Raw genomic sequence first — 107,260 nt, 5'->3', positions numbered from 1 at the left:
TATGTGCATTACGAATGTTCCACACTTTGTCAAACATGTGTAACACTCAATGCATTTCTCCACTGAGTCTTTGATAGAATGATCAATTAAAGTCTGTTATTTGTTAAATGAATACTGTTGTTTAACCCCTTTTGTTCACAGCTCCTTTGATTAGTGCGAAGAGTGGAGATCCTGTGGGGAACTGTTTTGACTTCATTAAAATGCAGATTACTTTCTTCTGGAGCATTTGTTTCAGTTGACGCCCATGCTGGGTTTTCCTTGTGGGGGTTGATGGTATTTCAGGGGGGTCACACCCAGGTGACTCTTGTCCTGTCTCTCCTACACCTTTGGGGGTAGTGAAAAAAGCATTGGTGGCACTTCACACAATTAGTCATGAATACACCGGTACATGGGTCTGCTGTTGGTGTTAAACAAGAAAGAAACTGTGTCAGAGTCAACCAGATTAAGATTATGTTACCAAATTGGGAAATAACCATCAACCACCAGGCAAATGTTGGTTAACTTACAGTACAGTACAGTACAATAAAATGCAACTTTATTTTCTGGCCATGACCAAAAAATTGTCTTCAGTGTTGTCTGTAGTACAATAAATCACATGTAGCATCGTAGTCATACAATAAAACAAAGGCACAGCCACAAAACTTCACTGAGTTTTGTTGCGGAGGTTGGTTGCAGAGGGACAAAGGATGTTTTGTTCAGATTTGGTCGGGGCTGGAAAGTTTCTCCACTCTACCAGCCACTTTGACGGGTAGCCAGCCATCAGTCTGAGGTCCTGTTCTATTCTAAAAGTGTAACTGGCAGGTAAAAAGTGACTGGTAAATTTTGGGATGTAGCAGTTTGTGTGGCTAGTGGCCAAAATAGATAATTTCATGCCATGTTCCATTTTAAACTTTAAACAGCAGTCAGTTTTATTTCATTTAAAAGTAAACGTCCCAAGTCTGACTGAAACTAACCGAATAAAAAAGTCGACACAAGTCTCAGGTAACTCTTGTGACGTATGTAATAAACAATGATGTATGTGCGCTGAAGATGTGTGGAATCCCAATTTTTTAACCTTTTTTTAATCATTTATTGTTAATGAGAACTTTTTAACTCGCACAATATATGCACAATCACACGTGGAAGCTGCCCACTACAACCACAGTCTTCTCCAGTTGTTTGCTAAGCAGCTCCACGTCTACTTAACCCCCCACTTTGGGGGTTAAGTCGGCTACAGTTCCCTGCTTTTCTTTTCCCCCACCCACATTTTCTTCTCTAACCTAAAGTCTGCCACCACCTCTCTCAATTTTGGTGTATTCCTGTTTCTTTTCCCCTTGAATTGAGCCTTGACTGTGTCCTAGTATGTACTGGCAAAGTAGTTCCATGACACCTCTTCAAAAAACCTCTGCACAATGTCAAGTTAGTTTCTAAAACACAGATTTTTTTCCTGGGACAGTAAAGTTTAATAGTGGGAATACCCGGGTTTCAATTCTTTCTGAATGTTATACAGTAAAAGCAAATTGGTGTATTGCGACACAAAACTCAATACTAGTGTATCTCGACCAACTAGTTAGTAAACCGCTCCTTGGTTTTGTTAATATGAATCAACACCACAACCCCCCCAGCTATTTGACATGACAAACCTGCTGCACTGGCTCTGCTCAGTAGCAGCACACTTGATCTGTGGCACAAGCACAGACATGCACACATACAGTATTTACATAGATAGATATATAGAACCCGAATCTCCAATTTCATTTCATGTTTTAACTTCAGTTGATGGATTACATCTCTATGTGTTGAGAAACGTCTTTGATTCTTGGTGTGATAAAACCCTTTCAAAACCCTAAGATGCATGGAGGTCAAGCTGAAAACAAGGCTGATTGTCTGAGTTCTGGAGATGTTTTCACCCAACAGCAACGATTTACTGAAAATACCTCAAACGTGTTTTTAACCTGTAAGACTACATCCTAACTCATAATAAACTACAACTTGACAGGTAAATGTTTTGACGATGGTTAGTGGGATAAATAACTAGCTTCATCGCATTTACCTTTCAATATTTACCCTCTTGCACACACTAATTAATCAAAGTTGGCCCACACACACACACATGGAGCAGCTGAAGAGGAGACAGACAGACACTACTTTTAGCCAACTAAGTATAAACTGACCCAAAAATACACAACATGCCGTCGTCTTTCTCAGGCCTGAGCGCCTCCACAGCAAAACTACTTACCCTCATTCTACTTTGTCACCGTCACTCATCTAAATCCACACAAACACACACACACACACACACACACACACACGCACTACAGACCATTATTTCAGTGTGTCAGAGAACAGGTCGTCATTGTGTGGGTGCTATCAGTGTGTGTATTTTTGGGAGGAGGGCTGTTACAAAGAACTGATTGACTCTACATTTGGCGTTGATTGATTAAACACCTGTTGGAGCTGATAGTGACAGACAGAATGGTGTGTGTGTGTGTGTGTGTGGGGGGGGGGGCAGCCATTTGTCCTACAGAACCATTGTAAATATCCACCTTCATGAATAAGAGTTTGCAATTAATGAAGTTAGAGTGTTAGAGTGTTTGTTAGAGTGGTAACCATTCATCATTCATCCTGCATCCATCCCACATTAGTACTACAGACAATTGTTCTTCGAACGTTATACAGCAGAAATAATTTATATATTCTAAAACATAAATATATGAGGCTCCCGCACATCTACTTGCAAATCTCTATTTATTACAAAGTTTCGGACATAGACCTTTTTCAAAGCAGCATACAAAAACATCGCAATAAATTGAGATTTGCAAGTAGATGGTGTGCGGGAGCCTCATTTATTTATGTTGCTCTTTTTTTCTCCCAGCACCCATGACTGGAATTGTCAGGTGTGCAAACCTTATTTTATTATAATATATTTTAAAACAAAATTCTAAAATCTCAAACAACAAATTAGCAGATCAAAAAAGAGAGCAACACTTGATTTTTTAAACACTTCCCCTTGAAGCCAAAGTTCACGCCTCAGCTTTATGACCTGAGACATCCTGACTGATTGATTAGACTTGATGTGACTGCATTGCTCTTGACTGTTGTTGTGTTGATCTACTCAACAAAATGCATCCCACCAGAACAATAAGTGATCAGCTATTGATTATTAAACATGCAATCATCATGGGAAGGAAGAGCAAGCACAAAGCAAGTCCAATCAAAAGAAAGATAGTGACACATAATTTGTGAGTGTGGAGAGGCCGCACTTCTTACTGCTTGTGAGCTGAACCGCTGCTGCACGTTGGCTCTATTCCCAAAAGAAATGGTTTGGAAAAATCAAGTTTTGTTTTCTGATTTACTGCCTTTTGCTTTTGTAGATCCTGACCCTAGTGCCCTCACCTAAAAAAAACATTCAGAACTCTTAACAAAATATGGTCTTTGTGTTTGGAGGGGGAGAAATCAAGTTTTGCTGTACTTTTCTTTGGTGAAAGGTTTCACAGAATGGGCCGTAGTCCCTTCATGGCAAATCTCCAAACACGTAGAAACCACAAAGGATCTGACTTTCCCCATTTAGAAAGCAATAAAAACATCAGATCTGCACCACAAAGAGTTAAAAACCTGAAATCAATGTATATAACCTTTGGGACTAATCTATTTGTCATTACAGTGTCATTGCAGAGGTGCATTTCCTCTGAATCTATTGTATACTTCTGCAGATAATTCATTCTGGAATATCGCACAATAGAACCAAATTAGTGTATTATATGACAAAACTCTAGTGTTTCACAACCAACTAGTTACCAGGCCATTCCTTGTAACTTCGGACTGCTGAAAAGACAGCAGAACATGATTTTTTCCCCTGTTGGATGGAGCCAAAGTTCGACAGTGTACAGTAAAAAGTGGGATTACTACAAAAACCTGATCGTTTTTTTCCCAGTGTAAATCAAGATTGGGATAGATAGAGACATTTAGAATATTTGGTATGCGACAGACAGCGATACAGTTTCACTCTCATGCTGTAACTGAAGCCGACTAAAACAGACACACACACACACACACACACACACACACACACACCAGACACACATGTGAGTGTACATGGATCACATGTATACAGCGCTTCTACATAGTGCCGCTGTCGGGTTAAAACCAATGTTGGTGAATTTTATGTTTTCACTTCAACTGAGCTTTCAGAACTTCAACTGAGGTTGAGAAAATTCTGCAACCCTTATATGAAACCTTTTGAAAACCAGTTAGATAAACTCCAAAATGCATTGTCGACAAACTAAAAAAAAAGCTGTTTTTCTTAGTTCCTCTAAAAGTTTACATTTTGGAGCTACAAGGTTTTCACCCAACAAAAGCGATAGACAGAGCCTGCTAACAGCATTGTTAGCATTTTGCTGAAACTGTCGTGAGCCTGGCGCTGTAAGAGACAGACATTGTAAAGTTTTAGTCATGAGGCCTAATGGTTAGAAAGACCATCCCTTAACATTGATTAGATTCTTGTATTTGGTGTTTTACTGTTTCTTTTTTTCTAATTTTATTGTAAAGCACCTTGTAACTTTGTTAAGAAAAGTTCTATATAAATAAAATGTATTATTATTATCATTATTATTATTATTATTATCATTATTATTATTCTTAATAAAGAGGACAGATTCCATCCCCACAACAGACATGTGTCCTGCTGAAGCGTCCTCGAGCTTCACACTGATCTCCTGTCTGCTCAGTCACAGCATCAGCTAAACGGAAAAGGAAATGTCATCTTATATGTCTGAGCATGTGAGTCTGAAATGGTGTGAGTGAGTGAGTGAAGTGCAGTATTTGCAACCTTATGTATTTGCAAGTAAGTAAGCACTGAGGTGTAAAAGTATGCCACTCAATCCAAAAGACACACACACACACATACATGCATGTCCCTTTCTCACCTCGTATTAAATAGCCATCATCCCTGTGTGAATCTTTTCTTGGTAGCCAGCAGAATGAACGACACAAAGGCAATAACAACTCCATGTTCCCCTAACCAAATGTTTTCATGTGAAGATGGAGCTAGTTTGTTGTGAGACAGATATACTGTATTCCAAAGGCAGTTAAAAAAAATCTGTTTTTCTATTGCTGTGTAAATGCAACTTCTGTCTCTGAAACCCAGCATAGCTATAACATTGTTAACAGGGCAGGAAAACGAATATTTTCGTCCGCAGTGACTGATAAATCCCTCAAATTCACTAGATGCTTTGATTATTTTACTAACCAATGCCATTTTTAGAAAAGCGGGACATCTAAAGGTATGAGCGGTCACTTAAACTTAGCAGCAGAGAAGCAAAAAAGAAAAACATTCATAAACACATCCAGGAAGACCTACAGTATAGGCAACTCATTATGTTATCCATCTCCACTGTTACTACACCATCCTTTTATTATTTTCCAGCACTGTCTGCACAATTACGCACTACCCACAATGCCTGCACAGGTCTCTGTACTAAACCATTTTAGCCTCAGGAAATTTTCCAAAATGCAATGAACATCAACATCCTCCTCTACAGCTGCAGTGATCCTGTAGGTCATTCTACCTGAATACATATAGTGGCAGAATGCTTAATGTGTAGGCTGCATGTTTTGAAGTGAATGTGACGTCCTGTACCGTGTTTTATACCACTGTGTATGTACATTCCTTGCATCATTGCACATTTATTTTGCCTGTTGAACTAAATGATTCAGATCCCCAGTCCTGTTCCACATGTAGGTCATCATGTAGAATAGCTCACAGTAAGAGAGTAAGTAAAGATAAGAAACCCTGCTCTAGTTCACCAGAGTAGGACTGTAAATAAAATCTAAATCCCCCTCCAAAATGAAAGCCATACTGACACTCCCCCTTCTCCCCATGCTGTCCTGTAGCCTATGTTGCCTAATAGACGCTTTATTCCGCCTGTACAACCTATTAACCTCTACAGTTCTAGTGTTCTGAAGTGTAGAAATGTGTTAATCGAAGTTGAATGTGTTTTTGGCTTCTTTTATCGAATTATGCGCGAATGCTTGAGCTATAGGCGTCGGGAATTTGCCATGAGAGTTGTGAGACACGCAACACATGGAGTGTGCGGGGGTGCGCAGAGACGTGCGCGCGCTTTCATTCTCTTTATCCTCTTGCATGAGGCACACATAATGAAAGCTATTTTCGTGCTGCATGATTTCATGTGTTCAGAATAGAAAAGTGGACAGAGGCAAACAGACTCTTTAATATTCCAGACTGGGCCGAGTCTGTTATTGTTTTGATTTTTTTTCTCAGGAATGAGCGATTTTAAGTGAATGGTGTGTTCTGAATGTAAAAATAATGGGGGGGAAAAGAAAAAACTAGAGAGGAAAAACTGGGGAAATGCATTCCTTTCGCTGTGTTGCGTGGCCTCGTGCTTCAGTCAAAAACATTTTCAACTGATCCAGGAAAGGGGGGTGTGGCAATCTGCAAGCCCGCGGGCCATGCTCCCTCTCCTCTCTCTCCCTCTCTCTCCTCTCTCTCGCTTTCTCTCTCTGCCTTTGGTTTGATGGAGTGATTACATAACATACCATCCAGCCAGTAGGTAGCCCAACTCTGATATAATCAACTGTGTGTGTGTGTGTGTGTGTATGGTGGGGGGTGGGGGTACCAAGCACACACCCCTCTGCCGTCAACGCCCCCCATCTCTCATCCTGGTCCTCCGATAGGTTCGGAGCGCAGATGAGAGAAATACCGAGGGCTTTAAAAAGATCCACGTTGTTCGCTCTGTCTCTGCTGCTGTGCTTATTAGTTCTTTCTTGTTGGTTTCTCGAACCCCCCCACCGTCACCACACGCCAAAATGCCCAGCAAGAGGAAGAAGAACAAGCGTCGCATGAGGAGGGTGGTAAGTGGTCGCAGGCGCCTTTCGCTCCGTTTTTATATTATCACGATCATATCCAAAACTCTGGTCAGTTTTAGGCATTTCAGTGAGTAAAAGCAGGAACTCTGTTTCTTGCAATGATTTGATGAAAACAACTTTTTTTTAATTCGTCGTGGTAGTTATGTCTTAATTTCCCTCCGTGCGTCCCTTTTTAAGAAGGAAAAAAAAATGCCTTTTTTGTTCTGCACTTCTCTGATCAATGAAGGCTTCTAAACACGCGCGTTAATTTTTCAGTAGAAAAGTTAAAAAAGAAAAGAAAAAGGTTTTATTGGCATATTTATGTTCGTCGTATTCATGATTTCCTATTAGTGAATCATTCTTCACTTGACTGCACACATTGCTGCTGCTTGCTGTGGCGCGCTCGACTGCGTGGAGCGCTCCAAGTCTCGTGCGTAAAAAGTTTTATCTCGCAAAGATAAACGCCTGTGCCAAGTAGGTTATCTGAAATGTAGAAATTAGGCTTCAGTATCCCATCGCGGCTACCCTGGCTCTGCTATTTTGGAAACATCAGGTATCGAAAATCAACCCCCTCATGGCTTAAACTCCCGTGCGCCATGCGTTCCCAGCGCTTTGTGCATAAATTGTCTTTTAAAGCAGCGCGGCACGGAGACCGCAGTTGTTTCAGCATTCTTTTTCGTTCCATTTATCGGTTTGATTGTTTTATTATCGTTACGCTTAAAATATTTCATATGTACATTGTTAAAAAGCTTGCTTTCTGCATGCCCCCCCCCCTCCCCCCAAAAACCCCCCAAAACAAAAACAAAACAACAACAATTTTTTTGTTTTATTACAGAAAACACATACACCCGCGCACACATTTACTGTCTTATTTATTACCAAAGTCATTACGATGAAGAGGCAATGGTATAATAACCACGCATCGGGCCCCCTCCCCCCTCACACTTTGGTCTTTGGTAGCCTGGAGGATTTTTGCTTCCGAACATTCAGTGCCCTGCGAGGGGAGAGGTGGGTGTGGCAGGGAGGGGAGGGGTGTGTAGTGAGTGAGAAAGTAACATTGAAGCTCCAACTTCTAGAGGTCAAAGGTTATCCCCTGCTTCATCACCAACTTTACCAAGCAGCATCAATCCAGACACCACCAAACACTGTCCTCCATTGTTTTTTTTCTTCCCATTCATAATAAGTTATTCTTTCAGACCATGCCTTATTTTCTCCCTTTTCCTTTCCTAAAGAAATATCACTTGCTTCACCACCAAAGCCTGCAGGGTTTAGTTGTTGCCATTGGCTCAGTGCTTTACTCCAGCTCTGGTAAGACTTCTCAGTATGGAGTTTATGGCATTCCTCCACAGCGCCCCCTCCCCCCCTCATCTTGTCTGGCTTAAGCCTCTAGCTGGCCAGTCCCTGACTCTCGACTCCACAGGCCTGTATTTGGTAGTGTGTGGATTGTAGGAATGTTTTGCACTAGATTGCCAGATTGGAGTCTGCACAATCTCTCTGATTCTCTTAGAGCCACTCAGTCAGTGACACTCAGATAAAAATGGCCCTAGAAGTCAGTCACAGCTTTGTGTTATCAGCATTCCCTCCGTGGTCAAGATAGATCAGTCTGAGGTGCAGGAGCACAGGAGGGAAAGGGACTTGAAGACTTCGAGCTGACTGCTCTGCTGCAGCACATGCCTTTCAGCGCCCCCACCTTGGTAAACAGTCTCTCTTGTTTCTCTCCAGGGTCGACTGAGCCTCTTGAGAGAGGCCTTCACACACAGGAACCTCATTTGTGATTTTGATGAAAATTTTATTTAATATTGAAATAATACCCTGTGAGGTTTGGATTGAAAAACAGGCCAACTATTGGTGTATTGAGAGAAGGGAGGGGTTGTTTTGACGGCAGATAGCTGGACAGGCGTAGACATATGCACACACACACACATATACAGTCGGCTTACAGGGCTTGTCAAGCACTGTGAATGTCGCCTTAACAAAGCATTTTCTGGGTGTGATTATAACCTGATTATAACCTGATTATGATGCGATTAGGCCCACTGTCTGGCCTGCGGGGCCCCCGTCCGGCGCTCTCAGCCCTGCTGACTCACACGGTTTCCATTCCCGCTTCACCAGACCTGTCAGAATCATTCTGATTCAGCTAATTAGCTCCCATTATCTAACTAGCTTTGCTGGGCCCACTCCCAGTTGCCCCGGCCCCTCCCTCCATTGGTCTGCACTCCTAAACCTCCAATAAAGCCCGAAGGGTTTAGTCCTGAGCGGAAAAACATGTTGGACCTGGCTGGTATGGCATCCCTGGTATTCCTGTGAATAGAAAAGTGCTAGAATGAACCTCCCACTGTCAACAACACCGCCTATCTGAGCTAGATAAGGACCTCAATAACAATCAGACCGCCAGGACCCCCATTTGCCTCTGACTTTCATTCTCAATATCTTTTTCGCTTTCATTTTCCGTCTCTTTAAATATCTCTGATCGCTTTAGATATTGAACACCTGTATAAAAGCCATCGTCCTACTTTTTACTGCATGCCTGCTGAACCACTGCCATGCAATCATTCAATCCCCAAGAATAATTATTTAGAAAAAAATAATTTTGGAAGTTACAAGGAATGGTCGTGTAACTAGTTGAAAAAAGTATTTTGTTACCGTATACCACTTTGGTTCTACTACATTTAAAAGAGCATTGTTCCCAGCAGAATAAATAGATGCAGGAAAATGCATGAAGGGGGACTTCAATAATGGCTCCCATTGTAATGACAAGACAACAATCATTAACCACAATCTTCTTCTGTCTTTTCACCCCAACAGCAAGCCCAGAGGAGAGCCCTCGAAGAGCAGCATGCAGCCAACCCCCCGGCCAAAGCAACCCCCGGGATTGCAGTGAGCGCGCCCCCTACAGCAGCCCCTAAGAAGGTGGCTAAACCTCCAGCACCCGTAAAACAAAAGATCCCAGAGGCCGTTCCCATCGCCGTCCCCATTGTGGAGGCACCCAAAGTAGTACCAGCACCAGTAGTACCAGAACCAGTTGTACCAGAACCAGTTGTACCAGAACCCGTTGTACCAGAACCCGTTGTGGAAGAACCAGTTCCAGCGCCCGTCCCGGTCGAGGTAGCGGCACCAGAGCCTGAGCCTGTGGTGCTGGAACAGACTCCAGCAGAAGTTGCGGTTGAAGCCCCGGCTCCGGTCGCTGAGGAAGAACCAGTTGTCGAGCCCACGCCAGTGGAGCCCCCTACAGTTGAAGCTGCAGTAGTACAGGAGGCTGAACCCATCATTCCAGAACCAGAACCAGAACCAGAACCAGTAACCGAGGTAAGAACCACTTTATTTCACACAGGGTGGAAGCTGGGGCGATTTGAGCTGTACACGTTAAAAAAACTAGGTTCATTGAGGATCATTATAAGTTTCAAAGGGAGTCAACAAGCACCGTAGGATTCCTCATTAGAAAAATAAATATTAGCAATGGGTTCCTTGTAGAACCCTCATATGTCAGAGGTCCATGAACCCTTCATAGAGTTCTTCAAGGAATCTTCTTGAGTTCATCTGTGATGGTTCCTCAAAGCCCTTCGAGTGTAGATTTTAACAGTTATACTGTTAAAATCTACACTAAGGCGTAACAAGGCATGGCAATTTACCTACCAATGTAGAAGATTTTCATCACATTTAGTAAAAACCCAACATTTGAAGCAACTTGATCTTGAAAATTTGTCTGAGCTTCTTTGGTGCCTTCATTGGTTCTAGAAATCCCAGTGTGTTTTTATGAAGCTTCACCAAGTTGTATAGAAAATGGGTCAGGTTTCTTCTTGGGGTAATGAGCTGCATTGGGTACAGCATGTGCCTTGATGCAGTTGCATGCTGCTGCCATTTTGTTTTCACTAGTAGCCTGCTCTACTGCCAGTTTAGATGTTGGTTGGTCAAGTGTGTGGAATGAAAAGTGCTTGTTGGAGAACTGAGCTTCATAAAGTTCCACATGTGCCTTTTGTACGCATATTTCAGGGTCTTTCTCTGCACGTGTCAGAGTGTGAAGTAGTGTTTTCTCAGCGACCAGTTTAGATGCTGGTTGGTTAGGTTTGTGCTATGAAAATTGTCGCTGTGGCCGGCAGTGAGATGGAGCTGTGTCCTTATGGGAGGAGAGGTGGAGTGGGTGGGGGTTGGAGGGCAGAGGGAACAACGTGTTCCATTTAGCAAAGAGATGGAAAGTAAGAGAGAGAGAGAAAGAGAGAGACTGTACATCAGTGGGAGACTGGGCAGAGCCTGTTCGGCAGTCACTATACATTACCTCCTACATCAAAACTGTCTGCTTCAGTAGGCACATTATGTGTCTTTCTTTCAAATTTCACTTCTTTTTTGTCTGTCTTGACTGAGTAGGCTGATTGGATTAGATTGGGGGAGGGGGGGTCCAGGCCAATGGGGTTCGCTGTGTGAATTATGGTCCTATAGCTGCACGATGTTGGACTGAATTTTTTATTGTATTATTGTGCCACATGAGGATTTGGTTGTCCCAATGTAATATGATTTACCACAGTATTGCACCCATTGTTGTAATTTTACTCTCCAAGTGTACAATTTTGCAATCAATGAAGTTGATGAAATGCAAGGCACATGGTTATTAGCTAGTTGTTTTTGTCTTCCCTTTTATAAATTAATCCTATATATATTGCATTTATACTGAACACAGTTCATTGTTGAATGTTCAAAAGCAGAAACCAAACTAGTGAATTGTAACATAAAATGCTATGTTTCTCAACCAACTAGTTAGAAATATTCTTTTTCACCTCCAACAGACTTTAGAAATTTTAAATTGACGATCACGTAGATCACATAAGCCTTACTGTAAAGTCTGTGTGATGCAATCGTCATGAGCACATTTTGGGAACAGAATGTCCTGTTTGCAGCATGTAGGCTCCAGGCTATGTGCACATGTACACATATGCTGCACACTGCACATACACACATATAACTCATCTCGCTGCACATACACACACACACGCCTAAACACGCTTTGCACGTACATACATACATTCATGCAAACTCGCACAAAGACACACACGTGCAAACAAATGCACGGTCTTTGCTCCCAGTAGCTGAGCCATGACCACATATGGTGCGTAGTAAGCACTCACATGTATGTTAGCGTGTGTGTGAGTGCATGATGCAGGCCAGGCTCAGTGTAACAAGAGTGGTGTTATCATTGGGGTGCCAGTTGTTACGACTCCCCCCGACTGAAATGTCCCTCCCGCGTTCTTTGGTATCCTCTGTCCCCCCATCCAGTCAACATATGCCATTTGGTGGGCATTTTTATCCACAACGCTTTCCAGTAGCAAGACTGCCTAGATTTTTTAGATTGAGTGGCCCCAGTGGGAATGTAACCCCTAACCCTGGATGTGCGAGTGCTATGTTCTACCCACTGAGCTATACAGGACCAATAAAGGTTTCTATAGGAGATGGTCTTCCTATCATTGTGTGGTTGTTAGGCTCTGGCAGTATCCACCCCTTCCCTCCCCTCCCACCACCCCACCCAATCCCCTTCTCTCTCCCTCCTCGCTTCGCTTCTCAGCTCTTGGCTCCTTCACTGCTTGCAGATGTGCCAGATATACCTCCGACTCATGCAAACACGCACAGACTCACACACACACACACACTTTAGCAGAACTTGGTAGAAATTAGTCCTGACTGTAACTGCAAACACATATAATAGTGGGTTGCATATATAGTGCAAGTAACAACAGTTTTATGAACTTTAATCGATTTTGAGGTAGTGACACTTGGGGAACGTTGAGCTTTATTAGACTTTGCTTGGCTTGAGCTGGACACACACACACTAACCCACGCACACACACACACACACACACACACAGAGGCACCCACAGTTCTGCAAGACATAATAAGGCTGCTCATTCCGTGTCACCACGCTTCAGTCTAGCGCTGGACATCGGTTGGTCAGAGGGTCGTTAGAGATCTGTGTATCTTCGTGTATCGGAGCGGGTAGAAATGGGGCTCATATTCAGCTGGTTTCGGGGTCCCAGAGAGGTGGGTGCCCCACTTCTGGAAGTCGCCACGGAGACTCAGGTGAGTGTCACCTCTCCCCCTACCCCTGCCACCCCGTCCCACCCGATCTTCTGACCCATTGTGTGTTTTTCTCTGTGGCCTGAAGCGACGGTGGGCGCGCCCCTGCCGAGGCTGAACATTTTGTACCAGCTCGCTCTCTCTGTGCTCCTGCCTTCCCCTCTCTCCCCTTGTAAACTCCCTCCTTTCTCCTCTCCTCCCTCTATCTGCCCTCGCTCCCTCCCTCCCTCCTAGTTACCTTTCTCCCCCTCTCTCCCTGCCTCCCCCCCTCCCTCCTCCTCTCCTTCCCTCGCTCTCCCTCTCTCATTCCTTCTCTCCCCCCCTCGACCCTTTTTCTCTCTCTCTGCTCCTTCCTACCTTTCTCCCCCTCTCTCCTTCCTTCCCTCGCTCCCTCTCTCGCTCCCTCGATCCTTCCTTTCCCCCCTTCTGTCCTTCTCTGTCCCTGTCTCCCCTCTCTTCCTCTCTTTGTCCCTCCTTCCCTCCATAAATCTTCCGTCTCTCTCCCCCTCCTTCCTTCCTACCTTTCTCCCCCTCTCTCCTTCCCTCCTTCCCTCGCTCCCTCTCTCCCTCCTTCCTCTACTTTCTGCTCCTTCTGTCCCGTGTTTTTCGCCTATATGGGGCCTCTTTACAAGAACACCTCAGCCTTTTTGCTCGGCACGTGCTGTCGTTCATCCATGTGTCCTCCTTTTGTCATTGGTTCATAGCTGGGAGGAGTGGGAGGAGACAGGAATTGGGAAAGTGGGATATTGAGTTCTATGTTGGGATGATTAGGAGGAGGGAGGGGGGGGGTGTTTGCCGTAAGCTAATTCAGTAGACCTTGTGTGTGTTGAAGTGTGTGTGTGTAGTTGCGGCTGTTTAGCCTTTGGTATTTGCTGGGTTGAAGAGGAGCTTATAGACAGCTGTCACAACCTTGTTAATGTCTGTGGCAAATTTCTCCTGACAAGATGTCTTGGGGAGACTTCTGGAAGCAGCGTTAGGGTCGAGCCGCTTTTAGCTCGTTCCCCTCTAAATGAGAATGTAAACTGCGGTGAATTTGGACCGGTAAGAATAATGCATCGCTTTCCTAGTTATTTGTCAGTAATAAATTGGATGGGACAACCAGAGAGAGGAAATTGGAGGCGGACAAGGAGGGATGTGTAAAGGGATATTTCTTACGTTTCTTGATTTGGTTGAAAAAACTAAAACCTTATGGCACATGAGACCCCCCTCCCCCACACACACACACAGTACCTCCTCACCCCCTCTCTCTGTCTATTCATACCCCCCACCCCCACCCCTTCCCCAAGCTCTCTGACAACTTTTATTGGTTTGTTTTCGCAAAGACGATGGGCCTTTGTTAGTGGAACCAATCGCTTTTGCATAGGGAAAAGTCAAAACAACCCTTCTTTCTGTCTTTTTCATTGTTTTTTAAATTCTTTCTTTGTTTCTTTCTTTCTTATTGGTTTGTTTGCTCCGTCTTTCTTTCTTTCTTTCTTTCTTTCTCATCCCACATGTTCAAACAGTTATCTGCATGCACATGTTGCTGTCTTCAGAAATGAAAACAGGAGTTATGAAGCTCTCTCCACATCTGGTTGATAAGTCGCTTTGTCTGCGCTCTCCATACATATTGAGAGCTGAGGCATTGTTTTGTTTTGTGCCAATTTTATCTTACAAAGCAGAGAGCATGCAAGTTGCCAATACTTTATATTTAAATGGTTCAAAACTATTTAGTTGTCAGGAATCCTGGCATTTCTCTTTGGGGGGGGGGGGCGTCTCTGTGTGAGCATGAGGTTGGTTGGAACATGGAGTACACTTCATGTAGGTACACTGTGTTCTTCTATGGGTTAAAATGGTCTGTCTGATATGTGGCTGCTCTCAGATCAGTTTTGGCACATGCTGATTATAGTGTTTCAACGGGGCTTGTGGGACGGGATCTGTACTCAGATCTGTTGGGTACACAGTGTTCTGCCGTAGGGACGGACCGGAGGGGGTGTGTATGTGTGCGTTTTACTGTCGAGTAATGGAACACTTATAGCCCACCACCATCCCTCCCCCCCTCCTTCCTTCCTTCCCTTCCCCCTTGTTTCTTTCTCTCTTACTCTCTCCAACACCAGCCCTCCCAGGCTATAGCTACAGCACATATTTACCCTACTATGCGTACATGTTCGCCCACTTGGCTTTTGTTCATTGGCTGCTACAAACCTGGAGGATTGGATTCCTCTCTCAGTGGTAGAACTACACATAGAAAATGGCAAAGATGTTAAAGAAGTTACTCTTTGACCCTGAGTATTTTTCTTTTTCTTAGTTTGATGCTTCTGTCTGCTGTGAGAGTTACCGCTCTATTCATACTAGATAGATGACCCACATTATTTGGTCGTTTGATGATTGGCCCGTTCCTGACTGCCGGTGATAGCAGTTGCTATACACCAGACAGACTTATCCTACACTGAAGAAGAAGAAGCCTGCTGCAGGACAGAGTAAATAATTGACTATCCGACTCTGAAGATATACAATATTTATGCGCTGCACTCTGTGCTTGTCAGTATGGCTCAACACACTTGACCGCACAGAGGATGCCGCCTGAAACCACTTACGCGAGTGCCAGCCATGCCACTAATTGGGTGGTGAGGCAGAAATTAGCAAGCCATTAAAAGTGGTGCTGGCAGAGTGAGAGATAAATGAGAAAAGGAAGGGAAAAGATGGGTCAGCCCTCTGGTGTTCTGGGCATCTTATCAAACCTCCATTTTTTGTGTTGTCTGTCCAGAAAATAATTACTGCCACTCCTAATAGACATTCTAGAGAGACAAGTGTACCGTTCATACCTTTTCTTTTACATAGAACTGTTGTAGTTTTAAATTTGTGTGATCTCATGCGGAAGACAGTTTTAACGAGGTGAACAATTACGTTTTCTGAATCTGAGCTGGTCTAGGCAGTGGCAGCTCCATCCCACGTTATGCAATTGGTTGTAACATTACTGTTGGTTGCATAACGCACCTCCCCTTCTCCCCTCCTACAACACTCTGAATAGACAAAGCGCACTCTGAAGTAAATGTGTGTGTTATTTGTTTGTGTGTGTGTGTGTTTGGACCCCCAGTGTTCATGTGAATTTACGATCTGAAAACATTCTCATTTTGGCAAACCTTTCCTTTCTTGGACATCGTAAACCAGCTAACACTCCCACTTGTCTTTCTATAATGAATGCCTCTGGGCTGTCACACCTAAAGTTAGTCAGCTTGACTCTTGTCAAGGAGATCATTTCGCTCTGGGCACATTTTTAGGATTGTGTGCTCCTCCCAAAGCCTGACCTTTAACCGTTTGTGGTGGGAAAACAACAGAACAGCACCCCAGGAAGACTAGCGACCACTTTGTGGAAGCTAATGGGGATCCAAATAAAGAATAAAGAATAAAGAATAAAGAACAGCACCGTAGAGTAATGGCAGCAAGTAAACTTGGACAAAATGTTCCCCGAAAGTCTTCAAGCTTGTAGAAATGTTTTTGGAAGGCTTGTTAATGTATCTCCCGAGTGCCTTGTTTTAATGAGAACTACTTTCTGCCAACTACGCTCCACCAAAGTTCAGTTTATATGTGTCTTTGTAGATTTGTATACGTCTTTATTTTTCCATTTTGCTGACACGTGAATAAACTCCTCTCTCTCTCTTTCTTTCTTTCTTTCTTTCTTTGTCTCTCTCCCTCAGGTCACACCCCCAGTTGAGGCCCCAGTGGTGGCTCCTGCTGAGATTGAGGTAAAATAAACCTGTCAACCCTTTCTCAAATCCCCCGCCCCCCAACACACACACACACACACATACACAGCCAGTCAGACCGCTCCTTGGTCTCTCAACCCCTTTTTTCGCCCCCTAACCTCAGCCTGCTCACACATTTCTCTGCCAGAGGCATGGAGTGCACAGGTGGGAATGGACAGGAATGTAGGCAGGGAGCAAAAAAAAACACTCATTTTGAAGTGGGAATAGTATTTGAAGTGCTGCAGTTGTTGAACACAGACAACTGCAACTTTTACACTTGTTGAGAGGCCGTATGCACACCAGAACAACTGTTTATTCAGCAAAGAGTGGGCAGCTGTAGTCTAGAGGTTAGAGAAGCAGGCTAATGATCTGGAGAGTTAATGGTTCAAATCCAGGACGGTCTGGGAAGATCTGGGCAAAATGAGTATAAACTGAACTCCCCGAACAACAGCTACTGTCGAGGGACCCAAGGCAAGGCAGTGCAGCAGTGTGTCTCAGAACTGTAGCTACATACATTCACTTAAATGTTATCATTAAGATTTCTTGCTGTGGCTATGGCAATATGGCAAGTGAATTTGAAGACATACAACTCACTGTCTCTTTTTTATTTCCTGCAATGGTTGTATTGCAAACACAAATAAATTAATTAGATTCAATTTAGGTTTGATGTGCTGTATACACACAGTTACACACAGTAACTTCTAAATGCTGGCATAGAGATAAAGCAATAGGTTCATTAATTTGTTCAGACTTCTATTCATTTGTTCATTTATCAGGCAATCTATCGATGCATCCATCCATCCATCCAGTCAGTCATAACTAGAGAGTTTAACTAAGTCCATTTGTCATTTCTCCTCCAGGTTCAGGCAGAGGACACTGTAGTCATTGCCACAGAGGTTGAACAGGTAAGATCCATCCTCTATAACTGCATTGTGGTCGCGTCATTAGAAAAGCAATCATTTGGTCATTATTACATTAGAGCTTTGGTTTATGCATGGTAGAATACAGCATGTGTGGTAGGTCAGCATTGTATATTTGTCCAGGGGCAGATTGCGACAATATGGGCCAAGGTGCAAGAATTTTAAATTGAAAAGTGGTTGCACACTCTAAAAACCAGGGGGAGGCAGTCATTTTGTGTTTAAGAGCCCCTCCCTCACCCCTTCATTGGCCCTGGGTGTGGCTGCACTGCCTGTATCTACGCCCCTGTGCTTGACTAATGAAAGATCCATATGGTCAGACAGTTACTGATTTGTCCTCCAGTTTACATGTTGCATGGAGTTTTTGTGTGTGCCGTGTTGACTCTCCTGTGTGTCTGGTTGCATTGCATGTGCAGACGCATGCTGTCTGTGAGCCAGAGACTGAAGTGGAGGTTCAGGTCTTGGCAGAAGAAGAAGAAGAAGAAGAAGCTGTGCCTGAGGTCCAGGTGGAAGCGGCCGTCACCGAGGCTGTCTGCCAACCGGAGCCCGTAACTGAAGCCGTCGCAGAGCCAGAAGCGGAGGCGCCTATTAGCGAGCCTGTTTCTTTGCCGGCCGCCGAAGCAGAACTTGTTGCAGAAGAGCCGGTTACAGAAGCTGTGGCGGAATCGGTGGTAGAAGCGGTGGTAGAAGTGGTTGTCGAAGCGGTTGTCGAAGCGATACCTGAGCCAGAAGTGGTGACTGAGGTCTGCCCTGCAGCGCCCGCTGAGGTGGAGGAGGTGAAGATCGAAGCAGAAGTGTTGGCCGAAGAAGTTGCACCGGAAGTCGCAGTTGAGCCTGTTGAAATTGCAGAGGTGCCACATTGCTAATAAATACTTTCCTCTCTCCCTGTAACAAACTTCAGTTTCTCCCTCCTTCCAAGGACACAAAATGATAGAAGTGCATTTTTGTCTTGTGTGTTTTTTTTTGCATTTTTATTCTGTGATAATCTGCAGTTTGCATGCAGCATGTAGTTTGTACAGAAGTAGCTATCGCTGAAGTCCCTAATAGAATCAAATTAGTATAATTTAACACAATATTCCTCTTGGGGAAGCAGCCAGAAAGCAGCAGTAGTTCATCATCATGCAGTAACTGTGGGACTTCTACAATGGCTACATCTGTAGTTCTGTCATGCCTCCTCTTTTCACACTGTTTCATTCAGATTTTAAGTCAAGTTAATTTCCTGTTGACAATGTTATTTGTTTGTTTACTTTAGGATGTTCCCGCCCCAGCACCCGAAATCCCAATGGTGAGTATTTTTTCTTCCATGTACTGTACCACAAATTTAAGGTCAACAACAAATTTAAGACATTTTCCTTGTTTTCTTTTTTCTTTTTTTTCAAGCATTAGAAAATAGAACTTCTACATCTGACAGTGTTGTGGCTGTAATGATAACATGGCTGTATCTTTTCTCTCACCAGGAGCCAGTCAGTGTCCCAGAGCCTCTGGCAGAAGAGGCTGAAGCCCCCGTAGCTGAAGTCACAGAGGTAAAGACTTTTTCCTCTTCAACAATCTTATCCTCAGCCTAGCAGCAGCCAATGTATGTCCATCAGTCACAAAGTATCAAATTATCATTTGTGGAAGATCTTTACATTTTCTTTATCCTCCTTTTTTCTGCCGTCTTTGTCTCTCTTCCTCCTCCTTCCCTCTCTCTCTTCCCCCTACTTTTCTCTCTATTTCTCTCTCATCCTCTCAACTGTCTGCCTCTCACACCCTTTCTCTGCATCTCTCTCTTTCTTCTATCTCTTTCTCTACCTCTCTCTCAGGCTCCTGCCCAGCCGGTGGTCGACACTGTGGTTGATGACTTCGTTATCACAGACTCTGCCCCAGTAGTGGAGGCTGCCATGGCCGAGTCTGCTGTTGTCGAGCAGGTGAGAACGACACACATGACACAATGGAGGGAAATTACCGCTAATTACCAGCCAAATGCTGCTAAGTCTCGACACCTCAGAAGTGGCATCTTTGAAGTCACAAGGAAATGGCATTTCAATGGGCTGTTGCTTCTGTAATGTGAAGTGTTTCCGGTTGAAACAGGATATAGCAGTGGGAAATAATGTGGTGAGGGACAAAAGTGTGCAGGCTGGACCATAACAAACAAAGGCAATGAAGCCCATTTGGTGTAGATGGTGAGGCAATCCACTGAAATGATTTGCGCATAATCTTGAGTTTCAAAAACGTGTGATCATATTATTGGTCAAATTTTTAATGTAGAACTGCTGGTACAGCATGAAGTAATCACTGAAGATAATGCTGGTTTCCAGGAAGTAAAAGCAATGGGAGTTTGATGTAAAAATAGAAGGAAGTAAAATCTAAAAATGTAAAAATGTTTGGCATTTACTGATAATTAGGTTGTGATGTGGAGTAGCAAGGTGAAAAAGCTATTTTAATTTCATTGTTACTTTAATTCTCAGTCCCAGTCTTTTCTAACTTGCTCCACCTCCTGCTCCATCTAGGCACCTATGGTCATGACTGACGCCCTCGACGCCCTCTCAGAATCTCTGGTTGTGACCCCCGCTGTCCCTGAGCCCGCCCCTGTCCCAGCAGCGGAAATCATCAACGTGAGTTTCTGTCAGGGCTTTTATTGTCTAATACAGACAATAATCATCTGGTCAGGCTGTGGAATCAGATTCAGGCTGTGGTTCGAGTGTTGAAATTATCATGTCGAAAGTGTCTTTAGCTTTTATTAAAACAGGTGGAACACACATCTCCACACACACACACACACACGCTACACAGATACATAAACGCTCTGGCGTAACTGGCAACAATGTTGTTGGTCCCAGGAAACAGAGTGTGGGGAGGAGGAAGTGTCCGTGCTGGGGGAGAGGGAGGACTCCCTTCCACCTGACTACCGGCCGTCCCCGGAGGACCTGCTGGTTAGATACGACCTCCTTAAACAACCACAAATATACAGACGTTGCGACTGTAGAAGTCGGACTGTTTACTGAAGGCATGTTGGACTGCTGCTGTAATTTGGCTCCGTCCCCAAGAGGAACTGTTTGGAAAACTCGGCTGAGAGACATTAGAGATTTGTTTTAAAATATGCTAATTTGGATTTATACTAATGCAGGATAGATGGAGGATAAATGTAAGAAATGGCTACCACTGTAAACTAAACCTGAAGTCTACCACCACAGCAACACCACAGCTATTTTGTGTTGAATTTTCATATTCAGTTAATTTCCATATTTGCTACAAGGCCTGCTGGCTTGAGCCGAACATTGCAAATAACAAAGATAACCAAATCTTTTCATCTGTCCAATCCATTTTTGGAAATACTTCATACACTAGTCAGCAATGACTAAAAAGAGAAGTGGGATAAATCAAGTTTTTAAAAATGCATGCAGACAGAAAAGGGAGCAAAACATGATTTTTCGCCCCCAAGGAATTCTTCTCAGGTTCGGAGCCAAAGTACAGCAATAGTTCAGCAAGCATGTAGTAAAAAGTGGGACTTCTACAATGGCTGCAACTCTGTGTTTCTTGTGGTGGGGAATAATGCCTGTGGATGTTCAGATCTTTGGGCTTTTATGCAGGAGTGCCTTTCCCTCTATCGCACTCACACTCCCTGCCTTCCTCGCTCTCTCATTCTCGTGCAGTCTTCCCTCGTTCATTCTGCATTTTCATGGAGTAACCTGTGGCTTTCCCCTCTGCGGCTCTCTGCAGACGATATACTTTGAATTTAAAACACTACAGTTAATAAAACAGAAAAATGCAATTGCAAGTATACTGAGGTGTTTAAACAGGCTGTTTTCTTCTCTGCAGGCTAAAGAGGAAATTGAAGCCCAGCTTGAAATTGAGGCTGTGAAGGTAAGAACGCTTTTTCCAGCATTAAATTTGCATTAGTGTGTGTTGGGTCTTACAACATTCCCCCACTCTGTTGAGACATGGGTTCCTGGCACCGAGGGTAACACCCCATGCTGCTGGTAAAAATCATACAAGATGATATTTCTAGTCAGCCATTGCTCTCTGTTAATGATTAGCTGCATGCTGTCATGGCTAAAATTACCATGTGCCTAAAATTAGCTTCCAGAATCAGAGTTTCTCACTTCAAATCTCAAATTCCACCTTCTCCCATCTCTCTCCTCCTCCCTCCCTCCCTTCCTCTTCCTCTCTCCTCTCTGCTCGTCCCCCTGCAGGATGCCATTGATGAGCAGACGAGCCTGGATGTGCTGTCAGAAGACCTCTCTGCCCCTCAGAAAGATATCTGTGACATGCCGTGCCAGATGCAGCTCACTGTGGAGCCTGTGCAGCTCGGCGCCATGGTAACGAGATTTAATTTGGGGAATTTCATTTAAGACAAGAAACCTAGCTGTCAAAAACTGTCCTTGGAGCATACATAGATATAAATATATATATGTGTGTATATAATTTTGGAATGAAACCCTTAAATTCAGTCATTCTATTATGAGTCAGAGTGGAAATACCCCCAAACCAGTCAAAAATTGTTGGAAAGGCCCTTGCACATTTGCAGCTTGAGCTGATTTTAAAAGCCATAAGACATGGAAATCTACAGTAGATGGCCTGTCATTACTAACAACTATGACCAACAGCAGAATTTTATCAGAATAATCTACTATATCATCCTAATTGAATTAGCCTATTTGCCAATTTCAACCCTAAGTAAAATATTTATTGCAAGGGCAGGGAACTTCTGTTTTGTTCGCCCTCCACAGTGACTGTTGGATTCCAAAATCCGCCCACAACTGTTTTATCAGCCGAATCTATTTTCTGAATGGAAAAGAAGAAGAACAGTCACAGTCCAAATTTACCAGCATTCCCTCAAAATGCGGCCGGTCTATGCTGCCTGTCCTAAACTTAGCCATGGCTGCTGTGTATCCCAGCCATCTTATCTTTTGGCTTGTATCTCCTTTTTCTACGCACTCACCTCATCTAATTCCTTCCTTGCTGTGCAGGAGATCCCAGCAGAGGGAACGCTGAATGGACACATGGTTCCAGAAGTCTCTATCGAGGGCTAGATCCACACAACAGGTCAGATCACCTTTTCTTTTTTGGCTTTCAGATAAGATAAATGTTACTGATTCTTAAGAGTAGACCGGTAATAAAATCTAAAATAAACATAGACATTTTCTATGATATTGACAGATTTACAGATGTCACCAATACATTTACATAGGAAGGAGGTCTATGTTTGAATTTCGTAATGAAAGTCCAGGAGGAAAGATTCTCATATTCTACTAATCTACCTACCTCAAAGTTGTGCAAGCTTAAACTGACTGAATCTACACTATGTAAAGAAAGACTGACTGAGACTTTTCTTCTGCTTTGTCTCCTCCAGATTCCCCTCAGTCATTTGGAGAACTCATGGCTTCACTGGGAGCCGACCAGCCGAACTTTACTTTTTCATTTTTTAGGGCTTAACAAAGGGACCGCTGGGAAAAACCGAAGGGACATCCACACTTGAAAGTGCCTTTCCTGCCCGGGTTCCTGTCAAAACACCAAACCAAAAAGTCAACAAGCTACAACTGCTGAATTCAAGGCAGCAGAACAGACTCTCGTCATAAGCATGTCGCAATCGGAACAAACATATTATGGCTCCTTTCGTAGATTTTTCTGTATTTCTCCCCGAAAGCATGTACAGTGAATTTGCATTGATTGTAAATCACCTACATACAATGTGTATGAATACTGTAGCATTGATGAATGTGGCTGTAGTTTGTACCTGGGCCGTGTTTGTAAAGGGCGGGAGGGAAACTTTTTTCTTTGGGTGTTTTTTTTTCACATTTCAAAATCCCGGATTTTGCTCGTCATGCCCTCTTTCCTGAAGTGGCACGGCAGCAGATTGTTCCCCAGCCTCCCTGTTTCCCCTCATCTCTCCTCCTGTCCTCCTCTGCCCCAATGAAGTGCCATTGCTCGTTAAAGGGATCGTCTGTCTGTGTGTGTGTGTGTGTCCCAGCCTCACCCCTCACCCCTATACTGTGCTGTGTCCGCATTCCCATTTTGAGAGGTCAGTCTGATGCCAACACACTAAAAACTAAGGGTTCATCGCGGGTTCTTCTAGCACCTTGGGGTTCCTCACTTGAAATCTCTAAAGGGTCCCTTGATGAATCCCCTTCACGTCACGGTTCGCGAACTCTTAAGGAAGGAGTTCTTCAAGGAACCTTCTGGAGTTCCCCCTGTCGTTCCCATCTGAAGAAACCCCAAGCTAACGCTGTAAGATCCATGCCCGCCGGAGACTGGGGAAGGACGGACTAGAGGGAGCAGGCTCGGAGGTCTTTTTCTGTGTTTCTCGTTTTTTTTTTCTTTCTCTTTCTCCTTTTCTAAATTGTTTTGTATAGACCACACGATGTGGTACAGTTTTGCGTTCACAGTCCGTGCTCTGGAGGAGACCTTGAGGAGGAGGAGTCATGTGATGTGATTTGATGATGATGATGATGATGATGATGATGATCACGAGTCGGCTGAGTTGGATTTTATCCACCTTTGGAATAAAGCTGTAACTCATCGTGATGCTGGTGTTTGTTGTTTATTTCATAAAGAATATCCACCATTTTCTTCACTCAAATAAAATACGAAGATATGGAAAAATAGTCGGAAATGGATTGATGTTGTGTTGCAGTTGGAAGTCAAAGAAAAAACATGAAATGGGATAAAGTACGTAAAATATATTTTGGCTTCATTTACCTTGTCAGCCCTGTATTGGCTGTAACAATATCTTTTGGTAGCTTTTATAGATGCAACCAGTGTAGCAGTGTTAATTCTTATTGCATGGTTGCTGAACTACTGCTGCACTTTGCTCCCTCCCCGAGAGGAAAAATCAACTATTGCTCTCTTTTTAGTCGCTGGGAAAGACAAGTAATGGTCTGGTAATTAGTTTTCATCCCAGAGAATTCAGACATCAGAATTGTCTGCAGAAATAATTAATGACCGAAACCATGCAGGGGGATTTCTGCAACCCCAATATGTCTATGTTGGGTGAACCAGTAAACAGCAGTAGTAGTGAATAACTGAAGCAAACCAATAACCAGCACAGATCCAAAGATGATGGTAAGAAGCCCACAGAAAACAATAGACATATACAATAATAGACGGATAATAGACAGGGTCAGAACATATGACAACTTACACTTTATAACATAGGCTAATTATTTTTGCTAACCCCAAGGCATGTCGTTTAGTTGTGATAACGGCCAAGACTACTTTTATTTTGAAATTTCTGCTCATCAAAAGGAAATACACAGTTGGGCTTGTTACTCAAAAAGCATCTCATTACTCATTACTAATTTCAAAAGTAATGAAATTAATTTACTCATTACTCAGAGGAGCAGGAATTTTCTACACTACTCGGTATATTACTTTTCAGTTACACCTGCAAAATTGTCAGTTGCATCCTCTCTTGGCTTAAAAAATCGGCATAACTCAGCTCATGTAAAAGGATCAGGGGAACCAAGTAACTCTGATGACTAATGTTCTTGTGAACCTTTTGTTCAATAAAATCAAAGTAATTGAAATAGTTACACTTGGAGAAAGGAATTTTTTCTCAGTTCCTCAGTTCTCATCTAAGCTATCTTATTTCGAACAAAGACGAATCGGGGGATATAGTTTTGGATAATTCAGCCTCTTATATTGAGCAATAATAACCCAAAAATTGATAATTATAATGTGATTACTGAAATTGAAATAAGTTGTTACACTACTCACTCCTGGGAAAAGTATAAACTACTGTAATGGTTTCCCATCCAACAGTGATCACGAATGATATGTTACAAGTTTAACATGAACATAACTACAGCCTGGATCCAAATGGGATAAAAAAAATACAAATACAAATACAAAAATCTTAATACTGAATACCAAAAATGTATTGACTGCAAAATCTCTGCTCCTTCCAACCATTATGACTACAAGCAAAGAAAGATTTGCCCATTTAATGAGACCAAACAATAGATATGTCAATAGCCATCCTATATCCACACATTTCATGATTATTCTAAATAGTCATGTCCTATTATGTAGCGGTTAGGAACTGAACTGTTAACCCAAGTACCGACTGACTCGATCTACACCAAGTACAGACCCAAGCACAGAAAATGGATTTGCAACTGAAACCACACAGCGTCACGGCTGGCAGACCTTTAACCCTTCACCCCTGTCTGTCATCACCTACGTAAATTTAATTATATCCCCATTAATTAACGAAACTACCAATGACAGCTGCGTCACTCCAGTTAATTCAAAACAAGGTGATAATATCCACAGTCCGGCTGCTATCCGGACAAACAGGATTGATCCGTGCAGCCTCTAGCCTTCTTGCAATAAATAATAAATTGCAAAGAAAAAAATAAAAAACTTTCAGTCAAAGTTCAGCATTTTCATATCAGCAACAGGGGATCTCAAGGAGGCAACACTTCATTTTTGTGGTTGTGAGTGAAAAAGATTGAAATGGATGGTTGTGCTTATGTATGTGTACGTGTCTGTTTGTAGTACTGTGTCTTGCATTGCTTGTGATGTTTCTGCTCTGAACGATATCACAGAATAATCCTGTGCAGCCTAATGGTGAATGTTGCTTTGAGTAACATGCACTGCATCAAGTTTTTGTGAAACTGATATGATATCCATTAGCTAATGTGTGCTGCTAAAAAACGACCCCACTGAAAACATCATTAATAATAAAAAGATCCTATTGGAAAGCAAATCAATGCTCGTCTCCAAGATAGATCAGCAGAACCTGATGGCAATCCACATCGGATCGAAACACTGATCGAAACGTAAATAGTCTGCTAACAGCGTCCAGGTTTGAACAACTTTCTGCTGATTCACTCTGGACAAAGCAGCTGGACTGGATGAGCATTTGTATCTCCGAAGAAAACACATGAAGACATGAAACACCAAAATACTCACCTCAGATCAAAAGTTTTTTATTATCATTCTTTTTTTTTGCATTGAAATCTACATTCATATTAGTATGATGTAATTTGGTACAGTGAACACTGCTGATGTGTGGTTTTGTAATTTCCGCCTCTTTATACTAAGATGATACTGTCAAAGTGAGTTTCAACTGAATTTCAAGCAACAGTTGTTTTTTTTTTGTTTTTGTTTTTTACTAAGGTTTACTGGCCCCTCATGTTGGAATCTCAACAACAAAATGCCAATATGCAAAACAGAAGCAATGTTTTCAGCATCAACCCAGATAACTTCAGCTTCGTTTCAGAGGGAAAAAAGAAAAAAACAAGAAGGTACAAACTCGAAGACTGACTAAAAGGAGAAATGATAAACACATACCCGATAACAACAGAGAGCATATATATATTTGTAAAAGCACATTCGCATTAATAATAGATGCTTTGGAATGAAAACAGCAACAAAGAGGCTCATTGTGATCCACCGACAACTGTCCCACTCACACTCAGCACATTCAATTCATATATTATCTGAAGCTCATTTAACTTATGCCATTAATATGCATGAATACATGTCACCCCTCCCCCAAAAAATAATAATAAATAAGAAAACAGGTGATTTGATTGGTCCATGAGGTAAAATGTAAAATTAAAAAAAGGAGGGAGGGAAAAAAAGAGCAAACAAAGACAGCTGGAAAGATCAGGAGGCCATTTTGAAAAGAGAAACATGTACAACAGAAAAAAAAACCAACATAACGAAATAAACGAAATGGTTGATGTGGGAGAGGTGTTGTAACACAGTGGAAATCATGAATTTATGAAAGAGGAGCTTGTGATCGGAGACAGGAATGATGTCCAACAATTCATTATCCTCATACATGCCTCCCTCTCTCTTACACACACACACACACACACACACACACACACACACACACACACACACGCGCACACATCATGCATGTACCCCCCCACCACACTCACACACTCATCAAGCTCCATATCAAATCAACTGCCCAGGCTCTAATCTTAACAAAGCCACTTCATGGATGATAATATTTACACTGAAGCGAAAACTAAATGACAACTCATGACAAAAAGCTCAATATAAACATAGAATCAAGCAAAAAAAAAAAAAAGTACAAGAAAAAGTAAAACCAATAGCAACCACATTAGATCACCATATTCTCTTTTTGTTCCTTCACTTTTTAATCTCCTCCTATGCACTGACAAAACAATGTCCACAGAACAGGCGCTGGTGGTGGGCGGGGCTTACACAGAGAAAGGGGGGGGGGGGGGTTGTTAGAAGATGACACTGATGATTGGGATGTGCAAAATGGCCGTCAATCAAAGCAAAGACCAGCGTGAGCCCAGGGATGGCGTGTAGTTTGCCACTCAGACTCTTCACTGTTTTTCTGCTACAAGGAAAGAGCACTTCAAAAAAAAAAAACAAAAAAAAACAAAACAGAGCCACCGCCCGCTTGGGACTACCCCGGGCTCAAAATCAAGCGCATCTCCTGCAGGCTGCTCAGAAGTTAGGTGAGGGGAGGGCATGTAGTTTGCTACGTAGTGTAGCCCGAGTGGGTGGGACCGCCAACGTTTCTGCTGAAAGGAACACTTCAAAAAAAGAGCAAACCGCCTGCTTGGGACTACCTGGGGCTCCAAAACAAGCGCATCTCCTTCTTCAGAGGTTAGCAGTTTTCACACCGGTCCGAGGAGTGTGTGTGTAGTAGTAGTAGTAGTAATAGTAGTAGTAGCACTAGTAGTGTTCAGCAGGCATTAGGCCTACTGGCAGGCCTGTCTGTCTTTCCGGAAGAGGATGTAGCTTAAGTCCGACCCCACCCAAGTGTGCCCCCTAAAGGTGCAACAGTGGCACTTCAAAGTATCATCGGATGTCATCAACAGCAACCCCAAGCACCACCCTGTCCCAAAATGTCTGGGGGAGATTTTAAACCCTGCTGCCGCATTTGAAGCAGGAGAGAAACCGAACTTTTTTTTTGTCCACCGGTCGCTGCGGCTGGTATGCTCCAAGATTCACCAGCCACTTTCACTCGGTTTTAGAATAAAACTGAACCTCCACATGATGGTTGCTGAACTTCCATGTTGGCTGGTTCGTTAAAAAAATTCATCCGCCATTTTCACTATTACCACCAGTCGCCTGCCAAAGTGGCTGGTAGAGCAGACAAACTTACCAGCCACAGCCAAAATTAACCAGCATTTGGTTGGCGGCGGGTGTTGGGTTATCCTATCCTTTCATCTGTATACTGTCCTCGTGATAATCAGCTTGTTTCTTTTCAAAGTCCTTGTAACGTCTGATTTTTTTCCATTTTGTCTTCTTCGTGTGATTGTCTGTCATCCCTCCATCTCTCCCTCCCCGATGTTGTCTATCGCAGCACCACTCAGGCAGTCGTGTAGGTAGGCAGTGAGTTTAACAACGGTCATGATGTTTTTTAACAGACTGTTGATGGGCAAGCGAGGAAAGTTTCACTGCAGCCAGGCGAGAGGCAAAAGAGGTCTTCTCCCTCGACTGTAGAAGGAAAGAAGAAAGAAGAGAGTAAAGAAGGAAAGGGGGGAGTGAAGGGAATGGTAGAGAGGACACCTCTCAGAGGCACTGCGCCCCCTAAGGCCCAATGTGGGCTCAGTCCTGTCCAATCTGGCCCAGTCTAACCCGGTTTGGTTAGGCCGAATCCAGTCCAGTCCGGTCTGGTCTGGTCTAGCTGGGATCCAGACCAGGCTTTTAGAAGAGTGCTTTGGATCCCTGGTTCTCGAACTCTGACCAGGCATCGTTCAGTTCCATGAAGATCATCTTTGCATAATCTTCATAAGGCTGGCCGGTTGCCTGGAGAGAGAGAGAGAGAGTGAGAGAGAGTGAGAGTGAGAGTGAGAGTGAGAGAGAGAGAGTTAACAAAATATTTGCAAATCTTGAGCTTTTACAGTATACAGTATTGGCACAAACCTGTGGCATTATAAATGACAATAACATCAATTACACAAACCCCCCCATGCATTTCATAAAACCTGCTGTACAGTATATATACGATTCAGGGGTCTGGGTGACAAATCTCCATTTTGTGCAATGTAAGGTATCTTATACATTTACAGACTATTTAATTGCCTTTAACAAGCATGGCCAAGTGGTAAAACACTCTCTTACAGCTGCACTTCCTACGACACAATACAAACACATACAGTACAAGACATATTTCCCCCCCAAATAATCCAGAAACGCAGTCAACATGAAACATTATCAAATAACAAAAAACTACAATACCTATTAGGTGAAATTCCAGACATTTCTACTTTATCTGCCATAAGCTGAGGGACAGCCAATGGAACCAAGATGAGAATTAATGTGAATCTCTGTGTATTATGTCACATAATCAGTTTGAACGGCATTTGTTTACAGTTATTCTTACAGTTTGTTATAATAATTTTGTTTGCTTATGATTATTTATTTTTGTCACCATTATTTATGTAAGCTTTGGCAACATAAGTATTACTTGTCATGCCAATAAAGCTGATTGAAACTGAATTGACCCTCTTACAGCCGGCAGGTCCGAGGTTCAATCCCTACAACAGCATGTATCCAGAAACTTTCATGTGCCTCTCTGTTTCTGTAAGTCGGGCTAAGAGCATCAGCTAAATGCAGAGTGGGATATTACCAATAACCACATGCTGACAAATTATGGCCTATTCTCCTCTAAAAACCTAGGTGGCTGGTAAAATGGCAAAAGCGCAGAACCGGCCACTGTGGCTTGCTTTATTCTTGCTCAAAGTAAAAGTTGAGGCAGCACGTTATACTGTACCTTATCTGGATGGACGACCAGCACGGCCTTCCTGTAGTACTTCTTCACCTGGTCTGGGGTCACCAGGTCAGCCATGCCCACCGGCCTCCAGCGCGTCTCGCCCTCCCACAGCACCGTGTGCAGAGTGGACAGCAGCGCTCGGATGTTACGCTCCTTCCCCTCGATCCAGTCCAAGATCTGCAGCACGGACAGCAAGACAGTTAAACAGGCCTTTAGTGCCTTTAGTAATGGAAAAGGGTTAACTATCCTGATCCGACCTCCGAAGCTACTTTGACTAGAGCATCCCCCCCATTTTTTAATTGAACAAACATTTGGCTGTGCTGCTCCAAGTTCAAGCTAAAGACTTTATTGTCCCCAGGGTGGGATATTAACATCATCCCCCAACCAAAAGCTCGTAAGTTGGTCTACCTTAGCCCTTTTGGCAGGTAACCAACCATGGTTTGGAAGTCCCAATCTACTCTGGCCACTACTGCCAATATTCCTCCACTCTGTCAAGATTTGGTTTCCCGGACTGTTGGTTGTCCAATGGCGTGCGTGTGTGTAAGTGTGGGTTGTGTGTACGCATAGTGTATCTGTTTGGTTACCTGTAATTTGAGAGGATCCATATCTTTAGTGATCTCCTGCCTCCTCATTTCAGCGATGGTCCTTGGTCCTTTCTTATCAGGCTTAGAGGCAAATCCCTGAGTTGACAGCAGGTCCTCAAAATCATCCTCCTTCACCTTGGGCTTGGGGCCTGCATCACAACACAGTACAGACAATTGAAGCCATTATGTAGAAATACTGTAGGAATAAAGACATGCATACAGCCATCATCATATATAATTAGATATTGTGATCATGATCACCAATCACGATTATTAGTCTGCATAAACTGAAGAAAAAAAAAGTATTTTACTGCACAGACGGCATCTTATATCAACATCTTGACTAATTTCAACTACAGCAGACATTCTAAATGACATGGAATGTTTTATACTGCCAATATATATCAATATTCTATGATTATTAATTATGGAAACTGAAAATCTCAATATATGATTACTTGTGCAGCCCTAACATTGATTAGGTCTCCCTTGGAGAAGAGATTTTGAATCTCAATGGGATTTCCTGGTAAAGTAAAGGCTAAATAAAATAAAATTAACAATTCCTTTCACTTCCACTCATTCTTTCTTACCGAAGCCAGGCCCGCGGACGCCCCGCTCCTCTCTCCCTCCGATGACGCTGGAGAAGTTGAGGTTGTAATTGGGTTTGGAGGCCTGTGTGCCTGCAGCAGGCTGGGAGGATGGCGGCGCTTTGGGTGCCGACCCAGATCCAGATCCAGATCCAGAACCAGATCCAGATCCGGATCCAGATCCGGATGTGGGCTTCCAGGGTTTGTTCTGGGCAGAGCCGGGTCTTCCCGGCTGCCAGGACTGGCCTTGAGGTTTAGCAGAGGAGGAGGAAGAGGAGGCGGAAGGAGCCTTGGTGCTGAAAGTCGGACCGGAAAAACTACCGCTGGACGAACCTGGAGAAGACGTGAGGGAAAAATTAGGAGAAATTATAATCTGTCAGTCCATCTATCTCTAGTATCAATCTACTGTATCTATCTATCTATCCACCCATCCATCTAATTATCTATCCATCTATGCACAATTTGTTGTGCACCAGCCACTGAGCTTGCAAAGTTTCCTAGCCACTTCCACTGTATTTACGAGTCAAATACAATTTTCACTGTAGGATAAGGCAGTGATGGCTGGTAACCTGCCAACAACCAAATTTTCCCTCACTCCCTCAAAGACAGGCCTGTTGCCTGGATCCCTTCTTACTGCTGGCACATTACCACTGTTACAGGTGACTTGAGAACTGAGCAGGCCTCTTACTTGGTAAATTGGAGCCCAGGTTTCCCAGGTCGGCAAAAGGGTCGAAGGTCTGAGACTTGGCCTTTGAGATAGACGACACTCCAGGAGCTACACACGCACAAAAACACAAACACACACACACACACACACACACACGCACACACACACACACACACACACACACACACACACACACACACACACACACACACAGAGGAAGAAACAGAATGTGTTTTAGAATTAGAATAACTTTATTTACAAAAAACAATCAATCTACATGACTGTCTTGGTGACACTGGGTGCACAAACATATCGACAACTCATGTAGTGACATACAGTAAGTACATAGTGGCTAGTACATCCAAAATCACCAGCCATTTTCAGTCTTTTACCAGCTATCTGTGTTTAACAGAATAGAACAGGTGCCGTGATGCATGAAGCTGGCAGTTCTTGCCTATGTGGTTTTCAAACAATCAAGATTTAATGCTGCCAAGCGCTGAAAGCGTGTCAGTGAACTACAGTGACCATAACTCATTACACCTGAGGCTCTTCGCATCTGTGCTCCTTTGAGTCGCGGAGAGTCTGTGCCGACGCAAACTGAATGGAGAGGCAGTTTGAAACGCAGCCTCGATAATCAGATGGAAGTATAATAGTCAGTTAATGTTCCCAGTGCCATTTGCTTATACTAGATGGAGAGACTTTAGTGCCTGAAACACTCACTGGGCTCGTTAAATGAAACGTCAATAACAAGTCATCAATGAACCCCGTCCTGACGCAGCCGAAGTAAACTGACAACCTCTGCGAAACACTGATCTGTGTGTGTGTATGTGTACATCAACAAGGAACACCGCTTCGACCTACCTGTATACATAACACATAATGAACGCACAAGTGTATACACATCCAAAAACACCCCAACATGTTCCTGCACCTACCTGTGTTGGTGTAGTTGGGTTTGCTGGTGGCGGCGCTCATGCCGGCGGTGGTGCTGGCGGCCCAGCTGTCCCACCCGCCCAGCAGGTCTGGCTGGCTGGCCGATGACGTCATCTTAGGAGGGTCATTCACTAGCTTATCTGTTAAGACACAAACACACAAAGCATCACCCGTTAAGTTTGGCTGCAATTACCAGGCGAGGGTAGATTCTGACACCCAGATCGGTGCCTGTGGAAGAAAGGAGGATAGTTTGCCCAGCAAAGGTGAGAAGAGTTATAGATGAGTGTTTTTGTTGTTTGCTGTTGAGCTGGAGGAAGGTGTGTGTCATCCTGGCAGATGTTGAGATGCGATGAGGCGGCAGAGGAACATGGGGCAGTTTTTATGTACAGCTACGTGAGATAGCATAGGGTGTATAGCCATCTTTCATTAGTTATATTTAATATTTGTAAGACCTTTTTAATGCCAGTAAGGGTTAAATATGATCATTATCACAACTGAAATGAATGTGAAAATGAAAACTGTAGATGTATGAGAATAGAGGTCTGTGTCTCATCCGTCACTGGAAAAACAACGCACCCAGAAACTGCAATAGTTTTAAGACCTATAAAACAGAATTTCAGACTTAAAATGCTTTATTTACCTGTATTCAAGACCTTTTCAGACCTTGAATTTAGATAATAATTAGATAAGAATTTTAAATAACAATAATAATAAATTTGTATAATAATTTGAGACATTTTAAGACTTTTTCAGGACCTGCAGACACTGGCTGCACTTACTGAGGTTGAAGAGGCTGGTATTGGAAACAGAAGGGGGGTTACTGTGAGCTGAACCGAACCCACTGGTGCCAGAACTGTCGGAACCCAACAAATCACCGAACAGGTCAGGACCCGACGCCTGCCGCGACGAAGCCACACTGGGACCGGCACCGGAGCCGGAGCCGGAGCCGGAGCCCACCCCAAACGGATCGAACAGGTCGCCCATGGCTGCGGGACACGGAGACACGGAGGGGGAGAGAAGAAAGGACGGGGGATAATTGGAGGGTTTTATTTTTTAAATCATGAGCTCAGTATTATAATTTTAAGAAAAACACATTTCTGTGTAACTGATAACAATTTGGTGAATACTTTTATCCGAAGCACCATTCCAAGAGTGCATACATTTGAACATGGATGCACCACATATAGTGATAAAATGGAAAATATACAAATTTTAAATGGGTTATACATGTATGTCATTATTCAGCGGGGGATTCATCAGTTGGTCTATGGACCGATTATCTGATCAAAGCCATGGGATGAAACTGAGGCTCGTATGTACTTTATGAAACACAACATGTAGCCACTATTGGAACGGTATGAAATTAACACCCGCCGTGTGCGTTTGTCTGTATATATATTTAGTTGCGGCTCGAAATTCGGTTTACTCAACCAGACACTTTGGCAGGCAACCAACCGTCATTCAGAGGTCCATTTACTGTTCTCAAAATCATATTTGCCTGGTAGAATAGTGGAAGTGGCAAGCGAGAAAAGTTAAGTTTCCTGCCGTGATTATTGGCTCAGTTTACATTGCATTAGAAACAAAAAGAATGCTTTAGTAAAACCGCACACTTGGTTGGAGCTTTACTCCTAGTTGTCCCAAAGATGAACAAGGGAGGAGGTTCGTTAAAAATTGAGATGGCCACCATTTGGAAAATTTGATGCTTTCTCTTGCAGAATGTTTGCTGGCATGAAAGTAAATGATATTATGCGTTTTTATTAGGCATTAAGGCATGACTCACCTTAGGCCTTAAATAGTTACATTTTTTAATTTGAGTGGATTTATAGCACTTTTTGGAATGAAACCCTTAATTTGTTTACTGTATGGTACATTTGAATGAATACTGGCAATACAAGACAATAAACAGCCACTGTGGACTCTTACATTTGGGGTCCGGTGTTGCTCCACCAGGCGGCCCGCTGAAGAACAAATCCTCCTGCACCGCTGCAGTGTGACCAGCAGGGGGGGCGAACAGGTCGTTGAGGAGGTCGCTGTTGCTGGAGGAGGTTTTCAGGCCTCCCTGGACTCCCTGATGAGGAGCGGAGGAGGAGGAAGAGGAGGATGTGGCGGGAGGTAGAGGGTCAGAGTTCAACCCCAAGAGGTCAGCGGTGTCACTGGCAGGAGCTTCCTGGGCAGGAGGGGGGGTCTGGGGGGAGAAAGGAGAGAGAGACGGATGGGACGGATGAGTGAAAAAATGTAAGCCATTTACACCAGGATCTTATGCATTTTGTCTCCGTCTGAACACAGTCCGATCACCCAGGATGCATGTTACTGCCAGGTGTAAAAAAGGGGCCATGTATTGATGATATATAACATTTTCCTGCCTATGTTTTAGCTGGACGAATCAGTCATTCAACAAACCAACCAACTCCTTCCCCACCTCGAAGTCAGCATCAAATAGCGGCTCGCTGGGGTCACGTGACAGCGGCTCCCCACAGGGAGCAGAGTAAGAGTAGGACTCTCCCTCTGATTGGTCACTCAGGTCCTCCTGGTCATCCATGGTCCCGCCTCCCTGACTGTCTGAGGCGTCGTGGTGGCCGCTCACATCTGGAAATAAATGAAGAGACTGGTCAGTGGAAGTTTTAGGACACCCTAAAGTCACTCTCACAGACATTAATCCTTGTAAAAACTTGACATAAATCTTGAAATAAAGATTAAGTTTGCTTCAGATTTTACCAGAAAATGATGTTCCCGATGACTTAAGACTATCTTGTTCTCCGTTCAAGCAACTGTACTGTTTTGCTGATGGTATGTGAGAGCAGTGTCCAATAGGAAACATTTTATAGCTACTATCAATGGCTATTAATAGCTATTTGTTAGGAAAAATAATCTAAAACAAGGTTTACTTGTGTAACAATTACATTTTAAACCATTTCAAGTGTTATCCCTTGTGATTTCATCATTATGAATAGATTTTTTTTGTTTGTTTGATTTTGTTTGATTGTTTTACAATCCAACTCATGATACTGGCTGGTACTGACAATACTGTGACAACACTAGTACCTTCCCAGTCCAGGGTCTGGAAGAAGTTGTTGGCGTTGGTATCGGTGCTGACAGGAGATTCTGGTTCCGTGACGCTGGAGCCGTCAGGAGTCTGAGCCGGCTGGGGCGACTCGGAGTCGTAAAAGGCTGAGGAACCTGGCTGACGGGGAAGCTCCGGCTTACCTGGGGGGTTAGGATGGAAGGTATAGCTTGTCTGTGCATACAAATGATAAAAACTGAACAGTAACAGAAAATATGTGCTACCAAGGTGCTTAAAAGGGCTTAGAAGAGAAAAAGAATGAAAATGACAGATACATAAGTGAATTGAGGAGCAGTAACCAAATGATATCAAATCTCAACATGGAAGAGAATGGCAACAACAAAATGCATACATAACACATATGGGAAATAAAATCACTTTTAAGTCACCAGGCGTCGTGGCTGCTTCAGGCATCTTTCAAATTTCATGGAAAGTATTGGTTTCACTACTGCCTTGTCTCCACTGACCGGGGTTTAGCCAGGCTGTGGCCGGTCTGGCTCAAAGCCAGTGTCTCCACTGTCTTTAGAAACCTGGCTAAACCAGGCTGGACCACAGAGCAGGTCATCTAACACAACCTGGGTTATATTACATGACCTAGACCTGGGTCAAGCTGCCCACAAGCCCCAAAATGAAAGATCCTAAACAGAAAATTTCCTGTATATTTTGGAAACGTTTTGTGCAACATTTGGTTTTAATAGTTGGTGGAATTAAATGTGTCTGTTTCTCAGAGTAAGATATTGGAAGAACAACAATGACACGACTGTCTGTGGTTTGTTTCACTCTTTCACTCTTGGTGCTTAAATTTAAGGCTATTTTGTGGTGTGCAAAAGGCGCTCATTATTTTCAAATTCTGCTGTTCTTTTGCCAGCTTGCTCATAGATGGAGACACAGACTAAAGCAAACCATACCATGACACACCTAACCCCAGCTTGTGCTGAACAGAGCTAATGGAGACAGGGGTTATGTCAGGTGAACACCACCTACCGAACTTGCTGAGGATCTCCTGCTGTTCGTCCCGAGAGGAGAAAAGGATTTTGGGGTTGAGGCCCTTGGTGTGGAAGCCGTCCCAGGGAGGGGTCTTGGTGCTGGGTCGATCCCTGGGCTCCACCTCGATGTCCAGGTTGACCTGGAACAAGTCTGGGTACTTCTCCTGGATGTCACAGGCATCCAGATCATACCTGACAGGAAAACAAAGGGTTGGGAAAGAGGGAGGAAAGGAGAGAGTATTTTAATTTTTGTTTTATTTGAAAAAGAGTTTGTGAAAATGACAAAATGCTGACAAAATGAATGCTGACATGAAAGTAAAGAAGTATTTATGTTCACTACTTACTATTAACGTTACCATAAAAGTTGCGAGTCATCTTAAGACCTTTGCCTACAAAATAGGCTGTCGGAAAGGGCCAGTTGCACAAAGATAGACGTAGTCTTACTTAAATGTGACTTTAAGCCAAACTTGCTATGGACTCTTATATTTACCTGATCTTACTACTTGTTGATTGTTGTAGATCTCTAATAGGTTATTTAAACACTCTCTTCTTCAGGCTCTTTCCAAAAACCAAAGATTTGCCATCTTGTATGAAACAGCTTCAGTATTTAAACTTCCCACTCTGACAGTTAGGCCGACTTGTTGCCATAACAACAAAGTTCTTAACTCAAGATTAGCCAGGGGGAAGGTGGCTAACTGTCCTACCTCAAAATAAGTCAGTCGTAATATTTAAGTAACAGACAATCTTAATTAGCCTAGTCCAACCTGAGAATCTAAGACCAGTCTAAGGCTTAGTCTTAAACTGAGTTTATGCAACTGGCACGTCTCTCAGATAAAAACAGCAGGTGCTAGCCATTAGGAAGTTTGAAACTTGCAGCAGTGAATGGATGATGATGTCATCCGTTCTAGTGTATTGTGCGGCCCCAGATTGCGTACGTACTTGGCAAACTTGACAGTGGTGGCGTTTCTGGGGACGAAGCCTGTGTGGAACTGGATCTGAAACATCTTCATGGATGCCATCTGAAACAAAATAAATTTCAATGTTCAATGTGCATGTATTCATCACTGTTCACCTTTCATCCATCTAAAAATGTATTTTGCATATTAGGCATTTAGCTGACACCTCTATGCAGGTTGACTTACAATGTGTGCAAAAGTACACTAACAGGTTTCCACCATGGCTCATGAAAAGTCCCTTTACCTTTTCACATACAGGTAGTTATGTCACAGCAGTTGATGTCGATGGTATTTGTGAAACATTAGTCGCATTCCAGCTTGACTGCATGTGTGTGTGTGTGTGTGCGCGTACCTTTGCTTGAAGCCGTCCTCCCAGCGTAGATCTGGCATGGTAGATCACCACCAGCACGTCTCCTTGGACTGTCACATTGAGAGGAATCTCCGCTCTCCCGTCCTCCATCTTAAAATCCCTGGAGAGTGAGAGCAAGAGAAAGAAAGTGCAGGAAAGGACAGAGGTTTTTTTTTAATCTTCATTTGTCCAGGGAAAGCTGCTTGTTCTTTTTCAGCAACCCCCTGCTTCACATTCATACAATCACACACATTCATACCTGGGAGCTGCCCAGTGCAACCACATCTTCTACTGTTGACCACTGAGCAGCTCCACTGGAACAATACATGAAGACGCAGGACAGACGCAGGATAAATGCATGAAGGGGGACTTTTACACTAGTCATGTTTGAGTATGTGTGTTTGCTGAGTGTGTACGGGCATCCATCCCTCTGTGTGTGTATGAACCTACTTCATCTTGTCGTACTCCTGCGATGTGGTGAGGACCCTCTCGTCTCCGACGTAAACTTCGCAGAACGGCCTGCACCCGTTACGCTGCTTGTTGAAGAGCGGCACGGGCGTCATGACGATGGAGCGAATTATTATGGGCTTGCTGTGGGGGATGATGGGCTCCTCGGCCATCATGTCGCACATATATTCTATGTACCTACAAAAAACAGCCAAGCAAAAACAAGATCAAGATCATGGAATGTTTATAGAAAGAGGAAAAATATCTTTCTTACGTACAAACGCGTGTTTGTGCGTTTGTTAGGTAAAAAACTCCAAAAAGGGGAAATAAAACTTACTGGTGAACTCGTTTAGGTTGAGAACCGCTAGTGATTTTATGTGTGTATGTCTGCAAATGCATGTAATGCACAAATCCATGTGTCTTTGTGTTAACTGTGTGTGTGTGTGTGTGTGTTCATGAATGCACATGCTTATGTCCATCTGTACTTCTGTGTAAGTTCTTCACATCAGAGGCATTTTGAGTATACAAGTCCCCAAGAGCCTGTGGTCAGCTTGGCCAATCAGAAGTAATCTAACATTAGCAGCTAGCCTGTAGTCATCTTGGCCAATCAGAAGTAATCTAACATTAGTGGCTAGCCTGTAGTCATCTTTGCCAATCAGAAGTAATCTAACATTAGTGGCTAGCCTGTAGTCATCTTGGCCAATCAAAAGTAATCTAACATTAGCGGCTATCTTGTAGTCAGCTTGGCCAATCAGTAGTAATGCATTAACACAAGAGTTAATCCCAGCTCAGCTGGCTTGGTCAAAGATGGCAGCATGCCAGCATAAACCAGTGATTTATGGTCTACTGCCAGATTTGGAAAAATTTGAGTAATAAAAAAAAACAACTTCTATATCTCTCCTCTCTCCTTTTTCTAAAGCTGTCACTTAAATGATCATTCTGTGCTGCTTGTAATTTTGGTGATCTAAAGCTTATTCTACTGTTGCACTTGTTGTAAGTCTCTCTGAATAAGCTTAATGCTGAAAATTGTATTGTATTGTATTTTTAATGAGACAAAGAAATTTAAAACCTCAACCAGCATCAAATCTATATGTTATGGGCAAAATATATAACAAGGTGATTAATCCACAAAAATCTAATTTTTACCAGCAATTGATTTGCATTAGTGTGTGCAGGATCTGGACACTACTGTAACAATCCCCTGCTCCATTGAACACACCCCCCTTCCTGAGCCTCATGATGTGTGTGTGTGTGTGTGTACCTCTTGTGTGAGGGAGCTATGCCAGGCGGGCAGCGCTTCATGGAGAACATGTAGACCGCAGCCTCAGCTGTGGTGAACAGACGACAGAAACACAGGAAAGAACACACAGCCACAGCCGACGCTGCCCTGCCGTCCTGCAGACAGACACAGAGAGAGAGACAATGAAAACATGATGTTGCAACCGTCAACCTCACCTTCCTTATTCTTCTCATATTCTTCTTACTTCTCGTCCTTGACTTCCTCTTCCCCCTCTCCAAGGATAAATACATAAGGAGGGACTACAGTCACTACTATTACAGAGTACTGGTGCCGTGTCAGCCCGCCAGTTTTTTTTATTCATGTGGAAGTTGACTCAGCCTTCTACTACCTTCTACTCTTGACCCCAAAACATGCCATTCTTTATGCAGAAGAGAAGAGAAGAGAAGAGAAGAGAAGAGAAGAGAAGAGAAGAGAAGAGAAGAGAAGAGAAGAGAACTACTAACCAGACAGTGTACTATACAGATGTTCCTCTGGTCCTGTTTGAGCCACAGGTGCATGTTCTTACATACACTGTAGAGATTGCGGAGGTTGGGCGCACGGCGTGCCTGCCAGTTACACTCTGAAACCTACACACACACACACACACACACACACACACACAGGAAGGAAACAAACTTTTTTATCCACTATATACTATTCTTTTTAGAATAGAATATGACTTCTAAATAACGGCTGATTGCCAAAGTGGCTGATAGAGTAGACAAACTTTCCAACTTTATGTGCATGTGCGTACATATCCACAGACACAGACAGACACACACACACACACACACACTTCATACCCTGTTGTGGAATCGTGAAGGCCTGTACGATCGTTTGGAGAGGTTGTAGACGGCATAGTGGCCGGCGTGACGCGAGTCCAGGAACAGACGAACGTCCTCAATGTTGTTCTTTATCGCCGACTCGACCCCCTCTGCTGGGAATGACATGACTACACACACACACACACACACACACACACACACACGCACACACACACACACACACACACACACACACACACACACACACACACACACACACACACACACACACACACACACACACACACACACACACACACACACGGAAATATGCAACAGATGTTAAATATTGTTTATCTTTTTCCTGAAATGTTCAACTGTGCTTAAACTGTGAAATCGTTTTCCATGACTGTTACTTAAGACACGTCTGGATGGGATTAGTTCATATTAGTTTTACTCCAGGAGGTCAGGTAATGTTATTTTCATCAGTGTAATTCAGAATGCCGATATTTGTGATTGTTACTGGCCCCCACTGGAGTAACAGTTACAGGACAAATGACCTACTGCTTTTCAGCCAACTGCCACACCCTCTTTCACTTCTAGTACCATCCAGACTGATGTCCGGACTGATCAATGGGAGTTACCACCCCTACCTGCTATTCTGGAGGTGATGTATGAAATATCCAGGTCCCCTTTGGCGTAGCTGTTAGAGAAAGCAAAAAAAGGCGTACTTGTAAACTTATCTGCAGTAGGTATACAACATAGTAGGGAGCAGAAAACACAAAACACTATCTAAATAATAAAACGGGTTGACTAAGGTCTGGGAGACAACACAGATGTAACCAAAGAAGTCCAACTTTTTTTACTGCAAGCGTGTTGAACTACTGCTGCAATCAATCCCCAAGAGGAACTGTCTGAAAAAGATCAAGGTTTGCTTGCTTTTCTGCTGCCAAAAGTTACAAGGAACAGCCTTGTAACCAGCTGGTTCAGAGACAAGAAAGTTTTGTATTACAACATACGAATTTTGTTCTACTTTATATCATTTGAGAAAGAATGATTTGCAGTAATGTTGCAGTAGACATGCATGATAGATGTATGGAGGGGGGCTTCCATCACGGATACCACATTACAGAATTCCAACCAAATTTGGTTTTAATGAAGGATGTTCCACAAATATGTAACAGGCTGAGCTAAAAATCCTTCATCATAGTTTTTCCTCAGAGGTCAGAACACTCTGACCTGGTAAATGTGGCTGAGACAAAAAAATTGTGGACTCAATTGTTTACCAAACAATTACTAAGTTTTGCATCTTCCTATAGTTTCCCATAACTATCTCTAGGCAAGCTGCTGCTACAGACTTTTACACAAAAAAAAACCAGAGCAAATTTCAATAACACTTCAATAACACAAGTACAATACTCTGTAAGAGCCGGTAAGCACCTGAGAGTTCCTCACCGGAAAAATATCCCTAAAGGGTTCCTTTAAGAACTCTGATATGTACCCGGTTGTTACCATCAAGGTTCATGAACCCGTTATAAAAGCGTTCCTCACGCAACCATCTGGACTTCCCTTATGGTTGCAAGCTGAAGAACCCCTAAATGTTCCACAAAGCCTGCTTTAAAAGCACTTTTTAAAGTCTTTTAAATAAATAAAAAACATTTTAAATGAGTATTAATCTAATCAAACCTGTTTTTGTAGGGAACCAATTAACAAGCATTTCAACAAATTATAAATAAACAGTATTGGGCTTCAGATGGGTACTAATATTTTAGCTTGGTATCGGCCTCCGGATACCAGATATCCAGATATTGATATCTATGCACCATTCATCAATTTCCGTTTCAACAGGACTACTGATTTAAAACAAGTGTAACAGCTACATCTATTTAAACTGTAGTCTGTAGCTTAAGTATCGGGGCGATGAACTAAAGCTCAAGGACATTTCAGAAGGGCAGATGCTTGCTGTCACATTGGAATAAACCCAGGCCTTCTTGTTGAAGGACGGCCTCCCTACTTAGTACTGACTGCCACCTTGCTGTTAAGACTTATTTATCATTGACTGATGTAGAAAGTAGGCGACACTGGGTTTCACAGCAAAAACTTAAAGCAAAAGAACAGGCAGCTTCTGTTTTAATCATGTTAGAACAATGACAACAGCAAAAACAAAGCAAGATTAGCGCACAGCCCCTTTACTTTTTCCACTGACTATATCTTAATATTTATTACAAACAAACAAACTGAAGGCTAAGCTAGATAGTTCATCTATCTACGCTGATGATTCTCCACTTTGTCTGTATGGAGTTAGGGCACACACAGATGATGCTGGTTAAGACACAGAAGCAGCCGGAATGGTGGCTTACAGGTTTAGTATGCAGTGGGGCGATGATCAAACCTTTTATCTATACTCCAGATTCTACCATTCATTCATTCATTCATTCATTCATTCATCCAAATGTTTTTGTCCCCCACACTATGCAATTGGCGCGAGGGGGACAATGGATCAGGCTGTGTCTGTCCGTCTGGACATATCTCAGGTGATAACAAAGACATCACTGGTCTGATTTTGACAAAACTTGGAGGGATGTTGGATCTTTGCATTGTTCTGGCATTTAAAAATATTACAATGATTGGCCTTGTTAAAATTAAACATAAAAATGTCAAACTTTGAAAGGTCAGAACTGCTATATCACCAGTCCAATTTTTATGAATGTTGGAGGAATGATGCATCTCGTTTTGGCCTAAAGAGTGCCTGCACCATTTGTGAGGGATGACATGTTTCACTTGTTTTGTTGTTTTTGTTGTCTTTGATTGTTCCATTCACTCTTATTAAGCTACTCATCTGTTCATTCCCTTCACTCTCTCCTTCATACATTCAATTAATTCATTCAGTGTGTGTTAGGGTCAGAAATCAGTGTGTGATTATAGACACAGCACAGCAAAAGGCTTAGTAGGGTTCTCTCAGTCAAACACACTCTATAGGAACACACACAGAACGGCTCATGAGTCGGGCGCGCATCATTGACCCATATTTACCTTGGGTTGCTAGGTGATGGACACACAGTGGGACCATGAGGGATGGGGGACAGAGAAAAGAAACAACAAAAAATAAACAAAACAACCACCACCACCAAACAAACAAAAATAAATGGATCAACCGACAGATTAACAAAATGAAACCCTGACCTTGAGTGGACAGCATGGCTATTAAGGTAAATCTGAGGGCAGGATAGGGGTGAACATGCATGGATACATGGACACAATTCCAGGTGTATAATCAACATGTACATATGATTCAGGTCGAGGCAACTGTGATTAAACACAAGGATCGACAAAGATGCAGAGTTTTGGTGAGAGCGGGACCAAACAGATTATTTACTTTGGACCAACAATGCTGTTTAAAATATGGTATTTTCTGCGGCGGCCTAGAGGTTAAAGAAGCAGGCTTATGTGCCCAGAAGGTCGCCAGTTCGAATCACAGACAGTTTGAAAAGTAAATGAGAAATGCGCTACCCTCCCTCAACACCTGCTGTCAAGGTGCCCATAAGCAAGACACTTAATCCAAAACTGCTCCAGTGGAGCTGCACATTGCTGGTCAACAGACTTTGACTGTGGTTGTCCTGGGAAGATCCCAGTGTTCAACTATTTTGGTGTGAAGCAGGGTCTGGTCGAAAAAGACCATGCATGCTTAGTCAAGTTTCCCTAGATAACAAAAGTAGAAATGGTGGGATCGATTGAGCAATGCCTCCCCATGTATTGGCATGAGAGGGACAGAGAAAAACTTTAGCCTGCCAAGCTTTAGGAATAAAACACAAGCAGCGCCGGCTGGTGTTTAGTGGCAAAAAAGGTCAACTGAACAGAATCAGACTGAAAATCGTACATGTCTGGTAAGCGATGGAACAAAGCTGCAGCACCTTACCTGGCTACTGACTGGATGACCTTAGAGGAAGTGTCCTTTATATTTGTCAGGAAGCGCTCTGTCCCGCCCTTTAAAATATCCAGGAAGCCGCTGCCTGACTGATCAGGATCGTACACACCTAGGCGTCATGGGGAAAAAAGGAAAAAAAGAGAAGTTATTAATAAATTTGTGGAAATTATGATGGCTTGAGCACTGACATTAGGTTTAAGTATTATCACATCATAGGAATCAGGGGAAGAGTTACACCCAAAACAATAAAAATCAATAGAAAACATAAATAATTAAACCACACATGAAAGGAGCTTGCCAACTTGGTGATATCTGCATTTTCAATCAAGTGGAAGGAACTACAACATGAGGAAATAAAGAGTTGTTTACCAAGTTATGCTCTATGACAAATAGATTAGAATATCATAGCTAAATACTATGAATGAAAAGTAAAAAACATATTTTATATCTGAGAGATGTTGGATATGAAATATCTGAGGAGGCACATTTCCTTTCAGTTTGAATGGGCTTGTGAACTTGTGAACATGAAAAACATCGGGGCCTGTGGAAAATGCAATGGGAAAAATCAAACAGTTCCTTTCAGTTGTGAAGAAGTTGCCTTTTTTGAGATGCAAGAAGACACAGACGGTCTGAAACGCATTAATTGGCCAGATCTGATCGTATGAATGGCTAGGGGACTGGAGCCACTCTCTAACAGAAAGAGCAAACACATTCTGCTATCAACAGATGGCTGAGCGGCCGTGCAGCAATCCTCTTAATGAACGGCACGCAGCCTGTATGTGTGTGTGCGTGCGTGTTTGCACGTGCAAGGTGTATGCATGGTTGTTTGTGTGTGTCCAGGAGCATATGTGCCCATTTCACTAATTTGGAGGAAAAAAAAAGTTACGGATAAACAACGAAATTTAACATTCTCACCAAGTACATTTAGCTGATGCTCTCATTCATAGGGTGGGAAATCACCACCAGCCATCAGCCAAATGCTGGAACATTTGGGCCGTGACTGTTAAGTTTGTCTTCTCTACCAGCTACGTAACCAACCATCATTTGATAGTTCTTTTCTACACTACAACAAATTAGGCTAATAAAGTGGTGAAAGCAGCTCGTAAACTTTGCAATAAACCAGCCATCATGGCCGGTGGACCACTAAGTTAAAATCCTACCTTGCTTAACATATAGGCCACAGGTGAGCTCCTGGGCCTTAGGTTTAGGCACAAAGTCGGCCAAGGTTAGTGGGTTATAGAACAATTGGAAAAATGAGCTTAGGCACTGCAACATGGAAACCATGTTGGCTCCACAGTCCTGCTCCATTGCCATTTCTAAGTGACTTGCAAATCTTTGCCAGCTGATTTTTTAGAATGAAAGAAATCTCACCAGGGTGGGAAATTACCACCAGCCACATGCTGGTACGTTTTTGCTAAGGCTAGTAAGTTTGTCTACCAGCCACTTTGGCAGGGAACCAAAATCTAGTTGGTTGGCATAAAAGTGAAGGTAGCTGGTAAATTCTGGGATGTACCAGACATTGTGGCTAATGGACAAAAATGCAAGGCCTCTACCCTGAATCTCACCATTACATTATGATTATGATTATAGGGGACACTTATGTAATGTGTAGCCTAGCATTTTAATTGTGGAGAGGGGACAACATGCAACGTGCAACGTGGCACACAACCTGGCAAACCTGTCAATCAACACTTCTGGTATTTTTTTGCTTGTGACCCCCTATAAACAAAGTGATGCCTTTTCATGACGCTCTGTTGTAACTGTAAACCTGCAGTGAGGTCAATTTTGACAACAAATTATTTTTACTCTCCCTTTTTGGGTAGCATTAAGGCTGCTCCCAATAACTGGGAGCAGCCTTAATGCTACCAGTATTAACTATTTTATGAGAGAAAGGCACTTATCTCAAAGACAAAAAACATGACAGTAAATTTGTTAATTAGACTTTTTTTTAGACACCACATTTCACCATGTAACCCTACAAAATTATCTCTGGACTACCTGAGGGTCCCGACAGTCAGGTTTAAAACAATTGGTTTAATGACCACTGGTCATGACCCCTTCCTCTCAGGTCAGTGAGGACACATTCATGGTTACCTCACATGGCACTGGATACACAGGAGCTGATGGTAGGGGTGTGTGTGTTTGTTTTTATGAGTGTGCGTGTGTGTCAGCAGTTGGGGGGTCATAGGAGAACTAAATGGATTACTTACTGCCATGCGTGACTTGCGGTGATATCTGTGGTGTGTGTGTGTGTGTGTGTGTGTGTTGGCCAGTGGCAGCTCATTAGCCATGGAGGTGGCCATGCCAGCTGATTAGAAATGAGGGGTGAAACAAGAGCAGTTGGAAGTTAAGTGCCTTGCTCAAGGGCATCTCGACGGTAGTTAGCATTCATGAGACCTCAGCTCAAGTAGAGATAGCCAGGAAATCGCCAAGGCCAGAGCCATTGATTAAAAGGGTTTGGTCATGGTATTTTTCAATGGCAGCCATGTTAGCTCCACAATCCTGCAGTAAGTGGTTATTTTCTGTTGGGAGTATCAGTTTGGCAATGTTACATTTTTGGAGATAGGGCAGCTAGGGAATGACAGGACATTGCCTGCTCTGATCAGGTTTTACCCTCCCCACCTACAGTGTGAAACAAACAGAGAAACACACAAAGAAACATACACAACCCCCCACACATGGACTTCTATCCATCTCCCAGCCAAACTCTTACCTGTGTTGTTTTGGAGGTTGTGTATCTGCGTGGGCGGCTGCGCTCCGTTGTTGCCGAAGCCTCCGTTCTGCTCCAGCAGCTGCAGACATTCATATCCGTCATACACCGGACGCCAACAGTAGTACGCACTCAACATGCTCATTGTAACCAACAGGTCAACAACAAAATGACTAAATTAAAAAACGAATTAAATAACTGACAAAAAAAAAAAATGACTCTCCTGCCAGAAGGACGGTGGCATGAGACTTTGCCGAAGAAGTCCAAGACAGAAAAAGAAAATAAGTTAATGTAGAGAGGGAAAAGAGTCATCTGAAAAAAAAAGTAATATACAGTGTAATAAATGAATAATAAAAAAAATCACATCCCTGCAAAAAATAAGAACAGGGCTTGGCAGAAAACAAAAAGATGATGGTCAGAGGACTGTAAGTAGAGGAATAGAAAAAGAGAGAGAGTGGTCGGTTACTGAGTGAATAAAAACAATAAAAACACAAACTCAAAAGGCGTCCAGAGGAGTAGCCAGGATAAAATCCATTGCAAATAAACCAAAAAAATTGTAGTTTGTCTAAAAATTGCTGGATGATGATCATTAAAGGCAGACTGCAGTGGCTGGGTCCCTCTGCCTCTGCTTCTCTCTCTCTCTCCCTCCCTCCCTATCTCTCTCCCTATCTCTCACCCTCTCCTGGTATCTCTCTCTTTCTCTCACTGCATCTCTTTCCCTCTCAGCATTTCACTTCCTCCTCTTTCCCTTCCTTCCTAAGTTCCTTCCTCTCCCCTTCTCTTGGTCTTTCTTTCTGGATCTCACAGTCTACCTCTCCATATGTCTGTCTTTCTCTCTCTCTCTCTCTCTCTCTCTCTCTCTCTCTTTCTATGTAGAGGAGCAGGAGAAAGAGGAGGAGGAGAAGAGGAAGGAATATAATCTCCTTATGTCCAGCAGGGAAACCCCTTCTTAACCCAAGTCAGATCAGCGTTCTCCAAATCTGCCTTCGCTCTGCGCACATTTACCACCCATAGTGCAAGGGCATTTAGAAAAAAAGTGTCTTTCAAAGCATATAGATAAGGCCATTGTAGAACTCTCACATATTACTGCATACTGTTTGCTGTACTTTGGCTCCAGCCCCAAGAGGAAAAAATGTAAATCAGCCGTTACCAGGAACGGTCTGGTAACTAATTGGTTGGGAAGGAAGTAGAGCTCTGTGTTCCAATATACTAATTTGGTTCCAACAGAAAAAAAAGTCTTTGTATGAGATAATTGTCTGCAGTACTAATGCAAGACAGAGGCGGAATAACTGCACTTCTACAATGGCTAACGCTGTATGATTAAAAGAAAATATTGCTATGTATGGCATTCATACCTTTGATAGTGACAGAAATTTGGTTTAGGTTTTGATACACCAGAAAATTTGTGTAAAAACAAATCTAAAAATCAAAGTGATCGTGTAGATTTTTGACATTAAGATCAGCATGACATAAATCATGACTTCGGCTTAGGATTTGGTCGTAAGCACCAGGATTTGGCAGTAAGAATCATAAGAAGCATAAGGCTGTGGCTGGTAAGTCTGTCCACCTCACCAGGTAACACATCATAACTTTGAGGTCCTCTTCTATTCCAAAACCCTGATTGGCTGGTAAAATGTGGAGGTGGCTGCTGAATTTTGGGATAAACCAGCCAAGTACTGCTGTACTACTGAACTGTTAGTCGTTTCAAGCATTTTGTTTAAATATTTTGTTGTTTTTGTACCATTCTCCTCCGTGTTAAAGGATAAGGCCGGTGTTTTTTAATGCATTTCTTACCGTCAACAAATCCTATGAAAATAACAAAATCAACAATGCGTTTGCTCTACTCCTGTTACTTTCTGACTTCCCACGTACCGTTTTTAGCCGTCAACCCGGAAGTCATTGGCTCCAATTGTAAGCTAAAAATCTTTAAATGCAGCTCACAAAGACATAGTTTCAATTTTAAAAATCGCTAACTGTTACCACGAAAAGTCAGGCTGTTGTAGTTATTACCAAATCAAATTCAAATGGGAACAAATTCGTCATTACACCGGGGACTATTTTTGGGGCTACGGAACTACTTTCCTGAGATTGCAAAGTGTTTACAGCCGGCTTATTAAGTTGTTTGAGGAAAAAGTCGGCTGGCCCGGTGCATCGCGATGATGAAATATGTTGCCCAGAGCAGCGGCATGGCTCTTTGACGTGTTTTTAACCGTTTTTTTTAATACAATGGAGTTCTATGGCTGCTGGGACATGGCTGCATTGGGCACCGGCTACATAGACGAGACTTGTTGGCAAAACAAAATCATTGCTGATTTTGTTATTTTCATAGGATTTGTTGACAGTAAGCAATGCATTAAAAAACACCAGCCTTATCCTTTAAGTTTTGGTGTCATTTGCTTTCTACTGACTTATCTTAATTTTTTCCCCATTTTCTTCTTTTGGGTTGAGTTGTTTTAATAAGCCCCTTAGGGGTTCTTTTTCTCACCCACATAGATTGTATTTCTTCTCCCTTTGTCCCTTTTCATCATTTGTACATGCCCATAAACAATCTAAACTGTTGGCTGACACTGCTGGATAACATTGAGCCAGTCTGCATTTGGTAGCCAGCCATCTTCATGTACAGTATATGGCAGGAATAGCATGGGTTCAAAATACAGCTCATTCAACCATCCACTGCTCGCGTTTCTGAAATAAAACCCTGGATCTTCTCATTGTCTTTTTCTTTGTAGAGCATATCAGTCCATCTCGTTTGTTTTGCCTTACCTCTGTCTCTCCAACTCTCTCTTTCTGTCTCTTTTTCTATCAGCCTGTCTCTCCTTTCATGCTTAATTTCTCCTTGTTTCTGTCTCACCCTTTTTCCACCTCTGTGTCTCTCTGGGGCCCAGTAGGACCAAGCCAGCTGGGAAAAGAGGAGCCTGGGAAAGAGAAGAGAGCCTCCTTTGTGCCTACTGCTGTGTTTACGTGTGTATGTGCTTGTGCGGATGGATGTGTTTGTTGTGTGTGAGGTCGGCAAGCAAGTGCAAGCGCATCAGCAATCTGTGAGCGTATGCGTGTGCGTGCATGAATGTGTGTGTGTGTGTAAGCGCGTACACACTCAGCGGAAGAGGGCGTGCGGTCGGCCTGTCAATAGCCTCTTCACAGGCTGGCTGACACCGAGGATGTGCCTCTGTGTCTGAGCAACTCAACTTGTTTACTCCAGAATAACGTTTCCCACTCAAAACTGACACCCGCGGCAGGAAACTGTTTTCATCCACCGGCCACGATGGCTAGCGGATTCCAAGATTCAAGAACCACTTGCTTTTTAGAAGAGAAAATATCTTACCAAAGTGGCAGGTAGAGTAGACAAACTTAAAATCCAGGAAAGAGCTGCTGCACACTCATAGTACCGACATCTTGACAGGCAGTCCGTGTTCCTCATTGCATCACTGTCTTAGTCATTGCATTGGAGTTATGAATGCAGGCCTGTTGTTTTCTGGATTTTAAGTCTTCGTCACAGCAGGCACCTTCCTAGTGTTCATTTTCCCTAATCTCTTGACCACTAGAGTAGACAAATTTACCAACCACAACCCAAATTTACCACCATTTTCCTGGGGATAGTTTCTCAGTCTGTCTGGAATCTATCATCCACTGTTGTTTTTTCATCACATCAGAAAGCCAATGACATTAATTTTCAATAGGGATTCTTAATAAAATATGTGTAAATAAAAGTGTTTCCTAAAGCACATACCTTGCTTGCAGCAAAACAGCACTGTCATTCAAATTAATCTCGAAGATGCCTTTCAGACAAAATGTTCAGCTGACATAATCAGTTTGTAAATGAATGTTGTTATACGACCTTATGTTGCTAAATATCAAATGTATGCAAGCTGAAGACAGGAAAATGATACACTACAAAACAGTGGAGCAGCTTCAGAGAAACTACTATAGTAACACTTCTCAAATCTGGTACCATGGTACTTTTTCAGCACTGGTACTCACGCAACACCATCACAAGCACACACACAAACCGATAAGACACCCGCACACCTACCTCTGTAATAGGCGACTTGGGGTTGACGTTGCGTGCTGCTGCTATTTCCTGGAGCTGGTTGACCAACTCTGTTATAGACAGACGCTCCTCTGGGTTCACCTTCAGCATGGCACCTAGAGAGGAGGAGGTGGACCGGAGGAGAGGAAGAAATAACAAGGAGAATGTTCAAAGTTGACCGTACCGATGACAAGAAAAATGCTCTTCTGAACCCTGATGAGGAAGATAATTATGAGGACGATGACAGAAAGCAGAAGACTCCTGGACAAAGCAGTTACAAAAGCACCATGACCAATGACAGTAATGCCGTGTATTTCATGTCACTCCCTCCAGGCTGCACATTTGACTCATCACCAGGGCAGGAAATGTACTTTTTCTTCCACTGACCACAGTGGCTGACAGATTCCAAAAACCAATTCATGGCAAAAAATAGTAGGCAGAGGGACAAATGGACAGACAGAATAACAGAGAAAGACAGAGTACGTACGTATGAGGTCGTGGTATACAGTGTACTTGTTGTCATTCTGAGGGATGGAGTATTTGCCGTTGACTATTTGCAGCTTGGCCCCCTCCTCGAACGGGTGCTGCTTGAAACACAACAGGTAGAGGATGCACCCCAGGGCCTGCATGGTAGAGTGGAAATAATAATAATTACAGTAATAACCTCTCAAGTCACTTTACATCAATTACAGAGGACAGAAGAAAAGTTCACAAAACGAATTACAAGATTAGCTCAATAAAAGTCGATGAAAGTCAATCGCACTTTACACAAGCAAAACCTCGACACTGCCGTCAGAAGAAAACCTGCTATCTCCAAACAAAAGCTTTTCTTCTCAGGAACTGAGGAAAGACATGGCTAACTAATGCCTGCTAATATCCATACGCAGTTGGCCTTCAATAGGCTCTGTGGACCTCTTTGTGGTATTGTTGTGTTTTGTGTTGGATGTGAAGTAATTGTTATTTTGCCTTCAATGGAAATAAGTGTTTAAAGCTCTTAAAGCACTTTCTTGTGCTATCCTCTAGGGTCAAAGATCCATGTTTTTTAATCACTCTTTTTCTATTTCCCAAATCAAATCAGCATTTCTAGGTGTAAAACGTATGTTGCACTGGACTTAACTAAAATAAACATGAGAGTTGAAACTGTAGCCATCATGTTTTCATTCACCTGCAGAGATACAGAGTAAGTAAATGAGCGGACACAAGCCTGCTTCCCTAACTGGAAGATTAACTAGTTGATTTGTGGGGGCAAGATGATTTATAGAACTTGAAAACATATTTAGCCTGCAGTCGGAAAAAAACCCTTTCATCTCAAAAAAATGGGCTTTGCGTGGGACCCTTTTTTTTTTTTTTTTTTTACATAGACAGCTGTGAATGTGGCCTGCTGAATGAAAGCAATCTTGTTTGCAACATTCACCACACTTTGAGTCATTTCTTATTTTTCACACTCAGGTTGCTAAACCAGAAAGTGAAGAGTACAGATGATCTTGTTTGCCACCTTCACAGTAGTGGTTAGGTGTGGCTTAGGTTTAAAAAACGGTTAAAAAAAACTGGTCCTCAATCAGCACTAATAGTCTCGGTGGGTGCTGTGACATCAGCTGATAGTCAGAAAGAAACAGGTTAAGGCTCTGACCCAGATGTCCTGCTTCTCGTTGATGGGGAAGTTGGAGTAGAGATCGATCATCTCCGGGGTCCGGTAGGCTGGAGTGGTGTTCCTTGTGATCTACAGACAGAGACACCAACAGACAGACACACACACAGAAACACAGGTTCGTTAAACAACTGTTGGATGTTGCTGTAGATGTAACCAGAGCAAGATCAACAGCCACCAGTCAATCGCTGGTAAAAAACAGACGCTACTTTTTCCTCATTGTTCTCAATAGGAAGGATGCACTGTTGTGTGTTCCCGACAGCGCTGAGAGCTTAGCGTCTTTTTAGCGCTCAGAAAAATCATGATTTACTCTTTAAACAGGTTTTCAATCGCTAAGCTACAGCAAGAGTCACAACAAGCTCTTCCCTCAAGCATTTGGTTTGAGCTACTAGCTTGAAAAGCAGGTGGCAGATGGACACGGGGGCTATTACATTCATTTGATCTCTGGGGTCCTGTATGCTGAGGTCATCCATGGTAGAGCTGTGAGTGTGTGTCTGTGTGGTTATGGTGTAAACATAATTAACCTGATTGATCACTGCTTCCTGGACCTCAAGCCGTTAATTCAATCAGAGGTTTCTGGTTTCTATCCAACACCGTGACGTCAATGCTGCCACTAGTCAACTGTGACTTTTCATTGCGTTTCTTTTTTTCTACCCAATTTCTTCTTTGACCTCCATCGTAAAATTAGAGAATACAAAGTGTAGTGAAAGAGCATCTTCAGTGTTTTCCTTTCTTTGACAAAATTAAAAACACATAACATCTATGCCTGTGAAGACAAAAACTGTCAAGAAAAAAACAAATAAGTCCTGGACTTTCAATCATTTCCATCAGGATCCTTTCACATCTACTGATGGAAGGATGTTCATTTTTTTCTTTGAAACCACAGGTGCTGGAATAAAATGCCATCTAAGCGACACAGGTATTAAACACTGTGCTTTGAAATTTTGAAGCAGACCACACCCTCAAACGATTTACTGAGAAGACCTTTCAGTAAATAAATAAAAAAATTTGAATGTAACAAAATATACTGAAAATCTCTGACAACAACCTACACATTATGTATGAAGAGAAGTCAGACAGTTAAAAAATTTAGCCCAAGTGAGTACATGGGGTAAATGCTTGAGATTGTGCATGGATGTTCATGAATAGGCCTAATCAGCGATCTGTCATTGAGGCCTGCATGAAAGTCTGCCGCCTATTTGGGCTAAAGCATCAGTGTGGCTGCCTGAGAAACTTATAGGTATTGCATCTCTGTATCCTGTGGTTCTATATGTGCAGGAGGGTTTTCTTTTATTTTTGGGACCGACCGACCGACCGACCGACCGACTTATACTAGCTGTTGGTCACAGGCAGCTATAAATTTCTTAATGGGGTAGAGGTGGGCCAGAATCTACAAAATCAATCACTATGAGTAGAAGCAGAGAGATGGGTGTCAGTTTGCACTGTTGTGTGTTTTTGTGTGTGTGTGTGTGTGTGTGTGTGTGTCTGTGTGTGTGTGTGTGTGTGTACCTCATCCTCCACCATGGACCTCTTCTGTGCGGACCAGCTGTAGTCGGGGTAGTGTGCCAGCGTGGTGGAGCTGCCAAAGTCACACAGCTTGATGGTGCCCTGGTTACTAATCAACAGGTTCTCAATCTGCAACACATCAAGATATAAGCAATCAGTTAGATCATCAACGAAAAATCAGTAAATTCATCAACACATTATCAATTATACAGTTACGTTTCAAATACATCATCTCAAAGTCAGCTAATCAATTCCTGGACCTTCCTCAGCAGATTCTCAGTCTGAGAGCGTAATGTATAATAATTGATCAATCATCTTCACAATGTGCTGCATACTGGTCAGTGGATGCTCTGTCTTTGGAGAGACACAACAGAAAAGATGAACGGGTCAATTCACTGATCAGGCTAGGATGGCCACCGCATGCCATATCCTACTAAAATGCATCAAACTAAATCCTTCAAACAAGAGAACAACAGGAGGGGATGGTGGTGGCAGAAGGCAATGAAGGTGCCACATCACAGAATTAGTCATGGATCTAATGTCTGAATCAGAGATGGGATAAAAAAAAAAATAATAATAATTAAGAAAAAAATGCGAAAGTAGTAATCTCCCATTAAGAAGAGGGGGGGGTTAAGTGTCCAAAACAAAACAAAAAGAAATCCCATCCAAGGCAAGACACAAGACTTTTGTCCAAACTTCATGAGTCACTTTAACCAACCAACTATATAAGAACAGAATAGCACCTCCAAACAATTTTTACCTGCCAAAATGGCTGGTAGAGCAGACTCATTTACCAGCCACAGCCAAAATGTACCAGAATTTGGCTGGTGCAAGCAGCCAATCTGTCAAAATATTGGTTTCATTTTGTTTTTACTTCGTGCGTCAGAAGCGAGTGTACAGCCATCTCAGTTTGCTACAGGTTGGTATAAAGCTAAATCTGTTTTTTTCCCCCCCACCTCTATGCTTTTCTGTTCAGATTTATAGTCCTGACGTGGCCCTCAGCTGCCATGCCAACACTTCAACAATACATGACTTGGCAACAAACTTCTACATTATGTTCTTGTGTGTGTGTGTGTGTGTGTGTGTGTTCTCTGATAGCAGCCTTCAGTGCTGAATGACTGACCACTGAACATGGCAACCGTTCAAGGCTTCAGTTCACAAAACCCTTTTCAAGCTGTCTTTATGTATACTAAATTAACACTTCTTACGAAGACAATAAGTAATATAAGGAGAACAATAAAAAGGGACATCAATCAGCAGCAATTTGATGTTTCATTCCAAAAGAAGATAGAAAATGAAAGCTACTATTACAAAGTGATTGATTCCAAATGATGGTACTTTCCTTAGTTGGCAAAATCATAACTCATGCGTTTAATTTTGCAGCATTTCATTCCTGTGATGCATCATTCATTCAGTCATCATTCATTCTGCAGTATTCCATTCCTTTGATACGCCATTCATTCCATTCTGCGGTATTTCATTCCATTCATTCATTCTGCAGTATTCCATTCCATTGATACACCATTCATTCCATTCTGCGGTATTTCATTCGATTCATTTGATTCATTCATTCTGCAGTATTCCATTCCATTGATACATTCACTCATTCATTCCGCTGTATTCCATTCTATTGACACTTCATTCATTCTGACTCATTCACTCATTCATGCAGACCGAAGACCTCAGACGAACCTTGAGGTCTCTGTGTATGATTGGAGGCTTCTGTTTGTGCATGTGCTGCACGGCGCGGCACGACTGGTAGAAGATTTTCAGCACTGTGTCACATGACATAGGAGCCCTCTGCTCCACCCGCTTTATGAAGTCCACCAGCTGACCTGGGGGACAAGACAAATCAATCAATCAATCAATAATCAGTGGGAAAGTAACACGTGCCACTACCCGAATGCCAAATTTCGTCTGTGGATGATAAGTTAGTTTGTATGTTAAATACAATATTTATGTTAAATAATTCAAACAAAAGCAATGCTGCAACAACAAAGTATGAAATTTAAAAAGTAAATAAAGAGTGGTTTGCTCGCAATGCTAAAAAACAAAAAAACAAAAAACAGATTAGTACACTTGCTTTGCTGAAAGAAACCAAAGTTTGTTGTTAATGAACAGTCAGGCTCAACCACCAGGAAGTAGAGCAGAAGTAGCGAGGGGCGCACAGGGAGGAAACGGTTTCATCACCAACGTGTGTCAGTTAGAGTTACTGGGAAACAGTGCTGACTGCTGAGATTCACTGAAAGTTAGTTTGGTGAATGAGTAAGCAATTAATCAGTGGGAAAGGAGGAGATAGACAAGAGAGAGAAAGACAAAGTGATAGTATAAAGAGGGGAGGGTAGGGGTGGAAAGCGTGTGTGTGTGTGTGTGTGTGTGTGTGTGTGTGTCTTTACCTTTACACAGCTCAGTGAGGATGAGGAACTCGGCCTGTCCGGTGTCTGACTCCTCCTTGCTGATGGAGGCAGCGGAGCAGAACTGAACCACGTTGGGATGACCGGACAGCTTTTTCTACAGGGCCAGCAGGTCAAGGAACATGCAAACACTACTGTGGAGCCAGCCTGGGTTCAGCTCAGGCAATTCAGAATGGAAATAGGAACAGCTAATCATTTCCTAGTGACAGAGACTGGTTGGGATATCACCACCTGTAACCAGTATTTTGCCTGTGGCTGGTAAGTTAGTCTACTCTATCAGCCACTATGGCAGGTAAACAAAACATCGGTGATGGTGATGATGCTGACGATGATGCTGATGACATAGTACAGTCTTGTTTGGACTGTTGTTGATGTATATGATATTATTGTTAGCCACATGGGCATGGTGGACACTTAAGCCTATTTTAATGGATCTTGAATGAACTCTTGTGCAGAGGTGCGAGTCACCTTTGTCACTTTTCTTTTAATGTTCTACGTGATACTATGTCTTATGTTGTGACGTGTTTTTATACTCGCTGCACCACAAATCGCCCATCTGGGACAATACAATTGACTTGACTTACTTAGAGGTTGTTCTAAAAATCAAAGTGCGTGGTTAAACAGTGTAAGTGGCTGCTGAGTTTTGGAAACCACCAGTCATTGAAGCCAGTGGATCTGGACAGATATCAGTCTGTCTACCAGCCATTTTGGTTGGTAGCCAACCAAGACTTGGAGGTCCAATTCTATTCTAAAAATCTAGCTGGCTGTTCAAACAGTGAAATAGGTTAGAGGCTATGGCTGATGGACAAAAAGTTAGTTTCCTGCCCTGGCTATGCATATTCCAGGCAGTTAGTTGACTTTCAGCTAATAATTCTAAACAACCAATTTTAATTCCATGAAGTTAAACCTGAATCCCCAGAGGCTTAACAAGCTCCAGATTCCTCAACTTCTAGATATACAAAGCTTTCTTAAAACAATCTTCTACCCACTGGCAACCCTGGTATGGATAAATTCGACTAAAATCACTGACCTCCAGAATGATCATGTTTCCTGCCATGTAAATGCATCCCTCTGCCTAAAGCAGGATGACGCAATAGCTTAGCGGGTAAGCCAACTCATCTCCAAAAAGGAAATACACTCAGAATGCTTCAGAAAGGAATCGCAAATTACAGGACGTTACGTTAAAGAGTAAAACCAAGTGTTTTACAACTATGATGCGTAAGTATATATTACATTATGCAAGGAATTTCTAGAATTATGTGTTGCTTTCTGTAAATTAAAACCCTGGTAGTGACGGTATACTTAGTGGGAGGTGCAAACCACAAGCTTGTGAAGTCATGTGTTGGAGTCTAACTTTGTCACGTTACCCCTCCGCACCCCCCACCCACCCATCTTTCCTGTCACCCTCCACTATATACTGTGCTTTTAAATGGTGCTGGAATGATAAAGGATACCATGAAGCAGACTTCCTGTATGATGTCTTTGTTCTTCTCTTCTTCATTAGACAGCAGCCTCTGAAACAAAAACACACACATACACACATATCACTTTTCAGCTGTTATTCAGTTAACAGGAGACACTTTGCCTTTCCATCAGTAAGTAAGTAAACTCCTCAATAAATAGTCTATTCAAGATTTGCATTGAATATGAGGAAAGTGATTTTGAGGCAAAGCCAAACAGGGTAGGAAATGAACATATTTGTTTCCTGGCCATGCTGGCTAGTGTATAAGTATGGATAAGGTTAACAACCACATTTATGAGTTTATCAACCAAATTGTTTTAGAATAACAAGGAACCCTCAAATGTTTTTTGGCAACTTTACCAGCCATCAAAACTTTATTTCCAACCGTTCCACTGTTGTTCCATTTGTTCCACTGATACTGCTGTGTACTGCAACAGGCTCAACCTTTTTCTGCATCTGTGAATTTATCTTGCATCTATCCTGCATTAAAACCGCAGACAATTTGTTGTTGAACATCTCTCAGCCTACTAGTTACCACACCAGTCAGTGTAACATGTAGTGCAACTTTGGGGGATAGAGCCAAAGTGAAGCAGGAGCTCAGCAAGCATGAGGTAAAAAGTGGGACTTCTTCAATGGCTACATCTGTAGCTTACCTTGAGAGCGTAGTCTTTGCCACTGCCAATGTCCTGGGCCTCATACACAAAGGCAAATCCACCTGAGGAAGGGAGAGAGAGCAACCAAGATGTCATCAAGACTGTTTACTGGTCATTACATCTACCGGAATGGTATTTTAAAGGAAAAATGTACTTTTGTGCCTCAACTTGCCTCGTCTATTTCTACTTCAGTGATTTCCTACAGTATGTTTCCCAGAATGATCATATTGAAAACACAACCTGTCTTGAGGCTGCATTGCATTATGATTTATTGAGGCTACTGTCCGTGAAGAAAGTGGTATCTTTTCCCTTTCTACGATGCCTATGATTTTTGAACGTCTGTGCAAAATGGTGAGTCTAGAGAGAAGCCATAGCTCTTTGATTCTGAGGGATTGTCATCAAAACCTGATAATTATCCTTTTCCTCTAATATCCAAGCCAGGTTTCTGCATAGGCTTTCACCCTAAATAGTACAAGGGATAGTTAACATCAGATCCTGTGTTTTGGTAAATATGCACACAATTTGTGGTTAAAATTAGAGCTGGTGATAGTGCAGCCAGTGCTGTTGTAATATTAGGCCAGCTGTCCGGGAAGAAGGAGAATCAGTTTAGCGTGGTGGGACACACACAGGGACAGATTGTTCTCATTTGGACATACATTTTTCTAGAGTTAGTACATACAGAACAGCACCCAAATTGACAAGTCATTGCAAGCAAAAGGCCCACTCACTCGAGGTGAGCTAATGTTAGCTAGTTTGCTAACTAATTCATTAAGTCAATTCATGATTATCAGCAAATAGGCTACATGAATTGAAGTAATTTCTTTTACTTAGTTACTAACCTGTGTATTGCCACTAGGCCTATACTGCATATGTATATATACCTATAAAATATGATACCACACAATATTAAAAAGCTCTTGTGTCTCTTGACCAACTAGTTACTAGACCATCCATTGTGTATTCCAATGCCTATAAACAGAGCAAAACCTGAATTTTTAGAATTTCAGAATTCTTCCTGGGCATGGAGCCAAAGCGCAGCAGTACTCGAGCAAGCATGCCGTAAAAAGTGGGACTTCAACAATGACTGCATGGGTAAAGAGTCAATTCTCTGAGACAGGCTGTAAACATCCTGAGGGAGAACCTGTTTTCTGGGACAACAGAGGGAGGAGGGAGAGGGAACATTAGCACTGAGACATTCCCTCCTCAAATGTTACATGGCTGACTGGCGAACAGGAGAAGACAGGGCTGTGTGTGTGTGTGTGTGTGTGTGTGTGTGTGTGTGTGTGTGTGTGTGTGTGTGTGTCAGCCTGCCTGTGAGGGCACGTGCTTCAGTGTGGGAAAGTAACACCATCCACCAAATCTTATGTTGTGGCAGGTAAGTGTGCCTACTCTAGAAGCCACTAACCACTGCTGGGAGGTTTTATTCTATTCTAAAGACACAGAATACATATCTGATAAAATGGTGCGAGTGGCAGTGAATGTTCCACTCTGGCCGGTGGAAGAAAGATAGTTTCATAACGTTTGGTTTCCTAACTTCCTAACGTCTGGTGTGCATGTGTGTCTGTGCTCACATACATGACTTCCGGTCAATGTAAATGTGTACTCAGAAAGCCACAGTCTCGACCAGGGCAAGGTTACCGTGGTTACCACGAGTAAATCAACTACCAGCTTTGCTTTGCTCTTTCCTGTTCTGTGAAACCCTGAACGAACACACTCAAGACTCTCATCTTTTAAGTACAGAGGGAAGATCGACTTAGTATGTACACACTTTTTCTGCAATGCCCTGCTTCACTCCAATACAAGTCTATACTTCCACAGTGCAACCGGTCTTTTATTGTCTGTGGGCCGCTGAGCAGCTCCAATGGGCCAGTCTGGGATTCGAACCAGCAACTTTCCAGTCACACACCCAGGTCTCTAACCTTGAGGCTCCCACCACTCCATCTGCTGATCCACCTGCTTAAAGGGGTCAGAAAACTGGACAGAAACAGAAATGACCAGCTAAATAAGAGAGCCAGGATACCAAGAACGGGACAAGTACTACGACAACCGCCCACTCCTGCAACGTTAACCTGCACTGTCACCGACTTTGCTTCAAAGACACACCCGCTTCCCCCTGGGTATCACAGGTCTTGCTCTGCACTGTACTGACAAGGGGAGTGGCTGAAAAACTGAAAAGCACCATTTTGTCACAGTGTTTTGCTGCAATTACCAAGCCATTCCCACAAAAATGCTGAAAATCTGGGTGAAAATTCTACTTCATTGTACCCCAATTTAGTTAATCTTGCTCGGGTGGCAGCTTTGTGCCTGGTTTAAATAATTCAAGGAATATGAAAGAAATGAAGTGGGGTTTATCCGCAAGGTCTGAATGAAGAGACTTGTCTACTGTTTCACCTGCTCAGAAAGAGACATAAAAGCCAAGTGGAAAGAAAGGCCAGTCAGGGGTGAATTTAGCTGAAAAAGGCCTTTGTTGCGGGAAGATAACGATCTTTGGCTCACTAACCTAAAGAGGACTGTGTCTGTCTTTGTGAAACTGAGCTCGATACTAGCATGCTGACAACCGGGGCAGGCAAGGGACTTTTTCATCCAAAATGTACCGAACACTTGCACTATCCGACAAGCAAATTAGATTTTTAGAAGTGAACTGAACCTTGACATGACGGTTGGTTACCTGCCCAAGTGGCTGGCAGCCTGGCAGAATAGACAGACAAACCAGACACAGCCAAAAAACACAAGCATCTGGCTGCTGTAATTTCCCAACCTGATGGTAAGATGTCTTGACGAGGAAATACAGCAAAGACACCGTTTAAATAGCATGACGGTCTGAAAAGTCTGAAAAGACCAAGCGTATAGTGTGCACCCACAAAAAGGATGCATACGCCACTTTCCATGCAAACGTTGGGATTTATAAAAAACAGAACTCTACGGAAACTTTGACCCATGTGTACGCACATTTTGGACACACTGAGAAATGGCGACTTCGATGGCAAAGCAGTGAAATAATGGAAATTGTTTTAATTACACTTTTAATAAATTTGTTACGCTGGTGTCCTGGTGGCTCATTTTTGCTATTGTATATAAATTATTTACATTCTTGAAAAACTTTGTTTTCATTTTTGACTGCTGCACTAGTGAAACCATACTAGAGACAAGTACAGTTCTGATCTACTGGCCTGACCAAATGGAAATAAATGTTAACGTTGAACCATGGATAACCCATTTTTGGGGTTAAATCTGGTCTAATCAAAGTTTTGTCCAGACTAAGCTCAAATAATGCCAAATTAACAATTACCAGCCGCCAGCCTTGTGGTTTGACTGTGGCTGTTATATTTGTCTACTGTGGCGGGTAACCAACCATCATGTTTTAGAATATTTTATCCATTTGTTTGGCTGATGAAAGTGTTAAAGTGGATTATAAATTCCTCGATACAACAGCCACTGCGGCCAGTGGAAGAAGACATTAGTTTCCTAGTACAATGGGATCGCTACTTGAACACTTATTGTTCCAAGAAACCATGTAGCCTAATGTATGCCTTGCCTTACTCTAATAAGGGCAAGCATCCGTGTCTGCTGGCATGGAGAAGCAACCTGATCTCACGATTTAGACGTCTGCTGTACAAACTTTGCATACGAGCAAATACTGCCTGCTGTTTCAGATTCCCACTCAGTAGCTGCAAACACATTAATAACCCAACGCTACTGAGGCAGGGGTTCTTCAAACTTAGTCCACCTGGGATGAGGGTAGAAAGTTAAACACCAGGCACTAGACAAATGGTCTCTACCAGCAACTTACTTTAGGTCACTGAATATCATTTGGAGGTCGTATTCTATTCTAAAAAATTCTAATTGGCTGGCAAAGTAAAGGAAGTAGCTGGTGAATATTTGAAGTTCCTATCCACTGTAACCTCACCTGTAGATAAACAAGTTTGTTTCCTGACCTGCTTGCCTGGGACCAAATGACAAGTTTCATTAAAATATACCAAACAATAAGGGGTTGTGAGATGTTTTTTAGAGAGGGGGGCGCCACAAGATGACGCATGGAATGTAAGAGCATCTGTCCCAAATATACAAGTTTATTAGTTTGTAATCACCTATCATTGTGCAAGTAAATATGCCTGCAACATCATCCCACACAAGACAGGCTTTCACAGAAAAACCCACTTCATTCAAATGTAGTGCTAAAAGATGCTTGAGAACCACAAGTTCAAGGTATTACAATGATCTTAAATTGGACTTTGAACCCCTGACACTTACTAAACAAAAAATGAATAGCCTTCTGTCTGAAACACCTTTCCCTTAAAGAAAAAAAACACACAGCCGTTTGCAACTTTGAAATTGCAGCTGTAAAGATTCCAATGTCATTATCTTTTCAATTTACTGCTTTAACCATAAGCATATGAAGAAAAAGATGAAAAGGAGGGAACATGGAGGGAGGAGTACTGGCACCCAACCAGTCCCCCTCCCAGATGTCACATGCCAGAATCCAACTGGCCCTGCAGCCACTCCAGCTGGCTGCTACTGTAAAAGGCAAATGTACTCTTCTTCGACAACCTGCATGGATAAATAAGGGGTCCAAAACCATCCCTGTTATTCTATTCTACCACAACATGTCTATCTTATTGTTCTGTCTACCAGTATGCCTTCATTTGTTTTCTCTCTCTTTACTCAAACTTACGTTGCTGCCAAACAAGATGATAAGGTCTAAGGTGTGTGCCTGTGTGTGTTGGAAGAGGTGGACAAATAAAATGCAGCTTGGCCTGCAGACCTGTATTCGTGTATCTTGGTATGACTCACAGCTCAGCCAAGAATGGATGTGTTCTTCTAGGCAAGTTGAAAGTTAAAGTGGCGATGCATCACCGTCTGGTATTTACAACACGGCTGATTCTCCAGAAGTTTCCTCACAGCTTGCTAGTCACACACAAGTTAGCGATCTGGTGTTTACTTGGTGACTCATGGCTTAGACCGCCGGGTTTTGCGCTAGCTAACGCTATTTCCATTGCCAACCAACAGAAGCGTCACTAAGCTAACCAACTGCTAGCTTTGTTAGCTAGTTCAGCTAGCATGCCTAGCACCGCAAAACGGACGCGTATCAACCTCGATCGAAGTCATACACCAACTCACCTTCTGCGATCACTCTTCTGATCCTCAGTTTCATGTCACCGAGCTCAACGACTTGTCCAACGAAGTCATTCTGGTCCCGACTGGCCGCTCCGGACGAGCCGGGCCCGGCTAGGAAATCAAGTGCCGACTGGAAGAGGGACATCTTGTCCTGCGCCCTCCGTCAGGCTCACAGAGGCTGGTTCAGCAGCGGGAGATGAGCTGTCTTAATCCCGGAAGGCTTTGAAGGGAAGCTACGGCGCTATAGTCAGTTATAAAGGCTGATAATCAAGTGCTATGATTCTTTCCCTAGAAACAAACATCCTCTTCCTGCCAGGCTGACGAGGCCGCCACCATCACTACCGCTGACTTCCGTGACAGGTGCTGACGTCACGAGAGGGTTTTCAGTTTGTCATGTGATCTAGAAAAAATACATTTATAAAACAAAAGAGATGATCTGCCGTTTGAGTTTTTAATTTTACTCATGTCAACAACACATTCAAAGTAGTCGGCTAAATATATAGGCTATGTAATTTAAGAACAGGGCAGAAACCATAGTTGTTGTTTTTTTGTTCAGCTGCCACAGTGGCTGCTCAGTCCCAAAATGCACCAGTCACAGTCAGCGTTTTACCAGCCAAATTTATAGTTGGTTTATGACATCCAAATGATGGTTGGAAGTGGCTGGAAGAGGAGACAAACCTACCAGCCAAAGGTCAAGATCAAATGGTGGCTGGTGTTCCCACCGTTAATGAGGGTCTAACATTCAAATTTGTACCAGAGTGAAAGTATTTAATTCTCTGATAGATGCAGGGTATTTGAATATCATAAATAAAAGTAGCTTACACAAACTGTGCTCCCATTCAATGTTAGTGCTGGCTGTTCAGTGAATCAACCTCTAGCCTATAGATTCAGTTAGTCTTTCATAACTTTTTCCTTGCTCTAATTGTATCCTATTGTAGATGGCTGGCTCAAGTCAAGAACTTTTTTAATGAACTGAGCGTATGTATGAAAAACATTTTAAAGGTTCCTGATAAATACAGTGGAGAAAAAAGCATGATTTTGACTTGATTTTGACTTTTTGACTCTTTCATATTTTAGAGAGAGTGAATGACAGACTTCAGGTAGGCTAGCGCTTCTTTTTCAAACATTTTAGAAAATGTACTCTTTGATTCTTGTTGTACACTGCAGAGGGTCTGGACTTACTGTTGTGCAGACATTGTAGTACACATGGTCTTTGTTAGTGTAAGTGTAATCCAGTCAGAATTATAGGCCTATTGGTAATAACAGACACAAATTTTATTACATCTCAAACTTCTAATTTCACTGTAACTAAAGAAAAAGAGAGCTGTAATCTAGTGATTAAGTACAGAACTACAAACAAGGCAAACCTCTCATTGCACACTCACTCAGGATAAGATACAGTACTACGCCATCTCCTGGCAGCATCACTCTCACACTGTGTTCATTTTCGGCATTAGCAACATTTCCCCCAAATGGATATATAGCATTTTGGAATGAAACCCTTCTTACACTGTCTGTATCTTGTACTTGTTTCATATAGTTGGTTGGAGAGTAATAGAGTTCCTATAGTAGCAATTGGTTAAGAGGGACACGTCACCAGAAAGAGTAACAACAAAAAAAGAGATTGTAACATTATCACTTCTTCCTCCCTGACAAAACAGAAAGAACATTTCTGTGTGGTTGTTGAACACTCCTTCCTGTTGTCACTGCTCCAACATGCTATCATGTCTCTCGTAACCATTCTCGGTACCACTCTCCAAACATCCGCTCACAGCCACCTATTGTACTGACTTCAAACAGTGAATGTATCTGCCTTTACTGTAGGCAGGTAAAGTATGGCATCATATTGTATTGTATCAGGCAAATGTCACTGAAGATAAAAATGCAGATAAAATGATGGGAATGCAGATTGATGCCCAGGCCTGCTGTACTCAGTGGTGGAATTGGAATTTTTGGAAAATGACAAAATAAAGTGCACAAACAAAGTAAAGCCAGAGTATTTTTCTCTTCTTTGCTGACTGACTGTTCACTGTGAATGGTGTCCAGTTTCTGATGCTTATGGAGAGCCACAAAATCTGTACTCTGTAATGGGTGTGATTTAAAATGTAGTGAAGTACAATACTTAAGCAAAAACATACGTAAGTAAAATTAAAATTACTGACTTTAAAAAATACTCAAAAACGGAAGTAGCTACACAAAAAAGCTACTCAGTTACCTTAACCTGAGTAAATGTGATTAGTTACTTCTACCCTTGGCTGTACTTCCTTCATTGACCCATAGGGGCCTCATGAGTATATATCATAGACTCAGGTTCAAAGAAACCCAAACAGTGCATGTACAGAATATTGTAATCTGCCCAGATTTTAAGTCAGCCTCTTTTTATTACCCAGGGAAATCTGACTGAGCATGCATGTTTTTTTTTGTTTTTTTTTAGCAATGCCCTGCTTCACACATACTGTTACTCATATTCACACCTGGAAGCCACCCAGTACAACCAGTCTTCTACTACTGGCCTGTGAATATCTACACTGGAGCTGTTGGACCTTACCTGTCTTGCGTAATAGTTGTTGAGAGAGTGGAGAGCATTTCTCATTCTCTTTCACCGGCCAAATTTTCCCATTCGCTCTGGAATTTGACCCGGCGACCTTCCGGTCACAAGCCTTTCTACCCTGACCTTTAGGCTACAGCTCCCCACACAACTGCAGCTCAATTTCAATTTTCATTCATTTTCAATCTCAACAAGTGGGTTTACACACACACACACACACACACACACACACACAGACGCACGCACACACACACACACACACACACACACACACCATTATTTCATTATTATAATTAGGGATATGTCCTTGTCACATTCAGATTTTTGGGTTACCTCATGTCCACTTTATGACCTGTTTACAGTAACCCTGATAAGCTCTTAAACCTGAACAACCTGTGACATTTCCCTGGTCTCAGAGGCATGCACATGTTACAGTCAATGTGGGAAAATGGGAAATATTTTCACTGACCGGTCAATGTGAACATTGGCCAACTGCATGGTGAATGGGTACATTAATGTAGGTGGAAAACCTACAACCGACCAACTTACTCTATCTTCTGCTCATCTTCAACATGCCTCAAAACACACACACACACACACACACACACACACACACACACACACACACACACACACACACACACACACAAAGACAAAATCAATAGCTGACAGAACATTTGCATCACAAGCTGATAAGGAATGCAAAAGTTGAGTTTACAGAAAACACATACAGTAATATACGGTCCCAATACGTTCACCACCATTAACTCAGATAACATGTTATAGTACAAATCAAAAGGCCTATAGTTGCAACCTGTCTTGATTAAGTCATTTGGCCAAACGTGAAAAAGAACATGACCTCTCCCTGAAATTCAAGAATTATTCCAAAGTCCACAGGCTGTCACTCGCCCTGACACTGAGGCGGCAGGTACACTCTCAAAACTAGGGGTTCACTGTGGGTCAGTCAGTCAGCCAGTCAATCAATCAATCAAAAAAGTTATAAATCAATCAGTCTTTATCTGGCACATTTCTGCTGCAATATGGTGCAATATCCATGGAATACTTAGGTATATGCTTTGTTGACTAAATTGCCTAATCCAACAGCGGCAGCATAGCAAGCTCCTATCATAGTGAGGTAATAGCATTTGCATAGTCTGATGCACTCAAGAACGACATAACTACGTGGCAATGACACATTCTTTTACTTAACAGGATCCAAAGAGCAGCCATTGGGAAAGACTTCTTGGCAGAGCCATAATGAGAGGAAGAGAAAGACTTGCTCGCCGCTGCTTGTGCCAAAATGGGAATTTTGGCTGAGCTGGTAGAGATATGAGCTAATGTGGAGGCAGAGCCAGGGTAAACAGATAAAGGAGATACCTGTTGTTAGAGTGAACCAGGGTCCAGTCCAAGCTACCTTCAAGTTCAACAGTGTCAGAATCATCTTATTCACCAAGTACAATAAATGTACAGGAATTTGTCTTGGTGACAGTGGAGGAGAGACATATTGTAAACAAACATACATTATAACTATATAGTTATAGTCTATTGTATGCCCTGTACTGTCCCCTTGCACTGTTGTTCTTGTATCATGTACATTCTGTCAATGTGGCTTGCAGTAGAGCATCCAGCAGGGAAATGGAACAACATACCATGAGGCAGTTATATTGATGTAATTATGCTAGGTAGGATGGATTTTATCACTCCTGATGACAAATTTGCGGCAAAGCAAAAAAAAAAAAGATAGAATCATAATAGAATCATGAGCAAAATTTACAGAAACATACAATGCTACCAATAGGCCAAGGGTTCCCAGTCTTTTTAAGGCCTTCCTATGAAGCCATGATTGCGCAAAAGAATATAATAAAGTTTTACATTTTAGGTTGAAAGGTAAGGTCATCAGCTGTAATTATAATATCTTTTGGAATATCTTTTTATAAATCTCATTGCACACCTGAGCTCACCCCTGCCTTAGGGCTTTAAGCAAGTAGCTTTCATGTTTTTATTTCTGGGAAGCAACATTTTAAAACGTAATTTTTTTGCATCAAAACACTGATTTGTCATGGTTTGTTTTGGCTTATTTAATCAAAATGTAATCTGTTTAGGCTGCTAAGATCCCTACAACCCTGCACCACTTTATTCCTCCACCTTGCAATAACTTGATAAGGGAATGAGACAGAGTTTTCATTCACAATGTTTGGTTCTATCTGTAACCTGTTGCAAAATGTACTGTATAAACTCCTGGGCTGATGCTGAAAGCTACATGCTACATCTAATCTAGTGGTGGTACACTTAGATCCCACCAATCAATAGATGCCAAAGGGAAATATAGGTAGGTATACTCTAAATGCAATGTGAGACAGGGTGAGTGTGCTTTGTATACCTGCATAATGTCCTCAACTACAGAAGTGTGTCACAAGATGATTTTAGGAGGTTGTTAGAAGATGTATGGAGTGTAAAAAAAAACATTTTGATTGTACAAATGTATTATCTTATTTTTAATCTCTTCAATAAATGCCTTTTTGTGAAATAAAGAATATTTGCAGTCTCAAGGATTCTTCTAGTAATTGATCAAGTGAAATAGCCTGAAATGGGAAAATAAAAACTACAAGCAGAACAGGTTGAGTACCAGTACTGGCATGCCATGTATTGGTGATAGTGGGAATTTGAATCTGGCTTTCAACTGTTGTCACATGTCTTGCCCCCCGTCTTTCCTGCCACTCTCCACTCTATACTTACTAGGCCTACTTAAGGAAAAATGTCATAACATAATTTTAATAGAAAAGGGCCTTGGCATACATTACACCCACTTATAACTAGACTATAAATAGACTTATGCTGACGTGTAAAAAGGAGAAATTGGCTGTGGAGATGTTGGGGGCACACAGAGTAACCAGAGCAATCTGATTGGTCAAAGATGCAGTCCAACTATTGTTATGTTATTATTGTTATGCGAGGTCTTGTGCTAAACAGGAAAGTAGTTAGCGATGTCTCTTGCTTTCTCCTGTTTTATGTTATATTACTTTGGAGAAAACTTTGCAGTCAGTAGTACATTCCTTACTGAAATTATGGGTACTTTAATGATACAAACGCACCCTGGCTGTACCTCGAACCTGGTTGCAACACCATCCTAGTAATAATCACGGTAAAGAACGCCTTTATCATCAATACCCTATACCTACAGCCACGATGTTTTGGCTAACGCCTTTATCAGGGTCTTACCGCCAGCCCCTTTGATAAAGGCTTTAGCCAAAACATCAGGAGGCTGATATATAATAACTCTGAGAAATCAGAAGTCACGGTGTGGTTACTGAGTGTTCCTCATGTTGGTGCCCTATCCTATCAATGGTGCCCTATCCCAGAAGCGGTTGTCATCCACACGCTCACCCCAGGGGTGTGTCCTGTCCCCATTATTGTATATTCTATATACAAATGACTGTAGGAGTAACTACGATGACAGGCATCTCCTGAAGTTCGCACATGACACTGTTTTAATCAGTCTGCTCCAGGATGGAGAGGTCCATCATGGGCCAGTTGTGAAAGACTTTGTAGAGTGGTGTAATAACCACTTCCTGAGGTTAAAAGTTCATAAAACTAAAGATATGGCCATCGACTTCAGGAAAACCTCCCACTCAACCTTCCCAACTACAATCAAGGGCTCACTTGTTGAGACGGTTGAGTGCTACAAGTACCTGGGAACAGTGATCGACAAGAACCTGAACCATGACCTCAACACATGTGCAATCTGCAAAAAGGGCCTGCAGAGACTTCACTTTCTGCGCAGACTGAATACTTTTAATGTGGACAAGACACTGATGGCTTTATTTTACAAATCCTTTATTGAGTCTATTTTAACCTTTTGTTTAATTTCTTGGTATGGGAACCTTACAGTGCAAAACAAAAATCGTTTGTTCAATATTGTTAAAGTAGCCAGCAAAATAATTGCACGCAGCAGCTTTCTTTAACAGATATCTATGACAGACAAGTTTTGCGGAAGGCATGGTCGATCTTGGCCAGCTCTGACCACCCACTCTTGGAGGAATTCGTTCTTCTCCCCTCTGGGCGGAGATACAGGTCCCCCAGGGTAAAAAGCAATAGGTTTAAATTTTCCTTTGTTCCAAGTGCAATAAATGCGCTTAATTTGCACTAAACCTTGACTGTACTGCTCAGCAGCACTTTATTATGGCTACCATTCCAATGGTTTGATACGTTTAATGAACAGATACATTTTTTGGTTGTTTGCTGTAACTGTTGTGATTAATGTCCCATGTCCTCTTGTATGTTGTGTTTGTGTTTTTGCCCTCTACTGCAAATCAAATTTCCCCTCGAGGGACAATAAAGATCTGAAGATCTGAACTGATCTCACAGTATACAGGACATCCAGACACTTGCTTCAGAGTTCAGGTTTGAGACCGTGAGGCCTTTAAGGACGCTCTGTCTCTGATACCGCATTGCAAAACATTATCAGACAGGTTACAACATTTTTTGTTAGCCCAATCTATCTCTTTCCCTTGCTCCCCTGTACCTTGCTGTGCCAGACCAAACTGCGATGTGGAAAAGTGGGAGGTTTTATGTGCAATCCATTCCGAAATCTCCTAAAGCGATTCGGACGAAAGCAGAAGTCATACAGTGTAAAAGGAGGGATGTTCTCTTGCTGTTGCAATCTTTGTGTAAATGTGTATTTTATTCATTTGGTGACATGTTTCATTTGGCCACAAAGGCCATATTTCAATTAACTAAGGGGAATGGGAAGCTTAGCTCATCTTTCCCCTGGTTAAAGAGGTGAGGGTGGGGTGAGGGGGGGTGGGGGGGGGTTTACCAGCTAGTCAACATTCCCCTTCATTAACCCTCAACAACCCACACATTCATGGGTGACTTGTTTAGGCTGATGTAGACGGGTAACATTCCCATCTGCAGGTATGAGGATTTACATCACCAGAGGCGGAGACTCGAGTCACATGACTTGGACTTGAGCCAGACTTGAGTCACAGTTTTAATTGCTTGATACTTGACTTGATGCATGAAGAGAATACCTGAGACTTGACTTGACTTGGTTCTGGTGACTCAGGACTTGACTTTGACTTGTACTTTGATGACTTGAAAAGGTTTCTAAAGTCTTGACAAAAGATCTTGTGTTTGTGTAAATGACTTAGACTGAAAGTGATGAGATTTCTTCCACCAGACGACTGAATTTAAATTCTGTTTACTGAATTTGTATTAAATGATTGAATTTATTGAAGATGAAACTCATGATGCTCTTACCGAGTTTTAACCATATTGCATTGAAAAGTCCTAGATGTTTTGTTTTCTTTAAGATATTAAATTGATACTGGACTCTTGATTTGTTCTGACTTGACAGTCTACATTTAGACTTGGAACTTGACTTGGGACTCGAGCAAAGTTGACTTGGTCCCACCTCTGTGCATCACTGATCAATACTGATAACATTAGTGCGCACAAGATAGAAGGATACTGGGCGCAACATGGTTAGAGAGGTCAAAAGGTCACATGTTCGATCCTGCAAGTCACTTGTTGTCCATCAACAAGCGAGTGTCTTTAAGCAAAACGTCAAACACTTATGTTCCTATTCATTGTTGTAAGTTGCTCTGGATAACAGCATCAGCTTATACTTTAAAATGATGCGATTGATTGATTCAGTAACAAAGAACCTGTTGAAAAAACATTATTAATGTCTGGCAGACAGACTGTCTGTCTTATATTAGTTTAGAACAGTGGTTCTCAACCCAGGGGTCAGGACCCCCCATGGGGTTGCAAGACAATTTTGGGAGGTTGCAAGATGATTTATAGGATAGGAAAAAAACATGTTTCTACTATACAAATTTATTATCATGCATATATTATATTTTCACGGGGCCGTGAGTAGGCATTGCTTCATTTTAAAGGGTCACAAGCCAAAAAGGTTGAGAACCACTAGTTTAGAATAGAATAGAATAGAATAGAATAGAATTCCTTAGAGTTCCATCATATCCTTAAATCGAACTTTGGAAGACAGCGCCAGACAGAGGAGGGTCATTACTGCCTTTCTGTGATTGGGCACACCCCTAAAACGTTCTTACCGTCTGCCTCTCTCATTGGCTACAATGCCCCGTCTCAAGCAGCGCGACCCAGCTTGTCATTGGTCGAGCGAGACGCCAGTCCGCTGCGAACGACACGCCTCCCACATAGACCGATCTGTCGGCTGATGTGGAACCAGTCTGCTACGGACCAATCAGAATCCTTCATTTTGACAGGCAAGTTTCCCACCTGCACGAGCAAATCGACCGCACTTCTGTTGCGCGTTCACGAGTGGGAGAGGTTCAAGACTTCGATCTCTGCTCCTCTAGCATACACATGCACTCTTTTTTGCTTGCTTTCAAGACTTTTTAGCTTTGACAAAATCAGTTCATCTTAATGACAACACTAAATGCATTTCTCGTGGAAAAGTGAAATGATATAATTTTGCAAACAGCCAAAAAGTGCTACAGAAATATTGTATGTCAATATGGCCAAGTCCTTGTCTGTGCCAGCAACACTTTAGACAGAATAGGTGTCAGTGGTGGATATCTCATTTTTGAATGAATCTTGATGTATTAGTCCAGGCGGTCCAAAACTTTTTAATTGTCAAAACCCACCAAATGAATACAACCCCCATCTGATAAGTTTTGACTCAAGGAAAACCCCATCTGAGAAGATTTTTTGTTATTGGTATGATTTAGTACAGAACTGCATAACTATACAGCTTTCCTTATACATCCTCTCATTGTGCAGAATTTTGGCGAGTGAAATAATAGTGGCATTACACTATTCATCATACATATATATGCTTAGGAGCCCCTTAAAGGACTCCTGGAAGTCCCTGAACCCCGGTTTTGGGAGCCACTGTATTCGGTTACGTTTGTGTTTAACGGTGTTGAACACGGGGCGTTATTGAACCCAGCTCGGCCCGCTACGTCAAGACGCCGGGGCGTGGCCTGCCAGTTTATCCTTGGGAGTTCCACGCTTGCCTAGACAGTACGGCTTGCTAGTTGTCGCACACACACACACATATACAAACTCCCAAGCCATTCAAACCAAGCCACAAGCTAAAGCAGCTAGCCGGGGATCTAATTTAACGCTAACCTGACAGGCAATTATAGATTATACAAGGCGCTAAGGAGCTCGAGCTAAACGGTGTTTCTGCAGACGACGGGAGGGACGCAACCAAGATGTCTAAAGACACGGAAGGGAAGAGCGAGAAGATAATGGATATGGAGTGTAAAGTGTTGTGGTACCCGGACTCCAAGAGGAACACACAGATGGACAGGTTCAGGACTCAGGTTAACAAGGACTACGGGCTTAATCTGGGTGAGTGGACCAGGGGGGAGAGGGAGGGAGGGAGGGAGGCAGATAGAGAAAGGCAGACAGAGAGTGTGCAAGTCAGACAGATAGAGAGAGACGGAGAGAGTGTGTATGTCTCGTATGCCTCGGGAATGCAAGATTGATTATATTGTTGCCCATGAAGCTTCTCGGATTGAATAATTGAATTGAACACACACACACACACACACACACACACACACACACACACACACACTGCCGAGCCGATACCTCTCATGTATTACCTTACACTGTCTAGCAGCCAGCTGTCTACTACTTCTACCTTCCACTGTCTAGCTATGCAATGCAACAAGCTCAACCATTTGGCAATTTGAATGGGGGATAAAGGGGCGGAATCTGCATAAACGCATCTCCTTTAAGGGATTTTTTTTTATTTTTTTTTTTAGGAAGGATGCTCATCACTCCCTTTGCAAAATAATACAGACAGATAACCCAGTTTTTACAGCACTGCTCCGCTCTGTTCTCGTGTTATTTCGCATGCATATACTGCTCCCGGCCGAAGACTGTCTGCTTGCAGAGCTGCCAGGCGACGAGAGGAGAGAAATGAAAAGCGACAGCAGCCTGTTTCCATTGTCTCTGTGATGCTATGGCTATTTGAGCTAGTGGGGCTGGGATGGAATGCTGAAAAACTTGGTCAGACGGGTATTGAATGAATAGAGAGAGAGAGAGAGAGAGAGAGAGAGAGAGAATTACGTAATTGGGGAGAGATGGGAGGGGGAGTGGAGAGAGGTGTGTGTGTGTGTGTGTGAGAGAGAGAGAGAGAGAGAGAGAAAGATGGAAAGAGGAAGGACATGGTGTTCAACATCTGTGCTAATCTTCAAAACTGTCTTGCGTTAGATTCTGTGTCCTTACAGACTCTAAATTGGACTATTCTATTCTAATCTAATGTAATCTATTCTATTCTATTCTAATGGCTGCAGGGTCTTATTGGTGATGCAGGGTGTGACAGAGAGCTGCTGTTTTGTGTAGTTCATTCTGGCTGTTTCTATCATTTTTATATTTCTATTTTCAGTTTATTAACAGGCCTACGCGGTTCTTGCAGGCTTTTTAGACGTATGTGGTTACAACTTTTTCACTGGCAGATAGATTCCTTCATTCAGGAGCCACCTTTACTGTTTTACCAGACAACTTGATTTTAGACAAACTCACAGTGTATTTGGCTGATGGCTGGAGATGGTTTCCCACTCTGGTGCTTATGTTGCCTGTGTGATGGGCTTTGCGGTTGGGTGGGGGGTGAAGACTTGCTAAGGACACACAGGGATCTTTAGCATGGAGGGAGACTAACTTTTTTGTGGTAAATCAAAAAATCCATCAGCCACCTCGATTTTGCATGTGTGACAGTACCTGTAAATGACAGTTGGAGACTGCAGTGGCTGGTAGAGATTTGCCAACATTCGGCAGGTGGCTCTAACCTGTGCACCCCTTACTTTTGGTTGCTTGTAATGTTGGTGGTGTAGGAATTGAAGCATATTCCACTGTTGCAGCCATTGCAAATCACTCTGTATTCGAGCATCAGCTAAATGCTTAAAATGTAAATATAGATGAATGGGCTTAAGAGGGAAAACAATTGGCATGAAGTGAATTTACTATTGAGTTCATTTCGCGTTTCCATTTAGGTGGTCAGTACAAAACACTAAGGTGAACTGCACAAAAACACAACATTAGTTGATTAATCAATAATTCATAACCTATTGACATCTTTTCCTCCCTTGTTGCCAAGTACGGGGTTCAGAGAATATCAGCGATGATAATCCCAGACATACAGGAGAGAATTGCTTTTGTAGGGATTGTTTTTTGCATTTCTGCTTTATTTAATAGTTAGTAGTGGACAGTGACAGGAAAGATGAGAGAGAAATGGATGAAAGTGAGGTGGAAAGGCAGATTAATGAGTAATCGATATGGTATTCTCCTTGATTTGCTTCAGTGGTACTTGAAATCCTAATGTCTGATTCCTCCATCCATCCTTTAGCCAACTTTAATAACTTTACATTTTAGCTGACACTCTTATCCAAAGCCCTTACAACATGTACCAGCCAGGTCATATTTTTGTTATTAATCTAAAAACATCACTTCATTTCTCTCTCCCTCTTTTAGCCAGCTACAATGACCTGTACCAGTGGTCGGTGGAGAGCTACCCAGAGTTCTGGGGGGAGGTGTGGCGCTTCTGTGGAGTCGTCAGCTCCAACAAGTACGAAGAGGTGGGTGTGTCACGCTGTAAACCTTCCCTCCGCTGATACACTGTAGCCTAAACAGCAGAGTAGGAAACTAACTTCTTTGTCTTCATCCCAAAATTCAGCCACTTTCACTACTATCAGCCAAGTTTTTGAATAGAATAGAGGCGCCAAATGATAGTTTGTTACGTTCCAAAGTGGCTGGTAGAGAGGAGAAGCTTTTCCACCTTGCTAGATAGACTGCTGAGTTCATAGCTGAAGTATTGCTGTACAGTAGAACAGCTAGTTCCTGTAGTATGTCGGAGGAGGAAGGTGCTACACCGTAAATCCCCAATGTTCTAGGTAGAAGTGTGGCCCTAATGTGGAGTTGTTATTTCCTTAATGTGAGAAGTGTTAGAATTTTGTAAATTTTATGGGAAATGTTGTCTTACTTATGAGAAACACAAGCACTAACAAGGCTGCCGATCTTTTTGACCATGGTCTAATTTATTTGGTAATTATGCCAAGCTATTCCAATCAATTTGACAATGTTATATTGATGCTTAAAAATGCTCCACATAGCACGTTTAAAAGGCCATGTGCCCACCAGGAGCCTCTCTTCATAGCACTGGTTTGTCTTTGTCATTATTTTCAATGGAAAGGTTGCACTGTTGTATTTTCCCTACCAAGTGAGCAGACGTGTAGCTCATCTACCGCTAGACCAGGCAAACAAAAGTTTTTGTCCACCAGCCACTGTGCTTAATAGATTCTAAAATCCAAAATCCACTCACCACTTTAACTTTTATACTAGACAAATGGTATTTTTGAATAAAGAAGGATCTCCAGAAAAGGCTTGTGGCTGATGGCTGTCTATAACAAAGACTTCAAGGTTTATAATAGTGTTCCCCACCTATGTGACCTATGTAAATCTCTTTGTTTATACAGTGGAATAGGCAGCTCCAGGATACAGTAAAAGACAGACTCAAGGGACGCCAAAGTCAATTGAAAGGAGTGTACTTAGAAAGAGTTTCTTCTTTGTCTGTTCCCATACCTTTTTATGAAGACTGTGTGTCAAAAAAAGCAACAGTCATATTTTTTGAAACCTGCCTATTTGAACAAGCCAATTGGGGAAAAAAAGGATTTGTCACTGATTGTCTAAATTGAGTGTCTAAATTAGTTTGTTCATTACTGAATTCACTGTCTATCCTCTTAGCTCCAGGATGTCGTCACTCAGCTGTAGGTGTGTAATGTGGTGAATGTTCCCATGGTATCCCAGCTTATGAAGCTCTGCCATGTTGTCAACACTCCCCTAATGTACACACGGATAACACATATGACGTCACATGTTGGCCACAAGGATATTCTTTTTTTTTTTTTTTTTTTTTCCCCATTCATTCATTTTCCCTACCTCCCTACTTAATCCTTTTCAGGGTTGCAGAGGGGCTGGAGGAGCCTATCCCAGCATGCATTGAGTGGAAAACAGGGAGACAATAAACCAGTCAATAAAACACACAAAACATTTTATAACATTTCATAAAAGTGGTTTAGCCTCTTGCATCCCACCTGCTTCCCTGGGTTTCATGAGAAATTGTGTTTCTTATCGTGATTTTTTGTTGTGAGAACAACAGCATCACAAAATCAGCTGTTGGATGAGGAGACCACAGTCGAGGCATATATCTGATTAGTGTGCAAAACAATTGTAATGAGTGGCATTCAGTTTAAGTGCTTCTACCTCACAAACCCATTTCTGCCCTCCTGCAGATCAGCTGTGAGAGCTGTTGTCAGAGACACTTTTTTCTCTGCTCTCTGACATCTTTGTATCATCATTTTTATTTTATTTTTATGTAATGTGTGCAATCCACTTTAAATAATCCAAGTATTTATCTTCACGGCTACAGAAAAAAGGTAAAAGGGGAAAGGGATTTGATTCCTGTGTTTTAGAAAAGCACGAGTCTTAATCACAACAATGCTGTCCTTCTGCTGTGTGTGTGCATGCTCTATGCGCGCGTGTGTGCGTGTGTGTATGTGTGTGTGTGTGTGTGTGTGTGTGTGTTGTGGGTGTATCCTAGGTGGTGGATGTGTCCAAACGGATCTCAGATGTTCCAGAGTGGTTTAAAGGCGCACGGCTCAACTACGCTGAGAATCTGCTCAAACACACAGACCAGGACAAAGTAGCTCTCTATGCTGCCAGTAAGTATAAGAAGTACACGATGTTGATTTAATAATAACATTATATAAAACAAACGTGATTTAGTGGATGTTTTTTTTTATTAAAAGCATCTTACAGTACTGAGTGTTTGCATTATTAATCTCCAACTTCTAACCCTGGCAGTGTTAACATCATGCTCTAAACATGGCATGTTACACAACACACACACTCACTGTCTTTTGTCTTTTTCTCTCCTTAAACAAACACACACACCCTACCAACAACACGGCACACGTCTTCTCCCCCTCTCACTCTCTTTAAACACACCTTTGCACACTCGCACATCATGCAGGACTAGTTTAATTTCAGTGTATTTAGTTTCCATTACTTGCTATTTATGCATTTTGATGTTTCTGTGCCATTCTCCTCCATGGTGAGTTTTGATGTTTTTTGGTTTCTGTTCCCCAATTCACCTGTGTCTCTGTTTGGATTGTATGTCCTTGCGTTCGTCATTTCAGTTTCATCATTTGTACACTACCAGTCAAACGTTTGGACACACCACATTTGACTTTATTTTTCCTGTTTTCCACCTTCTAGAATAATAGTAAATACATCAAAACTGTGAAATAACACAAATGGAATTATGCAGTGACCAAAAAAGCGTTAAAGAAATCAAAACTATCTTATATTTTAGATTCTTTAAAGTAGCCGCCCCTTTGCCTTGATGGAAAGGCAAAGGCTTTGGAAAGAAATTCATACATTAGGCATCAACTTCACTATTCATATTTGTCTAAGAAACACATTTCAAGCATTTAAGCATAAGCCTTTAGATCAAAATGGCTTTAAGAGAATGAAAAACATAGTACATTCAGTCAGGTGGGTCCAAACTTTTGACTGGTAGTGTATGTGTAAATAAACTAAACAGAAAGAAAGAGAGGAACACACAGAGGAGAAGAGTAAAGGGGATATTTCCGGCTTGGTGTGGGCATTGAGATTTGGATTCGGATCGATACCGCGGTGAGCGTAAGGCTACATACGTCAGGTTGTTATTAGGTTAACTGCTGCTCCCTGTTCTGCCTCCCGGGACTCTCATATACTAATGGATAGGCCCCTCTTTATCGCTGTGTGTGTGTGTGTGTGTGTGTGTGTGTGTGTGTGTGTGTGTGTGTTTAGGTGGGCACTAGCACACACATACACACACATACACATACACGTACACACTCTCTCAGGAGCTGTAATGTAATTATGAGAAGGCCCATCGGTCACAGTGCTGTGGAGCGAATGTAAACGTCAGCAGGCTATTACTTAGAGAGATAAGAGTACTGACTGTCTGTGGCTCTGTCTCACTGCCATATCTCTATCTGTCTTTTCCTGTCTGCATCTCCATCTCCATCTCATCTCCCTCTCTGTTCCTGTCTCTCTCTCTCTCTATCTCTCTCTCTCTCTAGCTATTTTTGTCTCTTTGTCTCTGCCTTTACCTTTGCCTCTTTCTCTCTTTCTCTCTCTGCTTTCCTTCCAGTTCAAATTTCAATTGCTTCATTGGCATTTATCCCAACTCTTAAACAAAACAGCACTGACAAAGCAGTATACAAAATGTAAAATTTCCACACATGGTTATATATTCAGACCTCATTGGTTTTATAGATAATTGCATAATTATTTGAAATGAACATATTCAATCTACTATAGTTATAGACATCAGTATCTATAATAATCTAAAACGATTCCAAATCCTCTTTACTTTTTCAGTCAATACTGTCTATTTCTTGATTTATTTATTTTTTTATATGCAAACAAATACGTTTGCACAGTAATAAACCCCCTCACCCCCCAAACTTACAAGATTACAGTCTGAGTATGTGCAACTTGGATTTAAAAAACACAAGAGAAGGAAAAGACAAATTAACTACACATACTGTATATTCAAAGAGATTAAAAAAAGAATGAGTGGTAGAGTGCGGAAGTAGGTGAGGTCAAAAATGATTTTGGTTTAGTTAGGGGTCTGAGACAGTATGCAGTACAGTTTTACTTGGTGACAAAATCTGCAGGATCCATCCCATCAACAGCGAGAGAGGAAACGCTGCCATATTGATGTACATTTATTAGCTGAGCCTCTAATCCAGTACTTGATCTTCTCTAATTTGAGAAACCGCATCATCTGCGTTATCCTGCGTGTTTAGAAAATAATTTCACCTTGGACCAGTGAAGTCTATGTACAGTCTAAAACCAGATGAGCCTCATACAAATAGAGGATGAGTGTATTCTCACCGATATTTTGGATCATGCGGAGGATCTCGACACGCAAATCAATTTTACGTTCATTCTTCTCATGGATCTGTTGACATTTAGCAACTGTTGCTGCTTCATTTACAGTCTCTGTCTCTGTCTGTCTCTTTCCCAGCGGAGGCAAATGATGAGATTGTGAAGGTGACGTTTGGGGAGCTGAGGCGCGACGTGGCGTTGTTTGCTGCAGCCATGAGGAAGATGGGCGTCCAGACAGGAGACCGGGTCGTAGGTGAGTCTTTATCAAATTTACTCCTCTCTGTCTCACTGGGGGAAACCAGTCGAAGTTAATATTATTTTACCAGCCATTTTACCATTATTAGGACCTCCAAATGATGGTTGGTTACCTGCCAAAGTGGTTGGTAGACTAGACAAACTTACCAGCCACTTTGGCATCATTTGGATGTCCTTCAAATCCAGTGGGCTGGTAGAATAGTAATAATGGCTGGTTGACCCTCTCTCCCTTCATCCTTCTCTCACTTCCTAGCGCCGTTTCTCTCCTCCTGCTTCATTATTCTGCTCTATCCCTCTGTCTCCCCCCCTCCCTCATCCTCTCATGTCCCGTCCCTCCTTCCTTATTTGTCATCTTTGGAACTTGTCCTGTTAGGGCTTGAGATGGACATAAGCCTCTTTGCCATAGCTATGTGTGTGTGTGTGTGTGTGTGTGTGTGTGTGGTTGTACAGAGGGCTGGCCGTCTTGGCACAACTAGGCGTTCACTCTGAATGACACCATTCATTTTTTTTTTTTCAGAGTTCGTATTTATACAGGGAAGATTTGCTGAGCGCGCATGCTCTTTTTCAACAACGCCCTGCTTCACATTCATACAGTTCCACACATTCACATCGAGGAGCTGCCCAGTACAACCACAGTCTTCTGCTGTTGGCCTCTGAGCAGCTCCACTGGAGCCACTGGGGGTTAAGTGTGTGTCTCATATATTTCAGTAATCGGTAAAACCTTAAAATCTATTTAAGAATGTCAAAGGCTTGTAGGAACATTGTTGCCTCGCTCTTCTTCAGTTCCTTCCTAACTGAAACCAGAGCCATTTATGTAGACTTGTGCTCAATGTTACCTCCTCATCCCCTTTCCTCATGGCCAACTATAACATATAAACAAACATTGTTGCCACCTAATTCTTCATCTTCTTACTAACTAGAGCCATCCATCTAGAGAGTTGTGCCGTTATATATACTGTAGAGGTTTCTGCACTCAGAAGACACACTCAAAGTTGTAGACTATGTAAACATCAGTTGTTTAATTGGCAAGATTTCAAATCTCTCTTGTTGACTGTCATGTGTATATGAGTGTGACTCTTTAAAGGTGCAACTAACCAGTCATTAGACACTGATGACTTGAATACTGAAATATTTGCTGTACTGTTTTTTATTTTTTTTTCTGTACCACCTTTGCTAAGCACAGTCTCCTGTGCCTGTTAGGACTGCTCGGAGGTATGTGTGTGTGTGTGTGTGTGTGTGTGTGTGTGTAGAGAGAGTGTGTAGCTGTTTTGAGTCTTATCTATCACCGTCTCTGTTTCCTCTACTTCTCTGTGCCACATTTCCAGCCATGACTCAGAAATGTGTATTGAGCTGTTTCCACTGTGACAGTATCAGGGGGTTTAGTTACATTGGGATTGTCAAACAGCAGCATCTCGGATGTCTGATCCGACCAATTCTTTGAACAGGAATGAATAAAGAAAACTGGTAATGTGAAAATATGCTGCATTATCTGGGATCAATCTTTTCAATTTCCTTGTCAGTGCAAACAAGTAAAGGAATTTCCACTGCAAAGCGGACCTTTGAGGCTGTTTTGGAATTCATGATTCATATGTTGAATCAGTTTCACCCCCGTACTTCATTGAAGATGTTTACATGCATACTAATAACCTGATAACTTGGAATAATCAGGTTATGGCAACAATTTGATTGACGTGTTTACATGCACTCTAGTAATGAGATTAAGGGGAAAACACCAATTTACATGATTCAGTCATAATTGGATTTCTCTCCTTAAGGAAGTGACATAAAACTCAAACGTCCTGCCGGTTGTTTTGGATTTTGAACATGTCGCCGCACGTAGCTTATTTACATTTGGCCAGGTTTCTGTGTCTCATTACTTTCATAATGTGATAACGGCCTCTATCTGATTAAGAAATCACACTAATTGGGGAATTGCCTTAGTCAGACTATGATCGGTTCATTAGTGTGCATGTAAACGCGCTAAAAGTTATTTCAGAGGTGTGAACTCTTTGAAACAATCTCCATTCCAGGTTCTGTTGTACGGCAATTTTTTAAACCTTTATTTATTCAGGGAATGTTGACCAAACATATAGGCTCAGTAGCTCAGCATTTGGAGAAAGAGGCCTGTAATTTCCCTTGGGTTTGGCAGTATTACAACATCATGTAGTTTGCCCCCTCTCAAGCTAAAATCCCTGTATTTTATTAAGGCAGGATGGCCTCTTATGTCCAAAACGTTTAGTTTCCTGCCTGAATTCTTAAGTGTCAAGACAGCTAACATTTGAGGATGGCTGTTGATGAGCTCATATGAAGCTACTCTGTCCAGGATGTCCAGGATATGTGTGTGTGTGTGTGTGTGTGTGTGTGTGTGTGTTCTTAAGGGAGATGGATATTGCGGCAGGGAGATGCATTAGCTAAATGACTTAAGCTCTGTGGGAATCTCATTAGAAAGACGAGAGGGATGGAGGAAGTGACGGACTCAGGGAGAGAGAGAGAGCGACAGAAAGGGAGAGAGGAGAACAAGAGAAACAGAGCCTGATAGAGAGAGAAATAACCGCTGCTGCTCCTCCACTGTTATTGGGATTTTTTATGAATGAATGAATGAATGACTGGAAGATTGTTTCCATTTTGATCTCACATAGGTCCAAATCATCTGAATATACAGTATGTGTGTGTGTGTGTATGAATCCATGTTTGTATGGATGTGTGTGCTCTGTATTGAAGAGAGGAAGAGAGCAAGGTGTGTGTGTGTGTGGGTGAGAGAGAGAGATGTCCTTGTCCCAGGGTTAACTAAAATGTTTGTCCTGTCAGTATCTCTGGTCTAAAGGAGATATATAAGCACTTAGCTAATAAAGCCAGCCAAGCTTTATAGCAGGACATGAGCCAACTCTCTCTCTCTCTCTGTCTCTCTCTCTCTCTGTCTCTCTCTCTGTCTGTCTCTCTCTCTCTCTCTCTCTCTCTCTCTCTCTCTCTCTCTCTCTCTCTCTCTCTCTCTCTCTCTCTCTCTCTCTCTCACCCCCGTGCCTCTTTCCTTCGCTCTCCTCTCCTCTCCTGTCCTCTCAACCTCAAGAAAATCACCCGCTATTTGGCAGCTTGTGGCTTGCCATCACATCCACTGTTCAACCAGTTGAGAACACTTGTTATTTGTTGCCCAGTACAGGGGGTGGGGGTGGGGATTAAGTGCTTTGAATGCTGTTGTTGTCACAATACAATTTTTTTAATTTATTAACAATACCTGTAATTCATCACCAACACCAGCCCAAGTTAGTTTTAATACAATGACACAGAAAAATAGGAAGAAAACAAACAAAACTGCAGCAGCGTGATAACCTAAAATAACATGGAACAACACTTAAAATGGTTTCAATTGTAGTAATTACACTATTGAACTGTATTTTAGATGGGTTTGTTTTGGACTTGTTTTGGAGGGCACTTTTAAGGGTTGTGTCAGTGAGGAATGTGTGCGGCTGCCTCATGCTCAACTCCACACACATTTGTTAGGTATTACAGTCTGGATATTTTTCTCATGTCGTATTGTTGGCAGCCAAATGTGGATGCATCTTGTTTCGAACTCGTGTTCGAGATGAAGTAAAACTTTGGGGTTGTGCTACAACCCAGCAGGTATTGGCGTTTGTGCCCGGGCTGAATAAGCTGCTTTGAATGATGTTGGCAGGTGAGCTCGGTGTATTACAGCCATGGGGGCGGGCTTATACACATCAGAGTCCGAGGACCAATCATCCGTCATTTGGCCAAGACGTAACTTGGGTGGTGTTATAAAATACATTTCATTCAGCAGCGCTACCGGAGACAGATTGTGAATAAGAACTCTCGTTCTTCACTCATCAAACCTGGGTAGCACAACCCTCCTCTCCTCCTCTCCTCTCCTCTCCTCTCCTCTCCTCTCTGTCCACAATTAGGCAACATTCCTCATGTTCTTCTCTTAAAATTACCCACGCCCATGTGTGTGTGTGTGTGTGTGTGTGTGTGTGTGTGTGTGTTAGATAATCCTCCTCTGAAAAGAGCTCGCTTCAGTCTCTGGCAGCTCAGAGGGGTCAGCAGGTTGACCTGGTAGCCTACTGATCTTCTAAGCTCCTCACACACCTTGTTGCACAGTAGAACAATATCAGTACATTGTACAGTATGGTATCTATGCAGTGGATGCCTAATGCACAGGTTCTTGGTAGCACTAATAGTTCATTTCTACTGTGTATATTTTTTTGTGATATATTTTATCTTTGAACCAAATTTGTTTATTGTAACACAAAACACCAGTGTCTCTCAACTGACTAGCTACCAGATCATTCCTTAGAACTTACAACAGCTGAAAAGAAGGCAAAACGTGACTCATACAATTCCTCTTGGGAATTGAGCAACATTATAACAGTAGTTTAGCATGCAGTAAAAACTAGGACTTCTACAATGGCTGCAGCTGTAGCTGCTTTAAAGCTAAGAAACTATTGAAGTAGGAAATATTGTGCTGTTCTGGTTATCAGTGGTTTCCCAAGTAGGGTTAGGGGACCTTCCAGGGTCTCTGAGGGTTTCCAGGAGGTCTTTAGAAAAAGAGAGAAAGAAAATTTTGATTTTACTACTATTAAACATCATATAGCACAATGAGAGAATAGGTATATAGAGATCATTGGTCTCAGTCTTCTCTCTCTCTCTCTCTCTCTCTCTCTCTCTCTCTCCCCCTCTCTCTCTCTTTCCCTCTCTCTCTCTCTCTCTCTCTCTGTCTGATGAAAAGTGTTACAGTGTCCTTGGGAACCATTTCCTAGATTGATCAAGGAATATATCACAGCAAGACAGCATTTATGATCTCAGCTGTGCTCGTTAAGAATGAAATATTTTGAGCGCCCCGGTTGATATTGAACGCCTCTCTCTCTCTCTCGCTCTTTCTCTCCCCCCCCCCCCACCCCCCCACCCCCGCCCAGGTTACCTCCCCAACGGTATCCATGCAGTGGAGGCCATGTTAGCAGCCGCCAGCATTGGAGCCATTTGGAGCTCCACGTCCGTCGACTTTGGAGTCAATGTAAGGACTGTGTATTGTGTGTGTGTTTGCTTGTTTTTGTTTTTATGTGTTTGTTTTCCAGTAGCTTTAGTGTCACAAACAGGGTTGGAACCTAATTTTTTTTTGTCCACAGCCAACAACGGCCGGTACATCTCAAAATTCATTAGCCACTTGTGGTATTTTATCAGCCAACCTAGATTTTTTGGATACAACAGGACCGCCAAATGATGGTTGGCTTCTTGCCAGTGTGGCTGGTAGAGTAGAGAAACTTACCAGCCACAGACATAATTTTCCAGCATTTGGCTGATGGTTGGTGGTAATGTTCCACCATGGAGTATGCGTGTGTGTGTGGATTAAGCAGAATCAACAAAGAACCCTGCGACCCTGCGATAGGAAGATGATGTCTCTTGACATGGCAAAGTCCAAGTCAGTGTTCTGAGAAGAGGACGCCAACCACACTCATCTGAGCAATCTAGAGACAGTTTGGCCCTTGTAATCCTATTTGTAGTCATTCCTATTTTGAGCTAAAACCATGTGGTCTATAGTTGTCATGCTTCTGAATGCATTTTATTATTTTTGTACCATTTCCCTCTGTGTTTCGTTTTGATGTCATTTTGTTTCTGTTGCTCATGTCACCTGTGTGGTCGTCTGTCATCTTGGGGATGTTTTGGGTGGGGGGGTCTGGTGTTTTCATTGGGATTCTTAATCTCACCCAAACAGATTGTATTTCCAAATACAAATAAACTAAACCTATATAATCTGCTGGTTTAGACATAGCATTATGCCATTTTAGCGGGCACATTTATCCAAAGCACCTTACAGTGCCGTGAGTGCATACGTTTTAGAGTACTGGTGCCAGAATCTGAATTTAACCCCTAATCTTGGGAGTGAAAACGATGGTGAATTGCACCCTGTTGCAGATATAAACACAAGAACTTTGACACCAGATGATGACTTTTATTGTCAATTTTCATGCTATTATATTTGATTTATTGAAAGAAGCCTGTAGGCGGCAAAAGGCATTTCAAAAACATTAGACATAATTGTGTATATCAGAAATATATTTTTCACATCTCATAAGTCACCTTGTAACCCCCCAAATATTCTCTTATGACTCTATAAGTCAGTGAGTGTGCTAGTGTGGCACATCAAGGGCCAGTGGTGCATAGCAAAACTAGAAACTATCTATTGTCTACACTCATAAAGAACAGGCATTCATTGGTCCACAGCAAGATGGACACACACACGCACAGACACACACATACACAAAGCGTAAAGGGGAATGAGGACCCTCAGGCAAAATGTCCTCTGTGTATGTGTGTGTGTGTGTGTGTGTGTGTGTGTGTGTGTGTGTGTGGAATTAAGGCCATCCTACACTGTGAACAACCCATTCCTCAATAGACCCTTTTGTCACCCTTGGTCTTTGCGTTTTGTTCCTGATGTGCTACTGCCCCCTGTGGCAGAACAGGAGAACTACACCTAAAACTGAAATCCTGTATAATCACCCGTACAGAGACATTTGATGATTTGTTTTTTTTTAATTTATATTTTAAGACAGCAGTGGACGTATTTGCATAGTGAGATAAAGGTGTATTTTTCTGGTTTCTCATCAAATTCCTCCTACCTTACCTTACCTCCATACCTTCCGTCTTGACAACTCCTCTCTTCCAGAAACACTTCTCGTCTCTCTCTCCCCCTGGATCACATCCCTCTCTGCCATAGCTTCCTCGATCCTCTACTTATATGAATGTGCTCCTGTGCTATATGCAACGGCTACAGCTGTACTTTAACAGGAGCTAAAGGAGAAATTAAGTTGAGCAGGAGATTAAACAGTTCAATGCAGAGGGCAGAAACCTACTATGATGCAGTAAATGATGGATTTCCATGCAAATCTCTGCCCTTCCATACATTTCTCATCAACTCACTCTAATATGCTATTGTTTTGTTGAAAAAAAAAACCTTGCTACCTCTCCCCTACGCTCTTATTTCCTTTCCTAACACGCCTACCACACACTCAAACATAATCATTCTATGGTCACAGAAATATTTTCTATGCCATGCCTGATTTAAGATTAGAAATAATGTAAGATGGTGTGAATGTTGAGTTGTAATGTTAATGCCATGCAGATATTATTATTATAAGTATGGAAAAATGATATGACTATCCCTAACTAACCCTAACCCTATAATATAAAAGAGTACATGGAAACACACTAGACAATAGAAGAACACAAAAAACAATGACACCAGCAAAAAAACACCAAATTTAGCTAACTCCCCTGACTGTTTGTCTGTCAGTCACCAATCGCGTCGTACCCACAGTAAAGAGTGTCCTTTTCTAGATTATTGCTGTTATGGAATATCAAAATATGAGTGTTACTGACAAAAGTAAATACTTTTCCCTAATTTCCTTAGAAGCAGAGTTTTTGGGGATCTGAGGTTTTCTGCACGACTCAAATGATGTCTTCTGACTTTCATTTTCATTCGTTTTAACTGTCTGTAATATCTTGGAATTTAGTTGAAAGTCATCAAAATAACAATCACAATCAAGTGAATATGTTTTATTGTCTGGTTGCTCTTTTGTCCTTCATGCATGTTCTGTAGACTGGTTGAATTGGAAGTCTTGGAGTTGAGAGAAATTATGCTCTATAATATGACTAACAAATAATCCCTGTTTCTCTGCCTCTTTCTCCCCCACTATCTCCTTGTCTTGTCTCTCTCTCTCTCTCTCTCTCTCTCTCTCTCTCTCTCTCTCTCTCTCTCTCTCTCTCTCCCCCCCCCCTCTCTCTCCCTCTCAGGGTGTCCTGGACAGGTTTTCTCAGATCCAGCCTAAATTGATCTTCTCTGTCGCAGCTGTGGTCTACAACGGCAAAACACACGACCACATGGAAAAGCTGACCAGCGTTGTCAAAGGTTGGCGTCCACGTTTGTTTACTGACTTCTCACATCTTTTTGGATTTCTGCAGTACTAATGCAGAACAGATGCAGGGTGAAGGGGGACTTCTACAATTGCTACCGTTGTAAGATTCAATAAGCACATTTCGAGCTCCTCACTAGAAAAGAAAAATATCCCCGACAGGTTCCTTGAAGACCCTCAATATGTTACAGGTTTATATATGGTTGTGATTCATGAACCCTTTATGAAGGGGTTCCTCAGGGAACTGTCTGGAATTATTGAGGATAGATTTCTGTCCATTGGGCTGTTTTGGACCGTCGGCATGGTGGGAGAGGCAGAAATACAGCAGCCTAGCTTCGCTCATAACGGTGCTACTTCATAGAAAAAAGAAGAAACAGACTATACAGTATAAATTAAATAAGAAACTGACCTGGAAAATCTACAGTCATTCCAACGTTATAACAGGCTTTCTCCGTTTTATCTTTGTTTTGGTTATACTGTTGTGTCTGTGATTGCCACAGACACATTTTTTCCAAAACAAACGTAGGAATGCTTCTGATTTGATAAGAGGTGACGAATCCGTCCGTCCAGAAAAAGTTCAACTGGGTTGAACTTTCTGTCCGTCAAAACAAATGGAAATGTGACGGAGACGGATGCATCATCAGTCTTGTGCGGACAACAGACAGCTCTTATTGAAAATTAATTGAAATGAATGGAGACGGACGGACACAACGGATCAGTGTCGCCGCGGCTAACGTAACTTAAATACCACAGGTAATAACGTTACCTGCCGTTAATGTTTGTAGGGCAGCAGAAAACGTGGCTGTCTGTAAATTAACGGCAGAGAGTGTGGCTTCAGTGTGTGGGAGCAATGCTCAGATAGCGCGACACGTTTATCGGTTAAATGACCTATTCCACCAACGTCACATACCACGTTACCTACCGTTAAGGTTTGCAGGACAGCAGAAGATGCGGATGTCTGTTGTTTGACAGCGGAGGGTGTAACTCAATGTGTGAGATCCAATATGGCGTCAGTGTATGGGAATCAATGTGGCATTTAGCCCATAGGTGAGAGGCCATCTCTTAGTCAAATACGCCCTCTAGAGGCCATCTCACGAAGCGACATCTCACTAAGCGTTACCTGACTGACTGACGACTGACTGACTGACTGCCTGACCTGAATTTGCCCTCAGCTGCACCTTGGGAAAAATCCTAAACATGTCCTCAAGGCCCTGTTGCTCTGGTCTTTTCCTAAAGGTTAAGCTAATGTGTCTGTCTCTCTCTGTAGGTCTGCCTGACCTGAAGAAAGTAGTGGTGATTCCCTACGCTCGCTCCAAACACGACACCGACCTCTCCAAGATCCCCAACAGGTGTGTGTGTGTGTGTGGACGGTTAATACTACAGTACAGGAATGCTATTAAAATGTTAAAATGGGCTCAAATGTTTTTTTTTCTTCCTTTTTCTTCAGTACATTGACTAGCACGGTCAAGTAGGTATGAAAGATATAGACAAAAAATGGAATTGCGATTATTTGGCAGAATATTGCAATTGCGATTTAACTGCGATACATATCATCACAAGTTTTTCTTGTCATAAAGAAAAGTGATTTTGTTAAAAAAAAATAGATGTCAGTGTGCAGGATTTACTGAGTTTGAGGATGATCCTCCGATTTCTCTCTCTCTCGTTCTCTTCACTTTCCCTCTCTCTCACTTTGTCTCTTTGTCTGTGTTTGTTTGTTTGTTTGTCTCTTTCTCTCTCAATCTCTCCAGTGTGTATTTAGATGACTTCCTGGCGTCGGGGCGCGGTGAGGGCGACCAGTTTCCTCAGCTGGAGTTTGAGCAGCTTCCATTCAGCCATCCTCTGTTCATCATGTACTCCTCTGGCACCACGGGGGCTCCTAAATGTATGGTCCACTCTGCTGGGGTAAGAAACCCTGTGAACTGCCCCGCCACCATGAAATCGGGGGGAGAACTATGGATCTGCCTCCTTCTATTTGTTCGTTTATTTGTTTGTTCATCTGGCACACATGCTATAACACAAACGGCTGATTGGATTTTCATGAAACTTGGAGGAATGTTGCATCTCACCACTTTGTTGTTTCATTTTCAAAACTACACTGATTGGTCCAAAGGGGTGCGTTACATTGTTTGTTTGTTTGTCCAATGTCCATGTGTCGTGTGCGATATCCTAATTGGACACAAATCCACTAACACAATGATACATAAGCACCAAGATGCATACATACACAAATACACACAAATAAACCCATACACATGTGCACATATATGCACACATTTGCATACATACACACATCATGTGCGTACATACACGAACACACACAGGCTGATAAATACATGCTGCTAAAAAAATGTTCAGACATGGGTGTTGGGTACACTTGTTCACAAACGGAGTAGATACACACACACACACTCTTACATACACACAGGAGGGGCACTGACAAATGAGAGCATGCCCAAACACACACATTTACACACAAGCACAGGCAAAAAAAAACATCAAGGGGACAGGGGACACACACTCCACAAGGGTTAGACAGACCACAGCTGTCACACACACACACACACACACAGGTCACATCTGTTTGCAGAGCTCTCCTGGTGCGACCCCCATCCACAGTTTCATTTTCATTGCACACACGCACATGCACGCACACACACACACACACACACACACACACACACACACACACACGTGAGCAATGTGAGGAGGCTTTGAAAGGCCTGCGTGACGTTTTGTCAAGCACATTCACAAACACACTAATCAAAAGTTAATATAATAATAATGATTATATATTTTTATTAAGACTGAATTGCTGGAGGCTTGTAAGAGCTCCCAGTCCCTCAGTGTCACAACAGTTTTAGAAAAGCATCCAAACCATCAGCATTGTTAGACACACTTTCATCAACAGCAAAACAATCTTACGTTTTTTTTTGTAGGTCCTCCTTCGTGTATTTAACCTGCTTCGATCCTGCCTCTATTGTACAGTTCTTTTTTGAAGGTGATAGAGTAGAATCAAATGAGTATATTTTGTAACGATCGATAGTTCAGCGAGCATGCAGTAAAAACATCTACCTCTGTATCGTTTGTCTTTCTATTACATTGTCCACCACAAGGTGGCAGCAGCGCTCCATTAGTAGACAGGAGAGAGGCTACGTGTTCTCCAAAAAAAATAACAGCGTGTGTGAGCAACAAGTTTTTTTTTCCTGCCACAGACCACGCGGTCACAGCGTCTGAGTGTGAGTGTGAGATGAATGTGCGACTAATAAAGCACCACTGCACTCTCAAGGCTGAAACACTCAAAATTCAACACTGGTTGACACACACACACACACACACACACACACACACACAGAAACATTGGTTTTGCTGTCGTTGCCTCCATTCTCCCTCTTTCTCTAGCTTGTCGTCTCTTTCAGAATCTCTTCATATTTTATTCCCTGTCATTCTTTCTCTTACTCTTGTTATTTCTCTTACTTCTCTTTCACTCTCCTCTCCCTCTTTTTTCCCATATACTTTTCCTCTCTCTGGCTCCTTCTCTCCCTCTCTTTCTTTCTATTCCTTTCTCTCTCTTCTTCTGTTTCTCTGTTTCTCTGTCCCTCTCTCTCTCTCTCTCTCTCTCTCCTTCTATTTCTCTTTCTCTGTCCCCCTCTCTCTCTCTCTCTCTCTCTCTCTCTCTCTCTCACTCACTGTTTCTCTCTCTCTCTCTCTCTCTCTCTCACTGTTTCTCTCTCTCTCTCTCTCCCTCTCTCTCTCCCCCCTCTCTCTCTCACATTGGTTTTGCTGTCCTTGGCTTCTGTCCCCCTCTCTCAAGCTTGTCCCCCCCCCCCCCCCCCCCGACACACACACACACACACACACACACACACACTCCCTCTCTCCTCCCTCCTTCTGTCTGTGTCCAGCTGATAATTGGGCAGTAATGCGTTGGTAAAAACATTTCGTATTGCGACTCTGGCACTCCTCTCTGGTTCTACCAATTAGCCCCGGCACTGCTGCGCTCTCTGCCTTGTTAACATGCTGTCAGCGGCACGATGGCACGCACCAAAAGGACGAGTGTGGCAGCTGAGCCGTGCCAAAGATTATACGCAGGCACGCACACAAACACACACTGACGCGTACATGCACACACTACACCGGCACACGTACGGACTTGTGTTTGCGGACCCACACGGGCAAACGGCTAAAATGCACATACACACACACACACACACACACAAGCAAACACATTCACACATACTCACCACCAGTGATAATAATCTGTGATGGGTCGGTCGCTGTGGGAGAATACACACTTAACACAAATTGGTCTTTTTGTCCATTTTTTGTTCATATATGTGTTATTATTTAGTAGTGTGTGTGTAGTAGCCCTGACCAGAAGTACTTTGATTTGTTCCTTTGTTCATTTGTTCCTCTACACACACACAACTAAGGATGGATTGTAAGGATTGTAAAAAAATTTAACAAACAAATATCTAGTCATAGTTAAACAAAACAAAAAAAAATCAATATTCTGAGCAATAATATGACTAAAAACAGTCACTCAAGAACAATTCAGTTAAACGGTTCCATTGTGTATGTGTCTCTCTCTCTCTCTCTCTCTCTCTCTCTCTCTCTCTCTCTCTCTCTCACAATTCAATTCAATGAGCTTTCAATGACACATGTATGTGTTGCTAGAGCATTTAAATTACAGTACATCAAACAGGAACAATAATAATTATTGATAGCAGTAATGAAACAGATAATGAATAAACAATCTCTCTCTCTCTCTCTCTCTCTCTCTCTCTCTCTCTCGCTCTCTCTTTAGGGCACGCTCATCCAACACTTGAAAGAACACATTCTCCATGGCAACATGACCAGCAGTGATGTCATCATCTACTACACCACGGTAGGTCCAGAGCCGTCTGTTTAGGAGTTGTGTCCGAGGCCTGTCACCCGCAAATTACAGTAAACACGCTGCGTTGCCGTCACCATCGCGTCAATGCTCCGCTCTAGCTGCTCCAAAGCCCCAAAACACAGCCAGATGCCTGTACAGTAGGCTGCAATTATCTGCTGTGAGGAGTATGTTTGTCATTTTGAAAAATGTACTGAAACATTAAATGAATAAATAAAATGTGCAAGGGAAATTAAATTTTATTGCAGGTTTTGCAGACTGTTTTTATGGTCAGGAATGAACTTCCATCGTATCGGCGGTGGAGATATTTTATTTCCGTTTATTTCCCTAAGTTGTTATTCATGCATTTTGTTGTTTTTGTTGTTTCCCGCTGGGGCCATCTATGCGAAAAACACACACACACACACACACACTCATGGTACCGAAATGTCATGAATGAAACAAAACAGACTTGGGGTCTAAACTTTCCGCCTCTCTTTCCCTGTCTCGTTAGCTGACCCCCAGTCATCACTACAAGTAGAATATGAAAATATGGAGGCGTATTTATTCATAATATTCATAAATTCACACAAACTTTGTCTAATAAGCAGCATTGAGTGGTGAAGGTCAGATCTGCCGGTAAATATTAGTTATTCCTAGAAGATTCTGGCTCTTTTGATAAATATGGACAAACACTGTGTTTTATGTTGATGATAAATGGCACCTTTGTGTGGTGGGGTGTGTATTTGTGTGTGTTTACACGTGATGAGTGCAGAATTTTGATTATACATTTGGGTGAAGTTTTTGTGACACACAAGTATGTCCTTATAGGAATAAACACATACACACACAAATTGATTCTGTTAAGGTTTGGCCTCATACACACAAGCAAGATTAGCAAGATTTTGGTTTCAGCTTATTGTCAATAAAGCACCTCTCAACTGAAATATTATACTGTGCGCACTTATATGCACTTATATAACTTACATAACTGAATAACTATCTGCCTGCTGCATATAGAGTGGTAGCTATTGTAGAAGAGCCCATTTATGCATTTATCCAACATCCTGCATTAATACTGCGGACAATTCTTTCTTGAATTTTATCCAGTAGAACCAAATTAGTAATAATACTGTAACACAGAACTCTAGTGTCTCTTAACCAACTAGTTACCAGACAAATCATCTCATAACGCAGAGGCTGAAAAGTAAGCAAAACTATAACCAGGAGATATCCATTTTGACGAGACAGGAGTGATTTTACCAGATAAACTGACCATGGTGTGTGTGTGTGTGTGTGTGTGTGTGTGTGTGTGTGTGTGTGTGTGTGTGTGTGTGTGTGTGTGTGTGTGTGTGTGTGTGTGTGTGTGTGTGTGTGTGCGCGCTGTCCTCAGACTGGCTGGATGATGTGGAACTGGCTGGTGTCTGCTCTGGCAGTGGGAGCCTCGGTGGTTTTATATGATGGTTCACCACTAATGCCCACACCCAATGTACTGTGGAACCTGACAGACCAGCTGGGGTGAGTTAGATAACACACACACACACACACACACACACACACACACACACACGTACACACAGGTATTAGCTGTTTTGTAATGATGCCGTCTTCATGTCCGCCCTTAAAGGAAAAATCCATCCTAAAACCTAACACTGATTTAAAAAAACAGCTATTGGAGATGTACCTTGCATTTCTGGGTCTATTGTGTTGTTTGGTGTTGTATTTTTCCTATTTCTATGGATAACATCAACAGTAAACGTCAGGTTTCCGTGTCAGTCCCTCAGAATCAAAGAGCGAGGGGCTTCTTTCTAGACTCACCGTTTTGCGCCGACGTTCCACAATCATACAGGGAGAAATCCATCGTAGAAGAAAGAGACACCGCTTTCTAGGGGCACGACTCTCACATAAGATTGATGATACTTAACAACGTAAGAGTATCCAAGGGGGGGATTTTTTTTCTTTTAATGTGGATGAGAGAGAGAAACCTGGAGAGAGTGAGACAGACAGAGCAAAAACAGAATGAAAGGGAAAAGAGGGAGACAGAGAGAGGGAGGGTTTTCTTTGGAGATTTGATAATGAATTGATAATTTGTTTACCTGACTGGCGACTTGCACACACACACACACACACACACACACACATATGCAGAGCAGACCCATGAATAAAGATTTGTGGTAATTATAATAGACCGGAGGGCCAGAGACGTTCTGTCCATCACAGAATAAAATAAGTGCTCAATAAAGTAACTTTCTATCGTGTGCAACGCCATATTTTCAACTAATATGGTAATTATAACAGCGCATTGGGAACTGAGATTCTCAGCAACTCATCATGCAATAAACATCAGTCATTACTGTTAATTTAACATGGAGGAGAGGAGAGGTAAGAAGACAGTAGTGGAGAAGGAAAGTAGAGAGGAAGGAAAGAAAGAGGAAGAGAGAACATGTGTGGATATGTGAGGGTGAGTGTGCCAGTCATCATGTATTGTGTACAAGTCTGACATTCTTTATCCTGTGTAGCACGCACACACACACACACACACACACACACAAAAGACACCCTAAACCTGTTCATTGATTTGCATAAATGAGCGGCCTCACTCAGTCATTGTGAAAGTGCAGCGATGTGTCCTGTTCAGCTGAGCAGGCCGTTTCAAGCCAGCAGGGTCAGCCGTCCCTTCAGCCTGTTGTTGTTGAGATTGATGGCGAGGCTGTAAATCCGGACGGGCCTAAAGCCTAGGTCCGACTACAAGACCCTTCAAGTTGCGCGTTCACGCTAGGCGACGGGACAAAAATGGCCGCCGCACACATGAAGACGAGGGATCACACAGTACCTGATTCTGACATTCCAAAACATTTTCCCATTCATCCGGAACAATTCACTGTAAATACAATTACAAAATAGGCGTTCTGTCGTTTCTTGGTTCTTGGCACATGAGCTACAGCTTACATTACAGATGCATTTTGAAGTGGCATAATTACAGGGATAGCACTGATGAAGAATTCTGTATGAGACTTCTTTCACTTCATTTGTAATTGCATACTTATGCAGAGTGATCCCGCCATTTTACTGTATAACAAGTGGAGTTGGGAGTCTTACTAATGTAAACTATCTACGTGAGCGCGCGTTGTTGTTAAAAGTGACTTCTTTTCCGGTTCATTCTCTTTTTCTTCCCTCTTGACCAAAACTCCCATTGTTCTGTTGCCGGGGTCACTCTCAGATTCCAGTCTTGGTGAGTCTTGGACCGCTTCACACTACACGAGCACGACCACACTCGGCTTGACAAAATGAAAAACATGTTTGAAAAAATTGCATCGGGCCAAACGGCCAGATTCGGCAGTCTTAAGCCCATTCATAAAACAGGATATTCTGCTCCGCCTGTCGGGCCCCGAGTGTCCCCCCCATCCCTCAGTATAGCCCAGATTCCAGTTGGCTTTGAATCGTGTTGAAATCGTCTAGTGTGACCTAGGCATAAGTGAAATGTTAGGATAGAGGAGGTGTAGTGTAAACGAGTATCGGTCTGATCAGTGTAGAGAGAGGTTGTGGACTGGAGGGTGGCTCTGGGACGTCAGAATTTACTGTTGAGCCGCCTGGAGGTGTTGTTCGCCTAATTCAATGAACCCCCCCTCCTCCTCCCCCCCTCCATGAACAGTAGATGTTCCCAGTTAAAACCCAGTTAAACACAGTATTGATCTTCCATTGTCTTTCTGAAGAGAGTGAGAGAAAAGAGGAAATGGTCAAGGATATACGTGTATAGGCAATTGATTGGTTCAAATTTAATAGGAAACACGGAGGGCATATAAATATTTTTCCTCATTGTGTGCTCGTGTGTGCCTGTGTGAGAAGGAATGTTAGTCTTTGTGTGTGTGTGTGTGTGTGTGTGTGTTCAGCTCCATTACCCTCGCATAGTTTCCCTTTTTATTTTCCGTCTTGAAACGAGCCACTATGCCTTATTCAAGACAGCTCTCCCTCTGTTGAATCCCAGAGCAGATGGGAAAATCTGGTTGGGGGAAAGGGTGGGGAATTCTCTCGCTACCTAAACAACTGCAGTCGATGTGCCCTTGAGCAAGGCATTTACCCCACAACTGTGGTTGCACCGGGCAGCTCCCAGGTGTGTGTGTGTGTGTGTGTGTAACTGTGTGAAGCAGGGCGTTGCTGAGGATGCTCAGTCAACCTTATGTGATTAAATAAAGGCAAAAGTAAGACTCTTTAAGGCAGCGATACCACAGGCAGATTTTCAAGGCGGCGGAGATGGCATATTGCCTTCAGCAAGGAAAGGAATTGGCAACTGGGAGAAAAAGTCATGCAGATAAGAGGGAACTACAGAGCAAAAGTGTCAAGAAAAAAAATATTCTTGCTGCTGAAATCCAGGGCAGGATTTTTTTTGTTTGGCCACTCACCAGCCACTTTCACTATTTTACCAGCCAACTCTACTTATCAAATGGAGTTGGATCTCCTAATGATTGGTTGGTTACCTGCTAAAGTGGCTGGTAGAGTAGACAAACATTTACCAGTATTTGGCTGGCAGCTGGTTGGCTGGTTAACATCCATCATACATCATACATCATACTGCAGCAGGCTTCCAAGTAGTTGCTTTTTTGATCAGATGAATGTCCTTGTGTTTCAAAGACGTCAACGACTGTTTTGCCTAAGCGGAAATTTAAAAAAAGAGAGAAAGTCGGAAAGGGGAGGAGAGGCAACAAGGTTAAGATACTGCTGGCAGTTACCCACGAAGAAGAAATCAATGAAGGGCCGCCAATAAGACAGAAAGACGGATAGAACTTTTTTAACTATGAGAAGATTTTTGAACCAATTAGGTGCCGATGTTGCCACCTCAGACACATTTTCCAGATCCCAGTGCTGTGTAGAAAAACCCTTTGGGAAAAGCTGACATGAATTTTTTTTTCCCACATCCTCATCTTCTGAATGGATGTTGGACGTTTTAATTGGGGCTAAATCTGTCAGACGCCTGGAGCGTCGACCAGTCTTCATATCATACTTGTATCGAGACTCCCCCTGTTGCCTTGAATTTTGTTAGTTCTATCAATACAATAACTATATTAGCGGTGAAGTCTCCCTTCATGCGTTGACTCAGCATTAATACAGCAGACAGTTCTTTCTCTTATAGAGTACAACCAAATTGTAACACAAAGCTCGTGTCTATTGTAGAATTATGGGGGGATAAATTCACGGACTAATGCATTGATGGATGGATCAAGGATTACACCCACTATAGATTTGCATAGTAAAATATTAAATAATTATTACAGGATCTTGTGAATGGCTTGTGAATTTACTCAGACAAGAAGGATCAAGCACAATTGAATGAGAAGTACCTTCTATCTTTACTTGAATAGAAGAGAACCTAAACTCTACTAGGATGAACATCAATCACAAAATGTATTACAGTACGATAGGTGTTGGATAATACTGAATCGTCAGTTACAGGAACATGGACGTCAATTCTTCTTCATCTCTGAGGATCTTCCTCTCTTCTGTCCCTTTTGTACAGAGCTGACGTGTGTCCAAAAAAGATTTCTCCTCGTTTCTTGCACCAACTATGGAAATCCTCCCTTTTTAGCTGATGCCAAGCAAAACTCTCAATTATCCTCTTTCTCTGAGATGGCTGCATTCGAGCAGATTTATGGCTTCTGCTGCCCCATCTTGTCAGCACAGTCACAGTTTTAGACACACAGGCATGAAAACAATCTCTCAAAATATCCTCTTGTCTTCATGCTGCGTCTTCACGTGTCTTCTACTCCTGTACAAAATGATTTGCCCAGTCTAACCACATCCATACTTTAAGGTGCTACGTGTAGCATTTTAACCACAATCAACCATTACTACTTGAATTTTGAGACGTTAGTATAATCACTATAAACAAACAAGACAATCACTGAGAAGATTGGCAGCCTTTACCGGCCTCTACTCTGCATTTTCAATTGTCTGCCACTGATTTAGGCACAAAGGAAGATTGCTTTAAGTCAAGTCAAGTCAAGTTTATTTATGTAGTACAGTACAAAACAGGTAGAAGGCGCTGTTCTTCCAGCACAAATGGAGCTAAAGCTTTCAGAGTTGGGAGAGTTGGCAGATGATGGAAAGAGTGAAAGGCCGATGAAAGATAATCACGTCTAGCATGTCTATCCTCTTCAGTACAGCTAAAGAGACAACAAACGCATGCAGAGGCTTTGTGACATGAAGCAGTGGGAATTATGGGAAATGTGGTCTTATTAATTTTGAGAAATACAATACCACTGGCGTGAGATAGAGGCTACTACTTGTTTCGACTATGGTCTCATTTGTTTACTGTAATTATACCAAGGTGTCACAGTTAATTTAAAAAGGCAGTGGAAAAGTCGGGTCCCAGTGGGTCAGAGAACATAAAGTAGAGAAGGTGGGAAACCGTATAATGAACAAAACAAGTGATTTATTTGCTAGAAATGGTGCTAACAAATAAGCACTTCAAAGCAATAAATGCTGTGTTCATTTATTGCTTTGAAGTGCTTACAGTATATTTGTTAGTACCGTTTCTAGCAAATAAATCACTTGTTTTGTGCATTATACAGTTTCTACTTTATCACAATTAATTTGACAGCCACCTAGTTACCAGACTATTCCTTATAGCCTCTGACAGCTGAAAAGACAGCAAAGCTTAATTTTTTACCAAACAGTTCCTCTTGGGGTGGAGCAAAAGTGCGGGAGTAGTTCAGCAAACATGTAAATTAACACGTGGGACTTCAGTCACAGACACACATGGATACACGCACATACTGTACAGCACTGTATTAACATAATAACTGCTTGGAGGTGCTCTTGTGTCTGATTGGCTGTGTCTCTTATTGTCTTAGTAGCTTTCAGCATCACGTCTCCCTTTACACAGACAGACACACACACACACAGACAGACACACACCCGTACAAACAGAGAGAGACCCACACAGCTTCTCCTCCACCCTCCATCCTAAACATCCAGTTAGCAGCCACACCTGGCCACCTGCCTCCAATCAGAAAAGAGCGACTGTTTCCATGGGAGCCGGCAACAAATAAACCCAGGTGCGGGTGGGGGGTCAGAGATGATGGATGGGAAAGTGTGTGACTGAGTGTGTGTGAGTGCTTGTGTGTATGTGTGTGTGAGAAAGGTTTGAGTATGTCTTTGCATGTAAGTTAAAGTAGAGAATAGGTAGGTATGGGCCATATCTATCCAGACCCATAAAACCCATGTGTATATATATATATATATATATATATATATATATATACCCTCCTCCTCATCTTAGATTAATTTCATTTTTTTCTTCCTATCTTTTTTTTGAGGTGAGATTAGCCATTTTGGGTATTTTTATTCCACCCACATAGGTTGTATTTCTTCTCTTTAAAGCGCTTTACTTTTTTATTGTTCATTTTTGACAGCCATTGCCAGTAAAGTGCCAATAAATTGGATTGAATATAGACAGACAGACAATGTGAAAGACAAAAGCAGTGTGTTTTGTTCTGTTCTGATATTCTGCTTTCGTATAGCTAAGATACAGTAGCTACCTAAGTTCCAAAGTGTAGTGATGCTCATGTACAAAGCCTGAACTCCTTTAGTCTAGACTTCAGTCTAGACAAAAGATCACAAAGATTCAAAGATGAGACATTTGATTGGGCTGGGAATGGTGACACGGGGGAAGGCGTGGAGAGACGACAGGGCAAGGTGTGTGTGTGTGTGTGTGTGTACATGCATTTAGCTGCATGCACGCATCATTCACCTCATTCCCTCTGAGATATTACTTGTTGTGACCTTTGCCCTCTCACCCCATCTAACCCCACTCCTCCCCCTCCCTCACCCTATCAACAACCTCTATTACCGCTCATCGATCGGAACCTCCGAGAGCGAATCGCAACCTCCGCCGTAAACCAATTCCTTTGACCAATCAAGTGTCAGACGGTTGTTTTATGTCCCAGAGACAGTAGAACCACAGATTCTTTTTATGTTTGATTAACAGCCATGGTTTCCATGGAGATAGGAGTTGATTTGATTGATCTGATGTCAAAAACAAACCAGGAAAAGACAGGAAGACACACACAGACGGAGACAAAGACGCACACCCATACACAGAGGCAGACTTGAAAAGCCCTTTGTTTTAAAATTAAAACGTCAGGGGAACAAAGACGTGACGTTTTGTCACTTCTTGCCTTTCCACACGTTGTCCAACTGTTGTCATCTGTCGGGATGCCTTCCATTCGCGCGGAAGGAAGCCACCTTCCAAACCAATCTTGTTTCAGGATCGATGCGTACAAACATCCTGTCGATAGTTTCCTCTCTGAACAATTTCCCTGTCGAACATCCAGAAAGGAGCCATTTCGTCCACTTATGCTTCGCTGAATGTTATTGTTTTCGGCTCTCTTTTTTTGTTGTTCAGTTGAAGGGTCTATTTTCCCAGTCAAGTTGTTGTTTTCCTTTGCCTTTCCTTGCCTATCTATCCAGGGATGGTTGACCGAGCACACATGCTCTTTTTCAGCATCAACCTTGCTTCACATTCACACAGTTATACATATCCCCCCCCCCCCCAGGGAGCTTCCCAGTGCAACCAGTTTTCTACTGTTGGCCACTGAGCAGCTCCACTGGAGCAGCTGGGATTAACGGCAAGTGGGGTTCAGTTTCCTCTTCATAAGTGTTGCCATTTTTTTTAAATTTTTTATATTCAGAAATAAATATACAGGTTGTATTTAAGTTTTGTTGTTCCTGCATGTTTTTTTTTTTTAAATCACATCAAGCATGCATACATTCAGGGCAGCAAACACATTTTTATGCCCACCGGCCATTTACCAGATACTTTCACAATTTTACTATCCAACTAGATAGAACAGAATGATGGGGACTTGCCTGATAGAGGAGGCAAACTTAACAGCCACAATTACTGCTTCTCTTTTGCTCCATCCTTAAGACATATGGGGAAAAATCAACATTATGCTCTTTTTTTCAGTCATCAGAAGTTACGAGGAACACTGTATCAACTAGCTGGTTGACAGAAACTAGAGCTGTGTGATAAATTATGCTAATTTGGTTCTGTTGTTTAAAATTCAAGGAAATGGTGCCTGCAGTACTAATGCAGGGACTGATATATGAAGGGGGACTTCTACAATGGCTACCACTGCAGTTGGCAACACTGCACATTCTAGGTTTCCCCCCACAATAAAGGGCAACATCTCCCAGTTTATGCAATTTAGAAATTCAGGGTAATTTTCTTTTTCAAACTCTGGACACATTGTCTCACTGAGCCTTTTATATTTGTACAAAGAAGTGAACTTCTGTGTTTGTCTGTTTCCTTCTGTCTCTCTCTCTCTCTCTCTCTCTCTCTCCCCCAGCATCACTATCTTTGGTACCGGGGCCAAGTGGCTGTCTGTGCTGGAAGAGAGGAACCTGAAACCCGGTGAGTTGCGCTCACATGCACAAACACGTACACACACACATGCGTACGCGCACATAGACGTGCGCAGGGACACACACAAAAAGAAGCACGCGCTCATACGCAGGACGCAGTAACACACACACACACACACATAACGCACACACCGCTCACAGGGAATGGAACCTGAAACAATAAGAGCAGATGGACATGCTAATGATTATAGTAATGCTGTTTGACTCTGAATGTCCTTTATGCCACTTAGTGCGTGAATCTGATAAACAGTCTGCCCTGTGTTCTGCTGTTTGACACTGAGTCAAATGGATAAAAGTGCTGTTATGATAATTCATATGAGTCATGGACAGGGCTAACTAATTGATTTTACTCTCAGCTCCCTAGAGAAAGAAAGACGTCCTTATAGACGCAGTCAGCGTTGTGCCTGTGCTTATTAGCTCTCCTGCTAGCCTCGATACGTGCTGTTCTCTCTTTCTTACATCTCATAGAACATGACTTAAGACCTTTTCCAAATTGTTAGGCTCCACTCCTCAATTCGGCGTGAATCTAATCCACTAAGCAGCAATTACTTGGATGATATTTCAACTTTTATAACTGGTTCGCGCTGTCAGCTCCCGCCCTCCGCAGTGCTTTTTTGGTGGGGAAAATGACAAAGAAATAACAGGTGAAACAGTTATATAAGCTGGCATTTGATTTAAATAATAGCACCTATCAAGCTTTTGCTCGTCTTCTCATCTCCTCTCATCTTCCTCTCCTCCTCCTCATCCCCTCATCTCACGTCTCTACCTTTCCTCTTCTCCTCTTCTCCTCTTCTCCATGTAAATTAGCCGTAAAAAACTGATGTTAAGTGCGTAGAGGACTTCTCGTCTTTCCTCTCATCTCCTCTTCTCCCCTCTCCTACTGTCTGCTCTCCTCCCTCTTTCCCTTTTCCTCCCTTCTCCACTCGCTTCCTTTCCTCTCCTCTTCTTTCTACCTCTATCTCACCTTGTCTCCTCTCCTCTTCTCACTCTCCATCCTTCCCCTCTCCCCACTTCTCCTACGTACTTTTCCTCTGCCCTCTCCTCTCTTAACTTTTCCTCTCTTCTCTTCTCTTCTCTTCTCTTCTCTTCTCTTCTCTTCTTTCTCTTCTCTTTTCTTCTCTTCTCTTTTCTTTCTCTTCTCTTCTCTTCTCTTCTCTCCTCCATGTTAAATTAGCAGTAATAACTGATGTTTATTGCATAATCAGTTGCTGAGTGTCTCAGTTCCCAATGCGCTGTTATAATCACCACAAATCTTTATTCATGGGGCCTGCTCTGTGTGGGTGTGTGTGTGTGTGTGAGAGTTTGTGTGTGTGTGTGTGTGAGTCTGTGTGTCTGCGCAAGTCGTCAATTAGGTAAACACATTACCAATTCTGTGGCTAAATGGGGAGGCACGAAAAAAACAAAATCTCCAAAGAAAACCCTCCCTGTCTCTCTCTCTCTCTCTCCTCTCTCTCTCTCTCTCTGTCTCTCTCTCTCTCTCTCTCTCTCCCTCTCTCTGTCTCTCTCTCTCTCTCTCTCTCTCCCTCTCTCTCTCTCTCTGTCTCTCTCTCTCTCTCTCTCCCTCTCTCTCTCTCTCTCTCTCTCTCTCTCTCTCTCTCTCTCTCCTCTCTTGAGGCAGTCAGCCCGACACTTGGTCCAGTTGGCACTAAGTGTGTGTTTGGCTTATTAGAGAAAAAGAGAGTGAGGTGTGTGTGTGTGTGTGTGTGTGTGTGTGTGTGTGTGTGTGTGTGTGTGCATGCCTCCAGAGGGTTGGGGGTTGGTAGGGGGAGCTTCTTCCCTGACTGCCCCAGCGGAGAAGCCCTTTCCCTGGGCTGACATTTGGTCTGGACACCTGGAGGCATGGTGGGGGGCACCAAGAATTCCCACTGTGTGTGTGTGTGTGTGTGTGTGTGTGTGTGTGCGCACATGCGGTGGGGGTCGGTGGCTGCAAGCATATTAATTTGGGGCGGTGTCATTGGCTTGTGGTGTGTGTGTGTGGTGGTTCATGTGAGCTCCTGTGCTGTGTCACATGCGGGAGGCATACTGCCAGCATGTAGGGGGCATTGCGCTCCAGCTGTTGTGCATGTTCATGTTGAAAATGTGTGTGTGTGTGTGTGTGTGTGTGTGTGTGTGTGTGTGTGTGTGTGTGCGCTTCTTTATAGCTTCTTTATTTGTTTCCAAAATATTTGCTGGCAGGAAAGCACATCATATTTTTTTCAATAAGATATGTATAAAATATACACAATTGTATACAGTATATATGTAAAAGATCTTTGAATCATCTATTGTCTCTCGTCCTCTCTTTCTTTCTCTCTTTCTTTCTCTCTCTCTCTCTCTCTCTCTCTCTCTCCCAGCGGAAACACACAACCTCCAGTCTCTCCATACCATCCTGTCTACTGGTTCTCCTCTAAAACCCCAGAGCTACGAATACGTCTACCGCTGCGTCAAGAGCAACGTGCTGCTGGGCTCCATCTCAGGTACACACACACACACACACACACACACACACACACACACACACACACACACACGCACACACAAAAAGAAAAGCACTGACAATTCCACTCCCACATAAATACATACAAAATCAAAGACAACTTGAAAAAGACATTAAACTGTATAGTGCTGTCTATTATCTCTACCACCCACAGCTCAAACACACACACACACACACACACACACACACAGACACACACACAGGCCTTTCCAGCCTATTGTTTTGCCTTGACAGGGCAGCAGAATGCTATCTGTCTCCCTGAGTGAATCCTGAAACACTTAACATTTAGCACAGCCTGGGTGACTGACATATTACACACACACACACACACACACACTGAATAGTAGCTTGCAGCGTGACACATGCATACCCTAATAGCACCATAACAACTCACACACACACACACACACTGTGAATGATAGCCAGAAGGCTGTAGCATACAGACGCAGATGCATACATACTGCAGACACACACACACACACACATACTGCCACACACACACAAAGAATGAATGGCAGGCAGAAGGGTTGGACACACACACGCTTTGACTGAAATGTCAGCCACAAGGCAGAAATCTGGAGGGAGAGAGAGAGAGGCCGACAGACGGGGAGCGTTTGTCTCTTAAACTGAATTTATGAGTCTATATGGGTGTTGTTTCAGTCATTTGTGTTATTAAATATAAAATCCCATATGGATTTGCTTGGTTCTGCACAGCCTGTGTACTTGTTTGTTGTTCTACAGTGGTAGCCATTGTAGAAATCCCCCCTTTCTGCATTAATCTTCCATCTATCCCGCATTAATATTCTGCACAGTGGAAGCCACTGGAGACGTCCTCCTCCTCCTCCGTGTATTTATCCTGCATTTGTCCTGCATTAGTCCTGAAAACAATTCTTATTCAGTCAAACCAAATTAGTATATTGTGACCAAATTCATATATTGTTGGAGCCACAGTTCAGCAGCAGTTCACCAAGCATGTTTATCGCCTCTTTTGTCTTTTGTGTTGTTTTCTGGTTAAGAATGATTTTTCTCGCAGAAATGCAAATTGCAGTGCTTTGCTGCAGAAGTGGGACAGTGGATGAGAAGTTGTCTATGGACACGATTGTGAAGGTTTACTTTTTTTTAATTTTGTGAAAATTATATGTCCGTGTCATTTGGCTGTGACACGTGTCATGTAGTTCAAAGAATAAATTGTTGCATGGTCAAAAGTTGCAGTATTAGGGAATATTTTGTCAAAAATCTATTGATCACATATTCCTAGAAAGACTGGTTGCCTCCTGTGTGTATATGGGTGTGTGTGTGTGTGTGTGTGCGTTTATGCCAGTGTAATAGGGCTGCCTGATTATAGCTAAAATTATTGCGATCGTAATCTTTAATCATGATTATTGATTATTGAACATGATTTAGGAAACAAAATGATTGTACTTTACTGCACTTTGCTTCTTACATCAACATCTTGACTATTTTCAAGTGAAACTATAATATTTCAATATTACCAATAAGTGAATATTTTACATGCTTTGAT

The 107,260-nt window shown here is 42.5% G+C and overlaps 3 protein-coding genes across 6 annotated transcripts in view; 2 read left to right on the top strand and 1 right to left on the bottom strand.

The window, feature by feature from the left end:
* The first annotated feature begins 6,744 nt into the window (after positions 1–6,744).
* LOC139910356 (uncharacterized) lies at positions 6,745–24,046 on the top strand. 3 transcript variants are annotated; one of them, XM_078285422.1, is made up of 14 exons: positions 6,745–6,849; positions 9,649–10,149; positions 16,578–16,625; positions 17,486–17,530; positions 17,959–18,393; positions 18,795–18,827; positions 19,000–19,065; positions 19,345–19,449; positions 20,032–20,136; positions 20,362–20,454; positions 21,341–21,385; positions 21,715–21,840; positions 22,492–22,567; positions 22,875–24,046. In XM_078285422.1, exons 1-13 carry the CDS (start codon positions 6,805–6,807, stop codon positions 22,552–22,554), a joined length of 1,710 nt encoding a protein of 569 aa, XP_078141548.1. In that variant the 5' UTR covers positions 6,745–6,804; the 3' UTR covers positions 22,555–22,567; positions 22,875–24,046. The 3 variants fall into 3 exon arrangements, with proteins under 3 accessions (XP_078141548.1, XP_078141550.1, XP_078141549.1); XM_078285424.1 differs by lacking the exon at positions 17,959–18,393; XM_078285423.1 differs by lacking the exon at positions 20,362–20,454.
* A 2,780-nt stretch (positions 24,047–26,826) lies between these two features.
* Positions 26,827–64,647, bottom strand: gak (cyclin G associated kinase). 2 transcript variants are annotated; one of them, XM_071897670.2, is made up of 29 exons: positions 64,316–64,647; positions 59,198–59,259; positions 58,537–58,596; positions 57,065–57,179; positions 56,361–56,503; positions 54,672–54,797; positions 53,145–53,234; positions 52,002–52,137; positions 51,518–51,630; positions 47,491–47,569; positions 44,769–44,886; positions 41,506–41,555; positions 40,892–41,040; positions 40,553–40,675; positions 40,071–40,204; positions 38,813–39,007; positions 38,366–38,483; positions 37,997–38,076; positions 37,056–37,249; positions 36,053–36,214; positions 35,430–35,596; positions 34,934–35,195; positions 33,790–33,996; positions 33,013–33,150; positions 32,099–32,185; positions 31,414–31,743; positions 30,824–30,972; positions 30,240–30,416; positions 26,827–29,272 (listed from the first exon to the last, which is right to left on the bottom strand). In XM_071897670.2, the coding sequence occupies exons 1-29, from the start codon at positions 64,455–64,457 to the stop codon at positions 29,171–29,173; spliced, it is 4,008 nt and encodes a 1,335-aa protein (XP_071753771.2). In that variant the 5' UTR covers positions 64,458–64,647; the 3' UTR covers positions 26,827–29,170. The 2 variants fall into 2 exon arrangements, with proteins under 2 accessions (XP_071753771.2, XP_071753772.2); XM_071897671.2 differs by having other exon boundaries at positions 30,288–30,416.
* Positions 64,648–73,910: 9,263 nt separating this feature from the next.
* aacs (acetoacetyl-CoA synthetase) overlaps positions 73,911–107,260 on the top strand; it is a 42,530-nt gene continuing 9,180 nt past the window's right edge. The window contains exons 1-12 of the mRNA XM_071897689.2: positions 73,911–74,201; positions 76,329–76,432; positions 78,454–78,574; positions 80,935–81,048; positions 85,976–86,073; positions 88,851–88,965; positions 90,237–90,318; positions 90,718–90,871; positions 93,774–93,854; positions 95,233–95,357; positions 103,187–103,251; positions 105,596–105,718. Of these exons, the coding sequence (XP_071753790.1) occupies positions 74,063–74,201; positions 76,329–76,432; positions 78,454–78,574; positions 80,935–81,048; positions 85,976–86,073; positions 88,851–88,965; positions 90,237–90,318; positions 90,718–90,871; positions 93,774–93,854; positions 95,233–95,357; positions 103,187–103,251; positions 105,596–105,718 (1,321 nt within the window). The 5' untranslated portion in view covers positions 73,911–74,062. The remainder of the gene's footprint in view (positions 74,202–76,328; positions 76,433–78,453; positions 78,575–80,934; positions 81,049–85,975; positions 86,074–88,850; positions 88,966–90,236; positions 90,319–90,717; positions 90,872–93,773; positions 93,855–95,232; positions 95,358–103,186; positions 103,252–105,595; positions 105,719–107,260) is intronic.

This window comes from Centroberyx gerrardi, chromosome 8 (genome assembly GCF_048128805.1).
Source record: "Centroberyx gerrardi isolate f3 chromosome 8, fCenGer3.hap1.cur.20231027, whole genome shotgun sequence".
NCBI lineage: Eukaryota > Metazoa > Chordata > Actinopteri > Beryciformes > Berycidae > Centroberyx > Centroberyx gerrardi.
This window is presented reverse-complemented; position numbering and strand designations above follow the sequence as displayed.

Excerpts from the sequence above, each read along its gene's own strand:
- LOC139910356 (XM_078285422.1), top strand. The coding sequence starts at position 6,805 with ATGCCCAGCAAGAGGAAGAAGAACAAGCGTCGCATGAGGAGGGTG. Across the intron at positions 18,394-18,794 it reads AGCCTGTTGAAATTGCAGAG|GATGTTCCCGCCCCAGCACC; the intron begins GTGCCACATTGC and ends TGTTTACTTTAG. Across the intron at positions 20,137-20,361 it reads CAGCAGCGGAAATCATCAAC|GAAACAGAGTGTGGGGAGGA; the intron begins GTGAGTTTCTGT and ends TGTTGGTCCCAG.
- gak (XM_071897670.2), bottom strand. The coding sequence starts at position 64,457 with ATGTCCCTCTTCCAGTCGGCACTTGATTTCCTAGCCGGGCCCGGCTCG. Across the intron at positions 52,138-53,144 it reads ACGAGAAGCAGGACATCTGG|GCCCTGGGGTGCATCCTCTA; the intron begins GTCAGAGCCTTA and ends TCTACCATGCAG. Across the intron at positions 36,215-37,055 it reads GGAGATCCTCAGCAAGTTCG|GTAAGCCGGAGCTTCCCCGT; the intron begins GTAGGTGGTGTT and ends CTAACCCCCCAG.